The sequence below is a fragment of the Felis catus genome, chromosome C2, assembly GCF_018350175.1.
Source record: "Felis catus isolate Fca126 chromosome C2, F.catus_Fca126_mat1.0, whole genome shotgun sequence".
In the NCBI taxonomy this organism is placed as follows: Eukaryota; Metazoa; Chordata; class Mammalia; order Carnivora; family Felidae; genus Felis; species Felis catus.
In genome coordinates this window covers 3,116,821-3,241,052 of record NC_058376.1, presented here as the reverse complement: position 1 = coordinate 3,241,052, position 124,232 = coordinate 3,116,821, and the positions used below count along the sequence as shown (strand labels likewise).

The window sequence follows — 124,232 nt, the reverse complement described above, 5'->3', positions numbered from 1 at the left end:
CAAGTCATGATCTCGTCCTTCTCGAGTTCGAGCCCCACATTGGGCTCTGTGCTGACAACGTGGAACCTGCTTGAGATTCTCCCTCTCTCTCTGCCCCTCTCCTGCTCGCACTCTCTTTCTCAAAAATAAATAATAAATTAAAAACTTAAAAAGAAAAAAAAAAGGAAAAATAGCCGGAATGGCCGCTTATCTGCGAACGTTCTTGTTTGGAAACCACCTGGCCCTCAACATTAGGGTGGAAGCCGTGGGTGGAGGCGAAGGGAAGGAAGGAAGTTTTGTCCCCCAGAGCCCCAGGCCTGATTTTATTCTGCCTGAAGAGTCCTCTCCCACTCCCAAATGTGTGAGCCACAAGGCCACAGAAACTGGAGGTGATCACTGATGGCGCTCCCAGCTCTTGCCGTATTTTCCCTGGAGATAGCGCGGGTGAGACGAGGAAAGGCCAGCAGATCAAGGGGTACAGGTGAAAAGGCCGGGGCACAGAGGCCAGATGGTGGGTGGGCCTGGCCTGGGCCTCGTGGACGTTGTGACTGGTATGGGCTCTCACGTGACCCCACACACCCAGCTCCTCCCTCCAGGTCCCGGGACCCCTGCTGAGCTTGTCCGCCAGGGGGTGGGGACAGGTGGGGAGAAAGGCCGGCCCCTCCCTGGCCCCGGGCGCCCACCAGTTGCACCAGGCTCCTCCGCTGGATCAAGGTGACTCTCACCTTCACCAACCAGGGGAAGCGTGTCTCTCCAAGTTCCCCCCGCCCTACGTCAATTGGAGGATCTGACAGCAAACGGATTTATAGACATCATGTAACACTGTATTCTTTCTGTGTAGATTCTTCAGAAAGCGAACTTGGCATTTTAGATCTTATTCAAATATTTGTGGAAACATTAGACAAGTGTTTTGAAAATGGGAGCTGGATTTCATTTTCCACGTAGACGAGTCTCACAGTATTCTTTTTATTATTTATTTTGAGAGACAGCGCGCATGGGAGGGGCGGAGACGGAGGGAGGGAGAATCCCAGGCAGGCCTTGTGCCATCGCCGTGTGGAGCCCAATGTGGGCCTCAAACCCCAGAACCAGGAGATCATGACCTGGGCTGAAATGAACAGTCGGTCGCTTAACCCACGTGCCCCAAGCCACCCAGGTGCCACAAGGTCCGCAATATCGTTGCAGAAATGGTGGCTGGGGGAATGGGATTGGAGACCAATGTCCGGGACTTAGAGGGAAGCACACAGCACTCTGGCCAGTGGGCGCTCCAGCCCGTGCTGTATCAGCCGCACAGAACAGGAGTCTTCCCGAGACCCCAAGAAAGACTAACATTGGTGACATCAGGATAAAAGTGTCAAACCTGCCTAAATTTTTTTTTTTTTGAGAGAAAGAGAGAGAGAGAGAGAGAGAGAGAGAGAGAGAGAGACAGAGGCATGAGTGGGGGAGGGGCAGAGAGAGAGAAAGACAGAATCGGAAGAGGCTCCAGGCTGAGCCGGCAGCGCAACTCTGAACCTGGCACTCCAAACTTGCCTGCTTTTAAATTAAAAATTAAAAAGGTCACTCCCAGGTAAACTCGGGGGTGGGGGGTGGGGGGAGTCATCTAACTTTACCGTGCTCTTGGATTGAAGCCAAGATACTGTACGGAAGTTGTGTCAGATCAGTAGGGGAGTTCAATGTCGTTTTTCTTGCTCAGTGACTTTGAAGAAATTGGGTAGCTCCAGTGTGATATTTCTCTTTCTTAGGCCCGCCTAAGGCATGCCACTAGGTATTGGCTACAGCATTTCAAACAGTGTTTGAGGCGTTTCCTTACATTACATACAATCCAAAATGTTGCTGTTTTGTAGGGACCACAAGCGCAGCCTTCCATAATTCCTTCTTTGTCACGATTGTTATTTAAAGAACCAAATGTGCATTGCATGAAAACATTATGACCTTTCCTTCTTAGTTTAAATAAACTCCAGGGTAACTAAAAACAAAACCACGAGAAGAACACGAAGTTTCGGACCAGGACCGGGACCGGGACCGGGACCAGGACGAGGGGGAGGGGGAAGGGAGAGGCCAGGGCTAGTCTGGCGGCTGGTGGGACCGGCACAGTCGCACAGGCCTGCGCCCAGCCGGGCCCACGTGGTGTGAAGTTCTTCCTGCCCCTGTCCTCAAGTCCTCGGTGACTGCTGGGCGAGGGACCCTGCGTTTCCGCTCTGCATTGGGCCCCGCACACTGCCTAGCTGGTCCGGGGTCCCCTCGCCGGCCGCCCTCCGGCGCGGGCCCGGCCACAACCCTCTCTCTGTAAAACGCGGTCCCACCGAGCCACACGGCATTTGGCCCGGGGCCGCGCGTCGTTAGCGGTGCCCGGGCCCAGGAGCCCTCCAGCCACACGTTCGCAGCCCGGGGCTGGCGTGCTCCCCGGGCAGCGCGGGCGCCGGTGCGCGGCCCTGCTCCGAGCCGGGTCTGGGTGGGCACCGCGCTCCCCGCTCGCCGGGACTGTTTCCGCAACAATGAACCCCCCGGCCTGCACGCGGGCAGGCGCTGCCCTTCCGCCCGCGGGGTCTGCGGGCGCCCCGCACCCGACCCCGAAAGCCCACCCCCAACACACACAACTTTCGTGTCCCCCTAAGGGAGGCCACTTCACCCGCACTCCGGCCTGCGCGGGTCGCCCGGGGCGGCGGGGGGGGACAGGTGGACCCAAGGCGGAACGCGGGAGCAGAAGGGGGCCCCGTCCCCGGGGCAGCGCCCGCGCCCGCGTCCACCCGGGCACCGCACACAAAGGGACGCGCGCAGGGTGCCCGGCGGCGGGGGCCCACCTGCTGCGGGTCGCGCCCGGAGCGGCCCGCGCCTCCTCCCGCGATGGTTCGGCCCGCCCTCCCCGCGGCACTGCGGCGGATGGTTCCGCCCACCCCAGCCCGCTCCACACACCTCGCCCCTCCCGACGGCCGGCGGAGGGGGCGTGGCGTGCGCGCGCCGGGCCACGCCCCTCGATGCATAGTCATGAGGCGGCGCTCTGGGCCCGCGCGGCGGGGCGGGCCGCTCCTCGCTCGCCGGCGCGCCCTGCTGGGGGGCGGGGCCCGGCGCGGGCGCGAGGCGGGGGCGGGGCCGGCCGCCGCCCGCCCCCGCCTCGCTCCCCGCCCCCGGTGCGCGGGCCCCGCCCCGCGCCGCCGCCGCGCAGGGGCGGGGCGGGGCCCGGGTGCGGCAGGCCCCGCCCCCTCCCTGAATATTGATGCGGCGCGCGTCGGCGTCGCCCTCCTCCCATTGAGCGAGGCTGTGTCGCGTGGCCCAGCGTCGGCGTGACGGTTGGACGCGGGCGCGGCACTGCGGGTCCCGATTGCTGCAGCCGCTTGTCAGTGTGATGAAGATTGGCACCCAGGTAAGCTGTCACTCAACCGCTCCGCCGCCGCCGCCGCTCCGCCGCCCCGTCCCTATCAATCACGCCGGCCCGCAGGCGCCGCGGCCGCCGTCCCGCCGCCGCCGCCCGGGTCTCCGCGGGCCGCCGCCGCCCGGGAGGGCCGCGCCGGACCCGCCGCCCGGGGCAGGGGGCGGGGAGGGGGCGCGGGTGGGGGAGGGGAGCCGAGGCCGCGGGGAGGGGCGCTGCCCGCCGGGCCGGCGCGGGGGCGCGCCCCGCTTGTTTTTCGGTGTGGGTTGAGGGACGCGGAAATTTCTGGAAGGCGCCGCCGGTGCCGCGCGGGGCCCGCTGCGAGGCGCGCGCTCCTAACCGTCCCTCTCGGAGCGCGGCGCGCGCCCCTGCGCGGGCGGGGGCGCGGGGGCGCGCGGGGGCGGGGCCGGCGGCGGGGGGGGCGCGGGGGCGCGCGCGGGGCGGGGTGGGGGGGGACGGCGGCCGGGGGGCGCGCTCGCGGGGCCGGGATGGGGGCGCGCGCCCCGCGCTCGGTGCCGCGGCCACCGGGGGTGCTGGGCGGGGCTGGCGGCGGGGGCAGGCGGTGGGGGCGCCCGCAGGGAGCGGCGCCGGGGTGCGAGGGGCGGGGGCGCCGAGCCCCCTGGAGCCCCCTGGAGCCCCCTGGAGGCGGAGGCGGACGTCGGGGGCAGCCGGGGCGGGCGCCCTCCTGCCCCAGGGCAGGGTGCTCCAGATGTGTGGTTGGTAGTGGTCGGACGGGGGGAAGTGGATGCCTGGAGGTGCGGGGCACGGGGAGGCCGCTCGCTGGCGCTCACATTCCTTCAGCCAGAGATCGTGAGTCACTCGAGAGGAATTAGGAAAAGTTGAGTCTGCCTTATTTCATCGCCGTGGCTGTTGGAGTGCCCCGTTCTGTCGGTGGTCCCCAGACCCCACCAGTGCGGCCCGCGTGCGTGCTGTCGCGTCTGGAGTCGGCTCCGCGTGGCTGGGGGGCGGGGGGGAACCTGTGCACCAGCACACGTGCGTCTGTGGCTTGGATCGCAGCCTCGAAAGCACCGGGATGTGGTCGGCGTGGATAAGGGGAAAGTAGTTACTTGCACTGTAAGAGTTCGCTTTTTGTAACAGCAACTGGGTTTTGTTTTTTTTTTTTCCCCCCTTAGGAAGGGAGTACGTTCCACTTCGGGGTGAATAAAATCCTGAGTTTTAGTTGGGCGTGAGTTTATGATTTTTTTCTGGCGTATTCTGAAAAAGGAAATATTTAATACATTTATGTAACACATCCTCTTTGGCAAATTATATAATGCTTTGTATGGTACATTCTAAATATTCTCAGGGAGAATTGAAGCGAAAGGGAACCGTTTGCCAGTGCAGTGATCGGTGATGCACTCAAAGGTAGTTGTGGGCATATTATTTGGAGGGTGGCCGCCGGCCTCAAATCTGCCTTTCATGTCTTTAGCTTATTGAGGTGGAGAGCGATCTGGGGATCATCTAGAATATTTGATTGAGTCCACAGTGCACCATTGCAGCACGTCACTTAACCGGGTGCATTCTTAGGCAGAGGTAGGATGCTTCCCGCTTCAGAGATTTAAAAGTGGAAATTGGAATTGATGAGATGTGTGGGTGAAAACGGACTTGAGAGATTAACATTCAGCGTTTAAGATTTCAGTGTCAGCGGGTTGCGTGGTTAAGGATAGGAATACGGACACATTTTGTTGGATCTTGACCACTGGTTTCCACACATTTGCATTTGTGTGTAGCACATTGTAACTTTCCCCGAAAGTAACAACATAAGAACTCTGCATTTGAATAGTAACATTGTAGCTGTGACTTTCACTTTTGTTGCAAATTGTTGAAGCATTTGAAACTGTTGAGAAGAAACCCTGAAGCCACTGGGGCGGGGGGTGGAGAATGTGCCCCGGGGCCTTTTCTGGGCTCCCCCCCCCCCCCCCCCCCCCCCCCCCCGGCTCCTCCTAGAGAAAAGAGGACCCAGAACGGAGCCCATATATCATATTGAAATAGTTACCAAGATATTAAACCAAATTGATGCTTGACTTGCTGATGTGCCCTTCGTTGCCTCACTTAGTACCAGGCGGGGCCCCGGCGTTAGTGACTTTCGGAGTAGTCTGGCATTTCTGTAGCAATTCTGGTGCTTTGTGAGCATATCTGTAGTTTCTGTTGGTGGAAAAGACAGGTGGTGCTAAAACCTCAGGATTTCTTGTCTCTCTTCGTAATTGAGCGGGGGCTAAATTTCAGCCAGAGGGTACTGCAAACCAAGATGTGATGCATTTTCTCACTCAGGTTCACAGACCAAGGTCAGAACCGGTGCACTAGAAGTCAGTTTACCCTAGACCCACCCATAGTAGGACTACGTACGTGTCCTTGTTTTCCTTCCTGAAGTGGCTGCACTGTTGGCAAAGGGGATGGGGAAGTCAGGGTGCGGGAAGGGGACGCCAGGCTTAGCTGTCTGGGGGCGGGGGGGGGGGCATCCTACAGGCCGGGAGCTGCATCAGCCACGTGGGGAGTGCCGTCTACACGGGCTGTGAGGGCTCGCAACTGTGATAAGTTACCGTTTTGTCTCGGACGGTGGAAGCACCGTGTAGGGAGAGTTCAGCCTGGAAATTGTTAGAATCAACGCTGAAGGGCCGGGAAGCCTGGCCGTTTGCTGGAAAGGCCTGGCTGCAAAGCCGGGAACATGAGGCCGCCCCTGCCATAGCAACAGCCGCCCCTTGTGGCGTGTCAGCCCCACCGCTGTTTCTGGAAAGTTCGTGCACAGAAGGCTGTGTGGTGTCACAGCAAACGTGCTGTCTGACAAGGTAGTTGGAAACCAGTGGCTCCAAAGCTCGGTGGTTCTGTGGGAGGTGGGGGCAGGCGTTGAGGGGACACAACAGCTTCGTTCTGTGCTGGATTCTGTAGGGAGAAGGTTCTACGGTGTTTTCAAAAATCTTGAAAGCAGCTGAGCTCCCAGGTTGCACGCCTGAGAGTCTGGGAGTAAAATTTTGCACTCATCTTAGGGTCGCGAGTCTTCCCTTTAAATGACAGCACCCAGCCGTCCGCCAGGTCAGCCGCCACGGCCTGCCCTGCCTTCTCTGCCTGCACGGTCAGCTGCTCAGCACGGGGCGCTGGTGCGTCTGGGGGGAGGGTGTGATTCCCCGTCACCCGGCAGGCATGTGCCCTCTGTGGCCGAACGAGCACCCCTGTGCAGGTGAGAGGCCGCAGGGCACGCTTACTGCAGGTGCTGTAATTGTTTGCCAGCTGTGACTGACCCAGAATGAGTAGCTGTTTTGGTCGGGTCCCCAGGTGGCAGGGACCGGGCTGCCCCCAAGCCCGGGGGGGCTTAGGGGGTTACACAGGAATAAGGAAAAGAGGAATCTGGCGGGACCCCAGGAAGCTCTAGTGCTGGGCTTTGGGGCTCACAGAAGTACAGCTTGAACTCTGGGCGCGAGTCTGGGCCTTTCTCGGTTCAGCTAGACCGTCGCTCCCCACTGTCTGCCGGCCCTGCACACTGTTGATTGCAAGTTCTCTCCCCACAGCCTACCCGCCTCGTGCTCTTCCTGTTCCCCAGGGTACACGGGGAGAGTGACTGAGTGAGCTCTTTCCCTCCACCACCTTGCAGGCGCTGCCCCACTGGCTGGGTGCTGTTTCTCCACCCCCCCCCACCCCCGTCCTTGGGAGGGCTGGGCTCTTGCCTTCCCACAACTGCAGTGGGGCCGGGTGCCTCTAAAGGGACCATGAACTGGTAGGTACTGTGATGCAGATTCCACCCAGAACAGTCTGGCCAGACTTTTGCAAAAATAATTGCCTTAATGAGAGCTGGGTAAGTTCTCAATATACCTTGTTTTATGTTGTCTGAGATAGTTGAGCGAGGTTTGTATTTTTTTTTTTTTGCATTAGAAAATTTACAAATTTAGCTTTGCATGTTTAAAATTTTTTTTAAATATTTATTTTTGAGAAAAAGGGAGAGACAGAGTACGAGTGGGGGAGGGGTGGAGAGAGAGGGAGACCCAAGAATCTGAAGCAGGTTCCAGGCTCTGAGCTGTCAGCACAGAGCCCCATGTGGGGCTCAAACTGGGGAACCACGAGATCATGACCTGAGCCGAAGTCGGACGCTTAACAGACTGATCCCCACCCCCAGGCGCCCAGCTTTGTGTTCTTCTAAAGTGTGTGTTTATGGATACCTCCCCCCAACCCCCCAGGATGTACTTCGGCAGAATTTCTTGCAGCATAAGCACAGACACTTCTGTGACACTGCGGGACCGTTGACCCTCGGGGCCGGACACTTCTGTATCGTGGAGGCTGTCCTGTGCACTGTAGGCTGTCAGCAGCATTCCTGGTCTCTACACACTGGATGCCACTGGGACCCCCACTCCCAGCTGTGACAACCAAAAATGTCTGCAGATATTGCCAATGTCACAAAAGTCACAAATATGGACAGAAGTCACCCCTGGGTGAGAACTGATCTAAAACGGCATTCCCCAAAATGTATATTGTGGAACTTGAGCTTAATGGGCTGTGTGTCCATTTTCATTTATTAGTCAGTTATTTTGTGGTTGAGTTTTCGTCGGTATTATTATGTATGTTTCTACCTATATAACTCACATATTTTTCACTTAAAATATTTAGCTAACATCTTCACACAGTTTTGTGATTCTGGTTTTTTTCTTTGAAGTTTATTTACTTTGATAGCAGGGGAGGGGCAAAGAGAGAGGGAGAGAAAGAGAATCCCAAGCAGGCTCCAGGCTGCCGGCATAGAACCCGACTTGGGGCTCGGACTCATGACCCGTGAGATCATGACCTGATTTAAAATCCCGGGTGGGACGCTTAACCCACTGAGCCACCCAGGAGCCCCCAATTCTTTTTTTTTTTTCCCGTGTATTGCTTTATGGCTGTGGCTGGTGTTGTGGAGCCTTTGAGCATTTAGGTTTTGATACTTCCTCGATGTTTCCTCCATCATCCTCTGGCCTACCAAGCTCAGTGCTAGCCAGATGGCAGGGTACTGAGTAGGAGGGGTAACGCCCCTGGGTCCCTTTCTGCGGTGCTCTGTCCTGGAGCATACGGTGCCCCGGGCAAAGGCTTGTCCATGTGAAAGGGTCCTGGCCTTGAACAGTTGGGGTTCTTGTTTTTCATAAAACATTAACTCTTTAAAAAAAAATTTTTTTTTAACATTCATTTTTGAGAGAGGGAGCGGGGGAGGGACAGAGAGGGAGACACAGAATCCGAAGCAGGCTCCAGGCTCCGAGCTGTCAGCACAGAGCCTAACACGGGGCTCGAACCCAGAACCTAAGATCATGACCTGAGCCGAAGTCGAACGCTTGACTGACTGAGCCCCCCAGGCACCCTCATTGATTCTTGATAACAAGTCCATCATGAAAGTTTTGAGTGTGGGGTTTTAATGATGCCAGTGATGGTCACGGTCTGAAAAGCAAAGCCATGGTGTGATTTAAAGTTCTACCACCAGCCCACTAAGACATCGCAGTTCAGAATTTGCTAAAACAGATTCTGATTCCATTAAAACACCTTCATTATTAGAATTTTGCTGTGACTTTAATGGACTTATGTGGATCTTTGGCTTAGAAATGTCTTGTTTTCGTACAGTTTGTTTTAACAGGATTTACTCTCTGATTAAAAAAAATTTTTTTTTCAAATGTTTTTGTTTATTTTTGAGACAGAGAGAGACAGAACAGGAGCAGGGGAGGGGCAGAGAACGAGGGAGACACGGAGTCTGAAGCAGGCTCCAGGCTCTGAGCTGTCAGTGCAGAGCCCGGCGCGGGGCTCGAACTCACGGACTGTGAGATCATGACCTGAGCTCAAGTTGGACGCTTAACCGACTGAGCCACCCAGGCGCCCCTGATTTTATTTGAATGTTAAAGAGGTCTTTCCCCAAAACTTGTGTGAAAAATAAAGTGATCTCTTGACAGATGTTTTCTTCAGAATGACTTATTGACTGAATGCCTCCCAGGGGTGGGGGTGGGGGGGGATGTGAGCCAGTGTGGAAGACCGTGGACACGGACAGGTGGCCGAGCCGCGCGGTCCCTGAAGACCCCCCACCCCCCCCACACACACAAAATTAAGATGCCTTGAATTGGAGCGACATAGAGTTAGTTTCCTGAAAGAGATCTGGGAAAAGATCTGACAGTTGTCTCGGATTCCTTGAGAGCTTTCTGAGCTTTCTGAGTAAATAGGTTTGGTTTGAAAGGGGATCCTCAGTGACACGTTTGTGGAAAATAGTAGTGAGCAGGAAAACGAGCAAAAGGGACTCGCAGTTTGCGAGTGTCTCTGGCTTTGAGACCGTCGCTCCCGGAGACAACAAAGCTAAGGTCCCCCTAGAACGTCTGGTCTCTGTCGGTGGACTCGATCGTGTTCCTCGTGGTCGTTAGTTGCAGCGGGCGCACCTGTCCCGCCGAGAGAGTGGACCCTGTAGGACGCGTGGGAGCCGGGGTGGGGGGTGGCGGTGGCGGCCCCTGCCACAGGCCTGTTTGCGGATTAACCGGAAAACGCAAAACACTGGATGTCCCCCAGGCCACGCTCGCCGCTTTTGGACGGGTCACAAAGAGGACGGCTCGATTTCTGAAGCGTCACATGTGTCTCTTCGGACAGCCGGGCCTTAGGCCAGGGCTGGCAAACGACAGGCCGCTGGCCAAGTGGCCCTGGGGCCGCGCGCTCTGCATTTTGAGGGTCACACGAGAAGAAAGGAGACTGTGTGACAGAGAAGGTGGGTCGCCCGCAAGGCCGAGAGAGCACCACGTGGCCCCCGCGGAACACGTTTGCTGACCTCCCTCAGTTCACGGCCGGACCACGTGGAGGCCGGTCTGGGTGCAGGCGATCGGGTTGCATAACCGTCGGGGAAAGACGAGCGAGGAAAGGGAGGGGGCGGGCTAGCTCCCCGCGGGGGACTGGGCCCTGCTGGGGCCGGTCTGCGACGTCACGCTGTGAAAACCCGGCCTGTGTAAATAGCTCCCCGGCCAGAATTAGAATCGCGAAGGCCTCCACGTGACCACGCGCTGGAAGCTAAATCTAGAAGCCTGCTTTCAGGACGAGTTCCTGTCGCTTCTGGGCTCCCTTGTTTTTCCCTCCTTGGCATCTGAGCCCTGGGGAACCTCGCGTCGCTGGTGAAGTCAGGAGACGGTGTCGGATTCTCTCTCCTGCCGGCCGCCGCCTGGCCCAGGAGCGCTTGTTCCGAGACCCCTGATGCCCCTGGGGGAGCAAGGAAGGCTCCCTGGTGGGGCGGCGCTCCGGCGACGGCCCGCCGGGCTCAGGAGCACCGGGCGGGCGAGGGGGCCGAGGGCAGGGGGCCGGGGCCCGGGCGCCCTCGCTTCGGTCTGTAGGGGCTCCCGTTTTCCTCCTAGAATCTCCGCCTGCTTTTTTGTCTTCACATCTCTTTCAGGGTTTCTTCTTTCGTAAGAGGAGTAAGAAAAGGGACTGAATGATCCTCACCTCTTTTAAGAGGGTTGTTTTTCTCCTGGACCCTTTGACCCTCTGGATACCCTGAGGTCAGCCTGCCTGCGGGTACACCCGCCCTGTTGTTATTTCGAGTTTGGGTTTCTGTTTCAGTTGTCCCGTCAGCCCAGGACGTCCTCACGTTCCCTGTAACTGTTATTTTCCCTATTTTAAAAAGTTACTCTTTTTTTTTAAAGATTTTTTTAATGTTTATTTTTTAGAGAGAGGCAGAGTGCGAGCAAGGGAGGGGCAGAGAGAGAGGGAGGCACAGAAACCGAAGCAGGCTCCAGGCTCCGAGCTGTTGGCATGGAGCCCGACGCGGGGCTCGAACCCATGAACTGTGAGATCATGACCTGAGCCGAAGTCGGACGCTCAGCCGACTGAGCCACCGGGCGCCCCTAAAAAAATTATTCTATGTGAGCTGTTCTCCAAGTGGATAATTCGTTCATAGAATTTGCGTGGAGTGGAATGCACATAGCAGAACGTTCCCGGTATCTCTGTCTTCCAAGCTTAAGAGAATGTTTTCCTAATGTGATTTTTTTCCGTGTAGGGAATAATACCAAAAGTGATGATTACGGTACAAATAAAACATTTAAATATTTTCCCTTTGTGTATTCTTGGCAGGGTGTCATTAAAACGATCTGAAATCTGTCTAGACTAGTCAGGATAATCAGGTGTTGAAAAGTAGGTATGAACTGTGCTCTGTGATGTGTGATGTGGTTCCTCATTAGAAGGGGGCATCGAGGTACTGATGAAGTGTGCAGAGTACTAACTGGCAGTGTAAAGGTGCTGTAATTCAGGTTCTGTGGCGTTAACTGGGAATGAAGCATTTACGGCTAAGAGGAACACAGCCGTGATAAAGTTTAACCGTTAAATGCCCTGGAATTCATTTTAAGGGGCTAAACCCTGGAAGATGATCCTGGGTGTGTTTGCCTTCCCAGACTGTTGTGTGTGCGCAACCAGCCCTGAGCCTCGGAGGACAAAAAGCCACAGTCCCTGCCGGTACCGAGGGCAGATTCCGGTGTGGGAGTCCGGGGAGCGGGCGCTTCCGTCCTTGGTGGAGTGAGGGCTGTTGGCGAAGCGGGGCCTGTGGGTTAGTGCGGATCGGAGGAAGGGGGAGGGGAAGCGGAGGACTGAGGTAGGGACGTAATTCCCAAGGCGCCAGAGGGAGAGCTTCGCTCAACGGAGAGGAAAGAGGGGCGCCTGGCCGGCTCAGTTGCCGGAACGCGTGATGTTTGATCTCAGGGTTGTGAGTTGGAGCCCCACGTTGGGTGCACTTAGACAGGAGCATGGGAAAAAGAAGATGACGACAAGGAAGCTTACTTGGTTGAGAAACAACTGACCCGAGCTGGCGTGAGGAAGTCCGCACGTGTCAGTGACTGCAGGTCATGTCAGTGGGTTTAGACCTCCCACGTGATGATGACTCCAGATTGAGGAGAAAAGTGGAAATCTAGCTACATGCTGCATGTAAGTGAAGGCTCCTGGGTGGCTCGGTCGGTTAAGCATCTGACTTCGGCTCTCAGAGCCTGGAGCCTGCTTCCGATTCTGGGTCTCCCTCTCTCTGTGCCCCTCCCCTGCTCACCCTCTTTCTTAACTTCAAAAATAAATAAACATGGAACATTTTTTAGAAATATTTTTCAGGGGCGCCTGGGTGGCTCAGTCAGTTGAGCGTCCGACTTTGGCTCAGGTCGTGACCTTGTGATACATGAGTTTGAGCCCCACGTCGGGCTCTGTGCTGACAGCTCGGAGCCTGGAGCCTGCTTCCGATTCTGGGTCTCCCTCTCTCTGTGCCCCTGCCCCGCTCATGCTCTGTCTCTATCTGTCAAAAATAAATAAACATAAAACAAAAATGTTTAAATAGTTTTTAGGATGACCATATATAGTATGCCTTATTTTTATTAAGGTAAATTCTTTTTAATAAAAGAAATAGGGGCATCTGGGTGGCTCAGTCGGTTAAGCATGTGACTTTGGCTCAGGTCATGATCTCGTGGTCTGTGAGTTCGAGCCCCGCGTCGGGCTCTGTGCTGACGGCTCAGAGCCTGGAGCCTGCTTCTGATTCTGTGTCTCCCCTCTCTGCCTCTCCCCTGCTCTGTCTCTCTCAAAAATAAACGTTAAAAAAAATACTGTATGTAAGTGATACACCCAGAACCCAAGAAGGTAGGAAACAGGGATGGGAATGTATATGAGTCCTAACAGAAAGAAAGCAGGTTTAGTAACTTTGAACCAGACGTACTTAGGCTCAAGTTACAGAGCTCTGAGCACGTCTTGTCACTCAAAGGCACGGTTAATGATCGCACACTTAATGTGACAGTGAAAGAGTCCTACTCTCCAAAACCGGAGAAGCGGACCATCTACGTGTACAGGGGAAGGCTGTAAAGGGACTGCGAGTTGCAAGCCAAGGACCCAGGAAGAAGAAGGGGTGTGGAGGGGGCTCTTAACCTGGTCCCGGTGACGTTTGGGGCCAGATCATTCTTTGCACCTGTGCACTGTAGGGTGTTTCACAGAAGCCCTGGCCTGCACTCACTAGACGCCAGTGGCCACCCATCCCCCTCCTTGTGATAGCCAGAGTTCTGGACTTTGCCAAGTGTCCCTGGGGATCCGAAGCATCCCCAGTTGAGAGCCGCTGCTATAAAGGATATAAACGATGTGGTCACCGGATGTGTACAGGAATTTGTACCCAACAGACGTAAAATATAGATTCTCCTTTTTTCTTTCCCTTTTTATTTTAGACACAGAGTGTGCGAGTGGTAGAGGGGGAGAGACAATCTTTAAAAACAAAATGTTGGGGCGCCTGGGGGGCTCAGTCGGTTAAGTGTCCGGCTTCAGCTCAGGTCATGATCTCGCGGTTCATGAGTTGGAGCCCCGCATCAGGCTGTGTGCTGACGGCTCGGAGCCCGGAGCCTGCTTCCGATTCTGTGTCTCCCTTTCTGTCTCTGCCCCTCCCCTGCTCATGCTCTGTCTTTCTCTGCCTCAAAAATAAATACAAATCAAAAAAAAAAAAATGTTGAGGGGAGCCTGGGTGGCTCAGTTGGTTAAACAACGAATGGACTTTGGCTCAGGTCGTGATCTCGTGGTTTGTGAGTTCGAGCCCCACGTCGGGCTGTCTGCTGTCAGCACAGAGCCCACTTTGGATCCTCTGTCCCTCTCTCTCTCTGCCCCCTCCTCCGCTCTTCCTCAAAAATAAATAAAAATTTAAAAAACAAAGTTTATTTTTGAGAGTGAGAGAGCGAGAGCATGAGCAGGGATAGAGCGGAGAGAGAGGGAGAGAGAATCCCAAGCAGGCTCCGCACCAGCAGCACAGAGCCCGACATGGGGCTCCAACCCATGAACCGTGAGATCGTGACCTGAGCCAAAATAAAGAGTCAGACAACTAACTGAGCCACCCAGGTGCCCCAAGAGAGAATCTTAAGCAGGCTCCACACTCATGGTAGAGCCCAACACGGGGCTCAGTCCCACGACCCTGGAGTCAGGACCTGAGCCGAAATTAAGAGGCAGACACTCAACCCACTGAGCCACCCAGGTGCCCCAAAATATAGATTTTCTTCCTTTATGTGGAACATTTAACAAAACTGGCTACATACAGGCCACAAAGAAAAATCCCAAGTGTTCAAAAAGTAAATCCTGTAGGCCAGATTCTCAGACCATAATGCAACCTAGTTAGAGCTTAAGAGTGAAAGGGCAGCTAAGAACGTCTCCCTGATAATGTTAAGACCCCCCTCGTTGTATCCCTTGGGTTAAAGAGGAGATCAGAAACTCCTTTCAGACTCCGTGTCAGGGAATGGCAGAGGGCTGCATGCCAAAATCCTAGGACCAGGAAAAACAGTTCTCAGGAGAAAGAGAACGTATGACCTAAATGTGTTAGAGAACAAGAGAAGTAAATGAAGTCAGCTTTCAACTCAAGAAACCAGGAGAATAAGATAAGTCAAAGACAATAGAGGCAAATCTATTTTTGCGTTTTGCAAATCTGATTAAAAAGAAATGAGAACACAGTACTTTCAAAAGGGATATAACGGCACGTGTGAAGATCTCTAAACAAGAACACACCGCGTATAGTTTGATGGCAATAAGTTTGAAGAACTGTGGATGGCTTATGAAGAAGGTATAAGAGACCAGAATTGACCTGGGAGGTAGAAAACCTGTACAGACCAGCAACTTTAGATGAAGTTGACAAGGTAGCCAAAGATGTATCTGTTTAAAAGGCACTAGGAACCATTGTGTGAGTGAGATCAAAGTTTGTGTTTAAATTGTAGCAACCATCCGCGAAACAAGAATTTGTATGTTATTATGTCACATGGTCAAGGTTTTCAGGGCAAATAAAAGATACACAAATATGAAATTAAAGCTGTTAGGTAAATACCCTGTAATCCCAAATTTGAATTGTAGATATCAGTGTTAACTTGTTTTGAAAAAAATTTTTTTTAAGATTTTCTTTTTTTTTTTTTTTAATGTATATTTTTGAGAGAGAGGGAGGGAGAGTGTGTGCACATATGTGCAAGCAGGGGAGAGGCAGAGAGAGAGCGAGCTGAGAGAAGCTGAAGCAGGCTCCAGGCTCCGAGCTGTCAGTGTGGAGCCTGATGCGGGGCTCGAACCCGCGAACCGTGAGATCACGACCTGAGCCAAAATTGGATGCTTAAACAACTGAGCCCCCCAGGCGCCCCTGAAAAATTTTTAATGGGAAAACATCTCCTGTGTCTCCTGCCGAGGCCTGGACACAGTGAGCACCCAGAGCACCTGGATTGTGGTCTCTACGTATCATTTCTCACCGAAAGGAATCAGAGCCCCTCGAACGAACGGCAAAGTCAGAGTCTGGTGCCGAAAATGGACAAGATGAGCCTGGAGTAGCTCGTCTTACCCGAAAGCAGAAGAGCTGTCGGGAATTCGTAGGGTGTGTTAAGGGCTCTAGGAGGTCACTAAGGGGGCTTGCATTGGCCAAAGACGGGGCCATTTGTAACATCAAAACATAGATACGTTTATGTAAGGTTGTACTTACTCTCCCTGTTCAAACCACCGAGGTCCTCATGTGCTGCAAACAGCCTCACCGGTCACCGGTGGAAACCACCGGGGAAGCAGCACGTTATTCTGAAAATTGGCAACCAGAGGGAAAGAGGCAAGCCTTAAGGAAGCCCATCACCGGGGCTGCGGTGAGGAGAATGGGCTTTGGCGTGGGGCTCGGGATGAGTGGCCCTGGGAGGAAGATCTGGAGGCGTGGCTGGAGGTCAGGAAGTGGAGACTCGAGGGGGGTCCTTCGCTCCCTCTTCCGTGAGGTGATCGTTTCGGTCAACTTGGTGAATACACGCTAGATGATTCTTCCCCAAAGTGAAATTCCGGAGAACAACCTTCATGGCTGCAGCTGGAGTCTGTGACACCCCACGGTTTAACCCTCACGTGCTCGTGAGTAGTACCCAGAATCCTTCCCATGCTATCCACGTGCATTTGCTACGTTGTGCATTTCTTCCATGTGTTGATGAAACATGAGGTAGGAGTTCTGTCCTCTGTAGCCATTGGCGTTGTGGTATTTTGGGGCCGGCGGACTCTCAAGCCTGGGCTGTGGGAGACGTGGCTTCTGCACCTGAGCTCTCCTCTCCTTTGGACTCTGGTTCGTGTTCACGGAGCAGCTACACGGGTGGGCGGCATCCCGCGTGACATCCTTGCTTGTCACTGAAAGGCACCCGTTTGCCCACGGACCGCCGCCTTCATCCGCTCTCGGCGTTTCCCATTTTGACTGACACCATAATTCATAGGTTGAATTCACGGCATTAATGAATTAACATTCACATTGTTGCATCCAAGTTGTAAGATTGCCCGCTCCTGCGGGTTCTACATCTGTGTTAGACACAGGGTCACTGTGTTCTCAGAGATGACATGTCAACGACACAGCGGGGCTTCAGAGCCACAGAGACCGACCTCAGGGAAGTAGGCAACCTCTGAGGACCCTGCTACGAATGGTCTGCGAGAGCGTTCTGGTTAACGACTAGCGTGAAGCCGATCGCCCTGTCGGTGGGGGCAAAACAACCATTTGGTTATGCCCGCGGCTGCATGGGTCGGGAATTTGGAAAGGGTCCAGCGGAAACGGCCTGTCTCCGTCCCACAGTGTTGGGGTCCTCAGCTAGGACGACCCAGGCTGGTGGCGGCATGATGGCTGAGGGCTGGAGTCTTGGGGAGTTTCCTCAAAGCATTTCTACTGCCTTCTCGGGGTTCCAAGTGAGTCACTAAGGTCAGCCCAGATTCAAGAGCAGGGGACAGAACCCCACACTCATCGGGAGGAATCAGTGAATTTGGGGATGTGTTTTAAAAGGGCCTCACGTAGGGGCACCTGGGTGGCTGGGTCGGTGAAGCATCAGACTTCGGCTCAGGTCACGATCTCACGGCTCATGGGTTTGAGCCCCGTGTCGGGCTCTGTGCTGACAGTTAGGAGGCTGGAACCTCCTTTGGATTCTGCGTCTCCCTCTCTGTCTACCCCTCCCCTGCACGTACTGTCTCTGTAAAAAATAAACATTAAAAAAAAAAAAAAGTGCCTCACATAGGTCTAGGGGCTCCAGGGTGGCTCAGTCGGTTAAGTGTCCAACTTTGGCTCTCGTGGTCACGATCTCACGGTCCGTGGGTTCGAGCCCCGCGTCGGGCTCTGTGCCGACAGCTCCGAGCCTGGAGCCTGCTCGGGATTCTGTGTCTCCCTCTCTCTCTGCCCCTCCCCCGCTCACGCTCTGTCTCTCCCTCAAAGATAAACAAACATTAAAAAATAAAACAGTGCCTCACATAGGCCGCAGCACGGAGCGGACTCGAGATGACGTTTCTCCTCTCGGTTTCTTTCCCTGGCGGGCTTCTGAGAACGAGTTCTCCGCGCGTGTGTGCGCTGGCACGGGCTGCACGAGGAGGACCGTCGCGCGGAGGCTCGAGCCCCGTTCTTGCAGCCGTGTGCAGAGTGGCTCTTTCGGTGCTTCTGCGGCAACCGGCTCGGTCGTCAAGGGGCCACGTGCCGGGGCCGGACGGGAGAGCGTGCCGCCGGCCTGTGCGTGTGTGGCCTGTGCGTGTGCACGGGCACCTGGACGGCGGCCCCTTTCACCAGCGCCTTGCCGGACTCGGGCGAGTTCCGGGATTTTTGTAAAAGCGTCAAAGCCGCAAAGCTCTGTGCCTTCTGGGGGTGCTTTTTCTTCAGGCCCCGGCAGGTCTGATGTCTTACTGCTTCTGTTCCGCTGGCCTGTGTGTTTGCACGTTCCGCTGTTGCTGTGGCCGAGTAGGGTATTCCGACAGTTGGTGTTTCTCAGACCTCTTAAGGGTAGTACGGCTACTCGCGGACTTTCATTCTGCACGCGTGTGAGAACAGGTCCCTTGAGTTTCTGAAAGGCACCGCGAATCTTGGCTGGGATACCGACGTGTTCCAAGAACAGTGAGCAGACTCTCCGCGAGCTACTGGAAGGAAAGCTGCTGGCCAAGTGGGCGGCTGCAAGGTTAGCCTGCGCGCTCCGGGCGTGCTTCCTTCCCGTCCAGCGGCCCGCCAGGAGGCACAAGGACAATGAGGCACTTGGGGCAGCGCGAGAGGAAAACGTGAGCTACTTAGGAGTCAGCCTCCCCAAGAGTCCAGAAGACCTCCACAGAGACCGTCAAACATCGTAAGAGATGTGCTCCTGGATGGGGTGACCTGGTGCTTGAGACACGTCTCTTCTCCCCACGTTGACCCGTAGATACCCGCTTGACACAGTTATCAGGTGGTTTCTTGACAGCCAGGACCTTCCACCCCCAGCACTCAGAGCAGAGCCTGGCACCGGGAAGAGCTCCGGGAAACATTTGCGGACGGAAGGAAGGGCACGGTCAAGTGCACAGCAAACGTGTGCCCTGCCTTCCCGTCGGACGGGTTGCTGGGAGCCCTTTCCAGGCTGCTCTGGGATGTAACCATCCTGTTGATGATCGATGACGGGTGACTGTAGTTGATCTCACCATCCCTTGGGGAGGACATGAAGGTTCTGTTTCCATCTTTTGTTTTTAATTTTATTTTTAACTTTTTAAAATTTACATCCAAGTTAGTCAGCATCTAGTGCAACAATGATTTCAGGAGTAGATTCCAGTGATTCATCCCCTACGTATGACACCCAGTGCTCATCCCAGGTGTCCTCCTTGATGTCCCTTGCCCATTTAGCCCGCCCCCCTCCCACAGCCCCTCCAGCCACGCTCAGTTTGTTCTCTGTATTTAAGAGTCTCTTCTGTTTTGTCCCCCTCCCTATTTTTATATTACTTTTGTATCCCTTCCCTTATGTTCACCTGTTTTGTCCCTTAAAGTCCTCATATGAGTGAAGTCATACGATATTTGTCTTTCTCTGACTAATTTCGCTTAGCATAATACCCTCCAGTTCTATCCACGTAGTTGCAAATGGCAAGATTTCACTCGTTTTGATTGCCGAGTAATACTCCATTGAATATATATACCACATCTCCTTTATCCATTCATCCCTCGATGGACATTTGGGCTCTTTCCATACTCTGGCTACTGTTGAAAGTGCTGCTATAAACATGGGGGTGCCTGTGTCCCTTCGAAACAGCACACCTGTATCCCGGGGATAAATGCCTAGTAGTGCCATTGCTGGGTCATAGGGTAGTTCTATTTTTAGTTTTTTGAGGCACCTCCACACTGTTTCCCAGAGTGGCTGCACCAGCTTGCATTCCCAGTGTTTCCATTTTTTATTAAGGTGGCTTAAAAACATTGTCAGCATCTAGCATTTCTTGCTCTAAGTTTTGTTTTGTTTTGTTTTGTTTTTTACTTTTTTTTTCAACGTTTATTTATTTTTGGGACAGAGAGAGACAGAGCATGAACGGGGGAGGGGCAGAGAGAGAGGGAGACACAGAATCGGAAACAGGCTCCAGGCTCCGAGCCATCAGCCCAGAGCCCGACGCGGGGCTCGAACTCATGGACCGCGAGATCGTGACCTGGCTGAAGTCGGACGCTTAACCGACTGCGCCACCTAGGCTCCCCACTTGCTCTAAGTTTTGATTGCCCTTTGAAATGAGGCTTTTCAGCATAGAAAAGATTATTTGAGGTTAATTTTTTAAAGTTTTTATTTACTTATTTTGAAAGTGAAAAAGCATGAGCAGGGGAGGGGCAGAGAGAAGAGAATCCCAAGCAGGCTCTGCACTGTCAGCACAGAGGCTCGAACTCACGAACCACGAGATCATGACCTGAGCCAAGGTTGGATGCTTAACCTGACTGAGCCTTTAACTTCCCTTGTACGTTCTGGAGCCATTGTTTTCATTCTTGTTTTTTTTTTTTTTTTTTTTTTAAGCTTATTTATTTGAGAGAGAGAGAGAAAGAAAGCAGGGGAGGGGCAGAGGGAGGGAGAGAGAGAGAGAGACAGAGAGAGAGAGAGAGAGAGAGATTCTTAAGCAGTCTCCACACCCAATGCGGAGCCCAACGCAAGGCTCAATCCCACAAACCCTGAGATCATGATCGGAGCTGAAGTTGAGGGGTGCTCAACCGACCGAGCCTCCCAGGCGCCCCGGTGGTGTTAAGTGTACTGGATTTAATTGTCATTTTAGGCACAGGGAACATCTGACCAAACAAGTAAAACTTTCTCAAGTAGGTCTAATAATTTAAAGTTACCTATGTAGTGAATGTCAAGTTCTTTCCAAACCTGGCTGTCCGGAAGTGAGCTTTGTGGGGTGAGGAACTTGGTTTTGCTCCCTGCTGTATTCCCAGTGGCTACAAGAGTGCCCAGCAATCCATGTGCTTGCATAGATCAAGAATGTTCTCGGGGCGCCTGGGTGGCTCAGTCAGTTGAGCGTCCGACTTCGGCTCAGGTCATGATCTCACAGGTCGTGAGTTCGAGCCCCACGTCGGGCTCTGTGATGACAGCTCAGAGCCTGGAGCCTGCTTCGGATTCTGTGTGTCTCTCTCTCCGCCCCTCCCCTGTTCAGTCTCTCCTTCAAAAATAAATGGTAAAAAATATTAAAGAATGTTGATAATCCCTATAAATGTCTCTTTTATACCTTTTCAATAAAGTAAAAAAGAAAAATCGTGTCTAAAATTAGAAGCTTAATTATACATTTGTATTGGAGTCCCGGCTAATATGTAACATTAATTTGCCAAATTTTCTTAAATACTACAAACACCCTAAAGGTCAAATACATAGTTTATTCTGAGACTTAACATAAAAGTATTCAAATCTAAATCTTCCACAGGCCTCATGGCCACCTCCCTGGCAGTAACTGAGTCTCCCAGCCTGGCAGGGGCTCCCCTGTGGGACCCACATCGGCGGGGGGGTGGGGGGGAAGGGGGGTTGTGGCTTGGATGCTAGGGGACAGGCTACGGCCCTGTTAGGGCCTGCCCTCTGCCCCCCACCCCCGTCTTCGCTTCTGGCCTCTGCAGACCTCCCAGCCCGCAGGACCCTTCCCAGACCCATCCACAGAGGACTTCAACACTCGGTGGGATTCAACGAATCTGTTTATGCCTGTTCTTTTCTGAAAGACTAAACCCCTTCATCCCGTCAGCCTGGATGGGAATGTTTGCAAACACGAAAATGCCTCCCTGTGGATTTGGGCCACGTTGCATGTTGTGCAGCACTTACACCGCGTTGAGAAGAGTGTACCGTGTTCTGTGGCCAACTGTGCACGTGGTCAGGTTTCCCTGCACACCAGTCACACGGCTCGGGAGGCTCAGGACCCCTTTGGGCCCCGGGTTTCATTCATCTTTGCCAACATAGTGTAGCACTCTTGTTTTAAATTTAAATCGCTAGATGAAAAAGGATTATTCTTTGAGAGATTGTATCTCTTTCGTGACTAGTGACTTGTAATATTTCTGTACGTGAGAATCAGAAGGCTGTGTTTTCCTCGTTTGTCTTAGTCCGGCCAGATCTCTTGAGCGGGCACCAAAGTGACAGCTTCAGTACGTGACGTGTCCTTTTTTTATGGGATGAAATTTCCAGAAGTAAACCAGGCAAAGCTATTCCAACGGCTCAGCGCCACGATATACGTACGTTGGGCTGGCCATTCTTCAACTTGGATTTTGGAGCTCTGTACGTTAAGAAGTTAAGGCAGTGTTGAGTGTGAACCTAATAGGAACTTCCCTTTCTGTGTAATGGAGGGAAGAAATAGGGATTCGTCGATTGTTTCTAAATCTCCGGCTAGCCTTGGTTTCTGCAAAATGCCTAGCAAAACCAGCTTTTGATAAAAAGGAGCCTTGCTGACTGTCTGTCCTGGGGTTGGATGCTTTAGTTATTTCGCGGGTAATGACAGCTTTCACTCGGGCACTCAGACTCCGTCCTGGGCCTGGTGCGGCCGGCCGCAGAGCCGGCTTGCAGCCAGCAGACTGCCCCCTCCTGAACCACCGAGGCCTGAAGTCTGCTGGGGCTGTTGGCCTGCCCGCGTGCAGGTGCCAGTCGGCCCCGCTGCCCGGGGGTGGTGGGGCATTTTGCTGGGGAGTGGAATTTGGAAGGGGGCTCCGAAAATTATGAGCAACACGTTGGCACGAGGCTCCCGCCCCGCGTCCGAGGCCGCTTTCAACCTCTTGGGCAAATGGCGCCACCTGCTGGCACCTTCCCGCGACCCTGTGGTGTCCTGTCCCGTGGGTGACCTGTGGGTGACCTTGCTACTCTGCCCCGCCCCTGGTTTCACCCAGCAGTGTGTCAGTCGGAGAGAGTGACCCTTTGTGAACAATTCCTTGCGTAGGGGCGCCTGGGGGGCTCAGTCGGTGAAGCGTCCCATCGTGATCTCGGCCCAGGTCGGGATCTCACGATTTGTGGGTTCGGGCCCTGCATCAGGCTCCTCGAGCACAGTACGCAGCCTGCTTGGGATTCTCTCTCCCCCTCTCTCTCTGCCCCCTCCCTCGCTTGTTCCTGCTCTCTCTCTCCTTCTCTCTCTCTTTCTCAAAATGAAGAAATTAAAAAAAGTTCCTTGCATAGTATTCTATTGTAGGGCACGTATTTTCAAGCTTTTGGCACAAATTCCCAATTTTCCCTTTAGACTGGCTGTACTACTTACATCAGACATTGTAGTCTTAACAAGGTCTGATAGAAGGACTGTAAATCTAGATTGTTTTGAAATAAAATCCTGACTTTCCCCCAGTATTTGTTATGGACGTTTTTTCATTTTCTTAACCGACCAGGCTCCAGACCCAGCGCAGAGCCCGACACGGGGCTCGAACTCGATGACCCGGAGATCAAGAGCTGAGCTGAGCTCAAGACTCCCGACGCTTAACCGACTGAGCCGCCCCGGTGCCCCTGTTTTGAAACCAAAGGGCTGAACGAGTGACAGGGGGATCCCTCGCCACCGGGATTCATCAGTTGTTGACTCTGGCCACAGCGTGTTTGGCCGCATGGGAGCGCCTGGTGACCATTCAAAGGTGTGGGTCTCGTGACCACACCCCTAAACATCGCAGCCCTTGCTGACAGGTGCTTCCTGGGAAGGAGCAGCACTGCCATGTGGGCAGCAGCCCTGTCTCCGGGGTCGGCTCCTGTCCGCTCCGTGTGGCCCCCCAGAGCCCCTCCGTCGCCTCTCACAGCTTTTGTCACGTGTCATTTGGTCGTCGCTCCTTCAGTCTCTTTGAGCCTGGAACAGTCCCGCATCCTTTTTATAACCCTATGAGTGTTAAACTGAAAGACGAAATTTTTTTAGTGTTTGTTTATTTTCGAGACAGAGACACAGCAAGAGCGGGGGAGGGGCAGAGAGAGGGAGACACGGAATCCGAAGCAGGCTCCAGGCTCCGAGCTGTCAGCACAGAGCCCGACGCGGGGCCCAAACCCACAAACTGTGAGATCATGACCTGAGTTGAAGTTGGACGCTTAACTCACTGAGCCACCCGGGCGCCCCTACGAGTGTTAAACTTAAAAACTTCTTACTTTGAATCTCAGTCTTGCAGAGACGTTGCAAAAACTGTACCGACTTGCCACGTGTCTTCCCCAGTGTTCACATTTTACCAAACGTATGCCCACTCTCTCCACCTCTCTTTCACTGTGTGTGCGTGCACATGTGTGCATATACACATACACACGTATGTGTGTGTGTACATTTGAGAGAGTAAGTTGTAGATGTGATGCCCCCCAGTATTTCCGTTTGCATCCCAAAGCAAGGATGCTGTCTTCATTAACCACAGCACAGTTACCAAAATCAGGAAAGTGACTGGTAAAATACTCTTACCTACTCTGTGTAAACTTTGCCGGTCGTCTCACGAATGAGCGACTGCCTCGCTACCGGCAAAAAGGAAAGAGCATTTGGGGGGCCCAGGCCCCCGTTGAGGACCACACACACCTGTCGCTTCACTTACTGGAGAAGTCTATCGGCCTCTTGCACGTTCCCGCTTTGGAAGCTTATGGGCCAGTCACTTCGTAGATTGCCCCTCAGTTTCGGATGGTGAGCGCAGCCTCGGGATCGGGCAGGACTCCTCCCAAGTCTTAGGTGTCCTTCTCAGGAGGGCTGTGATGTTCCTTTGTCTCCTTACTGATCATCGGAAAGTTCACCGTGTGGTTACATGTTGTCTGCCGGGTGTCTTCACTGGGAAGCTACTGTTTTCCCGTGTAATCAGTGGTGCGTTAGGGCAGGTGTGCTGACATCAGGTGCGTTTCCTCTTCGGGGCCTCGTACGGGCCTCCCCGAGGAGTCCCGCCTGAGGCTCGGGTTACTGTGCGTGTTGCCAGCGCGATGGCGTTGCATCCGCCCCTGCCTGCTGGATGGACCGCGCTATAATTCAGAGCTGTGCCTTCCCCCACTTTGTCCTTCGTTTACGTGCGCGTATCAACACGGACGGCTTTGGGCAGCGTCGACGTTTTCACAGTGCTTGTTCTTGGAGCGCGTGAGCACGGAAGGTCTTCCGGCTTCTTTGAGTCACCTCCGATTTCCTGTGAAAGCTTCCTCTAGTTTTCAGAGTCAGGCCTTTCGCCTCTTTGGTTAGGTTTATTCCTGGGTACCTCATTGGACTCACCGATGGTTGTTTTACTCCGAGTACTGTCATACCCCGTCGCCCGTTGTCCCACGTTTGGCCCGTGAGAGCTTCTGCAAGCTGCTTTGACTCCTTCTGGCGTGTCCCCGTAATTTTTGAGCACAGGCTCCGGGTCACCTTGTGCCTTCCCTGCCCCAGCCCTGGGATCACGTCAGCCACTGCTCTCCGGAGCCCCGATTCTTTGTTCTGGGGAGTGACATTTATCACCCAGGGTCTGGGTGGTACCGGGTGTCGCTGCTTCTCCACGTCTCAGGGGACAGGGCTGAAGCAGGTGCACATGTGTGTGTGTGTGTGTGTGTGTGTGTGTGTGTGTTGAACGCACGGGAACTCACACCGACAGCTCCACTTCCGTTCCAGCAGGGCGGGGTCCCCCCGAGCCGTTCCCTCTCTGTGTTTGGGGCCCCTTCTCTGTCACCGACCGTCCTGTGCTTATTCCCCGTGTATTCGTGTGTCTTCCCAGTCTCACGAAGCATCTGCCTGTTTATCAAGCCCAAGGAAGTGTACCTTTTAAGTCAGGAAGTCAGTGCGGTGTTGCAGGAAGAGGCTCGTCCATCCGCTGTGTCGTGGCTCCGTGCCCGAGGGAGGGCGGCCTCCTCCTGGCCCAGTGAGGGAGGGCGCTTCCAGAGCTGAGGGCAGGGTGCTGCCGGCCTGTGCGGGGAGTGCTGAGGGTGGAAGCAGGGCCGCCCCGCGTCCTCGCCGCTGAACGTCCCGTCTGTTCGAGAGGAACGGGCGGCGCAGGGACGCAGGGCCTCGGATCGGCGCCACTTCCTGTGCCCGAGTCCCCGTGGGCGGCGCACCGAGGGCCCCGTGTTCACCTGCACGCGCGGTGGGGCTCGCCCAAGGGAGGACCCTCCGACGGAGCTGGGAGCCCACGCGGGGCCCGCACCCTCTTTTGGGAGTACGGTGTACCTGCATAAAAGCCAGGGGCCGTTCTGACGCCGTCCCGTGGACGCGTACGTGCAGGCCTCCCGACACGGCTGGCCCCGGACTGTGATGGAGGGCTGTGCGGTGTCGGCCAAGCTCGGCGCCGGACCGCGTCCTGGTGGACGTGCCTTGGTGACGTTTGACGGAGGCCGCTCCCGGCTCAGCCTCGTGGCTTGCCCGGCCTGGAGAGGAGGGTGGTGTCGCTTTCAGGTTAGCTATTCTTTAGACGGACGTTTGCGGACCACCTCCTTCTCCGCCGTGAATAGCGTCGGACGTCCAGATGGCTGGGGGGGGGGCGGGGGGGCTGCCTCCCTCCCCGCTGTGGCTGCGCACCTCCGAGAAGACGGGCCCCCGGGGACCCGGGCCGGGCCCGTGCTGGCCCCGACACCCGCCGGCCGAGACTCCTGGTCTCGGTCGGCTCGTCTGTGAGGCGACGCCTGCGCCCCCTCGCCGCGTGCGTGTGGGGATGTGTGAAACCACAGGCGTGGAGGAGGCCCCGACACGGACGCGCGTGTCCGCACGGCCTCACCCGCTGTCTCCGCGGCCGGGAGGGTGAAGCCGTGTGACCAGGGGGTTACTCGCCACGTCTGCCCCGTCCTGCAGGTGTTCCCTAGGGAGGGTGGCTCTGGCGTCGACTGTCTGTGTGGCGGGAAGTGCGCTGAGGACGTGGACCCCCCAGAGCTGTTCTTTGAGCCTCCGTCGGAGCAGCGCCGCGAGCTGCTCTCGTTCCGGCGGCCACGGAAGTAACGGTGACAGGAGAAAGGGCTCAAAAGCGCAGCGAGGACATGTGGGTGTCGGGGCCCGCGGAGCTGGGGTGACTCGCGTGTCCGACGCGCGCCCCGTCAACGGTGAGTGCTTCGGGGCGGGACCAGACGCCGTGCCGGTCGTGGGGGACGCGGCAGGACGGGGCCCTTGCCGGCCCTTACCGTGTAGCGGGAGAAACCACGAGGCGCCGCGGGGCCGAGCCCGGGGTGGACGGCGGGCCCCCGGAGAGCTGCGCACGGCAGGCAAGGGCGAGGCACTGGCAGGGCTGCCTGGGGACGGTGACGTGGTGACGGGGCACGTGCGGGCGCCGGCCAGGCCCCCAGGAGGCCGGAGCGCGGGGCAGAAGTGCGCGGGGGGAGCACCGTGCGGCCCGAGGACGAGGCGGGTGCTCCCTGACATGGACACAGCTCCGAGTAGGGGACGGCTGGCCAGGGACTTGCCCTGCAGGGGGGTTTTCACCAGGACCGCGTTTCTGAAAGGTGGACTCTGGAGGGGAGGAGGGGGAAGGCCAGACCTGAGCCCTGCCGGTGATCAAGGTTGGGGCCAGCGGCCTGGGGTGGAGGGGGAGGCGAGAGTCCAGGGGGAGGGCCAGCCTTTGGTCAAGGCACAGACGGTTGGGAGGCGCTCAGTGACAGGTGTGCCCGTGTCTCAGGATCCGGGGTGCCAGGGGCACAGAGGGCAACTTCAGCGGCGGCTCCACAGGAGTTCCTGGTCTAGCCGTGGGCTTGCCACATCCCGCCCTTCTCTCCTGCCCTCCCCGGCCCAGGGACACACCCCTGCAGGTCCCGGTGGGCCGTGCTCAGGTGCTCAGCTGCGATGACATGGCCGACGCCCCTTACCCCACCCACCTCCTCCACGGCGTCAGCGGCACCACTTGGTTCTGCTCTTGTCCCGTGGCCGCGGCTCCCATTCTGGGCTGGTGCCCCACATTCCCACCCCGTCCCCCCTGGGCGGACTCACCCAATCTGGGGGGCTCTCCAGACTGCCTCGGTGTCCTGCCGAAACAAAGTCCCACCACCCGGGTAGATGAAAGCCACAGAAACGTATTTTCTTGCAGCTCTGAAATCAACCTGCAATCTAAAGGCTCTAGGGGAGGGCGCCTCCTGCCTCTTTCAGCTCCTGGTGGCCCCAGGCGTTCTTGGCTTGTGGCCGTGTCCCTCCAGTGTCACCCTGTCTTCACGTGGCGTCCCCTCTGTATGCCTCGGGTCTTGTTCTCCCCACTCCCACCCTTAAAGGGCACCAGTCACTGGATTTAGGGCTCCCCTAAATCCGGGATGATCTCCTCTTAAGATCCTTCACATAATTCCATACATAAGGGCCCTATTTCCTAGAGAAGGTCCCATTCGCAGGGCCCAGGGGCTGGGATTTGGCCATCTCCTGGAGGACGCTGTTCAGCCCCTGCATGCACCAGCCGTGCTTGATGGTCACTAAGTCTGCATTTCTTTTTTTTTTTCTTTTTTTTAATGTTTATTTCTGAGAGAGAGAGACAGAGCATGAGCGGGGGAGGGGCAGAGAGAGAGGGAAACACAGAATCCGAAGCAGGCTCCAGGCTCCGAGCTGGCAGCACGGAGCCCGACGCGGGGCTTGGACTCATAGACGGTGAGATCATGACCTGAGCCGAAGTCGGAGGCTCAACCGACTGAGCCCCCCAGGCGCCCCACCAAGTCTGCGTTTCTGGCACGGACTCATTTATTGAGAACCTGTAGGAGCAGCGTCTCGAACCTAAAATGTCCCGACTCTTGCTCTCTCCTCCCAGGCCACAGAACCTGCTCTGATCCAACTGCTGAGTCCGGGACATGTGGCTCTGCTCGGCCAGTTGCTCAGGTGGGAATCCCCACGGCCCCCAGCCTGTCTGTGGCTGCACACCTGTCCTTGTGCCCCTATGTCGTCACCCTGCTGCTCAGACCTTCCCGTGGGTCCCTGTCCCCCTGACACGGGGACTGTGACCCATGAGGGTGTGTGGGACCTGGTCCTGTGCCTCCCGCTCCCTTGCCTTCCCCTTCTCCTTTGTCACGCCGCCCAGCCACGCTAGCTGTCCTCCAGACACACTGCACCCGGCTCCTTCCCGTCCCCCTGCCTCTGGGTGTCTCCCACGGGCACTTGTAGCGGTCCTCCCCCAAGTATTCCGTGTCCCTGCCTGGTCACCCTCACCTCATCACCTCCTGATGCCTGTGTGCACGGTGACTGGTTTGTGTCTTCCCCCTTCTCCCCCACAACCTGTGTGCACGGTGACTGGTTTGTGTGCCCCACCCCCCCAGCTCCCCTACCCGAACCTGTGTGCACGGTGACCGGTTTGTGCCTGTCTGCCCCAGACCCACGCTCCGCCAGTGCACAGGACAGGGCTTGAGACAGGAGCCTTTGCTGAAGGAAGGAGGGTAACCTCGTTTGCCCCTTGGCTTTTCATGGGGTCACGTCGTGAGCCCCCACCTCATGCCGGCTCCCTGGGCAGGGGGGAGGCCCTGTTACTCGGGCTCCTCGGGGTAGCATGGCCCCCCGGGAGAGCCTCCCCCGGGGCGGGCCGTGGGCTGGACACCCTGCTCCTTCTGGCTGGGCTTCGGGACGTGCTTCTCACTCCGCCCCCAGCTTGCTGGGTCTTCGACTGGATTTTTTCCAGCGAGCACAGTCTCCCAGAGCGTCGCTTCCCCCGGTGACCTTCAGTGGCCGAGCTAGGGCAGAGCAAACGGAATAACTGCCCTTGACCTCGTGACCTTGTCGGCACAGCCTGGGCTGTCGGAGCCTCTCTGGCCGCCCCAGGACGTTATCAGTTCCCATGCCACAGTGCAGGTGCTCCTAGCCCCCCACCCCCACCCCCGCCGCTGTAACGAGTCACTTTACGTTGTCCTCAAGTAAATGAACCGTCTTTCCGCCTGTGTATCACACCTGTGTTAGGGGAGAGCCCTTCACCGCTCCCGTCTGAGGTCCGGTCTCCGGACCCCCAGTCGCTGGGCTCTGTGTCCGGGGCGCGTGGCCAGAAAGGCGCCCCGTCACCCGGCTGGGAGAGCTGGCCCTGCATCCTGCCCCCCGCTGCACGTGTGGTCCCTGACATTCCCTGTATTTGTGGCCACCGCCCCCCACACACACCCCTGCGGCCTTGGCTGCCCCAGGGAAGCTGAGCCTCACCGACTGGCTCTGGTGCCCCAGGGCCCACAGCGCTGTCCTGCGTGTGTAGACGGTTACTAGATGCTTGTTGGCCGAGTGGATGAATGAACCCAGGTGGCTAAAACCTGAAAGCCAGTCAGGGCCCGGGGCAGGGACAAACACGTGACCGCTAAGTGAGTGGGGTGGTGCTGAGGGGGGTCGGCTCTCGACAACGCCAGGGTGGCGTTTCCCTCTCCGTGCGCAAGTACGTGTTCTCGAGAAGTGCCCGGGTGCCGTGGAAGGGGGGGCCCGGAGTGTCCTGCGGTTACTAACGGACGCTCTTCTGCTTTTGTTTCCCCAGACGCCATTTGCTTTTGACGCAAGATGATTTGATGCTTTCCTATGAGACCCATGAACCATGATGGCTACACAGACACTAAGCATAGACAGCTACCAAGACGGGCAACAAGTGAGAGCGGGGGCTTTATTCTGCATTCTCGGTGCCGCCAGGGGACCGGCGCCTTGTGTAGTTACGTTCAGTTTCATCGAGCTGCAGGTCCAGTTTCAAGTGCGCCCTGCGACTCGCACGTGTTGCTGCCCGGAGAGGCCAGCCATGGAGCTGTTGGCGTCGCTTGCCCCGGGGACAGCAGGCCGCCAGCGCTTTTGACTCCCCGAGTCACGGTTTCTCGGGGGTTTGCCCTGTTAGCGTCTGTGTTAGCGAGGCCTGTTGCCTTCAAAGAAAAGCGGGGTGCCGTTGCTAAAAGCCGGGCCCCAGGTGGCTGAGCTCAGCGGGAGGCGTGGTGCGGGCGGCAGAGGGCACCGTCCCGATGGCCGGCGTGGCGCGGAGGCCGTGCCGTCTGCTCACGTCGCACGGCTGTGCCCGGATGGCTGGCTCTGACGCCGCGTGGGTGGTGTCCTGACCGCCCTCCCACTGTCCGTGGCCTTGGCTTGCCTTCGCAGCTGCAGCTGCGGGAAGGCCGGGTTTTGTGTTGTGTGCCCCGAAGCGCTCGGGAGGAGGGGGTGGGGGCCGCCCCCGTCTCCCTCGAGCCCTGGAGCTCCGTGCGGCGAAGGCCTCCCAGCCTGCCTTTGCCCCTGCTTCCTGCGCTCAGGAGGCGACGCGGGGATGCCCAGAGGCCCTCTTGTCTCCCTACTTGAAGATCCTAGTTAGCGGGCCCGACCAACTGATCAGGCTCGGTGGCCTCTCCCAGATGAGGTCACAGCCCTGCCTCAGTGAGGCTCCAGGTGGGCGCCCAGGACCTGAGGGGGCCTCCCTCGTGTCTCTCCTTGGTGGCCGGTCTCGTGCCCTTCCCGGCTTGGTTCCTGTGGCACAGACTTGGTTTTTGTGGGCTTTGGAAAAACGTCTCGGGGTCTGAGCTTCTTACAGGAATTGAGTTGGGGGGTCCCTTTCAGCCTGCTCTCTGCATCTGGAAGCCCCGCGATATTTCCAAGTGATTTTGTTTCTAAAACGCCAAGCTGGGGTTGTGCCTTACTCTCCCGCTGCTGAACCCTGCAGCGGGGGGGGGGGGACCCTGCATCACCCTCGCACCCCCGCATCGCCCTCGCACTCACCTCTGCCCCTCTTTCCCACGCATCCCTGCCCCATGGCCCTGGGCCTGGCCCTGGCTCTTCCTCAAGCAGCAGGGGGGCCAGTGCCTTCCTGTCTGGCAGGTCTTTGCACAAATCCTTCCTGGAAAGACTCTCCTGCCCGCCCCGGCACCCCCCACCCCCTCCCGCCAAGCTTGCCCCCTGCTCCCTCCCTGCCCGCACCTGGTTCTCCTTTGTGGCACTGATCACCTGCTGGCAGATCCTGTTCGGAGTCCCCTCCCCCCGCAGGGCAGGCGGGCATCCTGGTGCCCTGATGGGGTCGTGTCCTGTGCAGTGCCAGGCACGGGGAGGGACAGAGCCTCGCTTTTAACAGCCAAGCTCTTTCCCACGACACGCAAAACTCGTGAACGTTATGTTACGCGTTGACTGTCCCACGGTGTGGCTCTGCCTCCCCTCCACACTTGGACAGCGAGCTTTCCCTTCCTTCGCGACCATTAAAGAAAGGAAGAAACAAACCCAAAGACCTGAAATACATCTTTTGACGCTTGTTTATAATACTGTCGGATCTCCCTCCAGAAAGGTTGTGTTCGATTGGGCTTGTTAGTTGCTTTACTGCTTCGTGTTTTCAAGAGAGACACAATTTCCCAGGCGCGCTGTGCCATCTGAAGGCAGTGGGACAGAGGTCTCCCTGCACATCTGGGCTGACAGACTAGAGCCTGCACCACAGGACAGGGGCTCCCTCGCGGGCGGGCGGCTACCCCCGGCTGTCAGGGGGGTCGCATGGCAGGGAGCAGGCTCTCTCCCTGCCTGGGGACAAGCCCCTTCCCCGAGTGCCCCCACCAGCTGCTTCCCCGGGGCGCGGAGTCATGGCAGCTGGCGGCAGGGCAGGTGGGTTCCGGTCCTGAAGCAACTGAGGGCACTGGTAGTCTGCTCCTGGATAATTACAAGTTTACTGCAGCAGTTTAGGGTTTTTTTTTAATGTTTATTTTGAGAGCAATTGAGTGCATGGTGCGGGGTGGCGGGGGTGGGGAGATGGGGTGGGTGGGGGGAGACGGGGGAGGAGCAGAGAGGGAGAGAGACGCAGAGAATCCTAAGCAGGCTCCGTGCTGTCAGCACAGAGCCGGGCTTGGGACTCCATCTAACAACTGACATCATGACCTGAGCCGAACGCAGGAGTCAGATGCTTAACTGACCGAGCCCCCCAGAGCCCCCCAGCAAGTTGGAATTTTTTTCTGTAAACTGAATTCTTTATGTTTAAGGATTTAAAGACTTTTCACCTAAGTTACAAACCAAAATAGCTAGTTTAAAGCAATTTACATTTATTTATTTACTTTTGAGAGACAGAAAGAGACAGTGCAAGTGGGGAGAGGCAGAGAGAGAAGGAGACACAGAATCCAAAGCAGGCTTCAGGCTCTGAGCCATCAGCACAGAGCCCGACGTGGGGCTCGAACTCACAAACCGTGGGATCGTGACCTGAGCCGAAGTTGGAGGCTCAAACAGTTGACCCACCCAGGCACCCCTTAGTTTAAAGCAATTTAAATGATAATATCTAGACGCTATTTCTTTAAACACTGCCAGTCTTTACTTTCTAAATACAGTGACTTTTTTTTCAAAATGTTTATAGATAATGTATTCCTGAAATTTAAGAATAGATAGGGGAGAGTTTCAGCCCTGCCATGACTACGTTTGTTTTCGTGACAAGATAGGAAGAGTTTGGACTGTTTGTTTCTACCTCTCAAGCTGTGATGTTGCTCAGTGTGAGGGTTTAGGGCAGGAAGAGACACACACAGTAAGGTGACTTAATCCCCTCGGCACTCTGGAGGTGGCATATTTTTTGAAAATCACACGCAGTTCACAGACATCGGCCCTCAGTTTTCAAGATGATTTGGAAACTCAACCTTTGTTTTAGCCATTTGCAAAACGTGTCAGACTCAAAGGAGGTTTGTTGGTGGTAATTTTGATGGATTCTCGCCAGCCACCCAACTGTCTCCCACTTTACCAGTCCCCTTGTTTCTGCTTGAGAAGAGAATACTTAGTAGCAGTTTACTTTGTGTTTAGTAACAAAAACTCTCCTCCTCCTTTCACAGATGCAAGTAGTAACAGAGTTAAAAACGGAGCAAGATCCCAACTGCTCTGAACCGGATGTGGAAGGAGTGAGCCCTCCCCCGGCGGGCTCCCAGACGCCAATGGACGCAGACAAGCAGGCCATTTATAGGTAGCGATGAGATGCGATGCGCGTGGGTTTTAGTAGGGGTAAGAGGAGCAGAGAAACTTGTTAAATGGAATATGCTGGAGCTGGCAGCTAGGCAGAGCATTAGGTATGGTGTGATAACCAGTAGGGTGAGCAGTTTCTCGAATTAAGATGTTATTCCTACTACCTTAAAAAAAAAAGTTTTGGAATCTAAATCTATATTTTAGTCAACCCTGCAAGAAGAAATCTTCAAGCCCAGACAATTCTACTGGGGAATCCTACCAAAAATAAAGAAGAAAAAAACAGCAAGTCTACACAGTCTCTTCCAGAAAAAGGAAGAGGGGAGGCTTTCCAACTCAGCTTATGAATTGAGCATCACCGTGACACTAAAGCCACAGACAATACAGAAAGGAAAAGTACACACCAGTGCACCTCACGAACTTGCACGTAAAAATAGTTAATCCGGTATTAACAAGTCAAATTCAGTGACGTATAAAAAGAATCACCTGCAGTGACCAAGTAGCGTTTATCCCAGGAACTCAAGACTGATTCACTAGTCAAAGTTCAACCAGTGAGACCCACAACACGCTCGTATCGGTTGACACAGAAAAGTCAACAGCTAATTATGGTTAAAAGCTGTCAGCAAAGTGGTAATAGAGGGAAACTTTCCTAACCTGATGAAGGGCAACCTCCAAAAATCTATAGTTCTCATTATCTTTAGTGGCCAAAGACTGTTTTCTGTAAGATTGGGAATAAGGCAGAGATGTCCACTCGGCCTCCCCCTGTTCAGTACTGTAATGGAAGTCATAGCCAGTGCAGTAAGGCAAGAAAAAGAAAGAAAAGGCATACCAGCTGAGAAAGGAAGAGAGAAAACTGACTTTGTGCACCAACAACACGATCGTCTACATCAAAAATCCCAAAGACTCCACCAAAAAATGTCCAGGACTGAGTTTAATAAGGTCACAGGTTACAAGGGCAACACACAGAAACAAATCCTATTTCTATAGCAGTAATATACACTTGGAAATGGAGATTAGAAAGACAATACCGTTTACAAGAGCACCAAAACGGGTGTAAACCTAACAAAACACAGACCCTTGATGCTGGAAACTGTAAATGCTGACGCAAGCAATCAGAGAGAACCTAGGTGGTGGGGCATACCATACTCATGGATTGCAAGAGTCAGCACAGCACAGATGTCATTTCCCCTGAAATCCATTTGCAGGGTTAGCACAATTGCGATTAAGGTCTCAGCGGGATATTTTTGTACATATAGATAAGCCAGTTCTAAATTTTATATGGCAGATGAAGGAACTAGACCAGCTAAGACAGTGCTGAAGAGGAAGACTACAGTCGGGCTTCAAGGCTGACTTGGGTGTTACGGTAATGACGATGTCGTGATGCTGGTGAAGGGCTAGGATCAGCGTCACTGATAGTCCAGAAGTAGGTGTACAAAAACATGATTTATGTGACCTTTGCAAAGGTGCCAACACAGTTCGGTGGAGTGGAGGTAGCCCCTCCAACAAACGGTGTTGGAACAGTTAGACGTTCACCTGCTGGAAGGAGACCCTTGACCTCATCTCACGTTTTATACAGAAGTTGCCTCAAGATGGAGCATAGATCTCAGTGTAAAACTTGCAACTGTAGAGCTGGTCTCTCCACACAGTGGAGCATCATGCAGCCATAAAAAGGGATGACGTACCAATACGCGGTACAGCACTGATGGTCCGTGAAAACAGTGTCGCTAAGTGAAGGAGGCTAGAGGCCAAAGGGCACGTATCCTGTGATTCCTTTTATCTATCTATCTATCTATCTATCTATCTATCTATCTATCTATTTATCTACCTATCTATCTCTATCTGTTTATTTAATTTTTTATTTTTTAAAGTTTACATCCAAATTAGCTAGCATATAGTGCAGCAATGATTTCAGGAGTAGATTCCTTAGTGCCCCTCCCCCATTTAGCCCATCCCCCCTCCCACAACCCCTCCATCAATACCCTCAGTTTGTTCTCCATGTTTATGAGTCTCTTCTGTTTTGTCCCCCTCCCTGTTTTTGTATTATTTTTGCTTCCCTTCCCTTATGTTCATCTGTTTTGTCTCTTAAAAGTCCTCATAGGAGTGAAGTCATATGATTTTTGTCTTTCTCTGACTAATTTCACTTAGCATAATACCCTCCAGTTCCATCCACATAGTTGCAAATGACAAGATTTCATTCTTTTTTGATTGCCGAGTAATACTCCATTGAATATATATATATATATATATATATATATATATATATATATACACACACACACACCACATCTCCTTTATCCATTCATCCCTCGATGGACATTTGGGCTCTTTCCATACTCTGGCTACTGTTGAAAGTGCTGCTATAAACATGGGGGTGCCTGTGTCCCTTCGAAACAGCACACCTGTATCCCGGGGATAAATGCCTAGTAGTGCCATTGCTGGGTCATAGGGTAGTTCTATTTTTAGTTTTTTGAGGCACCTCCACACTGTTTTCCAGAGTGGCTGCACCAGTTTGCATTCCCATCCGTGATTCTTTTTATACGAAATGTCCAGAACTGGCGAATCCGTAGAGAAGACAGTAGATTAGCAGCGGCTTGGGACTGGGGTTTGGGGGAAAATGGAGAGTGGCTGCTGATGACGATAGGGTTTCTTTGGGGGACGATGAGAATGTTATAAAATTGCCTTGGTGGTGAGTACAGTAAACACCACTGAATTGTCCGCTTTAGAGTGGATGTTGTTTCGTACAGGAAGTGTCTCTCAGCAGCGCTGTTATATAAGCCAGTGCGTCCGTACATACTAAAATATTCTCCTGAAAATGTGGAATGTACATTTAAAATTTTTCTCCCCCCAGGCATCCACTATTTCCACTACTAGCTTTGTTGTTTGAAAAATGCGAACAATCTACCCAGGGCTCGGAAGGCACGACCTCTGCCAGTTTTGATGTAGATATTGAAAATTTTGTAAGAAAGCAAGAGAAAGAAGGAAAACCCTTCTTTTGCGAAGACCCGGAAACCGACAATTTAGTAAGTAAAAGAAACGTTTTATTCTTACGTCTTACTGCTTCCCAGTTTCAAATGTGACCAATAAATTTCAAGCTTCCAATTAGAACTTTAGGATGTAGTTCTGCTAAAGGGGAGCATCATACAGTTCGTGAAATAGCTTCCTGTACCTGTGACCTCACTGTCCCCACGTCGTCCAGCTTCTCCAGTGACCTCATGTAAGAACCCGAGGAGAGGACCTGAGCCTGCATCGCAAGGGGCCGGGGACCCACTTCTCTCCTCAGCATTTGTAACGTCCCCCGGAGTCGGCGTGCTCACGCGCTGGGCTGCTCGGGCAGCGTGTCTGGGCCCCGCTTCAGTTCTTGGCCTCTCCCTGGTCACGGACGCACGACCTTCTTCTCCGAGACAGACGGACCTCATGCTCAGTCCTGAGGCTGGTATTTGTGGCGGGAGGCAGGGCTGTACGTGCGCTCGGGGAGGCCCGTGAACGGAGCGAGGCAGGCTTACCAGAGGGCTCCCGGGCTCCCCGCTGCTTCCCTCGGCCTTTCTGCTCGAAGCCAGTTGGTCTCACCTTGGCGCCCTCCCTCCAGCTCCGGCCCCGAGGTTCAGCGTTGTGTGTGCTTTCTCAAGGGAGCGGACACTCTGTTGGAGTGAACGTCAGTGCCGGACCCGAAGGGAGCGGGGCCCGTCCGTGCTGGTGGAGAGCCGTTAGCCTGTGGCCGGGGGCCTGCCGCTTCACCAGGTTTCCTTAGAGCACGCTAACTCCCAGCCCCGAGCCCTAGTCAGGGCCCTTAGCAGCAGAAAAGCATCCTTAGAAAACTTTTCCCTGAATACATCGCCCTCAGCTTTGTTGCTTTTTAAGTTTCTCATTATACATCCAGCCCTCACTGCCTAATGGATTTTGTGATGAGTTGTCCGACCTCGAGTAGGTCTCCTCATCTTTGGAATGGGACTAGCAGCGCCCGCCCTCTGGGGTGAGACTCAGAAGCTCTCTCCGCCTCTGAATCTCTGTCATACAGCCATCAGTGCGTGGGCCGCGGGTACAGCCAGAGTGGCCCCGGGCTCTCCTGACCGGTGTTCGAGCACAGGGCCTGGCAGAGTTTGGTTCGTGGTCACTCTCGGTCCACAAATACATGTGAATTACTGCCACCCAGGTCACAGGGGGAGGGGCTGGGCTCCGGGTTGTGGATTCACGGCAAGTGGTGGTTTCCATCTGAGACCGCTATCTACCGCTGTGGGGCAGGTGACTCCAGAACTTAGTGACTTGACACAGTCACTGTAAAACTTTTGGGAAAATCGTAAAAGCCCGCATCTGGCACTGGGCGGGGAGTTCTCGGGCTCGACACCGAAAGCACAATCCGTAAAGGGCAGAGTCGGTTAACTGGGGTTTTGTCCAAATGAAGAGCTGCCTATGCGGTGGGCACTCCTCCCCGTTTGCAGACGAAGAAGCGGGAGGTAAGCACCTTACCGGCTGTGATGCGGGCCGGCCGTGGGGCCGGGCCGAGGCCCTGCGGTCTCCCGCTGCAGCGACTCCCCGAGGGCGGCCCAGGGACCATCTGGGTCCCCACACACCGGATGCAGCTGAAGTACGGAAGGTCAGCGGCGCCGGGGTGACTTACCGTTTGGCTTGATTTCTGACATCGCTCCCCTTGTGTCCCCGGCGGTGCAGACGGTCGTGGCGACGCGGCTCGGGCCAGTCATGGAGCGGTTCTGTGCTGGTGACACCAACGGCCGATGTGCTCCTGCCTGCTTGTCTGAGAGCCTTCGTTGTCTCTGCTTCTAGATGGTGAAAGCAATCCAGGTTTTGCGCATTCATCTTCTTGAGCTGGAAAAGGTTAACGAGCTCTGCAAAGACTTCTGCAGTCGCTATATTGCTTGTCTAAAGACGAAAATGAACAGTGAGACCCTCCTGAGCGGGGAGCCTGGAAGCCCGTACTCCCCCGTCCAGTCCCAGGTATTTACGTACGTTTGGGCCCCGCTCTGCTCCTCGGTTACCGTCCTGTCCGCAAGGGGACGGACGGCTGCTCGTCACCGTCAGTCCGGAGACCGACAGCCCTTTCAGAACGTCTGGGCTGTCTACGGCCGTCCTGCCCAGAGAGGTTTCTAGATCTCTGAGCCTGGCCTGGGCTGGCAGTGAATTCCCTCAAGCCCGAAAGACAGTCCCTCCGGGCATCACGCAGCCACTGAAGTGAGGCCTCGGTCTGTGTACCGTGCCCCGGATCCCGTCCTTCCGGGGGATGGAGTCCCGTTCACTTCTTTCCTTCTTTTTTAAAATATGTTTTTTGTTCATTATTTCTTAAAATTGTGGTAAGGTACACGTGTCATAAATGTGCCATCTTAACCATTTAAAAATTTGTTTTAACGTTTTAATTTATTTTTGAGACAGAGACAGTGTATGAGTGGGGGAGGGGCAGAGAGAGAGAGGGAGACCCAGAATCCCAAGCGGGCTCCAGGCTCCGCGCTGTCAGCACAGAGCCCGACGCGGGGCTCGAACTCGTGAACCGTAAGCTCACGACCCGAGCCGAAGTCGGCCCTCAACCGGCCGAGCCCCCCAGGTGCCCCTCATCGTAACCGTTTTTACGTGCACAGGTCCGTGGCTGAAGCACGCCCCACTGTCGTGCCACCGTCCCCGCCCTCCATCTCCAGAACTTCCCACGTTCTCAAACTGGAAGCCTGTCCCTGTTAACAACTAACTCCCCCTTCTCCCCTCCGCAGTCCCTGGCTCCCACCATTCTGCTTTCTGTGTGTATGAATTTGATTCGTCTGGGCACCTGATGTAAGGGAAATCCTACAGTCTTTGTCCTTCTGTGTTTGGCGTATTTTGCGGAGCGCAGTGGCCTCAAGGTCCACCCACAGGAAGCACTGGTGCCCTTGAGCCGTTCTGGTGGCAGGCGGTGGTCCGTGTGGTCGTAATCTGCACTTCCCTGATGGCTGACGGCGCCGACATCTTTCCGTGGGCTTAGTTGCCATCTGGAGATCCTCTCTGGTAGAACGTCTGCTCGTGTCTTTTGCCCGTTTTCTAGGTTTTTTTTAACTGTTGTTTTGAGAGTATTCTAGATACGAGTCTCTTATTGGCTATGTGGTTTGTAAATATTTTCTCCCAAGTCCGTGGCTGATCTTTTCATCCTCTTCACAGGGTCTTTTGCAGAACAAACATTTTAAATTCTGATCAAGTCCCACGTATCAGCTCTTCCTTTGGTGAGCTGTGCTTCTGGTGGTGAGTCTGAGAACTCTGCCGAGCCCTGGAGCCCCAAGATTTTCTCCAGTCCTTTTTCTGCAAGCTGTGTGTTTCACATTCAGGTCCATGACCCATCTTGAGTTAACTCTTGTACGAAGTGTGAGGGTTTAGGTGGAGGCTGCTTCTGGAAGTTCCTCTGTTGAGTTGCTTTTGTGACACTGTCACAATGCCGGTCTGTTTGTGTCTGTCTGTTTCTGTCCCCTCTGTTGTTACACTGCTGGATGTATTCCCAGCGTGTAGCCGTGGTTACTGGAGCTATTTGGTAAGTCTCAGATCGGGGTGGACTGTATCGTCCCCCTTTATTCTTCTTTCTCAAAATGGTTTTAGTTATTCTAGTTCCTCTCCGTGTAAATTTTGAAGTGATCTTGCCTGTATCTACAAAACAACGTTACTGAGATTTTGACAGGAATGGCATTAAGCCCGTGTATCGTTTCGGGGCGAATCGACATCTTTCCTGTGTTGGCTCTTCTGGTCCACAGACATGATATGTCTCTCCATTTATTTACTCTTCTGTGATTTTTTCATCAGCGTTTTGTAAGTTTGTCTTATAAGTCCTACACGTGTGTTTTTAGAATTACACCTGAGTATTTTTTTGAGCAATCATAAATGGTATTCTAGCTTTGACTTCAGTGTCCCGGCTAGCGTTTAGAAATATAGTTGATTTTTGTGTGTCTGTCTCGTATCCTGCGACCTTGCGGAACTCACTTGTTAGTTCTATAGGAGGTCCTTCTCATAGATTCCTTAGGATTTCCTACTTGTTAAGTTGTATCATCTGCAGATAGGAATAGTCCGTTCCTTCCTTCTTGATCTATATGCTTTTTATTTCCTTGTCTTACCTTGCTGCATTGTCTAGAACATCCAGTGCTATCTTGAATACAGTTGGTGGGAGTGGATGTCCTGCCCTGTTCCCAGTCTTAGGGGGAAAGCATTCTGCCTTCCAATGTTGTTTTTGTTTTTGTTTTTTTTTAATTTTTTTTTTTTTTAACATTTATTCATTTTTGAGAGACAGAGTACGGGTGAGGGAGGGGCAGAGAGAGAGGGAGACACGGGCTCTGAAGCAGGCTCCAGGCTCTGGCTCTGAGCTGTCAGCACAGAGCCTGATGTGGGCCTTGAACCCACGAACCATGAGATCATGACCTGAGCTGAAGTCGGACACTCAACTGACTGAGCCACTCAGGTGCCCCCGCCTTTCACTGTTAATTATAATTTTACTGGAAGGTTTTTTCTCGATGCTTTTCATCAAGTTGAGGAAGTTCCCCTCTATTCCTGTTTTTTTTTTCCGGAGAGTTTTTTTTTATTATGTTGAATTTTTTCAAATGCTTTCCCTGCATGAATTGATGTGATTATGTGATTTTTCTCCTTTCTTCTGTTAACATGGAGGTAGATCACGTTACTTGATTTTTCGAATATTGAACAAGCCTCACATTCCTGGAATAAATACCCCTTGGTCGCAGCACATTAATTCTTTTTATATAGGTTCCCGAATTCTGTTTGCTGTATGTTGTGAGACGTTTGCGTGTCCATACTGATTGTGGTTTCTTTTTTGTTACAGTCTTTGCCAAGGTTTCGTGTCAGAATAATACGACTTTACCAAATGAGATGAAGAGTATTCCCTCCTTTTCTGTTCTCTGGAAGTGATTATGTAGAATTGGTGTGAATTCTTCGTTACGTGTTTGATAGAATTCTCCAGTGACGGTACTTGGACCTGGAGTTTTCTTTTCTGAGTTTTCGAGCTACAAATTCCGCGTCCGCAACAGTTACCGGGCTGTTGGCTTCTGTCTAGACGTCACATGTGTTTGTGCCCAGTTGTCGCCAGAGCCCCTCCCGCCGTCGGCGTCTGCAGGCCCTGTGGCGCGCCCCCCCCCCCCCCCCCCCCGTCCCCTTCCTGGTGCTGGTAACTTGTCACCTCCCTTTTTTCCTGTCTTAGCAGGTTGTCGGTATATTGATCTTTTCAGGGAACCAGCTCTTTTTTTCGTTGGCTGTTCTCTGTTGTTTTTCTGTTTTCAGTTTCATCGATTTCTGCTTTGATCTTTATTATTCCCTTCTTTCTGCTTGCTTTGGTTTCATTTTGTCCCTCTTCTTCTAGGTCCTTCATGTGGGAGCTTGGATATTTGATTTGGATGAATTAATTTTTATTCCGACCAAGTTCATGTGGCAGATGCTGTGTGTCCCTACCGAAGCTCGGACACGCACTCGGATCGGTGCGGCAGCCTGCAGAGTAATCGTCTTCGGGTTTTCGCACCGATGCCATCTAATTGCTCAAATACCTGCGTGCCGGTGGTGTGCCAGACCCTGTGCCTCGACGCCCGGCACAGAGCCCCCTTCCCGGCCACCTGTCCCAGCCGTCACAGCCCATTTGTACCTGACTTGGGATGGCTGGGATCTTGATGTGGTCCTACGCTCTTTCTGTGCAACCGGCTGCAGGCCAGGCCCAGACCTAGCACTCTACGGACCTGAACACCCGGGGCGGGGGCGGGGGCGGGGGGCGGGGGGACGCCGATGTGCTCCGTGCTCTGGTGAGGGGACAGAGCTGGCCGCGGCCGCAGGTGACTCTCTGGCACCACGTGGAGCCTCCTGAGCCTGTGGCGTCCTCTGTAGGGGGACTCTGGTTCTTGGAAAGCTCTAGAGTGAGCCAGCGGAGTGGGAAGGCTGTGCGATGACCTTAGGTCCTTCCTCCCGGCCTTCCTCGTCACGCCTCCAGGGCTTCGAGGCGAGTCTGATATGATGAGACGAAAGATGACCGTTTGGGAGCCGGGTCGAAGCTGGAATCTCGGTGCTGACGGTCGTATTTAATAGCGGGTCGGTCTGGGGTCTCTTGGTTTGCAAATAAGGAAGGCGCGCCTTCCGGAAGGCTTGTCCTCTGCGTCTCTGTCTCGAGCACCTGGCCTTCACTGGTGGTGGCACCATGCCACTTGGTTTAAAGTTTTAAACGTGGCTTTTGTGTTTCCGCTCACTGCTCACCGTGTGTTTTTGACTCACAGCAGATTCAGAGTGCCATCTCAGGCACCCTCAGCCCCCAAGGAATCGTGGTGCCCGCATCTGCGCTGCAGCAGGGGAACGTCACCATGGCAACAGTGGCAGGTATGCCGACGGAGAAAAGGACACTCTTTCCTTGAGCTTTTGTGCAAAAGTCCTTTATATGAGAACGCAGAAGCCCGTCAGTGCAATTGCTGATTAACGCCAGTTCCTGAGACGGGGGTGGCAAGACTAGACCTCTTAGAATTGAAGGCCCGTCTCTTGTTTTCATTCTCAGTAACAGATATTTTATGCAAGTTGTGCGTCCCTACCAAAAACTTTGGGGAAGAAGGGTTTTATATGGGAGCTGAAAACATGTAGCAAAAACTGAGTTGTAATTTGCAGATAACGTAGTTTTTAATTGTACTCTTGGCAGCATCTGGGAAACCTTAAGTCGTGCCCTTAATGTTTGACAGACAAACAAAACTCCCTCTTAGCCTTGGTGTTACTTGCACGGCAGAAATCATCGCGGGAAGGGGACAGAGTCTGCAGGTCCCTGGTGCGTCTCCCGCATCGCAGATACAAAGCCATCGTGAGGACGGAATCGGGGCGCGCAGGGCGGGGAGAAACCCTCACACGATAGTGCGAAGGGAAGCTTCCAAAGGAGGATGGAAGCACGTTCGAGCAACAAAATACTGCGACGAAAACTACTCAGCCCCCTTGGCCAAGTCCTTTAACATGGGCTGATTGTGGGGGAAAGAAAGGGAATTGCAGCATCCGCCCCGGCTGACAGCGCCCTGGCGATGGGACGCCTCGCTGCCCCTTGCCCGGTGCCCCGCCCCCGCCCCCCTCCCGGGGCGCGGCTCATCCGGGAGGGTCGTCTTAATAGTTTATAGTGACAGGTCCGCCAGCGGGGTATTGATCATTCGACATGGCTTAAAAACCTCATCAGACCAGAGAGTTGTTTTCCTTTCATGATGTACGTTGAGTGTATTGAGAATGTGGTTTTATATCACCGAGACTCAAGAGCGTTTTGATCTCTTCCTTCCTGAGGTGGCACGGTGTATCAGCCTGTCACGGTCGTCACTCCTCAAGGCCAGGTGGTGACACAAGCCCTGTCGCCCGGCACCATCAGGATCCAGAACTCCCAGGTGCGTGTGCCATTCCTGGGGGAGGGCTTGGGGGCGAGCGGGGCCGTGCGGGCACGGGAGAGCCAGGCGTGGGTGTTCCTCTGCCTGAAGACCGTGCCAGTCCCCAGTTCAGCTCAGTGTCAGCCCCGTTTCGTTTTACTCCCCGTTTCCTTTACCGTAAGAAACTTGCAAAGTCCAGAGAGTCCGAAGGAGCGGCAGAAAGGTCCTCCATAACCCCTTCCCCGGAGCAACCCCGTTGTCCAGTTTAGCATCGGGTGCTGTAGTTGTCTCTGGGTCCAGAGACCTGAGGCGGTGTAGACGCCCTCTTCCCGCCCCCGTGGAGGTTCACAGCGGACCCAGCAGGCAGGTCTTTCAGACCCTGTGGAGGCCTTCCTGCTGAGCACCTGATGGGCCAGAGCACCGCTTCAGGCTCGCCCTCGGGTGGCCGGTGGGGTGGCAGGGGTGCCTGCTTCACATCCGCCCACCCACCGGAGGGGAGAGCTGAGCCGGGGCTGCCCCTCCCCCGCTCCAAGGCGCCCAGTGAGGCACCACCCCCCCACTCGCCCCCCTCCCCCCTCCCTCCCCCCCCCCCCCCCCCCCCCCCCCCCCCGCCTCCTGGGGAACACCAGCTTCGAGAGCACAGGAGGCCGCCTCAGGGGCAGAAGCAGCAGGTGGAAATGCTGTTACGCGCTGTGACCTTGCAGTCGACCTACGCCCTCCGTGCCTTTGTGGTAGGGGAGGCTGAACTTGGTGGATTGCCCGCCCCCTTTAAGTTGTGGAGACACACACACGCGCGCACACACACACACACACACGTACACGTACAGTCTTGTTATTTACACGCAGCTCGGTTTAAATCAGACCACGTTTCTGTTAGCAGCTCACACTAAGAACGTAGATTCGTTGTTTCCTGGAAGCACGGATGTTTCCTGCAGCCTTACTGACAACTGGCAGCCCAGCCTTGGGGACGTTCGTGTTTCCCTTAATCAGGTAGCAGATGTGAGAGGGCCTGGGCCCGGCCCATCCGGGACTTACCGCCTCTCACTTCACGGGCAGAGCTGGGCTGGGCTTGGGGGCCTTGTCATCTGGGCCCGCGAGGGGTAGAGGAGGAGCTAGACCCCAGCAGCATTGTCCCTGGGCTCCCCATCCAGCCCGCTGCCTCTGGAGCTCCCCATGTGCCACAGCCGTGAACGCGGGCAGCGCCTGGTCGGCAGAGCGCGTCCCAGTGCCAGCGTGAGCCGCTCTTAGAGAAAGACACCTTAGAGTCCGCTGCCTCCCTTCTGGAGAAGAGGTTTATTTGTCCTGATGCTTAAGAAGGAAGTTGCTGCTTAACCGAATTTTCCTAGACACACCGAGGACTAGTTTAACTAGCAACTGTGTTTCAGCGCAACCCCTTCTCACACAGACTCGCCCGTGACGCCCCCCAGCCCCATGAGGCGGGCTGGCGAACGCAGCCCCCTTTCTTGCTGCCTGTGAGCTGTTTCTGCTCCGGTCCTCGTGGCCCTGCAGCCCACCGTGCGCCTGTCCCCTCCCCGTCACTCTCCTCCATGTACGGCTTCTAGGTCAGCAGGGCTGGGAGGCCAGAGACACGGGCTGCCCGGGTTTCTGACGGAAGAGTGACCAGATTGACCGAGGGCTCGGGTGCAGGTGCTTTGGATGAGGTGGTGCATACGATTTTCTTTTTGTAGCTATTTGGGCTGCTCTGGGCTCTCTTCTTTCTTTTTCCTTTTTTGGGGGGTGGGGCTGGTTCTTTCTGGGCTGCAGATAATCAGGGTGACAACTTACCGATGACGGGGTCTGTTCTTGTGTCGGAAACTGTCACGGTCCGTTCGGTCACTGTCACGGCTCATGTGGTTGCTCTGGCCAGTATGACCCCCAGGTGAATCTCAGCGGCAGTGCGGTGGCCGTCACGGCTGAGCCCTCGTAACGCTTGCCCCCGTGCTGCCCCCTACGCCCCGTCCTGCCCGGTGTCTGGCTGGGTCTCGGGTGCACACACGGGGGATTTTAACACGGCCACACTCGCCCAGGAGAGAGTCCGCCACCATGGGCCGCATTCTGACTTAATGCCCGTCAGGAGGTGGGATTTGCCCTCTTCGTAGGGCGTCTCTACGGAAAGGTGTTTATGCTTCTAAAAGTGTTTTTTTTTTTTTAATTTTTTAACATTTATTTGTTTTTGAGAGACAGAGAGAGACAGAGTATGAACAGGGGAGGGGCAGGGAGAGAGGGAGACGCAGAATCCGAAACGGGCTCCAGGCTCCGAGCTGTCAGCACAGAGCCCGACGCGGGGCTTGAACTCATGAACAGTGAGATCATGATGCTTAACCGACTGAGCCACCCAGGCGCCCCTAAAAACATTTTTTTGACAAAAGAGAAGTAACCAGGGGATTTCATTGATCTCCTCTCCTTTCCTGGGAGAGTCTATTTGTACGATCGTTATTTGTATATTTTAGGGTTTTGCTGTTGGTTGGCCCGTGACAAGGTTTTTTGCCTCCATTCTACTCTCTAACTCACTTTGCTTTGATATAAATCAAGTTTATATCGAGCTGCGTGCCCAGCCCAGCGTCAAGGGTGCTGAGAGGCTCGGAGCAAACCGCCGCCTTTCCCGCCCGCTGTTCCCGCCTCTCGTGTCAGGCACCTGCTTCCTGATCTTACAGTCGTTCCTTCTGCTGACTTCCTCCCCGTTTCTAAACACTAAGTCACCCCTTACACACCTGCTTTGGGCTCGCTGTCTTGGCAGGAGCCCCTGCTCGCTCCGGCTTTCCCCCATCTTCCCTGTGTGTTTGGCCTGGTGGCCACACCCCTGCTCGGTGTTAATGTTACCCTGACTGTGTAAATACGGGTCTGTGCCGAGCTGAGTGTGTAACTGTGATCACAGCACTTTTCTGGGTCACGTGTTTGCTTCTGCCCGAGTGAACCGCCGCACTGCTGAGTCCCCTGGCCGAGTGCTCGTGGGGCCGCGGCTGACACCCTCGTGCTGATCCCCCTACGCCCTGCCTTCCAGAAGGCACATCGGAGCTGTGTGCCCCCAGAAGCTCTCCGTCTCCTGCTCGCAGGGGCTCGTCTCTCTCTGGGCCAGGCACAGGGCATGTTCTTGAACTTTCCTTTGACTTCACCTTCAGGAGTCCCCTCTCTGGCAGCGTGTACCCTCTGCTTTCTCGGCTTTACTCCCCACTTTGAAAACGTCCAGAGGAAATATGCCGGGAGGTACATTTTGTTGAGACTTTGCAAACCTGAGAATGGCTTCGTTTCGGTCTCGTGATGCAATCTGTGTCCGAGTGCCGCTCCGGGATGCAGGTGACTGTCACCGGGGCTGGAGGCCACGGTGTCTCTGTGCCCTCGTGGCCACATCGCCTGGCGAGGAGGCCAGCGTCTTCTGTCTCCCGTCGGATGCTTCTCTCCTCCGTGCTGCTGCGGCGCAGTCCCACAGCCTCGTGTCCTTGAGTCGGGGACGTGTGCTCGGAGTCTCCCGAGACGGCCCTGCCCCCTCCCCGGCCCGCACAGTCTCTTTCTAGAGCCTTTGCTAACTGAGCATCGGACCCTCCGAACAGAGTCTCTGGACTTCCGTGTGTTTGTGCTCCTGTTGTCTCGTTCTCAGAGACTTACTTTTCTCTCCGCGCCCCCTCCCCCCACCGCCTTCCGCCCCGTCCTCAAAGTTCAACGTGTTCAGCAGAGCGGGGATTTTCCAGACCCTCCTCGGCCTCTGTGCTTTGCGTTGAGGCTCCCGTTTCTGGCCCAAGGGTGGCTGCAGTTGTCTTCAGCTTCTGTGTTCTCGCTCTTCCCTCTGTGCCTCAACGTCTGTTCCCGCTGGGGTCTGCTTTTTGTGATGGAGACTTTCATTTATTTTTAAAATTATTATCAATATTGTTTTATGTTTAACTTACATCCAAGTTAGTTAGCATGCGGTGCAGCAGTGATTTCAGGAGGAGATTCCCTAATGGCCCCTCCCCATTTAGCCCGTCGCCCCTCCCGCCGCCCCTGCGGCAGCCCTCTGTTTGTCCTCTGTATTTAAGAGTCTCTTCTGTCTTGTCCCCCTTCCTATTTTTATGTTATTCTGGCTTCCCTTCGGTTCACCTGTTTTGTCTCTTAAAGTCCTCATACGGGTGAGGTCATACGATGTCTGTCTTTCTCTGCCCGACTAATTTCGGCAGCCCAGCCCTGTCCAGTTCCATGAGGTGGAGGATTTCAGATATTTGGGGACAGTTGCCTGTCCTCGGAACCTGAGCCGCTAGGAAGCCACTGGGTGCGCGTCGGGCGCGGGCCGCGGCAAGCGGGCCTCTCCACTGGCCGGCCTCGGAGCGTCTTCTTCACTCGGTGACTCCAGAGAAGGACTCTCAGATTTCTCGCTCGGGGCACAGGCCTGGCGGCAGGGGCGGGGATGGGCTGGGGTCTCCCGTGTCGTGTGGAGGCTTTCCCTGCCCCTCACTCCCACCGTCCAGCTGCGCTCAACACGTCCTCCGTCTCCTGCGGGCCGGGGGACAGATGGGTCATCTGCGGAGAATGACGGGGAGGGTCCGGGGCTCTCTCTGCTTCTCGGGCAAACTTCCGGCCAGTTTCCTAGGCTTTTCACCCCCCTCCTGTCCAGTCCCTGGCCTTGCTGGAGCCCCGCAGGGCCAGCGGCTGCTCTGTTCCGAGGCCCTCGGTCTGCTTCCCTCACGCGGCCTCGCCGGCCCTCTCAGACCCCGTGGACGCCATCCGTGGGGTCCGGTCACACGGCCAGCCGTCACTTGGCCTATTTTTGAGCCCACAGTTGCTTCAGCCCTGCACAAGAAAAGCGACACTGAGCCCATGTCAAACTTCATGAGGAACATTGCACGTTAATTGAGACAAATAAGGCAAACAAGCTAAAGTTTGGCCCCTGGTGCCTGGGAACTCATACTGGAAGTTCATTTCCCACTCTTCCCCGTGCACACGTAGGAGCACGGAGAGGGCGCTCGACACCACCCGCTTTCAGCCCCCGACAAGGAAACCCGTTTCCGAAAACTCTTATGGCCTGGATAATAATCTTTGGTTTTAAAATATTTTAGGTACGGTCAGTGTCTTAACGTCTCCTTTAATTCTGTTTAGATGATATTGTTGAGGCTTTTAAAGAATGTATCCAAAGTGATATAAATCCAGAGGAAGCACAGATAATACGGTGACCTCTCCAAAATAAAGTTCCAAATCCTTTCTTTTTTTTCAAAAAATTTTAATGTTTATTTTTGAGAGAGAGAGAGAGAGAGAGAGCACGAGCAGAGCAGGAGCAGAGAGAGAGGGAGACACAGCATCCGAAGCAGGCTCCAGGCTCTGAGCTGTCAGCACAGAGCCCGACGCGGGGCTTGAACTCATGAACAGTGAGATCATGATTTGAGCCGAAGTTGAACACTTAACCGACTGAGCCACCCAGGCGCCCCGAGTTCCAAATCCTTTAAACTGTGTCTGTGGGGGCGCCTGGGTGCCCCAGTCAGTTAAGCATCTAACTTCGGCTCAGGTCATGGTAAATCAACTGTGTCTATGAATGCATCATATTGAAGTTGATGTTCGTTTTCTTGTGGAGTCCGTTTCATACATAAGTTCTAAATTCAAGTGTAACAGTAGAGAGGTCTCTGCTGTGTGTGTGTGAGGCCCTGGTGAGTGGTGATCGCTTTCGTCCCCTGCCCATGTCGTGAACACTGATGACACCGTCCCCACGGGCGTGCTGGGCATCAGGTGCGGCGCCTGGGACCTGGCGGGGCCTGAGGCCTGTCCTTACAGACATCAGATCTCTCTTTCGTTTGTGTGCAGGACGTTCGCGGTGCCCTGCCCGTCCTTCCTTTTGAAAGGCAACGGACAGAGCGTGTTCCCTGCTCTCCGCAGGGGGTGGGGGCATCTATTGTGGCTGCGGAGGCGTCTTGGCCACCGGCGGTCCCTCGTCCCTTGCTCTGTGATGCTTCTGTCTGCTCCTGTGTGTGCCTTTGCCCCCTGCTCAGCCCACGGGCCGTCTCCAGCCCTCAAGCCTTCCTGCCCGTTCTTGTTGATTGCCTGACAGCTCTCTCGGCTGGGAGAGCGGTGTTTTATCACGTCCCTTGCCAGAGGACGCAAGGCGAAAACGGGCAGTGGATGAGAGGGCCGTGGGGTTGGCATGTCGACAGGGGAGTGACCCCGGGGACCTGTCGGTGCCCGTGTCACCTGCCTCGCCAGATGAGGGGCCACTGACAGCGAGACAGCCGTGCCCGTGGCGATGATGCCCCGGGATCCTCCTCCCGCCCCGAATAGCCTGCCCCCGCTCCAGTGCACGTGCCCCTGCTATCGACAAGTCATTTATCCGTAGATCTTTGGGTATCATCTCCATCTGAAGTCCTGAGCCACTTGGATGTGTCATAATTTTCTGTGCTTTCTAACATTTTCTTTTCAATTGTTTAAAAGCTCCAGTTACAGTTAAACCAAGATCTCAGCATCTTGCATCAAGATGACGGCTCAGCTAAGAACAAAAGGGGCGTTTTGCCGAAGCATGCCACCAACGTGATGAGATCTTGGCTCTTTCAGCACATAGGGGTAAGAACGCAAGTGACCGCACCGCTAGCCGCACCCCGAGCTGCTTGCTTTCTGGCGTGCTTCCCGGGAAAGACGTGCTGGTCTGCGCGAGCAGGCCCGGCGTGAAGTATCGGTCTTTTGTCGACCGTCTAAACGTCGGGGTGGAGTACGGGGCGGGAAGAGGGTTACCAAAACCCGGAGGCCACCACCTCAAGTGACTTAAACAGGAGGGCATCCCTGGTGAAAAGGGAATACTTCCAGCTCATGTCAATCCCGTGCGTGCGTGAGAGCCAGCTCCCCGTGAGTGATGACGGGGTGAGGTGGGGTGAGGTCAGTTAGGGAGGCGGGCAGGCAGAGGCTGGGTCGGGGCAAAGCCTGGGCAGACAGCGCGATGTCGCACGTATTGGACTTGAAAGGAAGAGGTGGGAAGGTCGAAGATCGCGATGTGGACGGAGGGGGGAGCACGTGACACAGAGTGGGGCCCACAGGCAGCACCAGCCCATCCACGTTGTGTGTGTGCGCCTGTTTCCTCCCCTGGGTCACGGCCACGTCGTCTCCGCAAGGTGTCCCCTCCCGGGAAGCACTTACTTGCTGCCCCGTTCAGCGGGGGACACCCTCAGCCCGCGTGCCCCCGAACCTGCGGGAGGCGTGTGGCCCGGAGCCGCTTCCAGGAGTGACCGCCCAGCCTGCTGGCCGGGACCAGGAGGGACCAGGTTGGCTTTCGGGGGAGCGTGTGGCGAGACCGAGGTGGGAAAGTGGACGCCACGTGCTGCGTTAAGCCACGTCCGGCGGAAGGGGGGGCCTTTGTGTAGTGAGGAGGGACAGGAGGTCGGGAGGTCCGGCAGGGAGCTGCCCGGAAGCCTCGGGAAGCGGCTTCGCGGCCGGGTGCCTTCATCCCAGCTTCTTTTCTCTGGTGCACGCGCCCCCTGCCCCTGCGGCCCCGGCCTCCACGCGACCACATGGAGCGCCCCCGATCGCCGTGGCCGTGGGCTGGCTCTGCCCCTCTCCGTCACTGCCACGGGTGCCTGCTCGTGCCTCTGGCTGCCGCGGCCTCTTCCTCCCTGCCCCGCGCTCCCCGTCCGCATCCCAGTGCGCCGTGCTTGTCCGCGAGGTGCCTGGGGGACCCAGGGCTCCTCGCGCCCTTTCCCTGCATCCACCGTTCGGGAAGCCCGCTGCCTGGGCCCGCGGCCTGCGTTTGTTCCCGGGACCGGTCTCCGTCCTCACCCCGGCTGTGAGCCACGAGGCCAGCGTCCATCTCGGTCATCCCGCGTCTTCTGGGGTTTGGCCCTTGACGCGGCCGGTTGGCACCCCCTTTTCTCTGACTGGCGTCAGGCTCCCTACCCGGGAGGTGACGGTCCAAAGTAGCAGCCGGCTGGAGGCTTTGAACCGGCATGTGATGTCGCTGAGCAGTCGGGGCGGGGACGGAGGCAGGACCCCTCTCCCTTTCCTGGAGGGAAGGCCCCGAGGGAGCCGGGCCCCCGCTGCCCTCCTGCTCTGCTGTCCTGTTCTCCGCTAGCCACCCCCGCCTGCAGGACACGGCAACGCGTGTCAGAGAGGACGGTGCTGTCTCTGAGCGGCGTGGCCACACCTGGAAACGTGTCCCGAAAGGTTTCACGTCAAGAGGAGAGGTTTTATGGATGACGGGCACAGCGATGTTGGGTATCCCGACGCCAAGACCGGGCGTGGGGTTTAGGACACACCCGTCTGCCGGACCGTTACGCAGCTGGTCAACTCGGCAGCGAGGGCTGGGGCGCCAGGAAGGTTCGGGCAGGTGGCAGGGACTGAGGGTGGGACGTACCCGCGTCTGAGCCCACTGTGATCTCACAGCCGACGCGTGGTCGTCACGCTACAGACAGGTGGTAGGATCGGCAATTTTCTTTTAAGTTTCCTTTAACGCCGGAATGATTTGTGAAACAGTAAACCCTGTGACAAGGTCGAAGTAAAATGTTCCTTTATTTCCCCCCATGAAGCATTCTCTGTCTCTCTTGCCCTCGTGTCTCGGAAATCGCATCCTCTCCGGTGGTGTTCCCAATACGCTAGGATAGCGTTTTCTGCCGTATGATGGCTTTCTTTGTTTTTTGTTTTGTTTTTGGTGAAAGCACTTAGGTTTCCTGCCCCCTTTGATTTTATGAACTTCTATTTATTATTTTTTTAAGTTTATTTATTTTGAGAGAGAGAGAGAGAGAGAGAGAATGAGGGAAAGGCAGAGAGAGAGAGAGAGAGAGAGAGAGAGTCCCAAGCAGGCTCTGCTCTTTCAGCTCAGAGCCCAACGCGGGACTCGAACCCACGAACCCTGAGATCATGACCCGAGCCAAAATCAAGAGTCGGGCCTTTAACTCACCGAACCCCCCAGGCGCCCCGCAAGCACGGTATTTGCATTTGCGCGGCCTCTACCTCCGGCCGTGTGCTGTGGGCAGACCGATTGAACCGCCGTCGTCTGAGGGAGCAGGCACGCTGCGGGGGTGAGCGTGGCGCCCCACCGGCGTGACTCCCGCCCACCGAGTGATACTCACGGGAGCCTCTGCCCCCGTGTGCTCTCCGGGGCCCCGGGGCGTCCACAAGGGACGTGGGTGCGCGTAGGTCTGAGAGTAAACGTCTTCACGGTTTCTGCGTGCGGACGGTAATCAGTCTTGGAGAAACCGTTTATGCCGTAGGTGGGAATTATCTTCCTCTGGGACTTCTGTGACTTTTGATACGTACTTCTGGTTTAATGCTGTTTTTTTTTAAGTGAAAGGTACTAATCACAAGGGAAGGAGTGATGTAGCAGACCCGCATATCCCCAGCGGTGGCTCGGTCCGCTGACCGCGCACGCTGACCTAGCGGGGCGGCTCCCGAAAAGCCGCCCGCGCGGCCCCTTGTCGGTGTCTCCTCACGATACCCGTGACAGAAACGTGTCACCCCGTGGGACGGGCCTGGAACAGCCTGCCCTGCCCCTTCCCCGCGCCCTCCCGTTTACCCAGCTGTCGGATGGGGAGCGTGTGTGCCCTCCTGCCTCAGTTTCCTCATCTGTAGAATGGGGATGACCGCCGTGTCTCAGAAGTGACCAAGGAAAGCGGTTCACTGTAGGACATGCAGCCTGATGTCTGGTCGGGTCAGAGCTCAAGCCTCTGTCCACAGCGTGTGCTCCTAATGTACCCTCGGCGGGGCAGTCCCTAAATTACCGGCCATATCACGTGGTTGGGACAGTGACCCCCACGGTGGCAGCAGCTCCTGGTGGTGGTGGCACCACTTGTGCCGTCTGTGAGCCTCCGGCTGTCACAGCCCGCCTTTGTCTGGGCCCCAACTGCCGCGTTGGCGCTGAGCGGCTCGGGGAGACGCTGCATTCTGTGCGGGACGTTTCTAAAACAAGTTTGTGAGGCTGAAGGCGTTTTGGCAGAACACTATCGCTGCTCAGCAGTCTTTTTGTTAATGTTTATTTATTTTCAGAGAGAGAGAGAGAGAGAGAGAGAGCATGCACGCAGGGGGAGGGGCAGAGAGGGAGGGACAGAGAGAGAATTGCACGCGGGCTCCACAGCGTCAGCCTGACTCGGGGCTCAGGCTCACAAACCGTGAGATCACGACCTGAGCCAAAATCGGGAGTTGGACGCTGAACCCACTGACCCGCCCGCCCAGGCGCCCCACTCCTTAGCGGTTCTTACTAAGGACTGGTCACGCGTTTCTCGTCTACCCAGAGAAGCCGGAGTTCCTGTGTAAACACCGAGGTTCACAGTTACTTTTCTTCTTGTTTGTAGCATCCCTACCCGACAGAAGATGAGAAAAAACAGATCGCTGCTCAGACAAACTTGACACTACTCCAAGTTAACAACTGGTAAGATGCGCCTGCTCCCCGACGTCATGCCAGTCAGCGCGATAGAACCCTTGAAAGCACGGACGCTAATCAATAGCGGAATTTGGCTGAAGATTCCTGAGTTCTTTTAACCAGCAGCACTGTCGTCAGGACTGGGATTGGTGGCGGGAGGCTTGCGAAGAGATCAGCACACGCTTTCAGCTTTCGGGGATCAGTGGCCCTCGCGGTGGACTCTCTGCCCACACGCTGCTTGTGCGGTTAGACTTGCGTGTCTCCGCCGTGTTTCTAGCCCCGAGCCCCCACGCTCAGTGCCGATGGCCTGTTTTCGTGGGTAACCTTCTCCGGGTGGTGACGGCCGCCATGAGGCATCCTGACCTCGGGGGCACCCCCCGTGGCTCTCCCACCTTTGGGAACCTTGTGCCACTTTGTTCAGCTCCGAGTGGGGGTCCAGGTGGTCCTACCCACAGCGGGGTCCTATGGGGACCTCAGGGCCCTACGAGGGACACGCCTGGGACAGGGTTGACTTCGTGGATGAAACATCCTCCTGTTCTAACTCCGGTGTCACGTACCGTCGTGGACGCCTGAACCCTGACGGCGTGCCCCGGAAATCAGGGCTGCGCCCGTCAGTAATGGCGCTGGGGTCCAGGGGCGCACTTGCATTTTGTGCGGCTGTCATTGCGTCCTTTGTGTTCACGTGCGCCCGTGTGGACGCGAGTCCAGCTTACAGAACGGGCCCGTGTAGAAGAGAAAAGAGCACACGTCCCATCAGTCGGAAATACCGTTAGAGCTTACACCTGGAGGTCAGGTGGGCTCCAGGGTACGTGACAGGGTCTCCCGGCACACGCAGTCGTCTGTGCGGGACGGGTGCTCAGGTACCGCACCAAACATCTCTGGTATCCTGCCGTGGGCCATTGTTTCGGTTTTGGGAACCGGTGATAGACCATCCTCCTTGAACTGTCTCCTGTGGAATCTTGAAATGCCGTTAGCAGAAACGGAGGTTTCACACGTGTTGTCGCTGTGACGTTCGTGACGGCCTAGGACACGCTCCGTTTCCTCCTGTCCCCTCGCGTGACACGTCCTGTCTCGGTTCGGTCCTACCAGTGGTCGATTCGTTGGGGGTGAATGTTAGAGACACTTGTTTGCACATTGTGATGCTTTTGCCGCTGCCCGGCCTTCCCACTTTTCTTCAGGGTTGACTTCCTTGAGCTCTGTTAGCAGAATTGTCTTGTCTAGAAAGTTTGACCTCAACTTTTTTTTTTTTTTTTTTTTAAATTTTGGTTAATGTTTGTTTTTGAGAGAGAAACAGAGCACAATCAGGGGAGGGGCAGAGAGAGAGACAGACAGACAGACAGACAGACAGACAGAATCCGAAGCAGGCTCCAGGCTCCGAGCTGTCAGCACAGAGCCCGACGCGGGGCTCGAACCCACCAACCGTGGGCTCCTGACCGGAGCCGAAGTCGGACGCTCAAGCGACTGAGCCACCCAGGCACTCCTGCTTGTTTCTGTTTTTAGGGCGTATCTTCCTGCAATTGTAGATAGTTTTGAATGCGAGGGTTATATTTTTTAAACTGTATTTGAGTAATCTCTACCCCCAACGTGGGGTTCGAATTCACGACCTGAGATCACGAGCGGGCCAGCCAGGCACCCGGGACCGTTAGGATTTTAACGCGAAGTGACCTTGTCACTGGTCCGGGCCCGGCTCTGCTCTGTGTCGGGGGCACCGAGAGCAGCGTGTGGTGGCACAGCACCGGGACAGAAGTAGAGCCCGCGTGTCCGCTGGTGCTCGTCTTTCTCTTGCTGTCAGGGTCCCGCTGCGGGGGTTAGCAGACTGGGCTGCGGCGAGAGGTGAGCCCCTGTCGCTGTCCTCCTGGAGGAGGCCGGGCCGGTGCAGCTGTGGCCCGGTCGGAGCGTGCGGTCCGAGCTCGCCAGCGGCCGTGGGCGTCGGTCACCGCAGGCTGCGGTCACAGCAGGTGGGGGGCGCGGGGAGACAGAGCCCCTCCCAGGTGCCGGCAGGGGTGCAGGCTTTCCGTCCACACATTTACGAGCCGCCTGCCCGGCCGACCTCAGGCTCCCGCAGCAGCAGTGGTTGTGCGTGTGCGGGGTCAGGGGTCGGGTCCCCGCGGGGGTGGTGAGTCGCTTCTGAGTTGCCTCGTGGTGGGGGCGGTTAGTGACCTAGGAACTTAGTTCCTCTGGGACTAGCCCGTCGTGAGCGGCGTGCAGGGTCGCAGGTCTGGCCCCAGAGCCGTGCTTGGAGGTGACCACGAGGTCAGGGCGGGACAGGACCCCCGGGTGTGCAGTGTGGCCGCTCCCCGGCCCCCTCCCCGGGGACACCGGCGCCCCACCTGCCATCCACGTGCGCTGGGCCGGGGGAGAGGTGCGCGGGCCACCTGAGGTCCAGGCTGGCTCTGACGCCTCCCCTGTAGGGACGTCTGCTGTCCCAGTGACCGCTTCTGGTGTCGCCCTTCACACCCAGGTTCATCAATGCCAGAAGACGGATTCTTCAGCCCATGTTGGATTCTAGTTGCTCAGAAACTCCAAAAACCAAGAAGAAGACAGCTCAGAACAGACCGGTCCAGAGGTTTTGGCCCGACTCCATCGCCTCGGGAGCTGCACAGCCGCCGCCCAGCGAGCTGGCCATGTCGGAAGGTGGGCCCCGCGGGGGCTGGGGGGGCGGTGGGGACAGGGAGGGGGAGGGGGGGCGTGGGGAGGGCCCAGAGGCTGGGGGAGGGCCTGGCTGCTTGGGGGCAGCAGGGGTGTGGGCAGGGACGGCCTTGACCGCGGTGGCAGCCGTGAGCCTTGGGTCGCGGCGGCTGCGGTGTTTCGCGTGTGACGCGTGAGGGAGGCATCGTGTGCGGAGCGCGGTGCGTCTGGGAGGCCCGGTGTCCTGTGCGTTCTGTCCTTTTCCCCCTTTCCGTGTTTCTTTTCCCTGGGAGCTCGGAGCTCAGGATGGAGCTCTGCCAGCCCCCCGACCTGGCACCTCACCCCTTTTCCCTGTGAGCCCCCGCGGCTGGTCTCCTCCGACGGCGTCCCTCTCCCTCATCACAGGCCCCCGTCCCCGCATGCGCCATAAGCACCTTTCCGTGGGCACGGCTTGCCCGGGTGTGGACTGTCTGGGTGTGTGTGGTTCTCGGTGTGGAGGTGGTGTTCCCAGCCCGTCCCCACTGTCTCGTTCTTCCTGTTTTTGCAGCAGTTTGCTGTTCCCGAGGAAAGTTCGCGGCCCTTACGTCTTCAAACACTTTCTGATGCCCCCCCCGCCCTGCCCCCTCCGGGCCCCCAGGTCCCCATCTGTCCCCCTGTTCTTTCTAGGGTTTGGGATTCCGTCTCTCGCTTCCGTTTTGATAGTTTCCACGTCTGTGTTGGGGCTTCGCTAACCTTTCCTCCTGTGGTTAAGCTGCCACCGGTCCCACCACGGGCGTGTCTCAGGGTGGACATCATAGTGCGCGTTTCCGGAAGTTCGGGACAGTCTTCGGCGGCTCTCGTGGCTCTCCTTCGTAGCATACGGTCACAACAACCGCTTTGATGGCCTCCTCTGCTGGTTCACATCTGTCAGCCCCAGGCTGGTTTCCGGTGACCCGGTTTTCTGCTCGCTGTGGGTGATTTTCCTGCCTGGTGATCCTGGACTGGATGGCAGGCCTTGGGAATGCCACCTTGCTGGGGGCGGGTGCTTTTGCACGGGGGCAAGGCTCCCGAGCTCTGTTCCAGCCCTGAAGGGACCCTCTCGTGCCCTGCTCGGTGATCGGCCCTTGTTTGGTGACCAGCGGTGCTCAGTCCTGGGCAGACCACCCGCAACCAAGGCCGGACCTCGGATGGCACCCCACCCCCACGCCCCTCCACCCCCCTGGCCTGGGCATCGTCTTCCGATCTTTCCAGCTGGTTCTTTCCCAGGGCTTGACTGTCTCCTGCCGCCCGTGCGGACCTCCCTCCACCGAACGGACGAGCCGGCTTGTCCACAGATGTGCCGGCCTCGCGGTTGGGACGGGCCCCTCGCAGAGAGCTGTGCATCACGCTTTGTTCTGTTTCTTGAGGGCTGGTGTGTGCATTTGAAGCTTCATCGTTTGGGTTTTGATATGCGGTGGCCTTAGGTTTAAATAATTTATATTTTCAGTTCTCGTTTTGTCTTTTAGTCCAAATTACTTAGGATTAGTATTAGGTCTCTCTCCCTCCTTCCGGCCTTGGAAAGGCAGTGTCTGTGTATCGGGGGAGAGGTTCAAACAAGACTTGCCAGTGACCAGTAAGTTTCTGCCCCGTCTTGGCTTCTGATCTTCTCCAGAAACCGTCCTTATCACCAGTCTCCCGTATATGCTCCCAGCGCATCTGTGACATGACGTGACGTACCGTGTGGGGGGCAAGGACGGATGAGTGAATCTCTTTAAAGGTGTTTCCCACATTCTACCGCCCGACGCTGTCTCCTGCTGCCGTCGTCACTTGTCGCTGCTCCTGGAGACCTTCAGGGACGAGCGTGTGAGCCCCCTGGGCTGCTGGGGACCAGCGTGTCCCAGGGTCCTCCTTGTTCCCCTTGTCACACGGTCTCCCCGACTGCGACCCTGGCCCCTTGCCTTTGTCTCCTTGCTCCTCATCTTGTCCTGCGTCCTGCGTCCCGGTCTCCTGTTCCCTTGCGGCTCCTGCTTCCGTCCTGCACGCCCGCGTCTGTATGGCCCCTTACGGACTGCCTGCAGACCAGGAACTTGCGCCACGTATTAGCGGAGGAGGGTCTGACGTCTCTTGACCCCTGGCGATCGTCCCAGAGACTCGCGTGGGGGTCCCAACACGAGGTCGGAGGAGCGAACGGCACCCGGCTGGGTCACGAAATGTCTCCCCGGGTGGGCGCTAATCTGAACGTTCTGCCGCAGGAGCCGTCGTGACGATCACCACGCCCGTGAGCATGAACGTGGACAGCCTGCAGTCTCTGTCCTCGGACGGCGCCACCCTGGCGGTACAGCAGGTCATGATGGCGGAGCAGAGCGAGGACGAGTCTGTGGACAGCACGGGGGACAGCGGGGCCGCGCTCGCCCCCACCCACATCAGCGGGCTGGTCCTGGAGAACAGTGACTCCCTGCAGTAGGGCCGGCACAGCCCAGAACCGCGGGGCGGGCCTGACTTTTTACAGTTTGCACAGCAAACATTTTACACACTTTTATTTCTGACATGTTTTATACGTAGATGGAGAAGAATGCACTTTTGTATTTCATAGTGAGCTTCGAGAGCGCCCTCGCGGGCGCGGCGACTTTCCGGTGTGCGTGTGTGTGCGTGTGTGCGTGCGCGGGTTTTTAAGGAGATTCTTTAAAGGTTTAACGCTAAAAATGTGATGGATGACAGACACCCCCGTGAGCCCCTAATTAGTTAAGGGATAGTGCTGCCGTTTTCTAGAAAATTATGCAGTTTTAATTTCGTTCTGTGGTTGAAGCAGGTCCCAGTGGGCTGGTTTATTTGTGTCGCCCACGGATTGGAAGAAGCTTCTGCACCTTAAAACTGCCAGTGCGAGGTAGACGCCCACGGCAGCAAAGTGCGTGTGGCCCGTGGTGAGCGTGCTCTGGTGGACGTACGCCGAGGTCCCCATGGACTTGGTGAGCCTGTTTCATTTGCTATATATGAAAAGAAACTCCTATTTTTACCTTGCTGGAATTATTGGATAAAAAGCTATTTTTATAAATTCGCTATGAATTGGATTATGACTATATTGAGGATAAAATTTCTCGAGAAGAAACACACGTGCTTACTATTTCAATTTGGAATGTTCTGAACTGACCAAATTTAGTGAACCTGCCCAAAGGTAGCTAGCATTCCACGGTTCTCCACCGTCCCGGGGGAGCGATTGACATGTAGTACCGTAGAAGAAACAAGCGTCTAATGCAGTTTTGACACCTTCGGACTTCAGTTTATATGTAAAAGCTCAGATTGCATTTCACACTTGATCTGAACCTGTATCTAAAGGTGTTTGCTAAATAGGACTTAGGTGAGTTAAGTGAGGTGGTAACCAGTAGTCAGAAGCTGTGACCACACACGTCAGTCTAATTTAAATTCGACTACAGTTAAATGGTTACTGCACCAGTTAGCTGTGTATTGTTTTAGAAGTTTTTAGTCGGCCCTATGTTATGCATAGAATGTTTATTATAAACTAATATAAGATGTGCTCTGTGCCACCGGCTCAGAGTGAGGCCCAGTAACCAGCACCCGCGCTGTTACGCAATTAACATGTCCCCAAAGCGACACAGCTCCCCGGGCGGGCTCTCCGGCCTCAGCTCACACGCGTCTGCCGTCGGTCCCGGGGTCAGTATTTTCTCCCCGTACGTCGTCGCTTTGGGATTCCCGGACCCCCCACCCCCACCTCCCCCCCCCACCCCCACCCCCCGCCTCCCACCCCCACCCCCGACTTGATCACATGAGGTTTGGAGTAATTTTAGGACTTCCGTTTCCCGGTGACAAGGCAGACCAAAAGAGTAGACTGGGTTTTGTTGCCTTTGTTTTCATTTATTTGCAAGTGGGGCTTTTGCTCAGAAAACAAGCCACCTTGTCTCATCGAGCCTTTGTGTCGTCTTAAAGGGGACGCCCAGTGTTCGTGTTTCTAAAAGGTGGTTTGGTGTTTGGGAAGGTCGCCGGTTCTGGAGATTCAGCAGCCGTCATCAGTTACGGACCAAGGTTACACTGCAGAATATCTGGAGCTGGGGCAGATTTTTTCTGGAACTGATTCCCCTCCCCCCCCCAAAATTGGTTAATTACAGTTAATCACAGAAGACTTATTTCCTAGGTAACTTAGGAGGCGGTAAGAAATACATAGAATTTTCTTTGAAAAATACTTCAGGAGCTTTAAAAGAAAAAGTGGACTAAACTCTTTTGGAGCGAGAACAACATTTTTAAGCAACAGTTGCGTTCCTTATTTATAAACAATTTGTAATATTTTCAGTTTCGTAGATCATTTTAACTTGACCTAAATCCTAACTTGATTGGACTTCTTGAAACTAGGAGCTGTGGACACCAGCCAGCCACCTCCTCCCTCCCCAGTCCCTCCAGTCGCCCCGCTCTTTGGGTGCGTGTGGACGCACAGGCAGGTCACTGCCCCCCGCCCCCCCTCCCCCCCTGCCCCAGGGGTCATGTTCACTGAGCTGCGGCAGCCTGTTAGTCGAGGGCTGCACAGACTGCCTGTTCGGAGACAGACGGGGGCCGTGCGGGGTCCCGCTGCCCTCGCTGGCCTGAGATCGGCCTTCCGTGCCCGGTGACGCACCGCGCCCCCTGCGGCTGAAGCCGGTTTCCTTAGGCTCGAAGTTCTTACCGGGTTCGGAGGACTAGGATGAGCCGTCCAGAGACAGGGCGCTCGTGGACAGGCCTCAGCTTCCCCCCCACTCTCCCCGCGAATAACCGAGGTGCTCGGAGACAACCTTGGCGTGGCAAGCCGTTTCGGTTCATAAAACCGCTGCCCGGCGTGCCTGTCGTCGGTTTGCATTTTATAAACCCCCATCTTCCAGCCCTCGGACCTTCAAGAGAACCTTTGAAAATGGGACTCCCTCGAGCGTTCATTTTCACGGCGCAGATTCGATCCTGACTTTCCGCCAGAAGGACGCTCCGGACGTGTCCCCAGACCCAGAGTAAGAATGTCGTTACCCGTCCCGCGGCTTCGCCGTCCCCCGACGAGCCGCCGCCGCCGCCACCGGCCCCGGCCTGCCGTTTTCTGACTGCAGGTAGTGACGTCCGTTTCAGTCTCTGTCCGGGACGCGCGGTGGGGCGGCAGGTGGTACCAGAGCGCACCCGCGGGTCGCAGCGGCCTTTTCTGTGCGGCCCTCACCTGTGTGAGCCGGCTCGGGGCCCTTGCCTTTCAGACAGACCCAACCCTGCCTGGACGGTGGGCGAGGCCCACCTCTGGCGGTCAGGGACGGAAGTGACCCAGCAATCTGCCTTTGTTTTAGTTGTGTTCGGTCTACGAACTGACAATCTTTAAAATGTGAATACTGTAACAATATGTTTTCTTGGATTGTTGTCTCGAAAGGGGATTTTTGTGAAGCAATTGATTTATCAAAGCAAAAAAATTAAAAATAGAAACATGCTTCGTGGATGTGTTATTTTGTAAAGCTGGTGGCACCGTGGGCTGTTTTTCCATTTTAAGGAAACACTCAAACTGTTGACGGGTTTCGCTGGTGACGCGGGGCTCGTAGTGACCCCTGCACGTTGTTGGAAAAGGAGGATTGCACTGGTGGAGCACTCAGGTCCATTTGCATTTTCTGGAATCTTCTTCAGCTGCTCACTTCCATTAGTTGTTGGCATTCCGGGAAAGAATCGGAAAGCTTTTGTTTGTTTTTTGTTGTGGTTTATCATAAACGTAACTATTTTGACACTAATGGGAAAATGCTTCGTCGGTGACATATTGCCTATCATAGCGCGTGTTGTGGAATGACCCACGGCCGCTCCCGGACACGTCGGAGCGCCACGTTAAGGCCTTTCAGCGAGGTTTCTTCTTCGTAGGCCAGTGTGTTGGAACTCCCCCCACGCTGTTTATGCTCAGAGGCTAAGGTCAGCAGACTCGAGTATTTTTAAAAAGTGCATCTGAAATTGCAAGCCTTGCGGGTGACTCGACCAGCCGGCTCTGAAGTCTGTTGTTTTAGGAAACGTTCTGAGCAATTTGATGGCAAATGGAGCCCCTGTGTGCTCTCTCCAGCTCCACTAGGTCAGAGGTGAGAGGCGGACACGAGTTGTTAACCAGGTGAGACCTTGGCCCGGTCCTTGGCGCCTTGAGGGTTCAAGGGCTTTGTTGGTAAAAGGAAGAAATTGGTTTATAAGGTTTATTCTAGCTCAAAAATTAACATTTATTTTCTTCCGAGGTTTTATTTAAATCCAAGTTAGTTAACATTCTCTGCAGACTTGGCCTCAGGAAGAGAACCCAGTGGTTCATCGCTTCCATACGAAACCCGGTGCTCATGCCAACAGGTGCCTCCTTAACGCCCGTCACCCATCTAGCCCCTCCCCCCACCCACCTCCCCTCCTGTCGAAAATGTTATAACTAATAAAATCTATCCGTCTGTCTGGAGAGATGAGTAAATGAGTGATGACGTGGCGAACCCTGAAAATCAGAAACCTGTTCGGATCAACGTTTGCATTCGGTTATTCTCTGCAGAGGTCATTACGTTCTGCGTTTGGTGTTTGGCCCGAGTGCTGTGCTCTAGACATTCCGAGAAGCAGTTTTCAGTGGCAGTTATTTTTGCCCTTTCACAACAGGCCCTGCCGTCTTCGCTAAGACCTAAGATCTCCGAACCGTTTTTACGCTCGAGTTTGCACAGCTGCAGAGCAGAGCGTCGAGGCACGTGGGACCAGGAGACAGAGGACCCCAGGCAGGCGGCGGGCCCGGGGCTGCCTTCCGGGGCGCCCACCGGCCTGGTCCCGCCCCCTGTCCCCAGGCCCAGGCCTGGCCGCCCAAGGAGGCGGCCCACCTGCTCTCAGCTAAGGCCTGCCTGGGGTGGCGCACTGGACTAACCGGTATTTTCCACGCAGACGGCATTTAGGAGGCGGATCTCGCACAGGTGGTTCCGCGTCCCGCATCGTCATTTAAATGAACCCAGGACGTCAGCCTGCAAAAGCCGGTGGTGACTTTAATATGAACGAGGAGTTCTTAAGTTGCAGTGTGGTTGAAAAGGCACGTTTTAAAGATGTCGATGGCTTTAGTTGCTTAGGCGTTTTCAGAGAATGGCGTGTAGAAAGAAATCAGGTACGTTTTAAAATATTTTGCTTCACGTCACCTCAGTTTCGTCTGATACTAACACAGCGGTCGTGTCAGAAAGAAGCGGTGAGGCCTGTAACCGTTTACGCTCGCTGCCAGTGTAGACCTGAGCCCTCGAAACCAGAGTTCTGTTAGACACGGCTGGAGCTGGAGGCAGAGCAGCCACGGAAGGAGTGTTTCTAGAAGGAGAAGTTGAGTGTGTGGAGGACGATGGGCTGGGCCCCCAGGAGGTCGCTGATCAGAGCAGGTGGAGAAAAGTGGGGGGAGGGCCGACGCCAGCGGTCCGGGGGCCGCGGGGGGACGGCGCTGGGTCAGTGGGACATGATGAGGGGCGTCTTTCTCACCTCGTGGGAAGCCTTTTAAGACCCCAGACACGTAAACGGCCCAGTGGGTTTGGCCGGATCCAGAGGAAGCATTTGTGTCAGGGAAGGACGCTGTGCACCGAGCAGGTGGGAATCTGAGAGAAGTGTTTTTCTTTTCTAACATCGACAGCCAGCGGGGAGTCCGCGTTTACGTTTGAGGGGAGAGTCCTGCAAGTCAAAACGAAGAGGCCTGGCAACCCAGAGCAGGGCAGGGGACGTCGTGGGCAGGTCCCTGAAGGGCCAGTGTGACACTGCTCGGCCCGCCGGTGGCTCACCACAGTCAGGGATCTAGGGCTTGAAGCTGCTTTGTCTCGGAAATGGGGGCCTGTGGCCTGGGGGTAGGACCCTCCTCACCGGGACCGCCGTCGCGGGGTCCTCCCGGTGTGCGCCGTCCCACAGGCCCAGCCGGGGGGCCGCGACAGGGTCCCCTGAGGGCCTCTGCGGAGACATCCTGGGCGCCCGGGCCGGGGAGAGGTGAGAGGTGGTGGGTGCAGGGCTGTAGGCGGATGAGCCAGGTGCGCGTGGCAAGCAGGTGTTCTCGGGTCTGGCTCGGTTGACAGGGGGGTCGGGCCTCCTGACTCGGACGGAAGGCCGCGTGGCGGTGGAGGGGCAGGGGGACCAGGGCGGGTCGTCCTCGGGGCCCGGGAATGGGCCTCCCCCTCTGTCAGGTCGTCCGTGCGGGACAGGGGGAGTCCAGTTCTGTGGCAGCCTTTTACCCCCACGTCCCTCCAGCCGGCGAGGCCCTGCCCCTGTCCCCAGCACCAGCCCGGGCGAGGCCGGAGGTGGAGGCCCGGGCCCTCCGGGTTCAGCCTGTGCTGCGGGCACGTCCCGGGGCGCAGGGCCCCCCTTCTCAGCCCTGCCCACTCACGCCTCTGCGGCAGGTTGCCTTCCGTCGGGGAACAGTCTTGGGAGGCAGGGGGCCTCGGGCCAGAGGTAGGGCCTTCAGGGGGCGGCGGCAGCTCCTCCCCTCGTGGATTAGGGCCTTTGCTCCCTGTGAGAGAAGGGTCGGGCTGGCGGGTGGGGGTCTCCCCGGGCCCCGCCCTGCCCCCAGCACCCCTGTGAGCGAACACGGCCTCTTGGTGGGGGGCGGGCCCCTAATGTCCGGGCTGTCGTCTTTCCCCTCCCGGTGCTCTGCTGAAGGGGGGCCGCCCCGAAGGGGTTTGTCCCTCTTTGGATCCAGTCACCGGGTAGCCCCGCAGCCGCAGCTCTGAGCGCGAGGAGACATAGGATGCAGTGGGTCACCCGCTGCCCGTGTTGTCAGGCCGACGTTCTCGGGGCCTCTCCGCCTGGAGTGGGAGCAGGGTGGCAACAGGACGGACAGTGAGGCTGGAAGACAGGTCGGAGGGGAGGGGAGGGAGGCAGAGGCAGGCCTGTGCATCCCGCCGCTCTGTCAGGCTGTCAGGACACGCACATCCCAAGCCGGGTGCCCGGGGTGGAGGGACGCAGGGACGCGGGGCCTTGTCCAAATCTTGTCCAAACCCCGCGTGTGCGGTCCGTCACCAGCTCTCGGGAGGCCCAGCAGTTAACGCCGGGATCCGGAAGGGGAAAACGCGGCTTGCAAACCATCCTTACTTGGGATTGGAGAGGTTGTCTCACGGTTCGCTGCCCGTCGAGTGGACGTCCTGTAACCGTTTGGATCCTGAATCTTTGCCCGGGAGTGTTTGTTTTCTGCAGTGTTGGGGCCTGGTGGCTGCTTAGTTTTCCCCAGTGGCCTCAGCGGTATTTCCAGCCCCGCGTGCTCTCCTGGGCCGTTGGCCATTGAGTGAGACCCTTCTGAGCCTGGGCCAGGTTTTGTTCCCGCCGTGACGTCAGAACTGGGTCACCCAGAGTGTCTGACCACGGCCTCCGCGGTTTCCAGCAGCCTCCCGTCCCTGTGCCCCCCAGTCCTCCCGTCTTGTCAGTGGCCTTGGACTGTCTCTCAGGGTCATCACACGTGGTTCATCTGCCTTTGCCTTTCCTTAAAGGTATAAGCTTTTAGTGGAGTAAATACCTGTTTCAAAATGCAACTTTTGGGTCGCCTCGGTGGCTCAGTAAGGTGTGCGACTTCGGCTCAGGTCACGGTCTCGCGGTTCATGAGTTCGAGCCCCGTGTCGGGCTCTCTGCTGACAGCTCGGAGCCTGGAGCCTGCTTCGGAGTCTGTGTCTCCCTCTCTCTCTGCCCCTCCCCCACTCATGCTGTCTCTTTCTCAAAAATGAATAAATGTTAAAAAAAAATTTTTTAACGCAACTTTTGATTTTATTCATTAAATTAGAAATACCTGGCACGTATTTGTTACTGTCCGTTAAATTCTCACTTAATTTTAAATTAAAAAAATCTAGACGGCTCAAACGGTCCTGAGGCCATCAGCTTGCACACACACTGCCCGCCGAGCTCGCCCACCAGGCAGCACGCAGGGTCCCTGCTCACCGGTGAACGTGTGCCCTGGTGGAGCGCCCACGAGCACCCTGCCCGGGTAGCCGGGGGACACGCCGCGCAGCCAGAGCGGGCCTCCCGCCGTAAGGCCAGCTTTCGGGGACCCCGGCGGGCGCCAGGGTGGGTGGTGCCCTGATGGGGCATCGCCTGCTGGCGTCTGCCTCACCCTGCCCGGTCAGCGGGCCAGGCCTCCCTCCTCTCCCCGCTCTCCCGGTGGTTCCGGTAAAGGGTTAAGAGGGATCGGCAGGCCACCCTGGCCGTGCCCGCTGGCTTGTAAAGCTCCTCCGTTCTCCTGACCCCGTGGCCTCTGCTGTAAGAGCCAACAGCCCGGACACGGTCGCCGGGACCTTGGAAGCCGGGGACTCACCCAGTGCAGAGCCTTAGCGCACACGTGTCTTTGGGTGGGACTTGTCACGCGTGACCTCCAGACCAGCGAGCTGACCCGAATAACCAAAGCCGGCCTCTGGGGAGGCGGTCTGTCCGTGACCAGGCAAAAGTGCTCCTGCATCAGACAGGCACCAAGCCCAAAATGAGGGGCAGCTTCTTGGCTCGGCTCTGGAACGTTCTCCCCTGCTCATTCTGGTCCCTTGGGCCTGTCGTGACTTTGTCGGCACATTTCTGCCCCGGGGCCTTTGCACTGGCTGTGCCTGAAGCCTAAATAGGATTCTTACCTGCCATCTGCTGCTAGGCGGCCTCATACGACTTTCTAGTCTCAAATGTCCCCTTTGGGTGGGCATCGGCTCAACCTGCTTCTCCGCTCTCTGCAGCCCTTTCCCTGGTTTTTCTCTTCTGTCATTGTAGTAAAATATACGGAACATAAATCCACCATCTGAACTAAATTTTTAAGCATACAGTTCTGTGGCATTAGGTACGTTCACGTTGTCGTGCAACCCATCCCCACCGTCCATCTCCAGAACTTTCCGTTTTCCCCAAACTGAAACTCAGTCCCCATTAAATACGCCCACTCGCCATCCGTCTCCCTTGGCCCCTGACGGCCCCCGTTCTACTTTTCGTGTTTATGGGTCTGACCCTTCTAGGTGCCTCTGTGAGTGTGACTTCCGCGACTGGTTTACTTCATGGAGCACAGTGTCCTCAAGGTTCGTCCCCATATCGTGTGTCAGAACATCTTCCCTCTTAAGGCTGGGTAATATTCTGCCGCGGGGACAGACCGCACTCGTTTCACCTGCCAATCTCTTGGCGGCAGGAGTCGGTCCTTGATCCCACCCACCGGGGGTCCGGTGTGGAGGCCTTTGTGATTCCAGGGCCTGGAGCCGTGTCTGGTGTGAAGGGGGTGCTTGGTAACGTCTGCTGGGCGCAGAACGAGCTGTTAGTGTCTCTGTGCTGTCAGGCCGCCCCCTCCCCCACCCCCCCCAAGGCTGCTCCGATGTCCCCCTGCCGGGAGTGGCAGAGGCCCATGCCCGGGACAGGGGGAGATACCTGCCCACTTAGGGGTCAGCGGTGGCCAGCACTCCCCACCATGGGCCTTTTCTCCCCCTGATCGTCACTAATCCAGTAGATCAGGAAGAAGCTTGCTTTTGGCCTATGTCCCTGAGAACATGAGAAGGCAAGCCGTCAGGCCAGCCTCCCGGGGAGTGAAGTGTCACTGACGGTATCTTAAGCCAAGGCAACAAAACCCCGGAAGGCTATTTCCAGCACCTGCCGGGCCGTCGTGGAGGACAGCCGGCCCCTCCTCCCACAGGCTGGGCTCCGGGAATCCGGCGTGCACCCAGCTGTGACAGAAGGGCCGAGAATACGGCCACCCCCAGGCGGCCGTGGGGGAAACGTCCCCTCTCCGGGCTTCTTGCTGGAAGAGACGCAGTCGTGGCTCATTCAGCAAGAAGGAAACCGCCCGGAAGGCCAGACTCCGGCGGTGCCGAAGCCGGACGACCCGGCTCAGGCTGGCTGCCAGTCCACGGCCGGTCGCACCAGGGACGGGGCGGAAGGCGCTCGGCCGCCCCCACCCGTGGATGTGGCTGCGCTGCCCCCACGCACCGGCCCAGGTCCTGCAGGGGCTCCGGGTGGTGCGTCCGACGCCAAGCTCGTCAGGTGCCCACACCGTGGCTGCAAAGCGGCTACAGGAGAGCGATCGGTGCTTCCTGGTCTGCAGCTCGGAAGGCGGCCTCTGTCTCCCACCGGGAGAGACACCAGAGACCAGGCGAACCACGCCTGCTGGGCACGGCCCGGAATGACCGTGGGAGGCAGGGGCCTGCCGGCCGTGCGGGGCTGGATTCCGGGTTTGGACCCGAGGAGCTCCATCGGCTCGCTCGCCGGGACAGTAGTGTCCGAGGCACGTCTGTCACTTCGGGGGTTCCAGCAGAAAGCGAGCCCTCGGGGGGGGGGGGGGAGGGGGTCAGCATTCACGTTTGATTTTTCTTTCTCCTTAGGACTAGCCGCCCCCACTGCCATTTTAAGCTGGGCCCGCAGCCGACTACAGACCCCATACGCCAGCTTCCCTGCAGCCAGGCGTGGCCGTGCCCGAGTCTGGTCCAGTCGGCACGGCAGCCACCTGTGCTGACCCCCGCCGGCCGTGCCCGGCGCGAGGGGCTTCCTGCCACAGCCCCGCTGAGCGTGGCCCCTCCCTGCCCAGGCCCAGGGTTGCAGGTAGGAGCCTTCCTCTTAGAGACAAGGTGTGGACGACAAGGGAACTGTGTCCAGCGGCACCCGGGCTGTTCTGTGCCGGAGGATGTGGGGATGGGGGCGGGGGGGAGGCATGCCAGCCAACGGGAGGCTTGTTGTGGAAGGCCCGCTGCTCCACGGGGGACGGCCCCAGAGGAGCAGCGTCTGAAGGTGACGGCGGGGACGGCCAGGGACATGCAGGCGGGAGCTCCTGAGCCCACCCCTGCTGCTGCCACCGCGGCCCCGCCCAGCTGGGAAGCTCATAAAGTTACCCCAAGACCACCGCCTGCGGCCACGGGCACTGCCCCCCGGGTCTGCTCCTGGGGCTGGGAAGGAGGGAGGGAGCAGGCCCCTTGGGGCCACAGTCTTTTGCCACCAAGTAGGCAGCGGGGGTGGGCGGGCGCCTGACAAGGTGGAGGGGCCCCCAAGGACGTTTATTCCCACCAGCCTTCCGGTGCAGACCCCAAGTCAGGCCCGGGCTGGGGCGGACGGCGGAGGGGAGGCTCTGGGCTCCACGCCGAGCATCGGCATACGGTCCACTCCGTGGTGTAGGGGACCAGGCTATGAAAGGGTCGTGTTAAAAACCGTTCAATACCAGCACTGTTGGGGGGAAAGTAAACTGGCCCGTCCGGGAATCTCGTGATCCTTCAGAACGGGCCACCAGACAGGGCTGCCTTCTCCTCCCGCTCATTGGCCCACAGAGGCCTAATACGGCCACTGTTGAGGTTCAGAAACACGCCCAAAATATTTTCCCTTTGGTCCAGAAACTGGATTTACCAGCTTTGTGTAAAAAGATTACTTTTTTTAACCACTTATGCACAGATACGAGTCAAACAGTTCTAGCTGGTGACTTAGCACGAAAAGAGCGGGTCCCAGGGCCTGCCTGGCCAGCCAGAGGCTCGGTGCCTCCAGCGGCCGCTCATGGGATCTGCCCACGGATTTCCAAAGCCTTCGTGGTGCTGCTCATTTAACTGGTGACGTCGGAAGGTGAAGCTTACGTGCCCTGCCCCCCAGTACAACTGTCCTTCCTATGTAGTTTATAACTTCTGGACAGATTGATGTTCAGGCTTTCATGACCTTAATTAAGCCGCCTTCCCTCCTAGCTTAGTTGCATCCTGCACTGTGATTGAATTTCTTCCACAGCCGACCCGTGGACACAGGTTTAAACTGCGCAGAGCCACTCACGCGTGGATGTTTCTCCACAGTCTAGTACTGTAAATACCGTAAATGTATCTTTTCTTCCTGCTGTTCCAGCGTCTTCCTCTCTCTAGCTTAGTCTGCTGTAAGAACACAATATTTACGGTATTTGTGTGCCCAACAGAATACGCATAAGAATACAGCGTATTTAACGCATCACCAGCAAGTGATGCAGGAGGAGGGCACCAACTGGGCAGTAGGAGGCTGCCCACGGTTAAGTTTCTGAGGAACAAAAGCGACAGAATTTCTACTGCAGGGGGAGAAGGGCTGGCATCCCTGACCTCTGTGCTGCTCAAGGGTCAGCTGTCCAGCCTTCATTCACACAGTCTTTTTGTGGCGTTTGCTAGGTACTAATGTAACCCCACTTTCTACCTACCAGGCCTGGGACTCGAGTGTTTATCGGCCTGTGACGTCCCCTCCCCCTCTGAGCATCGCCGGGAGCCCTCTGTCCTGCTGCATCCCATGGCTGCCCAGCCCTTTGCCAGGGACCTGCATTCCCACTGTTCTGGGGGTGCCCTTCAGGATCCTCTCGGGCGGAGCACATCTTCCAGTGCTTTCTGGGGCCAGGGGGCCAGTTTGCTGTTACAGGAGAGCGTGGCCTGCCTGCCTTCCCGTTCCAGATGTTTTCAGGCTCTGCCCCCTCGCCTCCCAGCCTCCACCTGCTAGAGATCAAGTCAGACGCTTTTCTCATTCCCGAGGCTCTGGGTAACCTGGGTTTCCCCACCCACCTCCGGAAGCTGCTTTTGGATCCTTGGTGATCTAGCATTGCACAGTGATGTCCCCTGTGTGGGTGGGTCTTTCCCTGTCCCTTGCGGGTGGACCCTCTCAACCTTTTGTTCTGGGACAGCTTTGTGAATTGTTTCACTGGCGATTTCCTTCCCTGTTCCCTGGAACTATTTCTAATCAAATACTGGAATCCAAGAAGCTCAACGAATTCCAAGCACAAGAACCATGAAGAAAACTATATCAAGATATATCATGATTTCCAAAATACTGAAAAAGAACAAAGCTGGAGGGCTCCAGTTAGTTCCTGATTTCAAAACTTACTATAAAGCCATAATCATCAAAATAGCGTGGTACTGGCATAAGGAGGGATATAGAGACCAGTAATACGGAGTCCAGAAATGAATACTTATACCTACAGACAACTGATCTTCAACAAGAGCGCCAAGACCATTCAATGGGAGACCATGTCTCTTCAACAAACGGGGTATCCACATTTAAAAACAGGACGCCGGATCCCTACCTCACACCATGTATGAAAACTCCAAATGGATCATTGAACGTCATTTACCAGAATAACAGCTAAAACCAATAGAATTCTCAGGAGAAAAGATAGGGGTAAAACTTCATGATCTTGGATTTGGTAATGGGGGTCTTATTATGTGCCACCAAAGGTACAACAAAAGAAAAAAAAAAGATAAACTTCATCAAAACTTAAAATATGCACTAAAAGTCATTAGCAAGAAAGGGAAAAGATACTCCACAGAATGGGAAAAAAATCACGGATCTAGAAAACACGAAGAACTCCTACAACTGGACAACAGAAGACAACCCAATTTAAAAATGGGCGAAGAACTTGGGTCGGCGTTTCTCCAAACAAGACACACAAATGACCAAAAAGCACATAAAAAGATGCTCAACATCACTGTCATCAGGGAAATGCAAATCAAAACCACTTCCTCCCACCATGATCATGAAGCAAAACAGAGCCCCCCCTCCCCCCCTCCCAACAACAGTGTGGACAAGGACCTGGAGAAACCAGAGTCTCTGTGCACAGCTGGTGGGAATGTGCAACGGCACAACCACTGTGGAACAATTTAGGGGCTCCTCAAAAAATGAAACAATGACCACACGACCCAGCAATTTCACTCGTGTGCATATAACCCAAAGAATTAAAAACGGGCCTTTAAACAAAATACTTGGACACACATGTTCATGGCAGCACAATTCCTAACAGATAAGAAATGGAAACAACCCAAACGTCCATCAGCTGTCGAAAGGACACACAAAACATGATCCGTGCACACGATGGGGTGTTATTTGGTCATAAATAGGGATGACGTACTGACAGCTGCTACAGCGTGGGTGAATTTCAGATGCTGAGCGAAACAAGCCACAGACGGACGAGAGGCCAGGTTGTAGGATTCTGGCCAAACCCAACAGACAAACCCAGGGGGCGGATGTGGGGGGAGTGGGGGGTGCGAAATGCACGGGACTTGGCTACACGAGGCGGTGGCTGCACGACACTGAGAACATACACTTTTTAAGTTTTTTTTTTTTTTAATGTTATTTTTGAGAGAGAGAGAGCACAAGCAGGGAAGGGGCAGAGAGAGAGAGAGAGAGGGAGACACAGAATCCGAAGCAGGCTCCGGGCTCCGAGCCGTCAGCACAGAGCCCGACGCGGGGCTCGAACCCACAAACCGTGAGATCGTGACCTGAGCCGAAGTCGGACACTCAACCGACTGAGCCACCCAGGCGCCCCAAAAACTTACACTTTTAAATCGTTCATTTAAGGTTATGCGAATTTCACCTCAATGAAGAAACCCCCAAACACTGAAGCCACTGTAACCAGCCCCGGTACCCAGGAGACAGCACCTCCGTGTGAGGGCTCCAAACAGGCCCATCCTTCCCTCGCCGCCTTTCTGCTGCTCCCCATCGTAGGCTCTTCTCCAGAAGAGCACTTTCCTCCACTTTTATCCACCCTGCTCTGGTCATTTGCCACAAGGGCTCACCCGCCTGGCCGTATCCTGTTTGACAAGATTTTCTTGCTGAGCCGTTTTAGAAGAAAGGTAAAGAAACACACATCTACTCCGATAAACCGTAAGCGGATTCACCGAGGCGGCCAGGTGTTAATAAAAGGGAAGCTAGCGTCCACGCTGGCCCCGGGCTACGCATCCTACACCCGCTGCTTGCTACCCGCTCCTGACGACAACGCCCAGCGTCAGGCAGTTACAAATCACGCGTGTGGGTTCTGTGTTTACAAAAGGTAGAGCACGGACCCCAGCGAGGCGAGGCGAGGCGTGGGCGCGGTCAGAGCTGTACCGTGGCCCCCGCAGGTCTGGGCTCCGAGGTGCTTCCTGACTTGGTCTTCCGGTCGCGCTCCCGAGCGGCCACGAAGTTCAGCAAGTCGATGGCAGTGACGACCCCGAACACCGTCTGCCTCTGACTGGACCTGCCGTTGCTGTGGTCTGCGGAGGAACAAGACAGCAGGTGTAAAGGGGTCTCCGCGCGGAGTCCGTGAGAGGCGGCCGCGCCCCGGAGGCCCTGCCCTGGAGCCGCCCGAGGTCCACGCGGGCCCCAACACCACGTGCGGTCTTCTGACACGAGACGCCTGGGCGACGCTGGCTTCTCCGCCCCGTGTCTGCCCGGCCGGACGCCCCAGGTTTCACTAAGCAAGCAATCCGAGCGTCCCCCCGGGCGCCCGATGCTTGAGTTTGGCGAGAAGTTCCAACATCTCCCACCACCGTGAACTACACCCCCGGCCTGTCTTCAAACCCCTGCCTTTCTCTCAGGCCTAAATGAACACCAGCCCCTTCCCACCGCGCTGTGCAAAACGCAGAGAGGGTTTTTGAGACGGTTAATTTTATGTGTCCGCTTGACAAAGTCACGGGGTGCCCAGATATTTAGTCAGACATTACTCTGGGTGTCTTTGGGTGAGATGTGATATTTGAGCACAGGGAGGAGAGAGAGGATCCTCCCTAATGTGGTGGGCCTCACCTAATCAGCCAAAGGCCCGAAGAGAACAAAAAGGCTGACTCTCCGAGTGAGAGAACATCGTTCCTGTCTTTGGACTCAGACTGAAACACTGGCTCTTGGGTCCTGAGCCTGCCCCCTCACCCTGCAGGGGACCCACCGGCCTGGTCACCCGGTTGGTCAGCCAACTCCTTATACCACAGCTCTTTCCCCACGTCCACATATCCTGGTGACGCTTTCCCCCGAGAACCGTGACGGACGCACACAGGGCCAGACCCCCCCTTTCCCAGCACCACACCTATGGCTGGCTGTCCCTCGTGCCTTTGAGGGCAGAGGTCCCGGCGAGTGTGGGGGGGGGGGCGGGGACCCAGCTGGCATGCTCGGAGAACCTCGGGAGAGGAAGAGGTACCGGGACGGACAGACGGCCACACACCTCCGCAGGGGACGGCGGCCTCTAGCGGCCTCTCCAGTCTGCCCTGCAGACCCTCCAGGAGAAACCCGTCCAGAGCCCGGCGTGCAGGCTTTCTGGAAAAAGGGCCACGGGGTCTCTGCCATGACCGCTCGCCTCTGCCAGCACCGCAGGAGGCGGCCGGGGGAAATGCTGCCAGGTGGACTCTGAACTTGGGACTCTGGCCTTTTTCTGGTAGAAGTTCAAATGTGAGTCAACAGCCTAGGAGGAAGAACCCTCCCACTCGAGCCTGGGGCCTGGGGGTCCAGGACCCCAGACGCCCTCCTCCGCCCTCGGAGGCTCCGACTGTGACCACAGAGCCATTTCCGGCGGGGGGGGGGGTGAGGCGTACATACTTGAGGGCCCCCCCACCACGCCCGTCAAGGCCAGGTCCCGCGCTGTGGAGCCAAGGACGGGACGGGCGTTAGAGTCGGGGCAGACTGGGCCCCAAGACCAGCCCCCGCCGGGAGGGTGGGCACTCTGGGCCCCTCCAATCCTCCTCGCTTCTCCAGCCCTCATCCCCGCCCAGGACCGGACGCATCCCCCGGCCTGTGGGGACCCGCCAAAGAGGCCCAGAAGGGGCTTTGTGCGCGGCAGTTCAAAAGCCCTGTGGCCTCTCTGGCAGGGCCCACAGAAGGCTCCCTCCGAGACCCACAGTCACAGGCTGGTGGGGGCTGGAGGTCAGCGCCCCCTTCCCCCACCCCCCGACACCCCCTGAGGGACGAGGGCCTCATTGCCCCGCGGAGCTCCCGGCCCACGGCAGGCCCACTCACACTGGATCTGCTCGTGGACCACCAGGGCGAAGTGGTCCGTTTCCAGGATGTGCGACAGCTTGCCCAGCGGGTCCGTCAGCCGGATCTGGAAGAGAACGTGCGGTCGGTCAGCGCTCCCAGGACAGTCCCGCCAGGCCTCAAGCTGGCGGAGCCTGAGGGCCACTGCCTGCCAGGCCTGACAGTGAAAGGAGCAAAGCAAAGGCTGGGCATCGCTCCAGAACATCCTCCTCTAGTCTTTTGCCGATTCAGAAACCGAATGCAGGACGCAGAGGGCGACACAGTGCACATAAGACGCTTAGATGAACCATGAGTCCTTAGACACAGGACAGAGTCATTTAGAAAGGCTTCCCACACTCTGACCCCAACTCTGACATTCTGGAAGAGGCAAAACTAATGAGAAGCTCAGGGAGGGGTGCCGGGGTGGCTGAGTCCATTAAGCCTCCAACTTTGGCTTTCGGCTCAGGTCATGATCTCACAGTTCATGAGTTCGAGCCCCGCGTCGGGCTCTGTGCTGACAGCTCGGAGCCTGGAGCCTGCTTCGGATTCTGTCTCCCTCCCTCTCTGCCCCTCGCCCGCTCACACTATGTCTCTCTCAAAGGTAAACATTAAAAAAAAAAAGAAAACTCAGGGAGATACAGGGGGAGAGGGGTTTACACACAGTACCGGCCTGTGGGATACTGGAACAGATACATTTGCCACAACCCCGGGCCCGTGGAAGGCACAGACAGACCCCCTATGAAAACTAGCGGTCACCTGCCCCAACAAACACCAGTGCAAGATGTGGGAACAATGGCGAGCTGTGTGGAGAAGGCAGACGTGGGTGCTCGCCCCGCACCACCTGCTCAAGACAAACTGTGAGAACTTACAGTAAAAACAGGGTCCACCTTCTGAGGATCGACACCCGTGCCTCACGAGAAGTGTGCTCCCACCAGGTGGGAAAGGGAGTGTGGGGGACACAAAATGCACAGAAGACCCAGGAGGGAAAATCAGGATGGGGGCGCTGGAGGAGCGGTCATGATCGGAGACCCTGGCCCTCGTGCGGGAGCAAGGCTGGCCCCCAGCGGCCCCCCGGCCACCAGGCCCGTCGCCCCGCTCAGTCCGTGGCTCGCCGCCCGCCGACCCGGCTCCCAGGTGTTCCCTCGCCCCCAACACTGCCAACGCCCGGCTCGGACCTCAGCCAAGACCGGAGATGGGCTTCGGGCACGCCCCCGACACCCTCTTGGCTGGCCGCCTGGAACCCGGAAGTCACGGTGACCACACGTCCGGAGGGAAGAGGTCTGCTGTCAGCAAGAGGCCTAAAGGGCTCCTGTCTTTGGGAAATCAGCGGAGGATGCTGTTCAATGAGTTCAGCCTCCCCGGCCCTCGGGGGGCTGTCGCCCTCATGCTAGCACTCCCCAAGGACAGACCCCGTCCCCGCGCTGGGAACGCAAGTTTGCGGTAAACGCAGGTGACGTCTCTACAAGTTGAACTCCCCCGAGGCCATACTTCCATTTGAAAGATCTTCCTCGTTTTAAATGACCCGCAGGGAGAGGCAAACACGGTGAGGTGGGGCATTCGGAGAATGGAGTGAGCCTAGCCCCCGGCCCCCGCCGGCATCTCCACGGGCTGGGGCTCTACCGCGGGACCTCCTTCCCACCTGCTCACACCGCAAGGTTCTCAGCTCAGTTACGGATGGGGCGTCAGCAGCCCAGCCGCGGGGGTCACCTGGTGTAAGCCACGGCACTCGGCCATCTCTTTACGCTCCCGGGAAAGTCTGACCCGGAGAGCCCTCCGTCCCCCACGGCCTCCACTGCCATCAGCGCCCCGGGAGGGGTCACAGGGGCTGGCTGACCCTCTCTGGGGACACAGTGAGGGGAGTGTTCATCAGACGTGAGCTGGACAAGCCCTGGTCAGCCACTCCGGAACCTAGCCCGGCGCCCTTCCTATTTGGACTCTGGTACTGGGGGCGGTTCCGTGGGAAAAGACCAGCGCTCACGGCTCAGGAGACCAGGGGAAGAGCCTCTGGGGGTGGGTTCGGGGGGGTCCAGCACGTCCACACCGGGCGCCAGTGCACGCTGAAGTGTTCACAGCAGCGCCGGTCCACGGAAGCCAGCTTCCGCCAAACGCTTTCTGTAGGCCACGCGCTGGATGTGGTCAAAAGACCACGGGGGGGTCACGAAGAACCAGGTGGTAAGGGAGCCACAGCGCACCCAGGTGGCCAGGCCCCCACGGGGCAGCAGGAAGGGCCAGCACCCGGCAGGGCGGCTGTGCCCAGATGTCGGGTCCCACCCAGGCTGTCTACTGCGGCCCCTGCACTCTCAAGACAGGATCTGGAACGCGGAGGCTTGGAGCCCCCGCTGAAGGAAGACACCTGCCTCCCCCCACACCCGCCCCTGGGAGCGCAGGGCAGAGGGGAGCAGGTGCACGGCGGCCCCCGACGCGGTCGGCTCCTCCGGCCCCGCCCGGCAGCTCAGCGGCGGGAACTGAAGTCCCTGCGCTGAGACCCAGAGGGGTCCTGGCCGAGGGCCTGGCCGCGCTCCGGGGGCGGAGGCGTGGCTGAAGGTGTGACGTGGCCTCTCAGGGAGGGAACAAGATACAGACTCGGGCGCCAGGCGGCGGCCGGCAGCTCTGCCAGCTTGAAGACAGACCCACGGAGCGGAGCCCCCACCGGAGAGAAGGCTCCCCCGACCAGGCCAGCTCGTAGAAGGCCCCGGCACGGGCCAGCGGCACTCGGGGCGGGAAGGGACCAGCGTGCACGGCCCCGGGGGGTGGGTCTCACCACACGACGCTGTGGGAAAGGCACACGAGCGGCACACGCTGTGTGCACGGGTCTGCAGAGAACATACCGCCTGCAGCGACGAGAGGGGTGTCGGCGGGGGCGTCGGAAGCCTTCGGGGTAAGGGACACGTGCGCTCGTGACCACGGGGACAGCTTCATGGGTGCGTATTCACGCCAGAACCATCGAACGGGCTAAGTTGGACACGACCCCGTGTGGCAGTTACGCCTCGGTGGAGGGAACAGCTGAGAAGCCGGCGGGAAGGGCGCCCACGCTCGGCCCGGCTGGCCAGCCCCTCGCACGTGACACCGGGCTCAGTGACACCTCACGGAGCTTCCGCACCAGAAACACGCTCGTGCGCTCGGTGCTCCGGGGCGTGACGGGGCCTGGGGCACAGAGGGCGAGCGCATCGCGCGGGGGCGGCGGGGGCACCAGCTGCGGGAAGCGTCGAGGTTGGAGGAAGGACGGGGGACGAGGAGGAGGGGGTGACAGTCCAGGCCGGGCAGCGGCTCCCAGAGGGCCTAGCGGAAGGGGCCCTGCAGGGCCCGCGAGACAGGTGATGGCCGAAAGCGGAAGGAACACGGATTCTGGGGCCACGTCAGCTGCGTGGTGGGCAATTCCTCCCTGGCTCTGGACTCAGCCCCTCAAATCCAACACGGCCAGCGGCCGCCTTCCCTCACCAAGTGCAGGACGGGCTGGTGGGGAGTCGGCGCCAGGGACCAGGGAGAGGGGACGCCCGACCGCACCACCGTGGGGCCTCTGCCCGGCCCATCGAGGGGCCGTGATCATGTAAGGACGCCCACGGGCCCCAACCGGCCCCGGCAACTCCCCAGAATGTTCTCGGCCTGCCGGGCATTCTCAACGAACGTGCACAGAGAAGGCACAGGCCAGCGTTGCGGAACCACCGTGCTGGCGGGCGCCCGGCTCGGCTGAGACGGCCTCGGGATGTTGACCCCCAGGTGAGCCCCCACCAACGAGGGCCGCCTGCAGAGCAGGGGCAAAACCTTGGGTTTATGGGCTTGGGCGCAGCGGGGGCCCCGGCACCCTCTCACGGGGAGCACTGAGCCCCGCCTTCGAGGGCAGGCCCGGGTCTCGAGCGAAACAGAGCTCGTACCTGTTTGAACTGCTTATAGAGGACTTTTCGAACTTGGTCTGACGGCTGAACCTTCCCGGCGAGCAGGGACGACAGCATGTTCCCCAGGGTCACCATCCCCAGGATCACCCTGGGAAACAGGGGTCAGGGGTCAGTGCAGGCACCCCTCTTCCCTCCCAAGGACAGAACACGCCCACAGCCACCCTCTGCTCAGGCTGTGCTCCGTGGCCAGAGGTGGAATCTCTCTGAGAATTCAACCAGGAAGCGGGGTGCCTACGCGTGGGTATAGAGTGACCGACGCCCGGCCCTGGGGGCTGCCTGTCCAGTGCGGGGACACCACAAACCAGCGAGTCTCGGGCGCCTCCATTCTGACCAGCATCGCGGGGGAACAGCTGGCAGCGTCCCAGGTGGTGGGCCTGGTTCTAGAATTGGGACGGTCTTGGGAGACTGCTGGCTGGCCACGGCCTTCCAGGGCTGGCCACGAGCCACGGCACGGCCGGTCCTCTCCCGCCACCCCCCACGCACGTGCTCAGAGTGCAGGGACGCCGCAGGAGGGGCCCTTGGGCCGTAAGAGCTAGCGTGGCGGGTGCACATGGACAAGTCATCCGACGGGCCAACCGCTGCCCCGCCCTGTCCGGGAGCTTGGGGCCCTGGCCGTGCGGCTCCGGGCGGAGCCCCGGGTTGGGGTGGCTGACACTGACCCTGATTCGTCGACCACGGGCACCTGGTCGAAGCCCTTCTCGCGGAGGATCTCGATGGTGTGCTCGCAGGTGACCGTGGGCAGCACCGTCAGCGGGGCCGACAGGCTCAGCTCCTGAACTCGCAGGTGCCACCACCTGGGGGGAGGGCGCCGGGCCGGCCGCGAACCGGGAGGCGGGAGGGGAGGACAAGTACGCTCACTGCAAGGCTCAGCGCAGAGGGATGACGGCCGGCCGGGTGCGGGACGGAGCACAGGGGCCTGGACTTGGGAGCACGGTCTCCGCTCAGAGACACCCTTACCACGGCTTTGTCACGGTGAAGTCCTCCTCCTTCAGGAAGCCCTTCTGCATCATCCATTTGTCACTCAGGAATTTGGACCTATGGGCATCAAGAAGCCTCTGGGGCCCGGTCGGTCCTGAGAGAGCCCAGCACCACTCGCGGGACACCGTGGCCCCAGCCGAGACCCCGAGCGGCCGGCGGGGACTGCAGGGTGAGGCCGGGGAGCCGGGCCTCGGAGACCCCAGCAGGGAGTGCCGTGGGGGCACCTGGTCGACCCGCGAGCCTGACCTGCGTCTGCGGGGGGCGCAGAGCACAGCGTCTGTCCCGGAGCCCAAGCCGGCAAGCCCGCTCCCGGCTCCGGGGCGGCCTCCCGGCCGAGGAACAGAGGGAGCACCTCCCTCCCGGGGGCTGAGGACACTGGCCCCGGCTCGGGGCTGCCTGGCTGGGACCCGCCCCAACCTGCCACCCGGTGACCAAGACGCGCGGGAGGACACGCTCGGTCCTTCGCATGACCGGTCCCATCTACCGCTCACAGCTACCCCATCTCTCTGCCCCCCAACACCCGCCCCGTCTCCCTCCCGTTCACCCCACCTCCCGCATACCCCCACCCTGTCCCCCGCCCCCCACTGGCCCTTTCCCCCCTCCCCCACCCCATCTCTCCCTCCACCACACCACCCTCCCTACCCCCTGCGGACCTGCCCTCTCACCTGCACCCCTGCCCCGTGTCTCCCTCACCCACCCGCCACGTCTCCCACGGACCCGCCCTGCTTCTCACACCCTCCAGCGTGCACACGCTCACATGCCCACACAGCAGGCCTGTCGAGCTCACGGGGAGACGGGCATCCTGACTGGGGCAGGCGGGCAGCCCAGCTCAGGGCAACCTGGCGGTGGGAATCCTTGTGAACCCCCGCGCCCCTGGGAAGCCAACTCGGGGCACCCCCAGCACCCAGGCTATGGAGGGAATCGTGAGGGTTTGGCGGGCGGGGGCCAGGGGGTTCCTCGGCTCCCCGTCCCCCAGAAGCCTGCTGCAGAGCAGCCTGGCGCACAGGCAGAGCCGTAGGCCCAGGGGCCACCGGCTGGACCTATGGCCCTCAGAGCTGGGCCACAACACACACGAACGCCCAGTGCCATCGGGCCGGAAGGGGCCGTGGGGGCCACCGGCCAGACACTTCCCAGCAGGTCCTGAAGGGCGGTCTGAGCCCAGCCAGGGATCTCCTCAGTCAGAGGGTGGAGGCCGCAAGGGGGCGAGTGGGGGAGGGCAGCTCACAGGAGACACGTGGGAGGGGCGACGGGGGCAGGAGGGGCTGAAGTGGGCAAGGAACCCCCTCCAGGGGGCGCTCTGCCAGACGCACCGGCCGCCATGAAGGTGCGCGGACTCATAAGCGTGTCTAGAGGACCCCAAGACGGGGACCAGACAGGCTGAGACACAATGGGGAGCCCGACAGGGAGCCCGGGGCCAGGCGCAGGCAGAGCTCACAGGGGTCCCGCGGACCCCCACCCTCCCTCCTCCTTGCTGTCTGATCTCCGGGGTGGCCCGTCAGCGAGAGCCCCCGGGGCGTGCGGGGCTCAGAAGGACAGAGAGATGCGGGCGGGGGACTCAGAAGGACAGAGACGCGGGCGGGGGAAGGCACGTCTTACATGTAGTTGCGCACCGAGTCCGGCAGAATCACCACGCAGCGCTGGCCCTCCTGCAGCTCCTGGGCAGCCTTCACGGCCACCGACATGGCGCTGCCGGCACTGCCACCTGCGGGGGGACGGGGCGGGGGGGGCGTGAGCACCTGCGTGCGAGCACCTGCGTGCGAGCCTGGGGGGAGCCTGGGGAGCCACCCGCGGGGCCTGGCTCTGGGGGGAGGACCCCGCTTCTCACTCCACCCGCACCGCTCTGGCAACACGGAGCTCCACGGCCGCCCAGGCTCGGTCGCTAAACCCTCCCCGAGGAAGCACAGACACCCCGCAGCGAGCCGCGTGTCGTCTCGGCCATCAGTCCCTGAGGGTCTAAATCCAGCGCTTCCCTCGGGGGCCTTGGGGCTCCGAGCGGAGACAGCCGGTGGGGAGCGTGGTCCCGTCTCCTTCTGACCCTGGAGGCCCGTGTCACACGTGCCCCCCAGCCTCTCCAGGGCATTCCCGGCCCCCTGTGCCAGCCCCAGACCCCAGGTGAGGGCTGGACTTGGCTGAAAACAAGTGTCCACAGGGCGCCTGGGTGGCTCAGCCAGTTAAGCGTGTCTGACTTCGGCTCAGGTCATGATCTCGCAGTCCATGAGTTTGAGCCCCATGTCGGGCTGTGTGCTGACAGCTCGGGGCCTGGAGCCTGCTTCCGATTCCATGTCTCCCTCTCTCTCTGCCCCTCCCCTGCTCATGCTCTGTCTGTCTAGCACTCAAAAATAAATGAACATTTGGGGAGCCTGGGTGGCTCAGTCGGTTAAGCTCCAACTTCACCTCAGGTCACGATCTCACGGTCCGTGAGTTCGAGCCCCGCGTCGGGCTCTGGGCTGACGGCTCAGAGCCTGGAGCCTGCTTCTGATTCTGTGTCTCCCTCTCTCTCTCTGCCCCTCCCCTGCTCATGCTCTGTCTAGCTCTCAAAAATAAAAATGAGGGGCGCCTGGGTGGCGCAGTCGGTTAAGCGTCCGACTTCAGCCAGGTCACGATCTCGCGGACCGGGAGTTCGAGCCCCGCGTCGGGCTCTGAGCTGATGGCTCAGAACCTGGAGCCTGTTTCCGATTCTGTGTCTCCCTCTCTCTCTCTGCCCCTCCCCTGTTCATGCTCTGTCTCTCTCTGTCCCCAAAATAAATAAACGTTGAAAAAACAAAATTAAAAAAAATAAAAAATAAAAATGAACATTAAAGAAGAAAACAAAAAAAACCAAGAGCCCTAAAAGCTTTGGCCTCACCCCCAAACCACTGACAGCATCGCCGGGACGCCTCTCAAGGTGGGGCCGGCAGGAGGCAGACGCCCACTCGTACCCAGACCCCGCTGCCCACTTCGCCGGGAGCGCAGAGATGGCGCTGTTTTCTTCTTCTGTTGAGCTACTGGGGGGTTGCTACGTCCCCAGGCCCCTCACAGCTCACACTCCTTCCCCTCTCGGATCTGCGGGCCACTCCTGTCCTCAGCGAGACAAAGCCTAAGGACCCCAGGGGCCCAGGAACACAGACCCAGAGCTCCAGCCATGTTCTGGAAGGGCACCTCTGCTGTGAGCATGACGGCCCTGCCGAGGGGCAGACGGACGGACGGCACCTGACAGGCGCGGCCCGCGGCTTCAGAACGAGGGTGTCTTTTACACGTGGCCTGGAGGTGGGCAGGGGGCAAGTGCACCCCAGAGCCCGCCCGGCACTCACCGCACAGCAGCCCCTCCTGTGCAATCAGCATCCGGGCGAAGGCAAAGGCCTCCTCATCGTTGCTCTTGAACCACTTGTCCACCACCTGCAGACAGGACCCACACGGAAAGCTCTGGAGGGGCCCGGGCCCTTCCGTGGTGGGGGTGTGGCCACAGCCGTGCCTGCAACCTCACAGGTGCGCCAAGGCCAAGACCCTCATCGGAACGTGACCCGGCCCCACATCTGCGACTGGATTCTCAGGGCTAAAACCCTAGAACTTTCTACCTCTCCTGGTCCAACACATTCTGCCCCTGGCATCGAAACTGTCCGCCAGCCCCCGCCGCACGGCTCTGTCCCCACAGGTCCACCCTAGACAACCCCCCCCCCCGACAGAATTATGCTCTAGGGTCCCAAAAGAGAGCCCTGTCTGGCTGGGGTCCTTATCGTTCACTTTGCTTCCCTGCCCTCACCACCCGTGCCCTTTCCCTCTGCGGGGGCCGGGACCGTGCCCACGGCCGTCTCAGCGTCTCCGCCCACCAGGGCCCTGGCACACACTGGATACGGTGCCACCTGTTACCTACCCTTGACGGCGAGGCCACGCTTTCCCCGCCTGCTCATGCAGCCCCCACTATTCCGCGGCCCCTCCGTCGGAAAACAGGTCAAGGGCGTTCGTACCCAGAGGGCTGGAACCGTGCCTGGGAGTGCCCTGGCCCTGCCTACCGTCCGGTCCAGCACCGTGGGGATGAAGTCGTAGCCGATCCCTTCCACCTCGTAGACCGTCTGCTCCGACTGGTTCAGCTCCTCGGGCTCTGCGAGGATGGAACCCTCGGGATCCACCCCGATGATCTAGAGGGGGCGGCATGAGGGCCCGAGTTGGGCAACAGTCTCATCTGGCCGTGCCTGGCTTTTTACGGGGGTGGCCAATCCCACCCCTAGTAAGCACCCGGTGAAGACCTGCCCTGGGGTGTGGCCGTGTCCCCAGGTATCAGGCCCCAAGTGCTGGGGACATTACAAGGTACACATTCACCTGGGGTACTCCGAGGGGACAGCATGTGGCCGGGGGGGACAAGGTAGCTTCCCAGGGGAGAACCAGGTGAGCAGGGCGCCCCAGAAAAGCCCTGACTGCCCCTGTGGGGGCAGCCGGAGCCTTTGGGGATGGATGGCAGAGAAATGGCCGGAAGGAGGAAAGTGCTCGGGACCCCCAGCTGGAAGTTTCTACAAGCCCCTCCCCAGGTCCACGCTTAACTCCAAATCCAGATGTCCCCCCCCCCCCCCCACCAAGCACAGCACATGCGGGACATGACCCTAAGAGCTTAGAGCTTCTGGAACGATCTTTGGAGGCCATCCAAGTCGACTGTCCCACCCCCAGAGCAGCGGGGCGCCTAGGTCATGGGTCACTCCCAAGAAGAGGCAGACACACAAGGTACAAGACAAGCTGTAAGCAGAAATGTCAGGACGGGGAACTTGCAGCTCTAAAGCAGAGGCCACCCTGGGGACCCAGGGCCCAGAAGCTCGATGGTCCCGCCTCCGACCGCAGATGGGGCCACAGGCGAGAGAGGCGCGCACGTCCGGGCCCACCCGCCTCCAACACCCGTCTGCAGCCCCTGGCTCACTCACTTTGCACCCTGGGCATTTCTCCTTCAGCTTCCTGGCGACGCCCGTGATGGTGCCACCCGTGCCCGCCGAAGCCACCAGCATGTCCAACTTCCCTGATGGGAGAAGCTGTGTCAGGGGGCCACCCTCCGGCCACAGCTCAGCCGGCTCGCCACGCTCAGCAGTAAGTAAAGACGCAACCAAAACGCAGGCCGGTTCTCAAGAAGTTCAGAGAGAAGCTGTTGTCACGTTTCGACAGCCTCTCATGACAGTTCTAGAGCTTGAAAGAAGCATCCGCAGCCACAGCGAGCCAGTGGGCTCTGCTTAGTCTTTGCTGGATGACACGTGGCCACCGCAGCCCCCATCTGGTGCGAAGCCGTGAAGGGCGTCTGGACGCACTGCCAGGACCCGCCGCGTGGTGGCTGCCGCGGGGACGGGGCCCGGGGAGGCCCTTTGCCGTGCCCCTCCTACACTGTCAGGCTTCAGGTAGGAGTAAGTGAACTGAATTATAAAGGAAAGAAATAAATCCCTCAGGCTCGGCCCGAAAGTCACTGGGCTCTCCGCCTGCCGCGTGGCCGGCCCAGGCATCCTGCAGACAAGTCGGTGCGGACACCCGTGCCGAGGCAGAGGGCTGTTTTTGCCAAAGGAGAGAATTCTCACACGTAAAATCCGGGTGAGCACACCCTTGGACCCTTGCCGCCTGGCTCCTAGGCCTGGAACGAGGTCGCGTGTGGGCCGGTGCCAGCACCAGGTTCCAAGTGGCGAGGCCCATCGCCCGGCACCTTCTCCCTGAAACCTCTTAGGGAAACACCCCCCCCACCCCCCCACCCCCACCCCTGCCACGGACTTGGCTCTCAACGCGTGCAAAGGCTCCAGGGACACTCATGTCCGTACAGGAAGTAAACCAACCCCCGGCACCACCATCGGGCTCGGGAGACGAGAAAACCCAAGTGTTGGATTCAGCGCTCGGATCGGGGCCTGATGCCAAGGGCTTTCGACGGCACGGAGCCCAGGGAGGGCTCCAGCACCAACCAGCCTGGCACGCTTTCGTTCCCCGCACGCAGGAGCTCCCACGGGTCTGGAAGGACCTACTGCTGGGCGCACGAGCAGAACCACGTGATACGTTTCGTGTTCCAGGCGACGCACAGGCAAAGCCCGAAAAAGGACACTCCTCTGGGGGAATGCGCTGGAAAGCACTTCACGGAGAGGGGACGCTTGGGCTGGGTTTTGAAGGACGGACAGGAGTTTACCGAGGAGGGGGTAAGTGACCCGTGCGCTCCCAGGCAAGCAGGGACAGATGCAGCGAAGGCGGACGGAGGGGCGGGACGCAAGGACTCACCGTCACACTGCTGCAGGATCTCCTCGGCGGTGGTGTCGTAGTGAGCAAGGGGGTTGCTGGCGTTGCGGTACTGTGTGGAGAGACGGTGGAGGGGCTGAGTGGGGTCAGGAAGGCCGAACGGGCAACAGCCCCGGGGCGTCAGGCCGCCGGCTCAGGGCGAGCCGGAGCGGATCCCGGCAGATCAAGCCAGTGGCCGGTGGCGCGGGCGGTTTTAGGAAGCTCGACCAGCACAAAACATTGACTCGAGCCCTCCGGGAGGTGCGGTTTCTGAACTCACCCAGAGGGGAGACGGGGGAGGCCGAGAGCCCCGGTGAAAAGGTTTGCGTGTGTTTTACACCTGTACAACAGCTTCCGGGTGCACCGCCAAAACCGTTCCGGCCCAGGCGCTGAGCGCAGCCCTCCAGAGGCCGCCCGGGAGGCGGGGGGGGGGGGGCCAAAGGCTCGGCGGACCTGGCCGCCACCTGCCGGAGCGCCGGGCAGGCCGGGAGAGGCCGGCGACCGCGCGCCAGCCGCCTCTGCAGCCCCCGACCCCGACGGACGCCCCCCAGGGCGCCCCCGATGTGGGTCCACACCCCCGAGTGCACACTCGCCCCCAGACCCCGGCCTCACCTGGTCCAGGATGTGAGAATTGGGGATCTCGTTCCGTAGCCTCCAGGCCACCCCCACGTGGGACTCCGGGGAGTCAAATCTGGCCGTGGTGGGCGTCCTCACAATCTCGGCCCCCAGGGCCCGCAACACATCCACCTATGGAGGAGCACGGAGGCCCGCGTCTACCCCCGGGCCCGGGGCACGGGGCCGGGCCCCTCGGGACAACCCCTGCCCCCACCTTCTCCGTGCTCATCTTCTCCGGCATCACGATGACGCAGCGGTAACCCTTCACGGCGGCAGCCAGGGCCAGCCCGATCCCTGGGGACAGTGCACGGGGTGAGAGGGGGCCACGGCGCCCCACAGACCCCGCTCTGGGTGCCCACGGCCAGGAAGGCCCAGGGAGAGGGCACTCAGATACCAAAAAGGCCTGAGGTCACCCCCTTCTGTCTCGAATGAGGGAGTTGGGGCAGAGAACGCCCGAGGTAGAAACGCAAAGGGGATGTGCCCCCTGAGAAGCAACGCAGGCGGGAAAACGTGGAACCCGGCGCCTCCGGCTTCCCCTGGGCACCGCCCTCCAAACGCACGCATTACGTGCTGCCCAAGCGAGTTGAGGGAGGAGGCCGGCCGGACAGGCCAGGGGACCCTCCCGTCCCATCCCGGGACCCACCTGTGTTCCCGGACGTCGGCTCAATGATGGTGTCCCCGGGCTTCAGGGTCCCGGCCCGCTCGGCGTCCTCAATCATGCGCAGGCTGATACGGTCCTTCACGCTCCCACCGGCGTTGAAGAACTCACACTTGGCCACTGGGAGCCAAGGACGAATCAGGACAGGAAGAGGCTCCCCCCCGCCCCCTGGCTGATCCCCACAACCTCCTATTATGCAACATGCCCAGCACGTGGGGACCGTAAACCACCCCCCTCCGTTCTCGCCCCCACCTGCGCCCAGAGCAGCGTGCTCGCCCATCGGGAAACTCCCCCCTGCCCAGCCACCCGCTGTCCAGCCCGAGTGGCAACTCCGAGCGAAGGAGAGAAGTGAGGAGCCCCCCGCTGGGTGGGTGGGCCAGGAAAAGCCCCCCTTGGGGCAGCACGGGCCCAAGAGCGGCTAGCCGGACACACAGCAGGGGGCCGGTGTGAGGCAGGGCGGCCCGCCCTGTCCAACTGGGGCCTGCCCAGCGCTCCATGCTTGCCTCCCATCAGCCTGCTCACCGGGAGAGGCCCTCGCCCAGTGACACGGGGCTCTGCGTGCGGGTGGCCCCCCTGCTCACCGAGGACAAGGCTCCCCCGATTCCCACCGCCTCATAACGGACGGTCTATCCCCACAGAACCAGCTGAACGCAGAGACAACGGCTTCCTGCCCAGCCCACGCCCGAGACCCCGCATCACAAAGATGGACCCCGTTGTGACGTCTCCTCCTCCTCAGGTCTGGGGAAGGTCGAGCTCCTTCCTGGTTGGGTCCTGCCTTCCACGTTGGCCCAGAACACGCTCCCCGGGTCTCCACACTCTGTCTCCTCATTCGGGCCCTGACCAGAGCGGCCGGCTGTGCCCCGCCACCCCGGCACGTCCCCCTACCGTGCTTTCTTTCTGCTATTACCCGATGGGGTCCCGGACATTCATTAGCCGGCTCACTCCCTGGCCCCTCTTGCCCCCCAGAGGGCCCCAGGGGTCTATGCCCACAACCCTAGGCCCACCGAGCCGCTGCTGGGGCAGGCGTGGGACAGAGGGAGGCGGCCAGGTACTCACAGAGCTCGCACTTGAGGCCAAATTTCTTTCCGATCTTATTGATTCTCACCATGGGGGTGTCCCCGATTTTCTTCAGGATGTCTGGCAAGATTTGGGGGGATTTGGTCCTGAAACAGGGAAGTCCACGATCACTCAGACTTGGCAGACCAGCACGCTGTTTTACATAAACCAAGAAACAAATCCAAGAACTGGCTTGGGTGAGGGATCCGAGTGGTTAATTACACAAACCTACTCGCAGGGTAAAAGGCCACAGGCACATTCCTGCTCACGTGTGCACACATGACACGTGAGGACACCGGTGGGTGAGCCGATGGCAGAAACCCCGTCTGTGGTGTAGCTAACGGTGAGCCGCATCAAGGTCGTTTCCTGGGCAACGGGGGCCGGGGTCAGAGGGCAGCTTGGGGAAGGGACATGAGACCCCTCTGTATTATTTCTGCAACCTTTTGTGTTAAATTATTTCCAAGTACAGGGGCGCCTGGCTGGCTCAGTCAGTTAAGCGTCCGACTTGGGCTCAGGTCATGATCTCACGGTTCGTGGGTTCGAGCCCCGTGTCGGGCTCTGTGCTGACAGCTCGGAGCCTGGAGCCTGGAGCCTGGAGCCTGGAGCCTGCTTGGGATTCTGTGTCTCCCTCTCTCTCTGGCCTACCCTGCTTGCTCTCTCTCTCTCTCTGTCAAAAACAAGTAAATGTTAAAAAAAAATTACTTCCAAGTACGGAAGCTGGAGTAGACAACGCGACTTCAACAACAGCTCCTGCCTGGTGCATCCGTTCAGAAAATCTTTTCTGCGGACCTTCACTTCCTTCCATCTCTCGGCACCCGACCCCTGGGATTCCTTGTCCTTTTCTTTTCCTTGATGAAAAAAGCTCCTCCAGAGCTGAGCCCCCTCAGGCTGCCTGGCTGTCCACCAGGGACGGACAGCGGCCACAAGGGGTGCACCGGCCACCGGGCATCACTCAGAAAATGTCAGGCACGGGTGACTGAAGCACCCTACTCGAAACAAAACAAAGACCTTGGGGAGTCACCGGTGCCCCTGGGGTCAAGGTCACCATGAACTCCCAGGTGGACGTCCAGGCTCAGTGTGGGATTCCTCATCACCGACCGGCTGTCTCCCTTCGCATTCTAGCGACTGGCTTCCTCTCCCCGTTCTCCCACCTGGTGACAGGTGACAGTTGGGTGTGGACAGCCCGATGGTGTGTCAGCCACGACACAGGCGGTTCCCTCCTCACCCTCAGGGCCCGATGCCAACTGCATACCTTCTTCCTGTCCGTGCCAAGTACGTGCTCACCAAACACCCGCCCGGGGGTGTGCAGCACAGACCTGGGTTTAGCTTCCTACGCCCTTGAATTTCTAATTTACATTCCGTGGTTCCCAAACTTTAGCGAGCCCTCTGCTCCAGGAACCCGGCAAGACCAGATTCCTGGCCTCAGGCCCAGCGCACCCAGCTCCCCAGGGGGGCCGGAGGCTGCAGTCCACCCTGGGGGCCCAAACAGGCCTCCGCTGGAACAAGCTGGAATCCAGCCTCCAACAGCAGCCTCCCAAGGAGCGGAAGGGACGCCCCCAGCCAGGCCAGGGGCAGCTCACAGCAGGCAGGGCAAAGGGAGAGCTCGGCGGGGGGTAAAAGCCCCAGGCCTTCCGCGTGACGGGCCCCCGCAGGAACCTGGTCCCTCGTGGCTGCCCCAGCCTCACACAGGCCTTTTTTCGCCCACTGCTCGGCTGGGTTTTCGCAGTGAGGGCTCATCGCCTCCTGAGCTCTCGGTGCTCAGACACATTTAATGCTTGGGGATTCTAGATTTGTAAGTTTTTCATTTCTGCCAGCCCCAGTGAGGCCTGCACCTCCCTACCGCCCCTGAGTTCTGATTTTAAATCCCATAATCAGGGGTGTCTGGGTGGCTCAGCCAGTTAAGCGTCCGACTCTTGATTGCGGCTCAGGTCATGATCTCGTGGTTTGTGGGATCGAGCCCCGCATCGGACTCCAGGCTGACAGCAAGAAGCCTGCTTGGGATTCTCTCCGTCCCTCTCTCTCTCTGCCCCTTTCTCCCTCTCCCCAGCTTGTGCACATGCTCTCTCTCCTAAAACAATAATAATAAAAAAAATAATAATAATAATAACAATAATAATAAATCATAAACCGGCACTCACAAGACAGTGTGGTGATGAGGGGAGTCAGTGACCGGCCTGCCCAGCTGCCAGGAACACTTGCTTGGGGCATCGGGACGGATCCACAGGCGCTCCTTGGCTTCCTTGTCCCCCGGAGGTCCCTTCTCCAGGCTCCCTTTCCCTAGGTGTGCCCCTGAGAGGTGGGGGCACCCTGCGGACCCCGTTTCTGCTTGGGGTGTCTCGGAAGGCATGCTGGGATCTGGCAAAGGGAGGGGGAGAGACTTGGTTCAGGCCATTTCTAAACACCTGCCGAGGAGTCTGCTTTGCTGCTGGGGACCTGGGCAATCCTGCTCACAGGGTCCCTCTGCAGGGGCAGGGCAGGGCAGGGCAGGGCAGGGGGCGGGGCGTCCACACATTCAAACAGCACAAGGACAAGCACAAAAATGTCGGGGCCAGCTGCTGTGGCCACGGTGTGGCGGTTCCTCAAAAGGTTAAACAGAACCACCACGGGAACCAGCATGGCGCTCCTAGGCATATATCCAAAGAGCTGGAGATATCTGTGCACCACGTTCACAGCGACACGACTCACAAGAGGCAAAACGTGGAAACACACCAGACACCTGTCACAGATGCGGGATACACAAAACGTGGCACAGCCATACGACGGAATATTACTTGGCCGTAAAAAAGTAATAAAGTTTTCAAATTTTCTCAATACGTGAGCATGTACAAAAAAAGAAAAGTTCCCACGCAGAGGTGATGGGTATGTTGTTTATCTGACAGTGGGGAATCTTTGCACAACGTAGACGTGAAATGAAAACAGCAAGTTGTAAAAAGGGCTTCTGTTGTGAGTATCACACATAAGGACAACCCCATTAAAAACAAAAACAAAAACGGGGCCCCTGGGTGGCTCAGTCGGTTAAGTGTCCGACTGGGGCTCAGGTCACGATCTCGCGGTCCGTGGGTTCGAGCCCCGCGTCGGGCTCTGGGCTGATGGCTCAGAGCCTGGAGCCTGTTTCAGATTCTGTGTCTCCCTCTCTCTCCGCCCCTCCCCTGCTCATGCTCTGTCTCTATTTCTCAATAATAAATAAACGTTAAAAATTTTTTTTATATAAAAATTTTTCTGACAAATACAACACAGTATCGTAAATGGATTTTCTCTCCCTTACGATTTTCCTAATACACTTTTCTCCAGCTTATTGTGAAAGTACAGCATAAATACATGCTATATACAAAACAAGTGTTAACTGACCATTTATTTACGTTATCAGTAAGGCTTCCGGGCAATAGTGAGCTATTAAATTTGGGGGGAGTCAAAAGTGACATACAGATTTTTGACTGCGTGGGGTCGGCACCCCTAACCCCTACACTGCTCGAGGGTCGACTATATATATGGCTTTTGTTACCTCAAAGTTGTTTTGAAAAAACTACATTTATATCACGGATATCAGAAATGGAGATAATGATGTATTTACCCTAAAAAAAAAGGAATGATGTTTTGATACATGCTGAGAGGTGAGGGGGCCTCGGACACATTGCGCTTTGTGAACAAACCACACAAAGGGAAAACCCCGTCGGCTGCACCTGCGGGAATGAGGAGCCTACGATCCGCAGATTCACAGAGGAAACTCATCAGGTAGGACAGAGGTTACGAGGCGTCGCTGGTGAATGGGGAGGAGTTTTGGTTTGGCCTGATGAACGTTTTGCATACAGATCCTGGTGATGGTTGCACAACCTGTGAATGTACTTAATGCTACGGAATTGTGCCCTTGTGAGTGTGTAGAACCATAAAGAGGATGTCACAAAAACTTTATCATGAATTTAAGCACCTCGGTGGCTCAGTGGGTTACGTATCCGACTTGGGCTCAGGTCATGATCACGCAGTTTGTGAGTTCGAGCCTCGGGCTCTGTGCTGACAATGTGGAGCCTGCTTGGGATTCTCTCTCTCTCTCTCTGCCCCTCCCCTGCTTGTGCTCACTCTCACTCTCAAAATAAATAAATGAACTTAAAAATTAAAAAGTTTAAAAAAATAAATAAAAATCACACATAACCTTAAGACAGATTAAGACAAGTTGACGGAAGGAAGGACAGACGGGGACCGGCTCAATCAGAGGTGAGGCCTCACTGAGCTGTACGCCTGCCTCGCCCCTTTGGGGTGACAACCAACAGGCACCACCCTCAACTTCGGAAAGACTGGGACTGAACTCAGCCTGTCTTCTGCCCCCTTCTCCCGTCTCCACAGCGACCTGGACGACAGAGCCCGGCTCCAACACGGCCACCCCTCCACAGACTGACGACCAACAAGTGCCCACAAGAGACAGTACAACGGCACAAACGAGGCATACCCTCCAAGGAATCCCGGAAGAGCTCAAGGGGGTTAGGGGAAACTGAGGGAACCTGAGTTCAGCAGGGACTTCGGTTAACAGCTGCGTTCACTAACGGTAACAAAGACCTACTAATGCAACAGTCTCGGCTACTCAGGGAAAGTGTCAGGAAGCAGACACATGGAACTCGTCTTCCCAATTTTTCCTAAAACTAAAACAGTTCTTAAAAAAAAAAGGGGGGGGTGCTCTGGGGCACCTGGGTGGCTCAGTCAGTTGAGCGTCTGACTGATTTCGGTCTAGGTCATAATCCCAGGGTCGTGGGATCGAGCCCACAGATATCTGTGCTCCCCAAGACCTTCGTGAGGCAGTTTTGCTGTGAAAAGGTGAGTAGCCGAGCAGACTGGGCCGAAGGTGTAAAGGGCTCCTCACATGGAGGTGTAAATCCAGAGTTTCGGGGCGTTCCCTTGCTGACCTTTTCCTCCAGGGCACGCAGAACCAGGCTGGTTATCAGCAAAGGCAGAGGCAGCCCCAGCTGGGTCCATTTCCCCCAGTGCAGGTGGCCCGATGCAGCCCAGTGCCCAGCGGCTGGCCACATTCGCCCAGGCCGGAGCCTGCGAACAGGGAGTTAGAAACCTGGGGACACTCTGCAAGTCACATCCTTTGGAAATTCACCAGGCCGGTGGGGCTGGCCCCTTTCCAGAGAAGCCAGCCTCCCAGCTGTCCTGCCCAAGGGCCTTAGAGCGGTGGTTCTTTCAAGCCTTGGGATCACCGGCTTCTTTTGGAAGCTTCAGGTCTTCCCTGAGGCCACTCGAGGATGCGCCCCTCCCCTTCTCTAACTTTAGGAACCCCCCCACCACCCCCGGCCCTAAGGAGACCAGCGCCTTTTCTCGCTCAGGCGGTAATTCTTCCACCGTGCAAGAACCGACCCCCCTGCCCGGGTCACAGACCCTCCTCCCCATCGGAGGCAGGCAGCCCCGCAGCGCTCTGGCCGGGCAGGCGCGCCGCCCGCCGCAGGACCGGCCAGAATCGCTAACCGTTCGCGGAAGCGGCCTCTGAGGACGCGGGCAGCCCCGCGCCTCCTTCTCTGCGACTTGCCTAGCCTGGCATAGCCTCCGACGAGGTAAGGAGCCGCTGGGTACAAAGATCGAAGCCGACCGAGTCTCCGCGGACCCCAAAAGCACTGGGCCAGGCGCTCGCTTGGCACCCGGTCCGAACCCGCGGGTTCCCACTCGCGAGACTCAGCTCGCGCCCCGCGGGCCAAGCACGTGCGTCCCCGGGAGGCGGGCTCACCTGGCGCCGCCCTGCCGGTTCCCGCTCCACCTGAAACCCCATCTTAAAGCGCAAGACCCTCCTGGGGTCACGACGCCCCCAAGGGCATCGTGCACCCTGCAGACACACGCCCCAGTTGGCCTCAGTGTGGGGGGCGGGGATGGTCAGGGTCAAGGGTGCGAATGGTAGTAAACTCCTGTTTTAAAGTGTGAGTTTTCAGGTGGCATATCGAGATTCTACAGTAGATTTGGAGGCCGGCCGGGAGGCGCAGTTCGGGACAAACACCCCCAAGTAATCCTGGCGAAGCTAAAACTTTTGCGTTCCCGCCCCTCCACCCCCCCCCCGCCCCACCCCTCAGCTCAACCATCCGCTTCCCTAGGGTCCGGGGAAGTGGGGGTCGCCGGGCATCCGAGTATGTGCCCAGGGCACGACCCCCGTGTGCTCTGCGCCCCTCCCCCCACGGGCACCCACCTCACATGCCGTCCGCGCAACTACATGAATATTTACTCCCACCTCATATAGTTGACGGAAAAGAGCAATTTGCGAAACAGCCGTTTCCCCTCCAAAATACATCGAAAAATCAACGATCGCACCCCGGCTCCCGCCCCCCCACCCCCTCCGCTCCACAGCCGCGGGGGTTGCGGGGGGAGGCCCGGGGCCACGTGGGCGCTGAATCCCCGGCCTCAAAACCTTCTGGACGCGCGGGGGGCGCGGGACGCCGGCCCTGCTCCGCCGCGCGCAGGTGCAGATGATGCAACTCCGGCGGAGGGGTGGGGGCGACCCGGGGCCCGCCGGAGGCGGTCGACCACAGCCCGACCCCGCCGCCCAGGGGTGGGGCGGTTCCCGGCCCGGCGGGCGCTCACCTGGACGGAGACGCGGAAAGAGCGGCGGGCTGCGCGCGTCCGGGAGCCGCGACCTGCGACCCCGACAGCTGCTGCTCGGAGCCGCAACCCTGGAGCTGCGGGGCCTGCGGGACCCGGCGGCCGGCAGTGCGCGCAGGCGATTGGCCGAGAGGCGGGGGCGGGGGGCCGGCGCCCGGCCAATCCCGAGTGCCGCCCGCCGCCGCGCTTGTCCCCGCCCCCATCCCACCCGTCCCCACCTCCGTGCTCGCTGCCCTGGCGCGGGCTGGGGACGCCCTCCTCCCGCGCTGCCCCTCCCCCACTCCACCCTCCACCCTCCACCCCCCACCCCCCACCCCCCACCCCCGCGCTAGCTGTCTTGGCTTGGGCTGGGGACCCCGGACCTCCCGCGCTGCCCCTCCCCCACCCTCCACCCCCCACCCCCGCGCTAGCTGTCTTGGCTTGGGCTGGGGACTCCGGACCTCCCGCGCTGCCCCTCCCCCACCCTCCACCCTCCACCCTCCACCCCCGCGCTAGCTGCCCGGGCGCGCGCGGGCTGGGGACCCCGGACCTGCCGCGCTGCCCCTCCCCCATCCCACCCAACTCCACCCCCCACCCCCCTCCACCCCCCACCCCCACCCCCACCCGGCGTGCGCGGGCTGGGGACCCCGCACCTCCCGTGCTGCCCGCCCCCCATCCTCCCCACCCCCACCTCCACTCACCGCCCAACTCCTCACTCACTGCCTGGCTTCAGGTCAGGGCCTCCCCCCTCCCTCCCCCGCACCCCGCACTGCCCCGCCCGGATCCCGCCCACCCGAACTCCTCCACCCCCACTCCCCACCCAACTCCGTCCAACTCCCCGGCCTCAGGTCTGGGTTCCCGTGTCCCCCAACTCCTGGCCCCCACTGCCCTACCGCGCGGGCCCGGGACCAGCTCCCACTCCCCTTTGATGCATCCGCTGGCCCTCTGCCCTCCTCTCCCCCTGCCCCCCAAGGTCCCCCCACCAGGATCGCGGACTCCAGGGGTGCGGAAGCTCTGTGCTTGATGTCCCGATTCTGTTTTACTTGGTTAACTGCTAGCCCTGCGGGAGTGTAGTGAATATTTGTTGATGACTTGTACAGTGTGCCCTCTGGAGCGGGGAAGGGCTTGTAGGACCGTGAGGATGACCCTCCACAAATATCCCACCTGCCAGCCTTCCCCCACCCCCACCCCCATGCCAGCCCTGGTCCCCACCGCCTCAGGTCAGGGGACCTAGCATGCACCCAGTACCCTGGCTCTGGGTTCCCCACGGCGGGGTTTCCCGGGATTTACTTCCTGCCCCCCATTGTGCAGGTGCCCCCTAGACACAGTGCTCACCTTCCCAGACCCCCTCCGCGGAGCCTGGCCACGGCTCCCACAAGACTGGGAAAGAACCACAGCTCGCCTGAGACCTGACACTCGGCCAGAAGTCACAAAAGCCGCTTAGAGACACAGGTGTTGCACAGGCCACTCCCCCCACTCCCCAAATCCAGGAGCTGGAGGCTGCTGGCCAGCAGGGCACCCTGGGGCCACCGGGAGGGCCACAGTCATCAGTATTTCAAACTTGCGTGCTCCTGGCTTTTAAAGAGCCTAGAGGACCCTGGGGCAGACCCTGGTGCTTCTCCCCGCCTGTAGTGACTGTGACTGACAGGTCGCAACCGTGTTACCAGGTGTGGACAGATGTGGACCCATCAGTGGCTCTCTGCCCAGCGCCTTGCGGGTTCGCTTCATCCAGCAATGATTTGGCCGTCCCCGGCCACAGGGCTCTGGAAAAAACCGGAAACTCCAACAGGGCCTCTGTCCCTGGAGGGTTTCTATTCTAGGGGAGGGGGCTCAACGAGACATCATTTTGTGATAGGATTTCCACTAGTGAGAACAAATGTGAAGACGGATAAAGACGGGAACAGGAGCTGGCATTAGGTCAGGGGGCCGAGTCTCTCTGGACAGGTGACATTTGACCCGAGGAGCCACATCTTATTCTCAAGGAGGAATGTTCTGGGCTGAAAACAACCACTGCAAATGCCTGGGGCAGGAACAAGTCAGGGGTGAGAAAAACTGGAGGAAAGGGCAGTGGCCAGAGCGAGGGACAGGAGTGGCCAGAGGGTGGAAGGGGAGGCGGAGTCCCAGGGCTTGCAGGCCGGCCAGGACGGAACTTTCTGCTGGAACTTACTGCCTTGCGCTGCAGGGCCCTCGGAAGGTTTCAAACTAGGGAGTTTTTGATCATGCTCTGAATTATTTTATCTTGGCATAATTTCTGACTGTCATAAAAGTGCCAAGAATAGAAGAATTCCCAGATACTCGCCCAGATTCCCAAACATTCAACTTTTACTAACGCCTGCAATCTGTAACTATGATCTTATTTGGAAATAGGCTCTCTGAGTATATAAGCAACTTAAGAGGTCGTACTGGATAAGGAGAAGGGGCCGTGCTAAATCCAGTATGACCCGTGTCCTTGTAAGAAGAGAGAAATTTGGGCACCTTCACAGACAGAAGGCTCTGTGAAGACAGAGGCAGAGATTAAAGTCATTCTGACACAAGATGAGGGACCGCGCAGCCCCCAGGAGCTGAAGGCCGCAGGAAGGACCCTCCCCCAGAGCCTGCAGAGAGAGCGTGGGCTTTCGGGCACCTTGATTTCAGACTTCTAGCCTCCAGGAGTGAGAGACAAGACATTTGTGTTGTTTTAAGTCATCTGAGTTTGTGGTCATTTGCTATGAGGTCCAAGTACTAAAAATTTTGGGGGGTGGGCCCCTGGGTGGCTCAGTCGGTTGAGCGTCCGACTTCAGCTCAGGTCATGATCTTGCATTTCGTGGGTTCGAGCCCCGCGACGGGCTCTGTGCTGACAGATTGGAGCCTGGAGCCCGCTTTGGATTCTGTGTCTCCCTCTCTCTGCCCCACCCCTGCTCATTCTCTCTCTTTCTCTCTCTCAAAGAATAAACATTAAAAAGTTAATTAAAAAAAATTTTTTTTTAATTTTGACATAATTTTAGACTGTCAGAAAAGTGGCAAGAATATTCCCAGACGCCCTTCATTCAGATTTTCAAAATTTTAACTTTTTTAAAAAAAAAATTTGTTTTTAAATAATCTCTACACCCAACATGGGGCTTGAACTCACGACCCCAAGATTAAGAGTTGGTTAAGAGTCTGGCTTGATTTTGGCTCAGGTCATGATCTCATGGTTCGTGAGGTGGAGCCCTACATCGGGCTCTGCGCTGACGGCAGGGAGTCTGCTTGGGATTCTCTCTCTTCCTCTCTCTCTGCCCCTCCCCTGCCAACAAATAAACTTAAAAAAAAAAAAAAAAAGAGTTGCCCGCTCTACCGACTGAGCCAGTCGGGTGCCCCCAAATATTAAACTTTTATTGTATTTTCTTCATACTTCTGTCTCTGTCCCTGTCTCTCTCTAATATGAATCTAAGTCTGTGCCACTTATCTATCATCTAACTGTCTGGTTTTTCTGAATGGTTAAGATTAAGCTGCAGACAGTTTCCCGTTACCCCTGGCGACTTCAGTGTCTATTTCTGAAAAACAAAGAACTGTTTTCCATAACCATAGTACAACTGCCAAAATCAAGACGTTAAGCTAAAACTGCTTTAAAAAAATTGTCTTTTTAGAATGTTGAGTGTTTTTTTTTTAATGTTTATTTTTGAGAGAGAGAGAGTGCAGGCAGGGGAGGGGCTGGGGCGGGGCGGGGGGGGGGGGACAGAGGATCGGAAGCAGGAAGCAGGCTCTGTGCTGATAGCAGTAAGCCTGAGGTGGGGCCTGAACTCACGAACCGCAAGATCATGACCTGAGCCGAAGTTGGATGCTCAACCGACGACTGAACCACCCAGGCACCCCTAAAAAAATTAAGTCTTTAAAAAACAACCAAACCAACCAACCAACCAAACAAAAACCACACAACAAAAACCAAAAAAAAACTTACCATTGATACAAATCCATGACCTAATCAACAGACCTCACTCAGTTTGCCTGTCACAGCAAAATCCCGGACCTCGCCGCACCCAGTGGCCGTGCCCTAGAGCCATTTGTTGGACTGAGACGTGGGTGTCTTTGAAGTGTGCAGGCCAGACATTTTATAGAATGTCCCTGGTTCGTGAGACGTTGTTTCCTCAGGATTGGCCCCAGTGGGGGTTGGGGGGGGTGCCTCCTGCTGGAAGGCGCTGGAATGACAAGAGCGAGTGATGTGAGTGACATGACTGATGGAGTGGGTGCCTGCGTGTCCCATCTGGCCACATGCACTTCGCATTCTCCACTCTAAACGAATGGTTTTTCCCCTTCACAACTAGTAAGAATCCCTGCGGAGATACTTTGGAAACACCCGGTAAACTTCTCAAACTTGCACTCTCCGATTTAAGCTTCCCTGCATAGTCTACCTGAATCGGTTTCTATGAAAATGGTTGCCAAGGGGCAATTCTAACCCCTGACTCTTCCTGCATCTGTCGTGTGGCATTCCACTATGGCATATCATGTGCCTGTTCATGTATTTGTTCCAGTTTGGGTTCACGGACCTTTTTTTTTTTTTTTTTAAGCGTCCATTCTACCGCGGAAAGTGCACAGCCAATCATTTTTAGTACCCAAGCACTAATATTTGGCGTTCAGAGCCGTACAGCCGCCCCCACAATTCAGTTTTCACATTTGTGTCACTCCAGAGAGACCCTGTGCCCCTCCCTGGCTGCCGCTCCCCTGGCACCCGCCTGGCAGCCCCAGGTTGAGCCACCGACTGGGTGGCTACTGTGGTGGGAAATGGTGGTGGACTCGGGAAGCCTCGCCTTGTCACACAGGCTATTCGTCTTTCGCTATCATTGCTTTGATGCTGAAATGGCCCCAGATCAGGAATCAAGCTGGACCCTGTGTCCTTTCGTCGTTTCCCCGTTGTGCCTTTCATCGCCTCTATTTTCTGTCCCACGAGGCGTTTCGGGCCCATGATGAGTCTTCGCCCCAGCCCTGGGATGGGACATTTCTCCAGGGGCTCCTTTTGCAGGCGGAACAGTACCCTCCCCAAATTCTTCTGCTGAGGTCCCAACCCCCGTACCGAAGAACGTAACTGTGTTTGCAGGTAGTCTTTAACAAGGTGACGAAGCAAAAATGAGGCCATTAGGGGGACCAACCTTTGGCCAGGCTCCTCTGGGCCTCCTCTCCACTAGCCCCCCGCCCCCTGGCTTGGGCCTGCCTAGGCAGGTTTTAGCAGGAATCTGCTAAGTCAGTTTATAGACAGACACCTCCCCTCCCCGCAGGTAATCACTGTCAGCACTTGATCCGGTGCCTCAGCCACCCCCACCCCGACCTCCGCGTGCAAGTCCTTGGTCTGCCTCCAGCAAGCATCTCCCCAGCCCTGATGCCCCAGCACGGACACCCCCTGTTCCCTGGCTGTCAGCCCCCAGCCGTCCTTGTATTTGCAACCGGGCCCAACTCTCTCCTTACTGAAATATGCCCACTGCAAGAGTCTGGAAGGAACAGTCCTCCTTACCAGGGCGTCTGGCTGGCTCAGTCGGTAGAGTGACTCTTGATCTTGGGGTCTGGCGAGTGGGAGTTCAAGCCCCATGTTCGGCATAGAGATTACTGAATATTAAAAACAAGAAACCTTTCTTCCCATTTGATCCAGTGTCAGAAAAATCATTTCCTTTAAGAATGGGGGCCCTGGCTCAAACCACACGCATTTACGTCTCATAGTTCCGGAGGCCGGAGGCCCAAGATAAGGGCCAGGCCTGGTGGGAGCTCTTTTCCTGCCTCCTGCACATGGTGGGGGGCGGGTAGGGAACACGCTGTTTTGTGTCTCTTCTTCTGAGAGCACGCGTCCCGTCACCTCCTAATACCCTCGCAGTGGGGCTCAGGTCTTCAACATACACGGTTTTTGGGGGACAGGGCGGGGGGGGGAGACACGAACATTCAGTCTATGGCAGGCCTGAACCCAATCCGACTGGTGTCCTTCTAAGAAGTGGGAGAGACAAAGGGCTGCGCTCACACAGGGAGAAGGCGGCGTCTACACGCCCAGGAGACAGGCTCCGGAGGAACCAGCCCTGCCCACACCCTTGACCTCAGACTTCCAGAATGGGAGAGAATAGGTGTCCACGGAGGGGGCGTTTGCCGCGGAAGCTTCCAGGTCCCGCAGGGCCACAAGACATCAGAAGGGTTCGCAGCTCAGGAAGAGGCAGGTGACGGCCCGCCAGGGAAGGTGTGAGCACTTCCGGGAGATTCAGGGCGGAAGGGGCGGGGACTTCCAGGCACCTGCTGGGCGGCGGGGAGAAAATGTCCCGCCGGGATGACAAAGCAAAGGGCAGCGGCAGAAGCGGCGTCTCCCTCTCCCCACCCCCAGTTCCAGGTCTCAGGGCCAAATTTGAGTTTGTTTATGGTGTGCATCTCCACAATGTGGATAATACCCTGCACTTCTTTGCCTTGAGTCATGAACTTCAGATGATACCTGTTTAATTTCATTTTTGACAGTACTTTCTTTTTTCAAATTTTGTAATCATTTTGTAATTCAGCGCTGATTGTACAAGACGGTCCAAAAGGCTTAAATTTACAGCTCGATTTGGTCATGTGAACTGCCTTCGACACGCGTGAGCTAACACGTGCACCGGGGCTGACATGCATTTTGGAAGAGCTCACACAGAAGCAGCCGCTTTTTCAATAAACTTGGCCAGGGGCGCCTGGGTGGCTCAGTCGGTTGAGTGTCCGACTTCGGCTCAGGTCATGATCTCACACTCCGTGAGTTCGAGCCCTGCATCAGGCTCTGTGCTGACAGCTCGGAGCCTGGAGCCTGCTTCAGATTCTGTGTCTCCCTCTCTTTCTCTGCCTCTCCCCTGTCTCAAAAATAAATAAAAATATTTTAAAAAATTAAAAAAAATAAACTTGGCCAGTTTCACATGTCTTGGGCAGTCCGCCTCCGCCATAGCCGCGTGAGGTTAGGGTACAGTATCCAAACGATTAAAATAAATGCTATGTATTGTTCCAGTAACTTTTTATTTGTAAGTTTTATTGATACAATTCAAATACTGTGTCATCACCCATTGAAAACGTACGGTTTGGTGACTTTTGGTACATTCACAGAGCTGCTGTCACCGGTCAATTCTAGATCATTCATATCACCACAGACAGAAGCCCTTATTGGTCACTTGTGCATCTTCCTTGGAGAAATGTCTATTGGCATCCTTTGCCCCCCTTTTTTTAATTAAAAAAAATTTTAAACGTTTATTTATTATTAGAGCACGAGTAGGGGAGGGGCAGAGAGAGGGGAGACAGAATCTGAAGCAGGCTCCAGGCTCTGAGCTGCCAGCACAGAGCCCGACGCGGGGCTTGAACTTACGAACCATGAGATCCTGACCTGAGCTGAAGTCGGACACTTAACCGACTGAGCCACCCAGGCACCCCATCCTTTGGCCCCTTTTAAACTGGGTTGTCTTTTGTTGTTAAGAGTTCTTTACATATTCTGGGGCCCTTGTCAGGGTTTGCAAATATTTCCTCCCATTAAGTGGGGTGTCTTTTCACTTTCTTGATAGTGTGCTTTGATGCACAACAGTGCATCGATTCATCTGTTTTGATAAACTGCAATTTATACACACGTGTTTTTTCTTTTGTTGCTCGTGCTTTTGGTGTCATATGTGAGACACCATGGTCAGATTCAAGTCATTAAGATCTTCCCTAAGTTGTCTTTGGAGTTGCATGATTTTTTTTTTTTTTTTTACAAATCAGCCATTTATTCATTTATTTACTTATTCTAAAGTTTATTTATTTATTTAGAGAGTGCGTGCGTGCCCAAGCAGGGTAGGGGCAGAGCAAGAAGGAAGAGAGAAAATGTGAAGCAGGCTCTGTGCTGTCAGCACAGAGCCTGATGTGGGGCTCGAATTCATGAACCGTGAAATCACGACCTGAGCCAAAGTCAGACGTTCAACTGATGAGCCACCCAGGCGCTCCAGAAATCAGCCATTTTTTTAAAAGTTTATTTATTTTGAGAGAGAGAGAGAAGGGGAGGGTCAGAGAGAGACGGAGAAAGAGATCCCAAGCAGGCCTCCACGCTGCCTGATGTGGGGCTTGAACTCACCAACCGTGAGATCCTGACCTGAGCTGAAACCAAGAGTTGGGCACTCAACCGACTGAGCCACCCGGGGGCCCCCATGATTTTAATTCTTATGTGTAGGTTTCTGATCCATTTTGAGTTAATATTTTGTAGACGGCGTGGGCTAAGAATCCAACTTCTTTCTCCTTTTGCATGTAGATAACCAGTGGTCCCAACACCATTTGTTGAAAAGACTGTTCTTTTCCCGTTGACTAGTCTTGGTGCCCTTATCAAAATCAACTGATCAGAGAAGTAAGGGTTTCCTTCTGGGCCCTCAATTCTGTTCCATCGACCTTCAATGTCTCCCCTTGTGCCAGCACCACACCATTTTTACTACTGTAACTAAGTTTTGAAATCAAGAAGTACAAGTCTTCCAGCTTCGTGCTTTGAGATTTTCTTGGCTGATATTTAAAAAAATTTTTTTTTTCAACGCTTATTTATTTTTGGGACAGAGAGAGAGCATGAACGGGGGAGGGGCAGAGAGAGAGGGAGACACAGAATCGGAAACATGCTCCAGGCTCTGAGCCATCAGCCCAGAGCCCGACGCGGGGCTCGAACTCACGGACCGCGAGATCGTGACCTGGCTGAAGTTGGACGCTTAACCGACTGCGCCACCCAGGCGCCCCACTTGGCTGATATTTAGAGGCCGTGAAAATTCCCTTTGAGTTTTAGGCTCAGCTTTTCTATTTCTGCAAAAAGGCTGTTGGGACTGTGATAGGGATTACAGGGGATCTGCAGCTGCCATGGGGGCGTACTGCCATCTTAACAACGTTAAATATTCCAATCTGTGAACACAGGATGAGACCGTTTGGGTCTTGTTTAGTTCCTTTCGGCAAAGTTTTGTCATTTTCGGTACACGGGTCTTGTACTCCCTTGATTAAATTTATCCTTTCATTCCTTTTGATGTGGGGAGTAAGTCTTCTGGTCCATGAACATGGGATGCCTATTTAGGTCTACCTTACTTCTTGCCACAAGGTTCTGTCACGTTCAGCGTCTCAGTTTTACACTCACTGTTTTTCACACCACCTGTCAGCTCTTCACTTTGTAACGCAGACCCGGGTGGGTTCCTAGTGGCCCACGTACTTGTCTTTCTCTCCACTCACCCACGTTCCACCTTCAGTAACTGGCAGCATTGCAACCAACGACGACTAACTGTTACGGAGCACCTGCAGAGCACGTGCCGGGCACTGTTTGAGAACTTTGCCTGAATCAACAAACGGAATCCTCACAATTTAATCGTCACCTCACAGAGGAGAAAAGGGAGGCACAGAGAGGCCGAGTGACCTACCCAACATCTACCTCCAGTGGCGAGCAGAGCCAGGATTTGGACTTGCATCTCTGCTGCTTTTCCCCAATGAACTTGTTGCCCGGCCCCCCCCCCACCATGTGACGGCAATCAACCTGACCTTGGGATGTGTCAGGCTGGACCACGTGAAATTGCTGATGTTTGATCTTATTTGACCTATAAACAATGGCAATTTCATGTGATTTGAAAAAAAAAAAAAAAAGACGTGGGATTTGAAACAGGTGCCTGAATATTTGTCCCCCAGGTGTGGGTGGGGCTGTTCCGAGCCTCATGTGCTCCCCAAGGAAGGTCCAGCTGTGAGGGAGCCAAGTATACCCGGACGTGCCTGGAATCTTCTGAGCAAAAGAATGCAGTCTGTCCTGGGACGGGGCCCGGTTCTGGGGACAAGAGCTCTATGTGCTGTAACGTTAACTCCCAAGGGGACGAACGGTGGGTCCCCTCCCCGAGAGCCACCTTGCACTGCCCAGGAGGCGTCCAGCCTGTCGGAACCCACCACGAGGGACGGGCAACTGGGCTGCCGGATCCCGGGCCACGTGGATTCACAGCGGCTCTATTTTCGGGCCCAGCCTGCTGCTCCTAGGCTGCACGGGAAGGCAGCCCCCCGGTGGGCCCGGGGGCTCTTTGGCTGAGAAGCTTCCAATGCGTAAGACGTAGTGGAGGAAGAGACTTTGAGCTCCAGTGTCTGAACTTTGAGGGGGAAGGTGATTCGGCTCCGGATGATTCCTCTCTGGGGGATCTGACGTGGGAGGAGAGTTGTATTTTCCTGGTTCCAGCAGTTTTAGGTCCTGGCTTTGTTCTCACTTGGTCTCTGGCACTTCCTCCAGGAAGAGAAGACCCCTGGACAGGGGTCTGGGTGTCATGTGACACTGTGTGTGTGTGTGTGTGTGTGTGTGGCCTCAGCCTTGCCTGCAGGGTGGCCCTGGAGGCCAGTACTGCACGGGGCTCGCCTGTTCAAAACCCTCTTGGGGCAGAAGCCACCTGTCTGTGGAACCAAGAGGAGCCCCGGGAGCAGTGGATGAGACGAGGGCAGCCCGGATGAGGGCTGGTCCCTCCCCAGACCACTTTGGGCCACCAACGGCTCCTCCTCAGTGGGCTGAGAGGGAACACAGAGGAATACCGGGAGGAGGAGTGACATTCCTTAAAATCCAGTGTCTCGTCTCCCCGGGGAAGTAACACCCACCCCGGGGATGCCGCCGCACCTGCCCCTGTGCTCACTGTGCCCTCCCTCTGCTGGGAGAAGCGTGGCGGTGTCTGATCGGTGGGTGACGGGCTGACCCTGACCTGTTGGTACTTGCCCCGCACACAACACGGATCCGTCTCAAAGGTGCAAACTTGGGGACCTCTTTTCCCTCCTCGCCAGCCTGGCAGAAGGCGGCCATCCTGCAGACTGGGTGTCCTGGGACTGTGCCGAGGTCACACCATGGCGGGAGGTGGTGTTACAGGTTCTCTGGGCCTGAAAACCCAAACCCGTGTCCTCTAGGCAGCTTTATCAGATAGACTTGACGGTGAGTGGAGGGCGAGTCGAGAGGTCAGGGTTGTGTTTCAGCAGCACAGCCTACAGCCTATGGGACCCTGGAGCATCCACGGGGGCACCCGCCCCCACCGTTCCCTCTGCGTGGAGGTGCTGTTCCCACCGCCCTCCTTCCTCCTCCTGCTCTCCCAGCCAGTAAAGTGGGCGGAGGTACCCCCACTTTATCCCTTTCTCGCCGCGGTACACCTGAAGCTGCAAATTGCAAGTCGGCTGTGTCCCAAACACACGGAACGCTGCACACGAGCCGAGCAGGGGCAGGACAAGTTACACAGAAAGATTCCGTCCATGGGGCACCTGGGGGCTCAGTCAGCTAAGAGTCCGACTTGGGCTCAGGTCATGATCTCGCGGTCCGTGAGTTCGGGCCCCGCGTCGGGCTCTGCGCTGACAGCTCGGAGCCTGGAGCCTGCTTCGGATTCTGGGTCCCCCCCCCCTCTGCCCCTCCCCTGCTCATGCTCTGTCTCTGTCTCTCTCTCAAAAATAAACATTAAAAAAAAAAATAAAGGGGCGCCTGGGTGGCGCAGTCGGTTAAGCGTCCGACTTCAGCCAGGTCACGATCTCGCGGTCCGTGAGTTTGAGCCCCGCGTCGGGCTCTGGGCTGATGGCTCAGAGCCTGGAGCCTGTTTCCGATTCTGTGTCTCCCTCTCTCTCTGCCTCTCCCCCGTTCATGCTCTGTCTCTCTCTGTCCCAAAAATAAATAAATGTTGAAAAAAAAATTAAAAAAAAAAAAAAGATTCCATTTACGAAAAATTTAAAAACTGGCAAAAGAGCAATGTTTGATGAAGCTTACGGAGATCGTAACGACAAAACAACCGAGAGCGGGTTTCCTCTAGGAAGAGAAGAGCTTTGTGCGTGAGGGCCCACGGGGGACAGGGGGCTGGCGGGGAGCTCACTTGGGTGGCACTTGCTCCTTGTTTTTGGCGCTTTGCCGTACGCACCCTGCGGCCCATCCACGAGAACCATGACAAGAAAAAAAAAGAAAAAGAAGTCGCACCAGATCCGGTCACCGGGGCATCAGACGCTTGGGCGTTCTGGGGGCAGCGGCGTCCTTCACGGCCAACTCAAGGCTGCCGCCTCGCTCTCTGCCCGATGCGAACCCACGCGGGGCGGAGGCCAGAGGAGCCTGGTCACACCTGACTCCACAGCCCATCCCTCGTTCCCAGTCGTGAACAGCACCCACCGCTCCCACTGGGCCAGCCTGGCCCATTTACCTCCCGCCCAGAGCGGTCTCCCCAGTGCCAGGCACCCATCCCGGTTTGCTCACGTTGGCCCGCACACCCAGGTGGTGCTGGCCAAGCCCGTGGCTGCCAAACCCCAGGCCCGAGCAAACACGAGAAACAAGGCCCCGGGGGACTTGTCCAGAGGTGAGCTTATCCAAGGGCCGTCCTTTCCGGAGATTGGAGTGTGGCCAAGTCCACACGTCAGGGACGCAGACTTCAAGGCATATGCGGTTAAAGTACCTGGGGCCTCACGACAGTCTCGGCTTCTCTGCGTGTTTAAAATTTTCCATAATAAAAAATGAAAATGCTCTCTTGTGAAATGACTGTACAAGCCCCGCCTGGCAGATCAGCAGTGGAGACCGCAGATCGGGTTTGTTTCTTGGGGGGGAGCCACGCGTGCGGGAGGCCCCGGACCCGAGGAAGCCTCACCAGGGTCAGCCGCGTGCCAAGCGACAGCCTGGCACCACCCAGGCGAGAGGCTGTCCGCTGCAAAGGCTCTAGAAACCAACTTGAATACCATTGTGTGTGCTGTAAATCGAGACTTTTTCCAATTTTATTACTCACTCGGGAGTTTTAGCCCCTTTTTGTAAGGAATCCCAAACTGAAAGGTGAGAAAGGGACAATTAATCACTCAGTTTGGATGCTGCCTCAGTTACCACGTTACCCATCATTTCTCTAATAAGGGCTCGTTCAAAAGAAGTGAACTCTCGGGGCGCCCGGGGGGCTCAGTCGATCAAGCGTCCGACTTTGGCTCAGGTCACGGTCTCACAGTTGGTGAGTTCGAGGCCTGCGTCGGGCTCTGCCGTGCCGAGCCTGCTTGAGATTCTCTGCCCCTCCCCTACTCTCTCTCTCTCAAATAAACTTAAAACAAAACAAAAAACAAAGAATTGTGTGAAAACGAAAAGTGAACCATCACCAGTTACCAGGCACGGCTGCCCCAGCCGCCAATGTCAGAAATGTTTACAGTGACTTTTATCTACTGTAACACGGGTGCACAGTCACCTCGTCTGTTAGGCCCACTGTGTCAAAACGGCAAGCAGACCCCAGGACCATCAGCTGCCGAGTTAGGGGTGTGGACACCTTTCGTGAGACCTTATCTCACCTACATTCTTGCTTCCCGTCTGGCTTCAGTCTGAAGATCTGGCATCGACCGTCGAGGACAAGAAACATCTCGGTGATGCTGTGCTGGGCCCGGGCTCATCACAAATCACAAGGCATTCAATGACTCTTCCCACGTAAACCTCCACGGACCTGCGGTCTGCCACGGGGAGACTGCTCAGGCCTCCGTGCCCGGCTGCCCCCGGCCCACCGCGGCCCCAGCACACCCGAACCGGCGGGTTCGGGACCAGAAGCCCCCCATGTCCCTCCACTGCAGACCAGTCTCAGGCACGGAGGACGGACAGGTACAGGCTTCCCGGTCACCGTCAGTTCAGCTTTCTCACGTCAGTGGCAACACTGAAAGGCTCCTTTGGTGGGATTTTCCTGTGTTTTTAATAGACACTTTCACAGGAAAAGGGAATTCTAATCTCAGTTAAGAACTATAAAGTAGGGGCACCTTGGTGGCTCGGTTAACCGTCAGACTCTTGATTTCGGCTCAGGTCACGAAATCACACGTCATGAGATCAAGCCCCCCGTCAGGCTCCGTGCTGACAGCCAGGAGCCTGCTTGGGATTTTCTCTCTCCCTCTCTCTGTCCCTCCCCACTCATGCGGTGTCTGACATTTAAGAAATACAAAGTAAAAAATTTTCACATTCAGATAAGTGGAAATTACTCCACAATCTTCACAAATTGACCAAATTTGGACAGAATAACTATAGTGCTGGTACTGATGCCTGGAAGTATGGAGAATGAGAGAACTTACACAAAACTTCCCGGATTGCCGACTCAAAACCGCCATGAATTCATCCCAAATCATCTGCTCACTACCACGCAAAAAATAGGAAAACTCACACCAAACCTAAACAAGACTAGGGATTAATCATTAAAATCACTATTAAAAATTTGATCACAAAAAAAGTGGCTTTCGTGAAAAAGGAAAACAAAACAAAAAAGCCCACGCTGGTCAACTATTTCCTTCCGATACTCGTGCACCGTCACGGTGGCAAGATGTCTCCTCCTAGGCCAAGGGCAGGGCTGAGACGGTCCCTCGCTCCCCGAACTGCCACTCCCAGCAACTGGAGACCAAGCAGGCAGACGGACCGGCACGCGGACCGAGCAGGTGGACACGTGCACGCCGCCCATCCCGCCCTCCCTGCCGGGTTCCCAGCCCAGTGCGCAGGCGCCCAGGGGTGGCGACAAGTCACTGAGAAGCAAGCCGCGGTGAGCCAGGGAGGCAACCTCCCCGGAGGACACAGCGTGGGTGGACCCAGACCGAGCGGATGGCGCTCAACGTTAAATGCAGCATGCGGGCGGCCGGCTGGCACCGTGACTACAGTTCGGGGACAGTGACATGGGCGCAACCCTGCACCAGAGGGCGTCCGTGCCCAAGCCACTTTGGCAGGCTGGTGACAAGCCGGTGGCTGGGGTGGAACACGGGAACGGGGCCGGCGGCTCTTGTGCAGCTCCGGGCACATCCACGTGTAGGCCCCATTTCGGGACAGGCCCTGTGCTGCAGGACAGCACGGAGGCTCTTTGAACGAGACTAGAAGATTCCTGGGTGAGAGAAACGGGACACGGACGGGGCCACTGGTGGCACCGGATTGAAAGCCCTCTCTCCTACGGACGCCGGCACGGCCACCGTCCCGTCCAAGTGTCACTCACCGACCCTGCGCGAAGTCCAGGGCGCGGACCCCGGGTTCCCCGCAGCAGGGTCTCCGGCAGCCTCGGCGGAGAAACGCCACGTTACTTGCTCACACGTCGGGCACTGGGAACGGGCACGACCGTTGCTCGCGTGAATTTTCTTTCCCTTAACGGACGGGGCGCTTCATCTCACATCCTACGAGTTTAACGCTGTGGTTCTATTACCCAAGACCCTCCCCCCCAAAACGGACGGCGTGTGCTGCAAAGGAGGAGACCGAGGCGGCCCGCGAGAAATGACTACACCGAGTACTGTATCACTACAAATTTTATTCAGAAACCCATCTTTGTGTTTTTTTGTTGTTTTTTAAAAAAAATTCCCGTTATGAACTGGTTTGGTCAATCAACTACAACACTGCCTAGCAGACATACGGTAAAAACGGCGTGGCTCAGAATCGCCCCGATCTTTCACGGTCTCTCGACCGCCTCCTGTCACGCTCCCGTCCCCCACCGCCGCCGCCGCCGCCACCGCCGCCGCCGCGACCGCGGTCTCTAGACCGAGAGCGACGCTCCCGAGACCGGGACCTCGATCTATGCCTGCAACCAAGGAAAAGAAACAAAGCTGTGGCATCCAAAGCAAAGCACACAACAAAGCCCCCACGCGGGCGGACGCTTCTGGGCGGACCCCGCGGAACGGATGGCACGATCAAGGAGGACCGTCGCGCCCGCCACACCGCACGCCCCGTGTAGACACGCCCCGTGTCAGGGAAACGGGCACAACGTCCTCCGTGTCCCGTGCTTCCAGAGCGCCGGCTCAGGGGCTTGGGGACGGTCTCCTGCCTCGGCGGCCCGGACACACACCGCCCTCCTCCTGTGCCCAATGCTTCTTGTTGACAATGAGACGGAATCACTAACGTCTGTACCTCCGGGCACGTGTTTACCAGGGGACGGGTGAGAACCCCCTGGGGTCAGAACTCCATCCGAGCAGGGAAAGGGACCGTCTCCCGACGCCTTGGGTTTCTCTCTGTGCTGGGACAGCACGGTCTGCACTCAAAACACCAGGAGCAGGCAGGACCGTGCTCCCCCTTCTGCCCGTGGCCGCAAGCAAACCAAAGAAACCTGCCCAAACCCACGGACACCCGCAGTACGTAAAGGAAGTCACTCCACCTGCGGGCAAAAGACGCTGCGCACACGAACCCAATTTCGAGGGTTCCCCACTCACCCGTTCCCTCACTTCGGGACTGTGCGGGCGGGACATCCTTTTAAGGGCACGTTCTCAGACCTTAAGATACACACTACGTCCTCAACGGTGACCTTCACACCCGGGCCGAGCTCTCCTCGGGAAACGCTTCGCGAGAACGGACGGCGCCGCCAGCGGCAGCCAGCCCGCCGCAGTACTCACTTCTTGCGCCGGCGCCCGTACAGCTCCCGCCGCAGCTCTCTGGAGATGGGCTTCAGGTGCATGAAGTTGCAGAAGCCGCCCCGCGTGCACTCCCTGCGGGGGAGACAGAGGCCGCCATGCCGCGGGCCGCCCCCCACCCCACCCCACGCCCCCGCCCTCCCGGCCCCCGCGGGCCCCCCGTCACCTACCCCATCTCGTACTGGCGGCAGCACGCCTCTCTGAAGTCGGTCACCGGGGACAGCTCGGCGTGGATCGGCTGCCCGTTAAACCAACGGTTGTTCAAGTCGATCACGGCCTTCTCCGCGTCTTCTTCACGGCGAAACTGGAAAGACAGATCAAGAGGGCTTGCTGCCCCCACCTGACGGGAAGGTCTCCGGCTAGCGAGCCACGGATACGCGTTCACGTGGCTCAAATGAGGTGGAAGGATGTCTTAACACAGATCGTCCTTTACTTGCAACTGGATCACTTAATTTTGCAGTGATCCAAGATCGTACCGACACTGCCTTGGTTTTCAAACTCAGTTGGTTAACAAGAGCAAATGCAAGGATTTGTTTAGACCGGGAAGTTAAAAAAAAGGGGGGGGGGGAGGGAACCACAGGTATAAATCGACCGACTTCTCCCGCGTCTAGACAGCCCGGCATCAGCACCCTCCGAAGATCCCAACCCTGAAGGGCGGTGGCCGCAGCACCCACAGGCGGCTGCCACGCCTGGACAAGCCGGCCGGAGCACTCCAGTTCCAGTTCCCCAGTTCCCGCTAAGATCCCGAGGCACCAGCCAGTCGCCAGCCAGTCGGGAGGGAGCACACCCTTCCTACCTTGACGTACACGTTCCCGACGAGGTGGTCTCCCAGGTTGTCACAGACGTTCATCTCCTCCACCTCGCCATACTTCTCCTCCATTTCTGTAAAAACCTCCTGCAGGGAGAGGAGGACGGCGGCTTGAGGGTCCCGACCCACGGGAGACGCAACCCCCCCCCCAAGTGCCAGTCGCTCACCTCAAAAAACTCGTCGTAGTGCTCCTGCATCTCCACGTCACTCACCGCGCCTGCGGACGACAGACACCTTGCTGGTTAGAGCGGGACCCCCGCCCGCAGGGCTCTGCGTTCACCCCAACTGCCACCGTGACACGTTAGTTATCTAGAGGAGCCGCGACAGCTGCGCTCTCCCGGAGCGCGGAGGTGCGGCGTGACAGCCAGTGGTTACAATTTTAAAGTGTGCTGAGGTCTTTAAGTGCCCCCTTATGACCATCTCCATTCTGGCTATGAAAATGACAAGTTTTAATCAGCATCAAAGGGCCACACTTTCAGAAAATGTAAGGAAATCATTTACTCTCAACAAATTTCTAAATGAAAGTCTTCTTCTTTTTACGGTTTAAAATAGCGGCCAAAGAATCACACTGGTATGTTCTTCCTCTTCATTACATTAAAGTAACAGTAGAAATCAGGATTAAGTGATTAAGGGCTAATGTTCCTGACTAATTTCTTTTACAGAGTATCAGCCACACACTATTACCGAATTCTTTCTGATGCGATTAAAACCCAAATGACCATAAAAACTCAGTAGGATAATTACCAAGTTCAATCACAGTACCTCGAATGCCTCTGGATAGAGGGATGGTTACAATGCTTTGTTGAAGAAAGCATTCTTGTTTTATATTCCAGGACTATTTTCAAGTTTATTCTTCATAATTCACATGCACTAAGCGAAATCATGTCCATTGTGTGGGTAGATTTTTCGAATTTACATTCTATCCCCCAGATCATTCTCTCTACAAAATTTTACCATTCAGATTCTAGAATTCTCTTGCCCTAAATCTGAGAAATCACAAAGCGGGCACATCAATTAAACCAATGTTGCACACAGCTAGATGGGGGCAGCCTACAGAGGCGAGTGGCTTCAAAGCTGGGCCAGTTTAACCTTCAGTCGTCACCTTCCAAGGCCACACTCCTTGGACTGGCGGCCTCACCTGCCACACCCACTGAAGGCCAGGGGGCCGAGGCAAAGCCTTGGAGCAGTCTCCTAGGGCCCAGGAAAACCTTATCTTTAAAGGACAAGCACTTGAGTCTTTTGATTCTGAGAATGGCTTAAATTTTTCTCATTCACGGGGGAGGGGCGAATTCCTGCATTTTAGTTATTTTTGAATTTCAGGAACCCAGCTTGCTTTAGAAGCCCAAAGTGAGCAAATGCACCGGGCAACAACTACTCCTCTAGGTGGCTATCATGAATTTAACCTCCTTCCCTGAGTTGAAATCAGGTTGTAAACAACAGAAAAACTAGTCAGGAGAAGAGAAGGCCATTCCAAAGGGCAGATTTTAATGTTTACATTCCCTTCTCCACATTGGAGAAAAATGAGAAAAGGTATTTGCACGCTCTAAGTGCCAGCAGTGTTGAGACTCAGTGCTGGTTAAATTACTGTTAGTCTCTTACTATAGAACAGCATTTATTTTAGTAACTCCTGGCAAGTCCGACTGGACAATGCTTGATAATGGGCATACTTTATCTTCTATACTCTGCTTAAAATTTTTCAGTCAACCAAATGACTAGAAGAACAGAGATGACCAATTAAGAAATTGGTCACCTGAAGAGTCATCCCCACGACTCAATATATTTTAACTAACGTGTCCCCCAAATACCAGTTTTCTTACGGAAGCACTCCTAAACTGGGATTTGTACTTCTACACATGGAAGGGTATGCTAACAAGGGTTGTGAATCTAGGACCCGGATGAACCTGGCTGGATGAAATTTACTCGGAGGCTCTGCTGCAGGTTCATCAGCTTAAACTGATTTCCTTCCTAAATCGAAGAATCAGAATTTCACTTAATTTGTAGAATGTGGGCCCCGTAATGGGAGTATCTGGTACAGCTAAACCTTGGGTAGCATACGCAAAACAAGAGTCTGTGGATCGCAGATAAAGACACCAAGAATACTATGACACTGTTTTGTCAGCGAAGCCCCCGCCCCCCTCCCCCCCACCCGCAGTCCCCAAGTACAGAGTCAGGGCAAAGAGTGATTAACTGCTGTTACTCAACCGTCAGCTTCCCATCCCTTTCAGCCCAGGGCGGGGTTCTTACAAAAACTAGTAAGTCCATATATAAGCATTTCCCTCCGCCTGCTCATCTGAGTTCTTTAAAAAACAAAGCAAAACCAAGTATTTTGAAACAAGGGCTATCAAGCAAATCCCGCCACCGTCAGATTCAGGGAAATACACGATCTGCTACCGGGTCAGCACAGCACCGGGAAGCACAGCGTGTGGGCAGGAGAGCCTCACGATCCCCCTCCCCGGGTGTGTGCACTGTGCCCCCACAGGCGCGCAGAGGCGAGGCCTCCCCGTCTGGGGCCGGCCCGAGGGGGAGGGGGTGCTGCGGGGCCCCGCTCCGCTCTGTGGACCGCCCTGTACGCTGAGGGGCCCCGGGCCAGAGGGGGATTTGCCTGATGCCTGTGGCTATGCAGGGGTTACATGTACACAGCGCCCCCTACTGACCTGTAGCTCTAAAACCACCTGGTGAATGAATGGCAAGGCGTCGGGGTCGGACCCCTTGATTTCAACAGGAGTCTAGGATACGTTTCAATTTACCTACAGATGACTGAATTGATTCCACAGCCCAATGGCCAGAAAATATACGCTTTAGCTTTCTGAAATTCCCAGGGGTACTGCTATGTATCGTGTTCTTGAAAAACTACCCCTCAGTAAATACAATGTTCGTGAACTTAACTTTGATGTTTCCCAGTACAGGAAGAAATCGTAATGTCTACAAAATGCCCCGTTCAGACCTACTTCCCCACCAAGCACACCTTTCATCTTCCAAATGTGGTACACTAACTCCTGAGGTTGGAGACAGCTACGTAAAGTATCTGATTAACGACTGAGTTGGCCTGGGGCTGGGGCTGGGGCTGGGGCTGGGGCTGGGGCTGGGGAGGACTCCGGAGTCCGTGCGACTCGGAGGGACCCCACTCGGGAAATACTCTCCGAACCATGCTCTCCACTAAAGCATGATCTCCCGAATGAGAGTATAAGAAGTCTAGTAAGAAATGAAACCTGAAAAGTAATTTCCAAACAATTTGGGTTCTTTTAGGCGAGAGAAACTCTGACGCTGCTGCTCTTGAGAGGGGAAGGACATAACTGCACGCTTAACTGCGAGTGTGTCCCCCGAGGACGACGGTCTAGGTAAAGGGAGAGCAGCAGCCCCCAGCCATGGTGCCAGGAGGGCGTCCTTTCCGGTCACTGCTTCTCTTGCGAGGCAGCGGGCAGGAGTTCACGTCTCAGAGGGATCCGTGGGGCCGGGGGGGTGGGGGGACAAAAGCTCTCGACACGTCTAGTGAAAGGCCGTCCTTGACCCTACACGGCAGACCAGGTGGAGTGGACACTGAGCTCTGACACGCAAGCCCAGGGAACCAGGGAAGGAACTTGTATGAACTTACAGCGCAAACCGTCAGCAGACTGGGAAGAGTTTTGAGGGTTACGGTAAATGTTCAAGAGGGCAATGGTCTGAAATACAAAACGCAACAACTTTATATTATGGAAAATTAAATGTAAACACTTCACCGGTTTCCTGTGGCGATCGCTTCGGTCAAGACTCAGCGCTGCAAAAAGAGCAAGTTATTTCCTTTCGAAGTGGAGACGCGTTCTTAGCTGGTGGCTGTCTCGGAGCACCCTAACACTGCGACGTGACAGAGATCCCGTGATATGCTGATATTGTATTTCTGCTCGCGGAACGTGAAGATTCTCCGTCCCAAAGTTCCAGCCAAGAGTGCGGGCAACCTGGCAGGTTTCTGCCAAAGGGGGCTCAGACGTTCCAGAAGAACGTAACGAACCGAGGAAGCGCGTGCGTGAGCCGACGACAAAAGCCACAGCGGTAGAGAAATACAATAATTACATATCATGAGATCTCCACTTCCTAGAGGAAAAATCGTCATGGTGAAATAAAACCCACACTTATTGGGCAACTTACCTTATTGATTCCTAAATACGCCTAAGCTTTTTAATTTTACAGAAAGAACTTAATAAATGCCGGGGGTTCAGTCACTGTAAAGACCAGTGATTGGCTGGTTCACTTTCAAACGTCACATGGGCAGACCCCCTCCCTCTTGTTAACAAACGTCAACCGAGGGAGGAGGCCTCCCCAGCGGCCTCGCCTGGGCCAGCCTCCTGAACGTGGCTAAGTACCAGGTTCTTGCCGTGGGCGCCAAGGACCTCCATCACCTTGTCCTGTTTGCAACAGCCCTATGTCAGCAGCTCAGAAGCCAACATTATTTGTCTCAATTAAGAGTGGGCTCTTTAACACCATTGTTTTAAAAAAATTTCTCCAACTGTGGGACTTACAGTGTGAGCCGTCAGCCGTCTGTGCACTGTTTTGGGGATTACGATAGATGTTTTGAATCAAGATGGTCTGCGGGGAAAAAAAAATAAAAAGGGGAATTCTACTGGCTGCTGTGCATGTATCAGACAATTGCAAAGAGACAACCTGTTTGCAAATGGCTCAACCTTGTTTGCTTCCCACAAGCCAGACGCCTGTCCTCGGAAGAGCACACCCAAACCATCATATTATGGAAACAGAGTTTGAGCGGTGACGTGGGTCACGCCAGCCAGCAACCAACAAGGAACGATACTGGTTACTTTCAGTAGCCCCACGTTATTAAAGTGCTGGGATGCAAAACACGTAACAGAACGTGAACATCTTCTCATACTTTAAGCCAGCAGACACCAAGGTGTGGAAAAATTCACAGGATCACATTCCCCACACAAAGTTATTATCGTTTTAAACCAAACGCGTAAGTCAACTGTATGCAGTCCATCAAGCTGTCTGGTCTCCCGGGAAACAGGCGCACCACAGGGGTTTCCTGACTGTCACGGTCACCTAGCACACGTTTAGGTTTGCTCGGTGGGACCTCTGTTTACATAATACAATAGCTTAAACGTTTGTTCTTTTCCGATCCTTCCTTTAAGGGAAAAAAATCCTTTTAGCCCTTGTGCTTTAAACTGGATCAGGCAGACTTGAAACCTTACATTGTACCGTTCTTCTTAAAATCAAGTTGTCTGAAAAAACAAACCATGTTTAAGTTAGTAGGCTAATATATTACATGAATCTTAACGTCCACATCACTGCAAGAAGCTTAAAAAGAAACCCACACTGAGCTTTACAAGCTGAACCAATACACTGCAGGATTTAGAAAAATAAATGTTCAGTCTCAAAACAACATAGGTCCAAAGCAGTTTTGTGAGTGGTTTTACAAACCCGCCAGTTCATGTCTAGCTACACTGAAAGGAAGCAGCTGTGTGGGTGCTTCCAAAGGGCCTGCTGGGGGGAACCCATATGGGAGAAACACCCGATAGCCAGACCACACGTACGAACACACGCAGACCCTCCTCTCAGGGCCTGGTATCTTCCCCAAGCCAGCAGGTCTTGGCCTTGGATAGTTCCCAAAGCTGTCCCGACTCAGTTTCCAACTCTGATAGAAAGCTATACTGAGCCCAAATACTCAACAAGAAATTCATTTTCGGTCTCACTCAGGTCATCTGGCTGGCAGTGGTTGTTTAGTGAAAGAGAATTCAAAGGGGGCAATGCAGTTCCATTAAAATCAGGGGAGGTCAGGATCACCTAAGACCGACCAACCAACCAAGCAAATCGAAACAAGATGCTCGAGTTAATACACACGACCGACCCCACTGAATGTTAATGGAATCGTTGCCTCTTTCTGACGTACGGTGCTCAAATTCACTTCATGTTAACATTCTGAGGTCATCAATGCTTCAGAAAGAAAATAAGCCAAGTGTCCCTGGATAACTTAAGAGAAAACTCTGTAGCGGGGTAACGTCTCTCAGCCCCACACTTGGTACATCTATAAGTAACCCTCTAAAATAAAAAAAACTCAGTGGACACTTAAGACGTTTGGTTATTGCCCAATCTATGACTACTGGCTTAGTTGAGGAGATTTAGTTCATCTAAATGCAGTAGGGGGCCTTCACTTTCGAGTGTCCCCTTCTCTGTAAAGACAGTTTGCCTACTATTCTTCTTTTCTGATCTAATAAACTTCTGCCTGCTGGTCAAAAAGCAAAACAAAAAAACCCAAACCAACCAACCAACCCCCCCCCCCAAACTGCAGTAAACAAAATATTTAAAACAAGTTCTCCAATATTCTGAAATCCGAAAAAGAGACATGTTTGTAAGTTATTAAGACAGATTCTTGTTAAACTGACCATGCTGTATCAGTGGAATAATGGGTGAGAGGAAGCCATCACCTCCCTTCTAAAAACACATTAAATTATGGGGTTTTCTACAGGCTCAAATTAGAAAATACTAACGACTCTTACAGCCATTGGCTGATTTTCCTAAATACTTAGAGGATGCTTACTCAGACTCTGTGGTCAGTTCGAAGGACCTCAAAAGCCCTCGGTCCGGAAAGACTACAGTTTTTCAAATTCCACATGTTCAGATAAACACGGTGGAAGTGTTCTGTTCCTACTACAGGTGCTTTCTCCCTTAAATTCATCACTGATCACTTGTAGGGTGCAAACCCTTGCCTGTTCCTCAGTGAAAACAAAACAACCCCAAAAATCATAATTTCTGACTGATCTGAACTCATGGCGGACCTAAGCCCAAGGTAACAGGTGCCCCTTAACTAACTGAACAGACTGGCTACAAATAGCTGAAGGTAAACACCCATCTTCTAACGTAAGTTTCATTTTTAATGTGTCTATGACATAGTGTCATGGCCAACCCCGGGGCCAGGGGTCTAACAGAGGGGGCACACTCAGGACTCCTGGAGAACCCTGAGCATATGCGGCAAGAGGGCCTGCTGAGAATTGTGCCAGTGCATCCTGTAGGTGGCTCTGGCCGTCTCCGCTGCCTGGAGGGAGCAAAGAGCAGAAAACCCACTTTGCATCTACTCGTGCCGGGAAACAAGCTGACTCCAAGCTGGCATGGCCGCCCCCTCTGGACCCGTGTCTATTAGAGGGGCAGAGACGGGGGTGAGGCAGCAAACATCACTCACTTCTTTGTACAAAGCTTCTCTAACGGTAAGAGGAGGGACATGTGCTCGTAGACCTCCCACTGGGGGTGGTTCACCTGCCTCACTCTCATTGAAACAAAAGAACACACTCAGTTATGAACACAGGGAATGAAACTACTGGAGAAAAAAAACTCTACGTGACACACGGAGATTATTAACTGCCTCTGTAAAGTATATAAAGTTCTGATAATTTACACGAAAACAGAAAAAAGAAAGAAGAAACAAACAAACCTGGCTAAAGGTCGGTTTATTGTGCAACCGAGAGCATCTGTCTCCATGACGACATGCTCCAATTTTGAAATAAAATGAACAGTTGACTCTGTAAGGGAAAACAAAAGCAGATTATTTTGCTGGGCAGATCACACAAATGGAACTACGTCAACACCGCGACATATGCTACCAAACTACTTTTCTTCTGCATCACCAGAACACAGCCGTGTGGTTTTCTTTGGTAGCAGGTACCCTCCCCTTCCTGGTAGTGCTTCAGGACTACTAAGCTTCAACTTGCCGCCTGACAAACATGCCCCTCTTTCAAGGAAGAGGGCTTCAGTTCCACCCAGGGTCCCCCGCATCCAAATCCACTCCACTTCCCATTATGTTCTCTGCTCTCCTGTTTTTTCTTAAATGGAGTATCTAGTTTAAAACTAAATTTAACTAGGGGCGCCTGGGTGGCGCAGTCGGTTAAGCGTCCGACTTCAGCCAGGTCACAATCTCGCGGTCCGGGAGTTCGAGCCCCGCGTCAGGCTCTGGGCTGATGGCTCAGAGCCTGGAGCCTGTTTCCGATTCTGTGTCTCCCTCTCTCTCTGCCCCTCTCCCGTTTCAAGCTCTGTCTCTCTCTGTCCCAAAAATAAATAAACGTTGAAAAAAAAATTAAAAAAAAAAAAAAACAAAACAAAAAAACCAAAAAACTAAATTTAACTTAAAACATATCTGTTTCTTAGTGTTCCGCGATGAAATTCTCTCCTGAGGACACCAATATAGCACAGTGAGAGTTAAGATCTGACTCCGCCACTAGCTACCTGGGCCTGGGCAAGTTACCCCACCTCTCCTGGTCCCAGGAGCCACCTGTAAAATGAGGAAAATGCCAAGCTGGCATTGTTCCAAGAGTCAGATACCGTGCGTGCGTGCTTCATGCACAGTGCTCCTTAAGCACAATCGTTGTCTAAGCAAAACAGAAAACAAAGTCCATGCTCTTTTGTCCACGACACCAGACCACCACGAAATTTCCAAACACAGGTCTGAAGTAAGGCAGTCTCTCCTGGTTTCAATGCACCGAAAACAAGCTCTTGGGGAACTCACCTGTCTGTTCCCACATAAGGCCACCTTCTGTCCCTATCGCAAAGTCCTCCCTTAACTACTGTTCAAATAGTTGGATGATCCAGTTTGATCCAGATAAATCAAACTAGCAATGCAGCCATCGTGACAGCAATGTCAGGTGGCTTAGATTTGTGATGAAGTATGAAATCTTACTTGACGGGCCCCATTCAGATTTAGACCTGCAGAGGTGGGAGGGTTACCCTGTAGATTCAATTTTTTTTAGCAAGTTCAGACAGCCAATCCAGAGTTAGAATCAAAGGGCTTCAACAAAATCTGATAGTTCGCAAAGATCGATTGGCCACCGGCAGTTCAGGTAGCAATACAAATGGTAAAGTCTGAATTTATCGGGGGAGGAAAATGATCACTACACATTATTTGCAAATTTATCTTACAGGCCTCACTTTACATGATCTAACTTGAATATACGACTTCCATCTTCAGAAAGTCACCCAAACGAAGAGCTCGTTTCAAGAATGCCTCAGAATGGGTAAAACCCCTGCCCAAACAATACCCAACTATTCTATATAACGAAAATAATCTTTGTTCTCGTACCTTCAGAGATGGCTTTCATTTCATACCACTCAATTAGAGTTTAGTACTGATCAGTCAAAACTTTCCTCGTGATCAACTTTTAGTGATCTACTTAAACTACTGAAATAATAAGACAGAAGACAAAAAGTGTGATTTACTATCACAGAAAAGATATTAGAAGACTAACCTTTGCTTGGATTTAGAAAACGTCCAAAACTTCAAATGTACAACTAGCTAAAGTTTCTTAATTGGCACACACCTACATTTCACTTCTAGCTTGAGGGGAAAAAAAAGTTAGCAGGAATCATCGTCTTCATTTTTAGGAGTTGATATGGTCTCCTGGAAACTAAAACCCCACCAGTCTGCCTGAAATGAGCATATGAGTAACCTAGATCAAATAATCAAGTTTCCTGAACTAAAGCCACGCACACCTTTTACGATGCAGCTCTCAAAGGCTGAAATGTGGCCATTTATAGCAGGAATATAAAAACTTATTGGAATAAACCTCTAAACTAAAAGTTTTGTAGACTACAATGGAAACCCCACCCAATACAGCTTTATACAAGAATAAGGAATAAAAACTTCACGGAACAGAAGTCATGGCCCACATTTCTAAGCTTGAGAATGAAACTAACGATGCGTTTTCCTGGCCTACACTCGGAGAAGGCTCTGTTTCCAGCGAAGCCGGCCCATTCATTTGGGATCGTGTTTACCGGAAAAGTTCCCCAAGGTGCCTCCTCTGCGAGCCCAAAGCATTCAGGCAGCCTGCCTCTTCCACAGCACTTAAGAAATTTCAGAGCCTTTACTGTAATTTTACCCTTTACATGACAAGCAACCCCTTCCCCTCAAGTTCCTTGGCAACAAGATCCAAATTTTATTCATCTTTAAGTCAACAGATACAGATTTTAGGGTTGACACTCAAAGAAATGTTTCCGGAGTGACAATGACTGATGATTGTCTTACAGTTTTGCTATTACAAAATATAACCCCCTCTTCTAAACAACACATTTTACAAGATGGACCTCATCCTGCAAAACAGAAACGATTTAAACAGTGTTTGAGGGGCGCCTGGCTGGCTGAGTCAGTGAAGCGTCGGACTCTGGATCTTGGGGTTGTGAGTCTGAGCCCCACGTTGGGTGTAGAGATTACTTAAAAACAAAATCTTAAAAAAAAAAAAAATACAGTGTTTGAAAAAGTGGTATTAAAACATTATCTATGCCAAACTCGGATTTATCATTAAGAATGCATACTAACATAAGCCTCGTACAGGCCAAAAGAATCCTAACATGGTAACTACTTATCCAAAAAGTAGATTAAGCCAGAGCTCAATCTTTAGGTTCTTAAAGTAAAAATTATCCTCCTAAATGAAAGGCATTTCCCTTTAGTCTCACCTTCAGTCAATGCACTGGGAATGAAAACGTCCCAAGGTGGCAATCGAAATCAAAATTAATTTTTTTTTTGCTTTTAACGTAACAACTGGGTAGGGAAGGCATGCAACTGTGAAAAGGGGGGTGGGGGACCCCACGTTTTTTATATTGGAATTACATCTCCGAGTACGTTAAAATCAGGTTACGCTGTCGTTTCTGATAACCCAGTTCGTCGTAACAGTTCTTCGCACCCAACGTCCTCACGACCCACCCGATCGGTCGCTTAAACACGCCGAGAGGCTTTTTAAGTGGGTACAACCCCAACACTCGGGACCCGAAGTTATCTAACGATTTAATACGGGCGGGCTTTATGCTACTTGCCCGACACCACATTAAAGGTTGAAGTAGAGGAAATAGGCTAAAACGTTGACAACTTCAGCACAACTCAAGACGGCTCCAACAGGCGGGGGGCGCGGGGTCCGGGTCGCCAACAGACGGGACGGCCCGCGGGCCTCCCAGCAGCCCCAGGCGAGGGAGGCCGCGCCACCCGAGCGGAAGCCCGCCGCCCGCCGGGGCGCCCATCGCCCGCCCCAGCGCCCACGAGGCGGTGGCGCGCGGCTCCGGAGGCCGGAAGGGCCGCCGCGCCCCTCCCCCCGCCTGCCCGCCCGGGCCTCCAGCCGCCGCCTGCGCCCCGCCGCCGCGCCCGCGCGCGCCCCGCCGGCCTTCCCGGCCCGGAGCCCCGGCGGGCGCCTCTCACTCACTTGTCTTTCTCGGTGCCGAAGATGGAGGCCAAGTACTCCGCCATTTCCCACCCGCCGCCGCCGCCGCCACTGCTGCCGACGCCGCCGACCCTGCCCGACGCCCGCGGGAGACGTCACCCGGACGCGACGACGCTCGCCCCGCCCCTACGGCGTGGCGGCGCTGCCCAATCGGGCGAGCCGTTGCCTACGCGCGGGCGGGGCTTGGCGCGAGGGAGGCACCGCCCCCTCGGCCCCGGGAGCCCGCGCGCCGCCCGCCGGCGCCCCCTGATGGTGCCCGCGCTCCTCGAGCGGTGGGCCCCGCGTCCCCTTTGCCGGGGAGCCCGCGCTCTTCGCTGTCGCCCCCTTCCCCGTCCGAGGCCCGTCGCCCCTACCCCTCGCTCTCCTCGCGCTCGGCCCCTCCGCCCCCCGGCCCCGGGAAGCCGAGCGCGCTGGCGGCGGCCGGAGAGAAGGCCGCGGGGCCGGGGCCGGGGCCGGGGCCGGGGCCGGGGCGTGCCTGACCGCGTGGGCGGGTTCCGCTGAGCCCGGGAAGTGCAGGCGCGCTCCCTGCCCGCACTTTGCCCTCGGTGACGACCCCTCCTCTCTTGCCCTCGCTGGCGGGGATGGAGCTGGAGGGGCGCCGCGCTGGGGCCTGGCCCGGGGAGAGCCGGGCGGGTGCGCAGAGGACCGGGCGCCCGTGGGAGTGCGGTGGGGTGGGGGACGAGAGCTCGCGGAAGTCCTGGAGACCGCGGAGGGATGCGGCACCAGGCAACGCGGGGACGGGGGCCCAGCCTCACTGTCCTCGAGCGCCAGGCCTCAGACCTAGGGACGCTGGGTCCCTCCCGCGGAGCCAGACGTTTCCAGTTTTGTTAGTTCATTCTTTTCTAATACAAGAAGATGCGTATGTGTATTTGTGGTCCCTCCTTCCATACCCACGCTTTTCTCCACCTAGTCTCTTTTCACTAACCAACCATCCTGGGAGATCGCTCAGTAGGAACACGTGGGCATAGTCCTCACTGCTTTTGCAGCTGCTGGGAGCTCCACTGTGTGGATGGTGACTCGCTCTATCAACCTGTTGACAATGGACTTGTGGGTTGTTTGCAGG

At 56.3% G+C, this 124,232-nt stretch overlaps 3 protein-coding genes and 1 long non-coding RNA gene across 30 annotated transcripts; 1 reads left to right on the top strand and 3 right to left on the bottom strand.

The window, feature by feature from the left end:
- The first annotated feature begins 3,195 nt into the window (after positions 1-3,195).
- On the top strand, positions 3,196-61,817 carry PKNOX1 (PBX/knotted 1 homeobox 1). 7 transcript variants are annotated; one of them, XM_023238680.2, is made up of 12 exons: positions 3,208-3,337; positions 28,110-28,177; positions 29,793-29,900; positions 33,064-33,191; positions 36,036-36,207; positions 37,967-38,137; positions 42,403-42,502; positions 43,430-43,527; positions 49,888-50,016; positions 53,727-53,803; positions 56,256-56,428; positions 58,633-61,817. In XM_023238680.2, exons 3-12 carry the CDS (start codon positions 29,850-29,852, stop codon positions 58,842-58,844), a joined length of 1,311 nt encoding a protein of 436 aa, XP_023094448.1. In that variant the 5' UTR covers positions 3,208-3,337; positions 28,110-28,177; positions 29,793-29,849; the 3' UTR covers positions 58,845-61,817. The 7 variants fall into 7 exon arrangements, with proteins under 7 accessions (XP_023094449.1, XP_023094448.1, XP_023094450.1 ...); XM_023238682.2 differs by having other exon boundaries at positions 3,209-3,337; positions 42,406-42,502; XM_045036552.1 differs by lacking the exon at positions 3,208-3,337 and adding an exon at positions 3,922-4,059.
- On the bottom strand, positions 61,741-72,424 carry LOC109503279. Its single transcript, XR_006584760.1, has 2 exons — positions 66,928-72,424; positions 61,741-66,758 (listed from the first exon to the last, which is right to left on the bottom strand). It is a non-coding gene; the product is annotated as an uncharacterized LOC109503279 (long non-coding RNA).
- A 464-nt stretch (positions 72,425-72,888) lies between these two features.
- On the bottom strand, positions 72,889-100,705 carry CBS (cystathionine beta-synthase). Of its 11 annotated transcripts, none has more exons than XM_045036545.1 (20): positions 100,392-100,705; positions 98,847-99,084; positions 96,595-96,693; positions 93,231-93,412; positions 90,520-90,736; positions 88,382-88,488; positions 87,311-87,445; positions 86,882-86,961; positions 86,665-86,799; positions 86,056-86,125; positions 84,741-84,832; positions 83,844-83,969; positions 83,145-83,229; positions 81,451-81,556; positions 79,834-79,911; positions 79,536-79,670; positions 78,856-78,964; positions 74,987-75,071; positions 74,570-74,611; positions 72,889-73,260 (listed from the first exon to the last, which is right to left on the bottom strand). In XM_045036545.1, exons 4-20 carry the CDS (start codon positions 93,394-93,396, stop codon positions 73,103-73,105), a joined length of 1,926 nt encoding a protein of 641 aa, XP_044892480.1. In that variant the 5' UTR covers positions 93,397-93,412; positions 96,595-96,693; positions 98,847-99,084; positions 100,392-100,705; the 3' UTR covers positions 72,889-73,102. The 11 variants fall into 11 exon arrangements, with proteins under 11 accessions (XP_044892480.1, XP_044892484.1, XP_019694885.2 ...); XM_045036549.1 differs by having other exon boundaries at positions 93,274-93,412; positions 100,392-100,704; XM_019839326.3 differs by lacking the exons at positions 93,231-93,412; positions 96,595-96,693.
- Positions 100,706-110,077: 9,372 nt separating this feature from the next.
- On the bottom strand, positions 110,078-123,308 carry U2AF1 (U2 small nuclear RNA auxiliary factor 1). 11 transcript variants are annotated; one of them, XM_019839321.3, is made up of 9 exons: positions 122,415-122,764; positions 119,407-119,494; positions 116,489-116,555; positions 115,588-115,654; positions 112,163-112,212; positions 111,984-112,082; positions 111,358-111,491; positions 111,170-111,262; positions 110,078-110,364 (listed from the first exon to the last, which is right to left on the bottom strand). In XM_019839321.3, the coding sequence occupies exons 5-9, from the start codon at positions 112,190-112,192 to the stop codon at positions 110,217-110,219; spliced, it is 504 nt and encodes a 167-aa protein (XP_019694880.1). In that variant the 5' UTR covers positions 112,193-112,212; positions 115,588-115,654; positions 116,489-116,555; positions 119,407-119,494; positions 122,415-122,764; the 3' UTR covers positions 110,078-110,216. The 11 variants fall into 11 exon arrangements, with proteins under 11 accessions (XP_019694880.1, XP_019694882.1, XP_023094442.1 ...); XM_019839323.3 differs by lacking the exon at positions 122,415-122,764 and adding an exon at positions 121,045-121,143; XM_023238674.2 differs by lacking the exons at positions 115,588-115,654; positions 122,415-122,764 and adding an exon at positions 123,152-123,308.
- Between the last annotated feature and the right edge of the window lie 924 nt (positions 123,309-124,232).

Bases quoted from the DNA above. Each gene is read 5' to 3' on its own strand.
- PKNOX1 (XM_023238681.2), top strand. From the start codon at position 29,850: ATGATGGCTACACAGACACTAAGCATAGACAGCTACCAAGACGGGCAA. The intron at 36,208-37,966 runs GTAAGTAAAAGA...CTCTGCTTCTAG, and splicing joins ACCCGGAAACCGACAATTTA to ATGGTGAAAGCAATCCAGGT. The intron at 53,804-56,255 runs GTAAGATGCGCC...CTTCACACCCAG, and splicing joins CTACTCCAAGTTAACAACTG to GTTCATCAATGCCAGAAGAC.
- CBS (XM_045036545.1), bottom strand. From the start codon at position 93,396: ATGTGGCCAGCCGCTGGGCACTGGGCTGCATCGGGCCACCTGCACTGG. The intron at 81,557-83,144 runs GTGAGTGCCGGG...GTCCCCCCGCAG, and splicing joins ACAGGAGGGGCTGCTGTGCG to GTGGCAGTGCCGGCAGCGCC. The intron at 79,912-81,450 runs GTAAGACGTGCC...TGATGCCCATAG, and splicing joins GACTCGGTGCGCAACTACAT to GTCCAAATTCCTGAGTGACA.
- U2AF1 (XM_023238672.2), bottom strand. From the start codon at position 123,195: ATGGCGGAGTACTTGGCCTCCATCTTCGGCACCGAGAAAGACAA. The intron at 112,213-115,587 runs GTAAGTTCATAC...TGTCGTCCGCAG, and splicing joins GTCTGCTGACGGTTTGCGCT to GCGCGGTGAGTGACGTGGAG. The intron at 111,492-111,983 runs GTAGGAAGGGTG...CTGTCTTTCCAG, and splicing joins TCGGGAACGTGTACGTCAAG to TTTCGCCGTGAAGAAGACGC.